The sequence below is a fragment of the Chelonia mydas genome, chromosome 1, assembly GCF_015237465.2.
Source record: "Chelonia mydas isolate rCheMyd1 chromosome 1, rCheMyd1.pri.v2, whole genome shotgun sequence".
Taxonomy (NCBI): domain Eukaryota; kingdom Metazoa; phylum Chordata; order Testudines; family Cheloniidae; genus Chelonia; species Chelonia mydas.
This window is the reverse complement of record NC_057849.1, coordinates 91,732,338-91,876,516: the sequence shown is the minus strand read 5'-3', so window position 1 is coordinate 91,876,516 and position 144,179 is coordinate 91,732,338. Positions and strand designations below refer to the sequence as shown.

General features: G+C 41.5%; 2 long non-coding RNA genes across 4 annotated transcripts; one reads left to right on the top strand and one right to left on the bottom strand.

Moving 5' to 3' along the window:
* Positions 1-68,644: 68,644 nt before the first annotated feature.
* Positions 68,645-122,456, bottom strand: LOC122463638. 2 transcript variants are annotated; one of them, XR_006287194.1, is made up of 5 exons: positions 121,969-122,026; positions 121,609-121,705; positions 72,817-72,924; positions 71,237-71,465; positions 68,645-70,398 (listed from the first exon to the last, which is right to left on the bottom strand). It is a non-coding gene; the product is annotated as an uncharacterized LOC122463638 (long non-coding RNA). The 2 variants fall into 2 exon arrangements; XR_006287189.1 differs by having other exon boundaries at positions 68,645-71,465; positions 121,969-122,456.
* Positions 116,784-132,269, top strand: LOC122463639. 2 transcript variants are annotated; one of them, XR_006287196.1, is made up of 2 exons: positions 116,784-117,114; positions 132,038-132,269. It is a non-coding gene; the product is annotated as an uncharacterized LOC122463639 (long non-coding RNA). The 2 variants fall into 2 exon arrangements; XR_006287197.1 differs by lacking the exon at positions 116,784-117,114 and adding an exon at positions 129,216-129,362.
* The last annotated feature ends 11,910 nt before the right edge of the window (positions 132,270-144,179 follow it).

Sequence of the window (144,179 nt, the reverse complement as noted above, 5' to 3'; positions counted from 1 at the left end):
CTTTTTCGAGTGGACTTTCCGGTCAAAAACCAGACACCTGGCAACCCTATGTGCACCCTTTGCCAGGGAATAGGGGGACACAAGGAGCTAGTGTGTGCAATGAACTCAGCCTATAGAAGCAAAGCGTGTGACTCTAGTTTTATGAGCTATTAAAATTATTTATTGATCTATTAATTAGTTGACTGATTCACTTTAAATTATGTTGCTTGTTTAAGCAACATTGTGCAGCTTTACTCTTTGATTTCTTTTGCTTCTGAGCATGTATCTCGATCTATAACTGTCAATAATCAAGTCACATGCCAGCTATAGTTAGTAATAGCTCAATGCCTACCTTTTTAAATTGGAGCAAATTGATTAATTTGTTTGTCTCAAATTGATGATAATGGGACTTGCGCAGCTAAATTACCCACAATTCTTTACAAATGTAGCAGCAAGAGCAAAATTTTACTGTCAGATCCACATGATGGATCTTGAGCCAAATCTGACATTTTGCTTTCTATATAAGCGTGGCTCTTCAATTGACAGCAGTGGGAGTTTTGCAGGTGTAAAGAGAGCAGAATACTGGAATAGAGATCTGTAATGCAGATCTAAGGACAGAATTTTGTCTTACAGTACACGTACAACTTAAACCCACAAAAGCAAGGTGATCCAGAATTACAGTTGATTAAATGTTGTCTCATTTCCTTTAAGTATTGCAACATAGATTCTAGTAACATGGAACAGAGATCATTGTTTGGAGACTCTCTGAATTACTTGAATAGCACAGGTTAAAATATGGAGTTTTAGCAATTAGACACTCAGGACTATTTTATGGGGTTCATTAATGCTGCATATACCGCACTGAGGTTAAAGACCTGTGGCTGAGGCTTTTATTTACAGCAGCATACAACATAACCTAGAATTTTATTGCAATGACCATCTTTAGTTTTCATTGTCACTAGAGTTTTTTTTCTCCTTATTGAAAAAGTCCTATAACATTTAACTATTTTTTTTCATTCTATAGAATTCTATAGGAAGGATATTTCCCTATTAAATGCAATAAGGTGGTTTCAAATTCCTTGAAGGTTATCATTCTGTATCAAATTTCATGAGGGTTATTTTCCTGAACATATTGATCCAATAATGGGAAATAATTCAAATAGGAAGAATGGAGAAAAAATTGTTTGTATGGTGGGGGTGGAGAAGGAAATGAGGAAAGTGAGGGAGGCAGGGGATCAGTAAATAGCTTTTCTATATTATTACATGTTTGTGTTTAAGTTTTCATAATTAACTAATGGTGTGATACAGGACTCTTAACTGCTTCAGTGTTCCCTGCTTTCCTGCTTTGGTCCTACCTCCTCCTTTCTTCCATTCTATCCACATATTTACCTGTCATTTTCCAATTTTTATTTCTATAGCTCAAATTCTGCAGTAGTTTTTTTTAGAAAATTGTATGCCACGTGTAAGCCAAGTTCAAGCCTTAACAAAAACATTTTCTGGTGCTATATACTTTTGAAAAATATGTTTAAAACGGAAGCATCTCTGCCTTTAATTGTGACAGTGCAGGATTCCATCAATAAATGTAATATAATATAGATGTCTTTAATAATTATCAGACATGTACTCTACAATGACATGAACAACTCATGTTCCACGCATCAGCTTCATGAAAACTTGTGCATGCTAATTTCAAACAAAGCATTAGATGGCACTGTTTACATGACTTTTGCATTATATTCACTGCAGGAAGCTTTATGGCATTGCATAATTCTATACATTCATTTATTTTAGATTTTATACACTACTGATTTTTTTGATTTTTTTTTACAACACTAAAAGCAACTGCACACACACAAAGATGTCCCCTGCCTATAACGTTATCCATTGCAGGGCAGCTTCAGAGACACAGCTTGATTCCTTATTGTTATAGATCCTCTAGTAAACCTGCATTTAAGCAATAAGGCCAAGGCCAGGTAGACCATGAGATAGTGTTGATTAATGCACACCTCAACTGTATAATGGACAAAGGCACATTACCACACCATCTGAATTGTCTTAGTGAAAATAAAATATGCATTTCAAAAAATAAAAATATGGTATTTTATTGATTAAATATAACATTTGATGTAACACAGAAAAATTCCTTAGGAATTATTTGTAAGTGAATTATTTTACAATTTTAAACATTTAATTTGAAATATTAAACAACCTAATTTCCCTCCTTCTCTGGGGTTCTTTGATTCTATTTTTTTCTAGCTCATTAATATTGTCAAGTAATTGTTTTTATGTCATATTAAAAATACAAGGTTCTATATACTGGGTTGCTAGATAATGTATGCCTTTGCGTCTATGTTAGCTTGTCTATAAAATCCAAAGATGTTTTAGACGTGGCTTCAGGAGTTCATGTGACTCTCCGCTTACTTTCTGTGTAAATAGGGGAGTTGTATAATGGGGAAGTGGTCAGATGGTAGGTTAAACTGAAAGGAGACTTGGAAGTTAAATGCAACTAGGGAAGACTATATTTTACATCCTACTCATTTGGGTTTTGTCTTTGGCTCAGACAGTGAGTTTCAAAGAAAGGGCCAGATCATCCCCTCCTGAGGCAAAAACTGGTGGCTCAGGAGAAGACAACCTATGTGAGGATCCCCTGGTGGAGATCCTCCTACACCATCCAATGAGGCAGGGTTTGCCCTCTCACAGACAAAGCTGTGGAGCTTACCCAAAGTGGATTTCTAGAAGGCTAGGGCTATCCACAGGGGGACCTGTATCGTGCACTGCTGAAATGCTGTTTTAATTGATAGCAGTGATAAGGATGCTGTTGTGAAAGATACAAAGCGGGGGGCCCATTAACTGTGACAATACTAAATTCTGATCCATGGAGGTATTGGATCAGAAATAGGAGGGTAAGCACGTTTAAGTCCTGTTAGAAATCTATTTACTAAGGGATGTGAAAAGATTGCAAATCCATCCACAGGCAGATATAGTGCAGAAATGGCTGCTAACTAGACTTTCACTGAACTAATTGAAAGATCAGATGATTTCAAATGTAATAGGTAGTCCAATATCCGTCTGCACTCTGTGCAGTTCAGCCCAGACCAATTTTTTTTCCCCATTTCACCGCATAACTGGCTCTGGTGGAGTCCTTTCAGCTGTTGATCAAAATGGCTTGGACATCCTGAGAACAGATTTTTCTGTTTTATTCTGTCAGAGATTATCCAAGACCTGAGGAATAGAGATTGCAGGTTGGGATGCAGTGCTTTGCCCTGGTTCTGAGACAAAAGATCCTTGACCAGAGGTAGAGCTTGGCCAAATTGATAATTGATGCAGGTTTGAATGCCAGTTCTGCCTTGGGCGGCATATGCTACGAGGTTCATGGTTGTCTTTTTTCAGATTTCTGATTACCCTGAGAATTAGAGGAATTGGAGGGAGTGTATGCAGTAGATGTCTTGATAAAGAAAGAAGAAAAACATCCAATATGGAGCCCAGGCTGCGACCTGCCATGGAGAAGAATTTCCTGCATTTGCTGTTCAGGTTTGTCACAAGAGGTCTATTATTGGTTATTCCTACTGCTGGAAAATCCCTTGTAGAATCTCCTTCATGATGGTATACAAAGTGTCTGCTGAGAGACTCTGCAATAAATATTTTTCACCCCAGCAGATGAAAAGCCTTTAGCAAAATATTGTTTCTTCTGCAGAAGTTCCACAAGGGAATTGCTTCTTGGCAAAGCTGAACTTCATACTTCTCTGCTTTTTTTCTGATGAAACATAGCAATGGTGTTGTTGGTAAGAACTTGAACCCCTGGTTTCTGATGGTGGTAAATGTCTTGCAGGCTTGAAGCCCCAGTGTATATGCAGGATTGCCTCCTGCTCTGTAGGTAACACCTGAGCTTGAATACATTCCAGATGAGCACCCTAGCCCTTGGTGGAAGAATCTCTTACAAGAGTCCAGGTTGGTTCTGGTGACAAGAAAGGTGCCATTCTGAAGACATTCTGGGGATCCATCCACCAATTCATGGACTGAAGCACTTATGCAGGTACACAAACGAGTTCAGAGAGTGTCTGCTTGGATGGTACATTGAGAGAAGCCAGGTCTTCAGACACCTCAAGTAAAGTCTGGAATGCTGAGTCACATACATGCATAAGGCCATATGCCCCAAGAGCTGGAGGCAAGAACACACAGTTGTCCTAGATCAGACCTGAGGTTTTTGAAAAGGATGGGTATGGACTGAAACCTATCTGTTGGGAGATAAGCCATTGCTGACATGGCCTGGAGATCTGCCCGTATGAATTTTATTTGTTGTGTTGGTAGTAATATTGATTTATCTGCATTTAACTTTAACCCCAGAGGAGAGAGCAGATCTCCGATGATGAAGATGCTCTTTGAGATGTCCAGATAAGAAAATATTTGAAAGCTGGAATGACAAATGGCCGCTATTACTATCATACACTTAGTGAACACCTGCAGGCTGAAAAAAGACCAAAGGGGATCACTATATGCTGATAGTGAATGTTCCCCACTATGAATCAGAGATACTTTCTGTGGCCAGGATGCATTGTCATGTGAAAGTAAGTATCTTCCAAATTGAGGGACGCATACCAACCTCCATTCTCCAGGGAAATGATAATAGGTGCAAGGGTAACCATCTTGAATTTGATTTTCTTGAGGAAACTTTCCTGTTTTCTCAAATCCAAAATGGGCCTTAGACCATTTTTTGGGGGAAGAATCAGTTAATGGGAATAAAAGCCTTGTGTTGGTAGGGAACTTCCTTTGTTGTGCCCAGTTTCAAAAAGACTGCACTTTCTGATGTAAAACAGCCTCAAGAGATGGGGTAGGTGGGTGGGGGAAAGGGAAGGAAGTGAACTGGATGATGTATCCCTCCTTCACAGTGCTGAGCACACACTTATATGATGTAATCTCCATTCATGCACCGCAAAAGAGAGAGAGAGGCATTTTCAAAAGAGGGTTTCAGATAGGAGATGTGTTCTGGTTGGTGTGCTGTCCTCTATGAAAACAGTACATGATTGTTTTGATGTAGTAGAAGTTTGGTGAGATGAGCCTGCAGTAGACAAATCTGACAGCTGAAGTCTAGGACTCTTAGACCTATTTTTTAGAGACATCCTGGGATCTTTGGTAAAAGGAAGTCCTGTAGTGAGTTTGAGGTTTTAAACTGTTTCCTTTTTGCACTAGGGGTGTAAATTCCCAGACAGCAGAGAGTCACACAAGAGTCCTTTAATGTGCACATGGCCTAATCATTTTTTGTGTGTGAAAACAGTGAAAACAGTTCAAATGGAAGGTCTTTGGTTGTATTTTGAAGCTCTTCAGGTATGTTTCAGGCCTGCGTCCAAGAAAAGTTATCTAATTGAAATGGCCATAGAAATGGAATGTGAAGCAATGTCTTACACATCAATGACCACTTAAAGAGATATGTGGGCTATGAGGTGTCCTTTGGAGACTATTGCCATAAACTGGTCTCTGTATTCTTCAGGCAATTTGTCCACAAATTTTGCAATTGCTGACCAATTAATTAACATATTTGGAAAGCAATACCTCATAATTTGATATCATCATTTGAACACTATGGTATAGCCCTTCCTTCCATGTAGGTTCAGTCTCTTGTGTTTTTTTAATCTTTTTTAATCTTTTCGGGGTAGCCTTAGGATCAGACTGCCTTTGGCATTTGTTAGCTGCCATAACTACCATCAGAGTGGGTGAAAAAAATCAAGTTCTCCAGCAGGAATTTGACTATCTCCTGTGCACAGATTTGGCAGTGGGTAGTATAGAAACTAGGATCTGTGAAAGGATTTTACCTGGATCTAAAGGCACCTCATTAATGGGAAGGGAAACCCTTCTAGAGGTTGGTGCCAACAGAATGTCTAAAAGTTTGTGCAGATTGGGCTTCACAGCCTCTGCCTGCATACCCACTTTCATCATAAGATCTTGAAAGACCTGAAAGTCTTAATGAGGAGATAAAGAAGACTGTGGTGTAAGGGCATCATTAGGGAAAGATGAAGATAGGTAGTGGGGGGAGATATGTTGGTTCCTCCCTGAATTCCTCTTCTTCAGTTGGTTCCAAAGTCGGGGAAGGTCATTGAACTGGAAGGGGTTCTTTCCTGACAGAAACAGAGGCTAGAGATGTTGATGTTCTCTAGACAGCATTGCAGATTGGAATCTGGACTCTGGGAGCAGCCCAGGGTGCCCAGTATGGCCAGGGTGGACATTACATTCTCTGTACTGCCTGTGGTGGTACACACCAAACGAACATCCTTATAGGAGTAGTGTTCTTGCTCTGTACCACAAGTGTGAGTTTGTCCCTAAAGCGTGACCTATAGGAGACCTGAAAGCTCTCACGGGAGAAATAGGTCTGTCATGCTCTGAATCTGAAGAGGAGGAGATGGAGCTCTCTTCAGGAATGGAGGAGCTGCCTCAATGGGTGTCAGTGAAGACCTCAACACTGGTGATGCATGCTGTTGCATTGGTAGTACCAATGTCAAATCTGGCTCTATTGGCCCTGAAGGAGGCAGCTGTGGAGGGCAAAAAGCTGACGGGTGTCCAGCTTGTGCTGATGGTACAGCTATTACAGGGCATGCCGATAAAATAGGTGGAGGCAACAGAACAGAGGGAGGTAGTCAGTCTCAATGGTGCTGTTGCAGATGTAGCTGTTTCTCTTGGTACTGGATGGTGCAGTAATGGAGAATCAAGCATAATAGGTCTTTTGCTGCAAAGAATGTCTGTGGCATGAACTATACCAGTATGGGAGGTAAGTGCTCCTCAGATAGTACAAGTGGTACAGGGCTTAGCAGTGCCGGGGTAGCATTTGCTAGAGAAGATGAAGGCACTGGTCTTCACAGCCCCTCTGGAGCTGGAGCTGGTGGTGCCGACATGTACACTACTAGTGTATGTCGGTGTCTATAACCAGACTTCAACATGGTACCAGAGGACTTTTTAGATGATTTGTCCCTTTTTTGGGATGAAGTATGAGAACTAAATAGTTTGCTAGTCTCAGAGATGAAGATATCTTACCCTGCTTTGAGGAGGCTGCAAGAAAAGAAGAGGAGCATATCTTTTCTCCAGGCTTTGATTTTGAGCTGGAGCAGCTGTAGGTGTACTCCTTGTCAAAGAACTCTCCATCCTTTTATGGTCAGGGTCAGGCGCTGAAGAGGGACACATTACCTTTAAGACAGGAGTCCCTCTGCTTTTTTGTCCCTGTTGGGAAAGAGGTACACATAAGACATCTGTCCTTACAGCATCCCACACCCAAACAGATTAGACAGATGCTGGCTTGCCCCATCTATTTCCAACAGCTGGGACAGCTCCTAGTGGTTGTGCATCTGGAGTGCACGATAGACCAGTCCAGAGGTCTGCCTTATCCTCAGTCTGTGGCAGCCCTCAAATATGGGAGGCATAAAGCCAAATTTCTGCCACCATTTGATCCCTGCATTGAGCTCAGCTCACATATAAGATTAATTGTATTCTTTATGTTTTCTAAAACAGACTTTCAAAAGCAAGAAGATATTGGACAGCTTTAGTAAAGTGTTTGCTGTATATTCCCATTTTAGTTCATGTTTCCTGATCTATATAACAGTAATAATGCTATAATGCTGTTTCATTTAATTATATTTAGCAACGTAAGAACTGCCCTACTGGATCCAGTAACTTGTCCCAGACCACAGCCAGTATCAGATACATCCAAGAAAGGTGTAAGAAAAATGGCAGTAGGCAGTTCTGAGGTAATCTGCCCACAGGGAAGTTTCTTCCTAACTCCAAACAGTTAGAGGTTGCTTCTGCCCTGAAGAATGAACATTTCTATCCATTCTTAAAACTCTTATTTTTAATGTTTACTATTGTAATTGGATATTCTTGTTATCCATGTAAAGGTCTGATCTTTCTAAAAACACCGTTAAACTCTTGCACCATAACTATCTTGTGGCAATGAGTTCCACAGGCTAACACTTCTTATTTGGAAAAGGTATTTATAAGTAAATACTGAGTATGCAACCTTTCAGTTTCATTGGATGCCCCATTCTTGTATTAGGAAACTGACTAGAAGTTCCTGATCTACTTTCTCTATACTTTTCATTGTTTTGCATACTTTTATCTTGTCCATTTCCTCTGTAAGGTAACCAGTCCCAATTTATTAAATCTATCTTCTTATGAGTCTTTCCATTCCCACAATCAATCTTGTTACCCTTTTTCAAACACCTCTATTTCTGTTATATTCTTTTTGAGATGAGATGACTAGAACTGAAAACAGTATTACAGGTGAGAGCAAACGATTTATGTAATGACAAATATTTTACATATTATTCTCTATCCCATTCCTTATACGTCTAATTTCTTGTTGAATTTTTTGACCACTGCTGCATATTGAACAGCAATCTTCATTGAGCTGTAAACAATGATGCCCAAGTATTTTTCCTGAATTGATACAGAGCTTATCCTCTCTAGAAGTGATTCTAGGGGACATGATACTCTAAAGAGAATCTGTGTATTACAGATGGCTCTGTCTGTCTCCACTTGTGAGGCAGACAGGTGAGAACAGCTTGAAATATAGACCCTGGAGTAAAGTGAAACCGCTGGTCTTTCAAAGACAAGCCAGGAATATTATACCACAGAATATCAATTTTGAATGGTTCCTAGAGTTTTAGTAGCCTCATATGGGTTGAGCAGACACATTATTGAAGCACCCTCTTTACTTATATTCAACACTTCTTCCCTCTTAAGATAGTTTATCCTATGTTGTATTGTTGCAGACTTCCTGCTTCATTGCTACCTGTAGTGATGCTTGAAGTTTGGAAACAATTGGACATCATGGGGAAACGATTTCAAGATCCTTGTGTTTGGAACAGTGGAAAGAGGCAGAAATATCAAGAGCATAGGGTCAAGGAGTAAGCTGAAATTGACAAAGCTAGTTGTTATTGTTGCTTTGGATTGCTTTGGCACCTTTTGTCTGAGGCTCTGCAGGTATTTTACAAATGTTAAGTCTAGCACCACTCTAGTGAGTTAGGAAAGTTTTACCACTACAGCTGCTAATTTTTTTTTTCAAAAGTACAGAAAAGTGTCTTTTCAACCAAATGAAATTTTTGCAGAAAATTTTCATTTTGGTCAAAGTATTGTAGTTTTTCAATGAAAAAAAAAAACAAATGGAAATATTTTCTGTAAAATCTTCGATTTTTTGTGAGAATGTTCAGATTCTGATTTTCAAAATACAATTATTTTACCAAAAATACTTTTCAAAAATGGAAATTTTTCCAGTTTCTCCATAAAAAATGCACATTTATGGGAAATTTTAGATTTTTTTTAAAAAAAACAAACCGTTAAATATTTCCAGCAAAACAATTGGTAGTTTTCACCCAGATCTAATTATCACCCATTTTTAAGTGACTGCTTCATGCTAGTTCACTCCGGGATGTGACCTACCTTAAAGATGGTGGGTTAGAGCTGGTATAATAGATTGTCACCTCATGAGTATTTGATGTCAGTTGTTGTATGGTAACTGAAATCTAAAATCAAGTAAATAATGGAGGAGAATATGTTCAAGAACTATAAACCATATAGATGCTTTTTGTGTCATTAAGTTAAGCCAGTGCTTCATTTAACATATACTTGTTATTTTTAGATCTATTTTATTTTAAGCATATTATAAATACCTTCTGAAAGTACTGAATTTGCCGCCCCGATACAAATTTTGAAGGATTTATTTACACATTTTAATCCCTTCATTGTCTGTCTTCTAGTATTCCATAGAGATAAATCAAATCAAGCTGCGACCCCTTCTTGCTATACCCTTTATATACAAACAACATTCATCTGGGTAACAAAGCAAGATCAATTTATTCACACCATTGACAAATTCCAGGCCCAAACCTGTGTGCTTTACTCAGGTCAAACGTCTGTTGATTCGATATGAGTTTTGCCTAATTAAGATGTTCAGAACCAGGCCTAGTAACACAGGAACTAAAGAAACAGCAATCAAATGATGAAGAGTAAATGCCATCTGATCTCCATCACCACAGAAAAACTCAACTTCCTGCAGATTCTCCAACAATTTCCATTTCAAAGTTTGACACTTGGAACAAAGTCGTTAACCTCTCTAGCAAATTCTTGATTGGAAGACTTCCTGAACTAGGCCTTTGGCAGGATGAAAGCTCCTAAATTAGGTTGCACAAGGACATGGAATTCACATATCCCCAATATCACCATTATCTTTGAGAGTGACCCTGCTTCCATTAAACTCACTGGAAAGACTCCCCCATCAACTTCAGTGAGAGTTGGATCAGACCCTTATAGCCTAGTTGAATCTGATTGAATCTACCTGTTGGTATGAGTCAGTTGTAATCCCTCTTAATTTTCATACAGTTCAAACAACTAGTAACGTGACAACTCAGAGGAACCTTGCCTCCCTAAACAGAGTTCCACAGACTACCACTCTCTTACAAACAGCTAAATGAAAAATCAGAATAAGTGAGCAAGGTACCATGCCATGCCATTATCTTCAGTACAGACAAGTCACTAATAGAAATAATTATTGCCAAATAATCTGAGGTCTAATTGTGATTTGGCTTCTGGACCAAATAACTTTTTTGGACTATATAACTGCTGATTGCAGGGTTTCTCAAACCTTCCTCTAAAGCAGCTGGTGCTCACCGTTGCTGGAGACAGGACACTGCCCTGGTCTGAGCCAGTATGTTAGTTCTCATTTTCCTATGTTGGTCAAATCCATTTGATAAGAAGAAGCTCTTATATGGTTTGGAAAAGATAATGTACAAAGATGACTTTCAAGTAACAAGTCTCTTTTTGATATCTGGTGAATTTTAAAAGTCTTAAGGGAAAATTTTGTGCTGGTGCAGTAGTCAGTGAAAGAAGTCTTCAGTCTTCTTGTCACCCAATGAAACTATTGTTGCTTCTGAATTTTCAAGTGGCTGAACAATCTAAATCTCTCTTTTAACTCCAGCTTGTAGTCTTAACTCCAGTAGGGAATAAAACACGTTATCCAATGTTAAAAAAGGATAGAAGAGAAAAATGCATCAGAACAGGTGAAGGTGATGATCTTTGGTGATGTTCACCTGCATTATCTCAGTTACTCTTTGTGGATGACTTCTTCTACCCTTTGTGATGTATTATGTTGAGTGCTGCAACTTTTTACAGTAGTGTCATGACTTGGAGGTGACACTCCAGCTGTGGTTGTTTCTTTGTTAAGGCAAACATGATTGACATATTACAGAATACTTTAGCTTAGCCTATTTAGTTCCAGTACTGTACGTACACAGTTCCTGTTCATATGTTTTGAATAGAGTTATTAGATAACAGAAGCAAATCAAAGTTATGTCTAACCTATTTAGATTATAAACTCTTTGGGGGAAGGGACCATCTTTTTGTTCTGTGTTTGTACAGACCCTAGCACAATGGGATCCTTACCATGACTAGGCACCATGGTAATACAAAAAATTAATAATAATATAGTCAGATATACTTCTAACACACAACTCACAGGACTATATCAAATCTTCTTTGATCCAGTTACCTGTCAATTCCTTAATGCTGAATTGCTTCAAAACACTCCATGTCAAATCCTCATTTACATCTATGCAGTCCCTTGACATCAACAGGGCTGCAGAAGAGTAACAGAAAGCAGAATATACCCCAGTATTTGCTCCATCCCAGCAAAATAGGTGCCTGATTTTCAGAGGTGTTGAGCATGTGCATCTGGAGTTTTTGGTGCTCAATATGCCTTAAAACCAGGCTCTAAGTCATTCGTGTTATGAACGTGTGCCTGTGCTGTCTTTTGGAGTCACTCCTGTGTCACTTGAGGCCAACTCTGAAGCAGTGTGGTCAATTTTTTTGCATTTCTCTCAGATTTACCTGTTAGACATAAAGAAGCCATTGGCCAGCTGGAAAGGATCCTAACAAACTCCTGCCATTTTGCCTTTGAACTAATAGGTTCTATGAGCCTCGTGTTCAGTGAGGCAGTGTAGTAACAATTACCCAAGCACCTGTCCTTTATCCCATTTATTACTCGACTATTAAGTGCTGCAGAGCTTTCTAACCCCACTATATGGAGGTTCCTCTCCAGCAAGATGTAACTTATTTCATTGAATTTTTTAGTGTAATAGGTTTACATTTTTTAATACTGCACCACTGCTTGTTGTTTTCAATGGTGGTATGCAAAGGAATAAAAGTGAGTACATAAAAAACTTAAATACATTCTTAAAAGATGAAAATCTTTTGTTGTTCAGTGAATATATGTACTTTGTATCTGGTTAGACAAATGCCATGCATACCAAGTCCAACCTCCCTTTCTATCAGCCATAAAGTCTGACAGGAAAGAAAGGTACAAGGAAGTGTCTCAAAATAAACAATCCATGTAGCATTTCAAGTGTAATTGAAAAACTAACAATGAAGTTGTGAGCTTGTTTCCCTCCAAATCCTGGAAATAAAAGAAAAATATTTCTTTGCATATTAATTTTGATCAAATAGCATCTGTAGATAAAGGTGTATTCAGGAATCTAGGAGAACAGTTACACAAATAATTCAGTCTCAGTCCTGCAATTTCCCTTGTGCTCAAAGCCTACAGAGTCTGCCTACATGGAGTTTGCTGCATGATCAAGGCCTTAGTGAATCTTAAAAAACAACAACAAAAAAAAACAACTGAGCAGGAAGATGTATCTAGAAATACAACACAGAGGCAAACATTTTACCAGCAGATCGAAATACTGCTTTTTAAAATGCTAGCCCCCATTTAGATTTACAGACAAATAAGAAGTTTGTGCATTTGTGACAAATGCCACATACTCAACACCAAATGGCAAGATAAAGTCACCAATGCAGAGTTTCTTCAAAAGGCAAATTTACCAAGTGTGACAGCCCTGCTCAAGCAAAGGCGACTGCGCTGGTTCGGCCATCTTAGTAGGTTGGAAAACAGACGCAGAGGCAGGAGCAGAAAGAACTGAGGCTGTCAGGAAAGTGGCCCAGGGAATAGACACAGTGAGCAGGAAGGAAGAGGCAGCAGGAAGCTGCAGTTTGCAGGGTCCCTGGGCCGGACCCAGAGTAGCGGGCGGGCATGGCCTCCCCCGACTAGCTGCTGAAGGAGCGGCCCGGCTGTGGACTGCCAACCCACTGTGAGAAGTGGCTGGACTCTTATTGGAGGAGCCCCCCAGAAGGGGAGAGGGGGCAACCAGATGGTGACACAGCCAGAGGGCTGTGCCACGAAGCAGACGCTGAGAGAAAGGAGCTGTAATGGGTCTCCAGATGGTGGTGAGGATGGGAGAGCCAGCACCACCCCAGGGTGCATCCACTAGGACTGAACTGATTCCCAAAACACCCAGCAGGAGGTGCAAGTGTGGTGGGTGACCCCATGACACAGTCCCTCACTTGTTCATCCTTCAGGTGATAGGTTTCCCTATCTTCATTCCTCTCTGGGTGGAACCCTGTGTTTCTACCACTCTTAGAGTCCTGGGGGAGCGGGTACTCCCCTTTTTCCAACTGTGTTAACATGACAGGCCCAATTGCAACTGGTCCCTACAAGACACTCATAAGCAGATGCCTGTGACAGCGACTGATTAAAGGTGATGGAGAACAGTTCCTTCCAAACAGATATATTAGGCAATTTGGGTGAAAGTGGTAATGAAATGATAGATTTTGGGATTCTAAAGAAAGGAAGGAGAGCAGCAGAATAAGGACATTGGGCTTAGAAAAAGCAGACTGACAAATGCAGAGAACTGGAGGTAACGTTCTATGGGGAAAAATCTAAGGGATAAAGGAGTTCAGGAGAGCTGGCAGATTCTCAAAGAGAGAATGTTAAAGACACAACAGCAAACTATCCCAGTGTGACGGAATGATAGAGTGAATAGTAAGAGGCCTTAGGAGGTCTTAAATGACCTGAAAATCGGAATGGAATCCTACAAAAAGTGGAAACATGGACGAATTGCTAAGGAGGAGTACAAAACAATAGCACAAGCATGCAGGGATAACATCAGAAAGGCAAAGGTACAAAAATGGTTACACCTAGTAAGGGACATAAAGGACAATAAGAAGAGGTTTTATAAATATATGAGGAGCAAAATAAAGATGAAAGGAAGTATAGACCCATTACTTAGCAGGGAAGGAGAGCCAATAACAGTTAACAACAAAAGGCTGAGGTATTTAATGCTTACTTTGCTTCAGTCTTCACCGAAATGGTAACCAGGTACTTAACCCAATTAATATTAAAAGAAGGGGGAAGGAACACAACCCAGAGTAGGAAAATATCAGGTTAAAGAATTTTTAGATAAGTTAGATGTATTTAGCTTGGCAAGGCCTGATGAAATTCATCTTAGGGTACTTAAGAAACTAGCTGAAGCAACCTTGGAACAGCTAGTGATTAACTTTGAGAATTCATGGAGGATGGGTGAGTCCCACAGGACTACAGAAGGGCAAATGGTATCTATTGTTAAAAAAGGGAATAAAGAGGACCCAGGGAGTTACAGGCCAGTCAGCCTAACAGTAATACCCAGAAAGACACTGGGTATTTTTATTCTTGAGAAAAGAAGACTGAGGGGGACCTGATAACACTCTACAAATATCTTAAGGGCTGTTTTAAAGAGGATAGTGATCAATTATTCTCCATGTCCACTGAAGGTAGGACAAGAAGTAATGGGATTAATCTTCAGCAAGTGACATATTAGAAAAACTTTTTAACTATAAGGATAGTTCAGTTCTGGAATAGGCTTCCAAGGGAGGCTGTGGAATCCCCATCACTGGGGTTTTTTAAGAACAAGTCAGACAAGTATATTATCTTTTCCACGGAGCCCCTCTTGGGTGTCCCAGAGACAGCTGCATGCCGGGGAAGTCCATGTTAGTGCAGCTCCAAAGAAACCATAATGCTCAGGAGCTGGGGTGAGATAAGGCTACTGGGGACTAGCTAGAGCTGGTGTAGAGGTAAAAGGCCCTGAGATCCTTGTGGATTTCTGGGCATTTATCTAGCTTTGGGGTGGTCCGTGTGTCTTTTCTGCAAGGAGTGGTGCAAAATCTGGTTCCACCAGATGGTCTGGGAGGATCCCCAGGAGGAGACTTCAGAGGAGATTTCTAGCCCCTTCCCCATGGGTTTTACCTTGTGGGGGTATGAACGGGACAGATCTTATTAAATGAAGATCTGCATACTTATTTGGGGAAAGAAATAGGTCAATAAATCTCCAGATTGTAATGGTGTTGGGCACCAACAATACATAAATTCAGAATACTTGTTCATTTTCTGTCTTTTCATATTGTAATAGCTCTTCACTTTCTTTAACTATTGCATTTTCAGTTCCTTCAATTTGTGTGTGTTTATGACTGAGATTCTTGAGTTCACCCCATATGGCAGTTGCTGCCTCTTAATTCTTGATGTGTTCTGACAAATTCTATGATGACCACCTCCAAACTAAAGGGGAATTCATCCAATACTGATGGAGAATGAATGTTGCCATTTTTCTCATTCCCATGAATTTTTTTGTATTTAAAAAAAAAAATCTTTAGGAGAGGCCAGTTTAACTTTAAGCATCTCGTTCAGTGAATTAACATGAATAAAACCTCATGGTAGTGAATTCCCATGGAATGCGCTGCCTAAGAAAACAAACACTAAAAGGAATTGAGAGCACAGGACTAAAGAAAACATTCAATTTGTTTCCTGAAACAGTTCATGGGCCGAATTCTGATATAATGGAGAAGTTCCATTAAATCAATAGTCTGGATTCAGGCCCTTCTCGTTGAAACTGGAATCTCTCCCTTCTCCGTTTGTTTCAATGCTGCATCTACTTGAAAGGTTACATTGAAACTAAATTTAAGATCAGGCTCCATAACTCAGAAACACACACCAAATCCCTGTGCATTATATGTGATGGTTTATGGTGAAATCCTGAGATTCATTCTTAATGCTTCTTGATGAATATGAAATAAGAATAATCCAATACTCAGTTAAAAATAAATTAGCCAAAGTTATCTGAAGTATTGAGATCTAAACAGATTAGTGAGTTTGAACTTCAACTAAATGATTTTACTTAAAAAAAGTTTGACATTCTCTAAAGTTCATTTCTTACTAGTCACAGTTTAAACAAAAAACAAACAAATGAAATTAAACAATAGAGTCCAAAAGAGTATGACTGTAATCAAGCATAATTTCACCTTTTTGAGATAAACTAGAAAAATCAAGAAATAGTACTTATTTTGTTTTTACACATAGATAAATTCAGAGTTGGCATTCAAAAAGTGTAAATGATGGAAATAGCAGGGTGTGACCAAAAGCTGTTGTACTATGGCTTCTGCTCAGTAGCCTATAGGAACTGATCTGATTGTCTCCGTTCAGTTTTAGGGTCCATGTCCCCACCACAAAATCAGCCAGGACAAATAATGTACTGGTTTCTTCAGGTCAGGGTTGAGGCACGTTGGTGAGACTGTGAGGGTGATTGCATTGCCATTGCTTCATCTGTGCATGTTTTTTTGGATGAATCCTAATCCAGCAAGAAACTAAGCATTTCCTGCTACGTACTTCGTATTCTCAACTCCCACTGAAGTTAACAGGAATTGTGGGTGCTCTGGATGGGGCCCAAAGAGAGAACTTCAGTCTCCAGGTGTGTCAAGCAATATGTGTGGAAAGCAATAAATATGCTTTCAAAAGCATTACTGACATTTACAACATTGTAATGAGAAGCATGAGGACCCTAAAATGTTAATTTAACATATTATTGAGCTTTCTTTTGACTTCTATATTTATTAGTTTTACTTTTGAAATATTTGTTTCTTTTTAATGTATCATGACGACATAGAACTATTCTCCCCACCAGATAAGAGCTGACAGAATCCCCTGCTTCTGGGCTGTGTCAAAGGAGCAGTCTGAACAACTCAGGAAAAGAGCATGGACAAAGGTTTCTTCATTTCACCCTCCCCTCATGACCTCGGGGTCAGTTCCCAGCATAATTTAGAGCAGCTAATCTAATTTGTGCGAGGGGATGGGGAGAAGGTGGAGTAACAGTAAAACTAAGTCAGTAAACTGTAAAATTCATTCCCTTTTGAAACCCATGGAATGAAAGCTATGTAAAATTTTTTGAAATTCCTTCTAAAATTACTGCTGCTATGCACGTTGATAAATCCAAAGTATCTGAAGAATGCTGCACACTTGCAACTCTCATTGAAGAAAATGAAGATGAAATCCGGCCCCCACTAACTTCAATAAAGCAAGGATATTACTCTGAGAGTTTTGGGCACTTATCTATTAAGAATCAGACCTCAAAATTGCAGTATATGCTTTATCTTACCATGCAGAATTCCCCATTTGTGATTTTGCTCTTGTTTAGTGGCATTGGTCTGGCGATGAAAAGTACAGAGGTTAATGATTACTTGGAGTAAGCACAGAGCCGCACATGTCAGCAATTTACAGCGGCTAGTCAAAATGCAAAGAACTGCAAAGGTTGTAAACAAATACCCCCCCTCTACATACACACTTTATGATTGTTCTATGATATAATTTGTAATTATGTGAAATACATATAAAAGAACAATATTAACAGAGCAGGCTGTACTTCTCCAAATATGGCATTATTGTCTCAACAAACCTGGAAATGTGTTTTAAATAATGAGCAATCCCTTGCTTGATAACTAAGCACTGACCTTTTATTTGTATGATGGATGAGTTTATAAATGCAGCGTAGTCAGGAGAGATATGAAACTGACAATCTCTGTGGAATTGGGCAGTGGACAGAACTCCAGTAAACAGGATTATAAATATATGAAAGTAACTGAAAAGCTGAGCTCTGCAGAAGCCCACACTACATTACCTGCCATGTCATTCACCTTTTTAAAGCCTCTAGCATTTTTTCCATACACAGTTAACCCAGGTAATCATAGATTTGGGAGTGGAGGGGTGTCATAGTTAAAATTGTATTTTATTGCATCCATCCTATTTCAATTGCTGTTAAATGATTACATGCTTTGTCTAGATAAAGTATACAGTGAAACAACCAATCTGTGAAATGTACCACTTTCCAGAAACTTCATTTTCTGTGTGGAAATTACAATTTTGTTAGCCAAATTTCCCATATATATTGGGGTATTAAAAACCCAACCAGGCAAGTGCAAGCCTGATTTTCCACTGCCCTGAACATTGTTCAATAAATATTAATAAAAATGCCTAGCTCTTATCTAGTACGCTTCATTCTTAGTTCTCAAAGTGCTGTACAAAGGAGGTCAGTCTCATTGTCTCCATTTTCATTCACAACAATGCGGAGGAAGTGCAAAGTGTTCTACCATTCTGACTTGGTTGTACATTAGAAACACGTTACACAAGTGTAAATGATTACACAGCATGCAGTGGAGAATCTGCCCCAGAAGGTGCTGGTTGCAACGATTGACAGTTGCATAACTCTTTACCCTTGCAATACTGAGACAAAAACCCTTTCCCGGTATGAAATGGAAATTGAATGAACACTTATATAACAGGGGTTGCCATATGTCAAAGTTAATTACAGGTGAGTACCACAGCTCACAGATGCAGGTGGATTTCCATAACTACAGCCTTCTTTTTTTTCATTACAATGAAAAGGATTTGTTGTAAAAGAAGAAGCATACATTTTCTCATTTGTCCTAAGCTACAATTTTAGTACCTGTGGAATGCTTTTGAACTGACATTTTTCTGGTACTCCTGACCAACAGATGGATATGAAATAAATACTACATGTGAAATTAATTCAGTAATTTTATTCTGTTGCTGCTGTAGTCTTATAATTGTAGTATACATGCCACTGGGCTAAAGAATGTAGTTTGAAAATTACTGGGCTCTTTAATACTCTCTGTCATTAGTAACATCTTAGTAAATGCTGATCTGTTATATCAATGTGTTAGTAAATAACAGTGTTAAATGCTTACATAAAGGGAATGGAAAATGAAAAGAAAATTCCTCTTCAGAGACTGTTCTTCACTCTGTTTCTTTTTATATTAAAAAAACTAGGACCGTTGTGACCCTGGTCACCTTTACAGAAGAAGTATATATAGCAAAGCCACAGATGTAGGATAGGTACAGAGGCAGTGAAATTCATTCTGAGATCCTAATCCAGATCCAAAAACAGGGATGGGTATGTACTATAGTTAACAATTTGGTAAAACTGATTGTCTTAAATAATGACATAAACCAGAAAGCTGTGAGGCTTAATGCTCCTCTAATCTCAAAAGAGGATCAGTGTTCTTGATCGGGAATGAATATGTTTGGTTGATCACTAGACTATATCTAGATACCTATAGTTATAGCCGCAGTATCTGAACTTACTTTTCAACTCCATTGGTTCCTAACCTTTCATGAGCTCTTAATTCCTCACATAGAAGGAAATAGTCACACTGTAGAATCCTGTGGACCATGAAGGGTAATTGGATAACATTTTTTGAAAGATTTACAAGCCTGCCAAGGATTTTGCCAGCTTTAGAACTGACTAATTCAGTGTGAAAAGATCTGGATGATTCTGACTCAAAAGTTGAAAGAGAGACTTTTCCTGTGAAAATGTAATTTAGGGCTTGCAATAAAAATGTATCAAAAAACAGCACAAGGAAGAAAACAGCCATAAATAGTATAACTTAATATTACAGGAAAGCACCATTTGCTCTGAAATATCCTTTTTCCCCCCTTTCAGTGCACCTGTTTTTTACCAAATATTTTTTAATTGTGTCCCTTTATGGTTGTAGTGATAGTTCATCAGTAATAAAAATAAGAAAACAATATGTAAAAAGTAGCTGAGAACTCATGACAAAACACACACTCTCTCCCCTTGCATATAAGCAGATACAAAGCATAAGCCATTCAGTAGCCAAGGACTAGACTGCAATTCTCCCTGATGCCTAAAAGAAGGCCTATATAGTATTTTCCCAAAGCCTTTTGATTTATGAAAATAGATTAAACAGGAGCATTTTCAAATCACTGGAGCTTTTTTGGGAGAGAAAAAAATACAAGTTAATAAGGATATAATTAACTGTGGCGATGTGCGTTGGCTTGCATGTTATGCTAAATCTCACACTGAATTAATAGCTAAACTTCTGCTAACTAATTACTCCAGAATATTTATTGTTAATTATCCTTTGAAAAGTATATTTTTGTAGGTGTATTGGTTGCATAGACTCCTTCTCTAAGACATGTGAAGAGAAATGTTTGCTGAACTGTATGGGGCAACTGGAACTGTATCCTGTACAATAATGCTAAATTTGCCTCTGGAATTTGCTGGAGATGTGTGTGTATTTAATTATAGGGGTTTACTAAAACAATCCCCTAATGCTTTTCTTGATATTCAGATAGCATAACGACCCTCATTACATAAATATGTGATGTGCTAAATTCAGGATCCCCATTTGACTGCTTCTTATATAGTATAGTTATCCCAGGGAAAAGTGAGTGCAGAGTGACCATGGCTGATTTGACAGCATTTTGCACAGCTTTACACTGCTTTAATTACATTACAATGCACAAGGCAATCGAGAATCAGGCCCAAGATTTAGAGTTTCAGTCTGGATAGTCCTCTAAAAGCCTAGTGCTTTTGTTTTGCGGCTTTTTTCTATGACTGTCAAATATTCTTTGTGTACTACTCCCTTCTTCTCTGATACCAAGATTTTCAGCAAAAACAAGGAGTCCTTGTGGCACCTTAGAGACTAACAAATTTATTTGGGCATAAGCTTTCGTGGGCTAAAACCCACTTCATCAGAGGCACGGAGTGGAAATACAGTAGAGAGGTATAAATACACAGCATATGAAAAGTTGGGAGTTGCCTTACCAAGTGGGGGGTCAGTGCTAATGAGCCAATTCAATTAAGGTGGAAGTGGGCTATTCTCAACAATTGACAAGAAGGGAGGAAAAATAACTTCTGTAGTGCTAATGAGTTCAGTGTAATCAAGGTGGTCCATTTCAAACAGTTGACAAGAAGGTGTGAGTATTAGCAGGAGGAAAATTAGTTATTGTAGTAACCCATCCACTCCCGGTCTTTATTCAGGCCTAATTTGATGGTGTCCAGTTTGCAAATTAATTCCAGTTCTGCAGTGCCTCATTGGAGTCTGTTTTTTAAGTTTTTTTGTTGAAGAATTGCCACTTTTAAGTCTGGTATTGAGTGTCCAGGGAGATTGAAGTGTTCTCCTACTGGTTTTTGAGTATTATAATTCTTGATGTCAGATTTGTGTCCATTTATTCTTTTGCGTAGAGACTGTCTGGTTTATCCAGTGTACATGGCCCTCCTCTGTGACATGTATCTGTGTTGTAGAAGTGAGGTTTTTGGAAGCACTTGACCAAAGGGTTGGCGTGAACAGCATCTTTGTGCGGCTTCACAATTACTGCATTGCAAATTAAGAAGCTATGAGGCTTCTCTTTAAATTGTACACAAGTGAATTAAATGCCTCTGAGATATCCAAGAACATTCTAGAGCTTGAATACCACAGTGATAGTGATCCAAGACAGACACAAGTTCTCACTATGAGAAATGCTAATATTAGGGCGAGGGGAGGCGCAAAGGATGATTAGAATGCAATTTGGAGGTTCAGTTTATGGGAGAATCTCCAGGCAGTACCACATATAAAAAGAGCAGCAGACAGCTGACTAGATCTTAATAGAAAGGGAGGCCCTAAGATTTGGCACTGGGAGAGAGCGAGTTATCCTGCCAGGGGATAACAGGTTTAGTTAATCTCTAAATTTAAATTGTGACGAAGACACAGAAAAGACGAAGAAAGTTTTGGACCAGCTCTTGCTTTGTTCAGATTGGTTTAACTTTTCCTAACCTTACTTCTACTAAAGTCAAGAAATGTGGGCCTGATTCCGATCATATTTACACTGGTGAAAATCAGGAGTAATTCTACTAAAGTCAATGGAGTTATACTGGTGAAACCAGTGAGAAATCAGAATAAAGCCCACAGAGTAAAAATTATCAGTTTAACTTTAACACAGCCTTTTCTTCTACTAGGTATTGTATATTGTCCTCATATATTGTACATTGTCCTCATATATACCCATGTATCTCAATTGAACTCCAGGAGGCCACACAGGAATAAATGAGATTGGAATTTGGCCATATCCCTGCAACTTTTACATAAAATGTCACATAAGTCTGAGAAACACAGTTGTGGAAATCATTAGGACATTCTGACATGTTATAATAACCATATGTTGTGCTGATTGTTACTTCCAGAATGTTCTGAAGTCCAATTAAATTGCATCTAGCATCAAAAGATTATAAATTATTATCCACAGATCACTGGGACATCTCCAAACATACATTTTTGAGGAATTATTGCAATTTTATCAGAATGAGTAACTTTAGAGAGTCCTTAATCTGTAAATAACTGCAGAGATAACAGGCAAGCATATTGTTGGGGACATTTAATGCACTGGGTTATTGACAAGCTAAATAAAAGCAATTATGTTTTATTATTTTCATGGTATTTAGGCACATTTTTCATATTTGAAGGGGTGAGAAAACTTTTCTCTTCATGGTAGTATGCAAAATAGTTCATAATTTTTCACTTTGTCATTGCATATTTACAAAATTTAAAATAAGCTAAATAAACTGTATCTACGGATTATGTACCTCTTCTGAGCACACGTATACCATTGACATAAATATGGTCATAGTTCAGGTAACCTTCAAGTTATAGAAATGCATGATAAATATGTTTACTACACTGTGGGCTCAATCCTGAGTCCTTGTTGTCCCTTTGTGCTATGATGATGGTGTAAAGGTATCTCACACAGCCAAGGAGGATTTACCTGCATGTAAGGAAAACTCTGGGTGAAATAAATCAAGTGTAGTCAGCTCTAGCTCAGCCCCTTTCTGGGCCCTTAAATATGGGGCCTGCTGGGATATGGGAAAGGGATATGACCCATTCATGGGGTATGGGGCTCTGCAGTCTGGCCATTCTCAGCTAATGGATGACTCCTTCGATGCTGTTGCAGCTAGAGTATAGTATAGAGCAGTCCCAAGGCTGCTCTGAACTATAAAAGGGGACCTAACTCTCCCCAGGATGAGAAAACTGCAATCAGTTCCTTTGCAGCTGCCCCACCAATACTGTGCAAAATGGAGACTGGGTGCAAAGGATTGAACACTGTAGTAATAATAATAAGTAGGAAGTGCTAAACAACTGCAATATTACTACAGAGTTAATATACTTGCATTGGAAAGTGAAATGTATTAATTACTGAACTCAAATGGAAAAAGAGTACTTTTGGCACATTAGAGACTAACAAATTTATTTGAGCATAAGGTTTCGTCAGCTACAGCTCACTTCATCGGATGCATGCTGTGGAAAATACAGTGGGGAGATTTTATATACACAGAGAACATGAAACAATCGGTGTTACCATAGACACTGTAACAAGAGTGATCACTTAAGGTGAGCTATTAACAGCAGGAGAGCCGGGGCGGGGGAGAGGGAAACCTTTTGTAGTGATAATCAAGGTGGGCCATTTCCAGCAGTTGACAAGAACATCTGAGGAACAGTAGGTGGGGAGGGGAAATAAACATGGGGAAATAGTTTTACTTTGTGTAATGACACATCCACTCCCAGTCTTTATTCAAGCCTAATGTAATGGTGTCCAGTTTGAAAATTAATTCCAGTTCAGCAGTCTCTCGTTGGAGTCTGTTTTTGAAGTTTTTTTGTTGAAGAATTGCAACTTTTAGGTCTGTAATTGAGTGACTAGAGAGATTGAAGTGTTCTCCGACTGGTTTTTGAATGTTATAATTCCTGACGTCTGATTTGTGTCCATTTATTCTTTTACGTAGAGACTGTCTGGTTTGTCCAATGTACATGGCAGAGGGGCATTGCTGGAACATGATGGCATATATCACATTGGTAGATGTGCAGGTGAACGAGCCTCTGATAGTGTGGCTGATGTGATTAGGCCTGTCATAAATATAAAGGGAAGGGTAACCATCTTCCTGTATAAAGTGCTATAAAATCCCTCCTGGCCAGAGGCAACATCCTGTTACCTATAAAGGGTTAAGAAGCTCAGCTAACCTGGCGGGCACCTGACCCAAGGACCAATAAGGAGACAAGATACTTTCAAATCTTGGGGGGTGGGAAGGGTTTTGTTTGTGCTCTTTGTTTAGGTGATTGATCTCTCTTGGGACTGAGAGAGGCCAGGCAGAAATCCATCTTCTCCAACACATCTTAATCCAGGTCTCCAATATTGCAACCAGTATAGGTAAGCCAGGCAAGGCGGATTAGTTTATCTTTTGTTTTATGTGAATTTTCCCTGTGTTAAGAGGGAGGTTTATTCCTGTTTTCTGTAACTTTAAGGTTTTGCCCAGAGGGGGATCCTTTGTGTTTTGAATCTGAATACCCTGTAAAGTATTTTCCATCCTGATTTTACAGAGATGATTTTTACCTTTCTTTTTTTTTTTTAATAAAACCTTTCTTTTAAGAACCTGACTGATTTTTCCATTGTTCCAAGATCCAGGGATTTGGGTCTTTGATGATTTTGTAACAAATTGGTTAGGATATTATTCTCAAGCCTCCCCAGGAAAAGGGGTGTGTAGGGCTTAGTGGGGGGATATTTTGGGGGAAGATGCCTCCAAGTGGTCTCTTTCCCTGTTCTTTGCTTAAAACGCGTGGTGGTGACAGCATACTGTTGAAGGACAAGGCAAAGTTTGTACCTTGGGGAAGTTTTTAACCTAAGATGGTAAGAATAAGCTTTGGGGGTCTTTCGTGTGGGTCCTCACATCTATACCCTAGAGTTCAGAGTGGGGAAGGAACCCTGACATGGTGGCAGAGCGGTGGGATCATTTTGAAGCAGAGATCATTTTGAACCAAAAGCACAGACCTGAAGAGGTTTTTTTTTAAGCTGAGAGCAGCCAGAGGGTTTTCTGTCTATGTGCCTGGAGACAGAGGTGTTGGTTTTTTTATGAAGGGATTTTTCTTTTTTGAGCTGGAGTTTTCTCTACCTAAAGGCAGGGTAGTTAACCTCCTGCAGGGAAATTCGCAAGTTTTTGGTTTTTTTTCCCTAACTCTCAGGTATAGCTAGAGTTATGCACAAGAAAGCAGGAAAATGACTACCAGTGAAGCAGCTAGCTAATAAACTAGAGCTGGCCATATTCGAAGCTGAAGAGAAACAAAAAGAGCATGACAGACAGATGGCCTTAAGGCGCTTGGAGATGGAGGCAGAAAAAGCCACGGTGGAGGCAGAGGAAGCTGCCCGCAAGAGAGCTATGGAGGAGAAAGAAAAAGAGAGGAAGCATGCACTGGAGATGGAGAAAGCAAGGGCTCAATGGAATATACCAACCAACCCTAGCAATCCTTCTCCAGGTACCACTTCCCATCCCAGAAAGTTCCCCACCTACAAGGCAGGCGATGATACCGAGGCCTTCTTAGAAAACTTTGAAAGGGCCTGCCTTGGGTACAGCATCTCTACAGACCAGTACATGGTAGAGCTGAGGCCGCAGCTCAGTGGACCCTTAGCAGAGGTGGCGGCGGAAATGCCTAAGGAACACATGAACAGTTATGAACTTTTAAAAACCCAGTTGAGAGTCAGAATGGGGCTAACACCCAAGCATTCCCATCAGCGGTTCAAAGCCCGAAGGTGGAAACCAGATGTGTCATTTACCCGACATGCCTACCACATTGTGAAAAATTGGGATGCCTGGATATCAGGAGCAAGTGTTAAATCTCCAGAAGATTTGCCCTTCCTAATGCAAATGGAGCAGTTCTTAGAGGGTGTTCCTGAGGAAATGGAAAGGTACAACCTAGATGGGAAGCCCACAACTGTGATCGAGGCAGGGGAGATTGGAGCCAAATGGGTGGGGGTGGCAGAAAAGGAAAAAAACTAGTAGCAGTTGGAGCGAATATCAGAAGGGGCAACCTGACACAAAACCCTATCACTGGGGGCAACCCAAGGCCCCACCTACATCCCAAGGAAAACCCCAGACACCTTATCGTCCCACCACACCGTTCTCCAGCAACCCACCTCGCCCCAGTGACCAGTCAACTGAGCTATGTTTTAAATGTAATGAGCTGGGGCATGTGAAGGCCAACTGCCCCAAGAACCCCAACAAATTACATTTCATTGTACTGGGGTCACACCAAAGGTCCTCAGGCCCAGATGTCTCCCAGATACCCTTACAGGGCGAGAAGAAGATTACAGCGTGGAGGGACACTGGAGCGCAGGTGTCAGCTATCCATCAATCCTTAGTGGACCCCAACTTAATCAACCCAGAGGCCCAAGTGACGATTCAACCCTTCAAGTCCAACTCTTTCTATTTACCTACAGTCAAGTTGCCTGTCCAGTACAAGGGCTGGTCAGCAATGTGGACTTTTGCAGTCTATGATGATTATCCCATTCCCATGCTGCTGGGGGAAGACTTGGCCAACCAGGTAAAGCTTTCCAAGTGGGTGGGAATGGTCACCGACAGCCAGACGAAGCAAGCTTCCATACCTATCCCTGTTCCTGAGCCTTCCACCAGGGCCCCATCTGTGTTACCAGAGACCCAGATGGAGGTGGTGGAACTGGATCCCCTGCCAATGACTGCAATGGCTGTAGTGGATCCAGTCCCAGAGACCCAGCCAAAGCCAGTCCTCAAACCGAAACTGGCGAAGCAACCAGCACCAGAACCATTGCCAGCACTGAGTCCAGTGCTTGCAACCCTGTCTACAGCTCCAACACCAGAGGGCACCACCGAGCCTGCACTGGCAGCTGCAGCAGATGACTGTACACAAGAGACTCAGCCAGAGCCTGAAATACCCCATAGTGCACCAGTGGAGAGAGGTTCACTATCAACGGAGACAGGCCCATCACCTGCATCACTTCCAGAGGGACCAAGCCCAGGTCCACAATTCAGTGAGGAACTGATGTCTCCAGCATCAAGGGAACAGTTCCAGGATGAACAGGAAGCAGATGAAAGCCTCCAGAGAGCTTGGACTGAGGCACGGAGCAACCCACTGCCTCTCAACTCTTCTAATCAATCCCGGTTTGTTGTAGAAAGAGGACTCTTATACAAGGAAACTCTTTCTCCTGGGCACCAGGAAAACTGGCATCCTCAGAGACAGTTGGTAGTTCCAACTAAGTACCGGGAAAAGCTCTTGAACTTAGCCCACGATCATCCTAGTGGCCATGCTGGGGTGAACAGGACCAAAGACCATTTGAGGAGGTCATTCCACTGGGAGGGAATGGTCAAGGATGTTTCTGCCTATGTCCTATCTTGTGAGGTATGCTAAAGAGTGGGAAAACCCCAAGACCAAATCAAAGCCCCTCTCCAGCCACTCCCCATCATTGAGGTTCCATTTCAGAGAGTAGCTGTGGATATTCTGGGTCCTTTTCCGAAAAAGACACCCAGAGGAAAGCAGTACATACACCAGGGCTAAAAGTGTGTGCCAGGCACCAACAGACATTTTTGCCAGGGTAGGTTGTCCCTCCAACATCCTTACAGATGCAGGAACTAATTTCCTGGCAGGAACTATGAAAAGCCTTTGGGAAGCTCATGGGGTAAGTCACTTGGTTGCCACCTCTTACCACCATCAAACAAATGGCCTGGTGGAGAAATTTAATGGAACTTTGGGGGCCATGATACGTAAATTCGTAAATGAGCACTCCAGTGATTGGGACCTAGTGTTGCAGCAGTTGCTCGTTGCCTACAGAGCTGTACCATATCCCAGTTTAGGGTTTTCACCATTTGAACTTGTGTATGGCTGCAAGGTTAAGGGGCCATTACAGCTGGTGAAGTAGCAATGGGAGGGGTTTACACCTTCTCCAGGAACTAACATTCTGGACTTTGTAACCAACCTACAAACCACCCTCCGAACCTCTTTAGCCCTTGCTAGAGAAAACTTAAAAGAGGCTCAGGAAGAGCATAAAGCCTGGTATGATAAACATGCCAGACAGCATTCCTTCAAAGTAGGGGACCAGGTCATGGTCTTGAAGGCACTCCAGGCCCATAAGATGGAAACATCATGGGAAGGGCCATTCACAGTCCAAGAGCACCTGGGAGCTGTCAATTATCTCATGGCATTCCCCACCCCAAACTGAAAGCCTAAGGTGTACCATATTCATTCTCTAAAGCTCTTTTATTCAGAGAATTAAAGGTTTGTCAGTTTACAGCCCGGGGAGGAGATGATGCTGAGTGGCCTGAAGATGTCTACTACAAAGGGGAAAGTGATTGTGGCGTGGAAGCGGTGAAACTTTCCATGACCCTTGGGCGTATGCAGCGACAGCAGATCAAGGAGCTGTGCACTAGCTACGCGCCGAAGTTCTCAGCCACCCCAGGACTGACTGAACGGGCATACCACTCCATTGACACAGGTAATGCTCACCCAATTAGAGCCCAACCTTACCGGGTGTCTCTTCAAGCTAAAACTGCTATAGAATGGGAGATCCAGGATATGCTACAAATGGGTGTAATCAGCCCCTCCCGCAGTGCAAGGGAATCTCCAGTGGTTCTAGTTCCCAAACCAGATGGGGAGATATGTTTTTGCACGGACTACCATAAGCTAAATGCTATAACTTGCCCAGACAACTATCCAATGCCCATGCACAAATGAACTATTGGAGAAACTGGGACGGGCCCAGTTCATCTCTACCTTGGACTTAACCGAGGGGTACTGGTGGGTACCGCTAGATAAATCCGCCAAGGAAAGGTCAGCCTTCACCACACGTGTCGGGCTGTATGAATTTAATGTACTCCCTTTCAGGCTGCGGAATGCACCCACCACCTTCCAAAAACTTGTAGATGGTCTCCTAGTGGGATTGGGAGATATGGAGTCGCCTACCTTGACGATGTGGCCATATTTTCGGATTCCTGGGCAGAACACCTGGAACATCTACAAAAAGTCTTTGAGTGTATAAGGAAGGCAGGGCTAACCGTTGAGGCTAAGAAGTGTCAAATAGGCCTAAACAGAGTGACTTACCTTGGACACCAAGTGGGTCAAGGAACTATCAACCCTCTACAGGCCAAAGCGGATGCTATCCAAAAGTGGCCTGTCCCAAAGTCAAAGAAACAGGTCCAATCCTTCTTAGGCTTGGCTGGGTATTACAGGCAATTTGAACCGCAATACAGCCAAATTGCCAGCCCACTGACAGACCTAACCAAACAGAAACAGCCAAATGCCATTCAGTGGACCCAAGAGTGTCAGAAGGCCTTTAGCCATCTTAAAGCGACACTCATGTCTGACCCTGTGCTAAGGGCCCCAGACTTCGACAAACCGTTCCTAGTAACCACAGATGCATCCGAGCGTGGTGTGGGAGCAGTTTTAGTTCCAAAAGTTCCATCCTGTCGTGTTTCTCAGCAAGAAGCCGTCTGAGAGGGAAAGCCATTGGTCAATCAGTGAAAAGGAATGTTACGCCATTGTCTATGCTCTGGAAAAGCTACGCCCATACGTTTGGGGACGGCGTTTCCACCTGCAAACCGACCATGCTGCGCTACAGTGGCTTCATACTGCCACGGGAAATAACAAAAAACTTATTTGGTGGAGTTTAGCTCTGCAAGATTTTGATTTCGAAATACAACACATTTCAGGAGCTTCTAACAAAGTGGCTGATGCACTCTCCCATGAACGTTTCTCAGAATCAACTGGTCCAAATCGTCCTTAAGATGTGGAAACTATTGTTAGTCAGTTAGTAGTATATTTAGAGATGCATGTGTCTTATTAACTCTGTTTTCTCCTAGAGCTCCAGAAAGAAATCACAGCCACCATCAACCTCAGCCTGGACCAGTCCACATAAGAGATCCACTTTCTGGACACTACAGTGCTAATAAGCGATTGTCACATAAACACCACCCTATACCGGAAATCTACTGACCGCTATACTTACCTACATGCCTCCAGCTTTCATCCAGACCACACCACACGGTCCATTGTCTACAGCCAAGCTCTACGATACAACCGCATTTGCTCCAACCCCTCAGACAGAGACAAACACCTACAAGATCTCTATCAAGCATTCTTACAACTACAATACCCACCTGCTGAAGTGAAGAAACAGATTGACAGAGCCAGAAGAGTACCCAGAAGTTACCTACGACAGGACAAACCCAACAAAGAAAATAACAGAACGCCACTAGCCATCACCTTCAGCCCCCAACTAAAACCTCTCCAGCGCATCATCAAGGATCTACAACCTATCCTGAAGGACGACCCATCACTCTCACAGATCTTTGGAGACAGGTCAGTCCTTGCTTACAGACAGCCCCCCAACCTGAAGCAAATACTCACCAGCAACCACACACCAGAACCACTAACCCAGGAACCTATCCTTGCAACAAAGCCCATTGCCAACTGTGTCCACATAGCTATTCAGGGGACACCATCATAGGGCCTAATCACATCAGCCACACTATCAGAGGCTTGTTCATCTGCACATCTACCAATGTGATATATGCCATCATATGCCAGCAGTGCCCCTCTGCCATGTACATTGGACAAACCGGACAGTCTCTACGTAAAAGAATAAATGGACACAAATCAGACGTCAAGAATTATAACATTCAAAAACCAGTCGGAGAACACTTCAATCTCTCTGGTCACTCGATCACAGACCTAAAAGTTGCAATTCTTCAACAAAAAAACTTCAAAAACAGACTCCGACAAGAGACTGCTGAATTGGAGTTAATTTGCAAACTGGACACCATTACATTAGGCTTGAATAAAGACTGGGAGTGGATGTGTCATTACACAAAGTAAAACTATTTCCCCATGTTTATTTCCCCCCACCTACTGTTCCTCACACGTTCTTGTCAATTGCTGGTAATGGCCCACCTTGATAATCACTACAAAAGATTTTTTTTCTCTCCTGCGGGTAATAGCTCACCTTACCTGATCACTCTTGTTACATTGTGTATGGTAACACCGATTGTTTTATGTTCTCTGTGTATATAAAATCTCCCCACTTTTTTTTCCACTGCATGCATCTGATGAAGTGAGCTGTAGCTCACGAAAGCTTACGCTCAAATAAATTTGTTAGTCTCTAAGGTGGCACAAATTCTCCTTTTCTTTTTGCGGATACAGACTAACACGGCTGCTACTCTGAACTCAAATGGTAACCACAAGAAATTTCTACTGAGAAATACACTCAGAGGGAGTGAAAATTCCAAGCCAAACATTTTCAAGATTGTTTTCTGCTCCTTTTGTAAAATACTTTTATTGTCCTTACTTGCCTGTCTTGTCTCATTTCTGTGTCCACAGCTTAGAAAATCCAGCCATTTCAGAGTAGTGCCTTTCAAGCAAAATTTATTTTAGTCTTATTGGAACAATTTGGAAGCTGACTTTAATACCTGTGTTTTCTGGTGGGATTATCCCTGAGCTGCGGCCTGTTTTAAGAAACTAGTCACAAGATCTAGCAGAGGAATCCAGTGCCAATTAAAGATTTTATATATTATAAAAATATTTTTAAATTGAGATTTTTTGGAGCTTATATATATATATATATATATATATATATATATATATATGACTTCAATTTAAAACATGAGGATATTAGTAGAGTTGTAGGAGACTTTTGCAATAAAACTCAAAACTATATGAAGCTGGTTCTGAGTTTTGTTACAAATCTTGGGCCATCGTCTGGTTTATTGTTTGATAAACTCCATCAATATGCTTAGCATTGCATGGTCCCTCTTTTGAGAAGCATACAACAGGAAATACACACACAGAGAAGACAAGATACACTGGAAGAGCCAAAGGATCATCTTAATGTAGGGCCAGACTGTGCTATTCTTATTCATTTTGAGTCGTACCTTGCTAGGCAAAGCCCCTCTGGAAAAGATTGTGAACATTTTACTCATCCTGAGTAGTACCCTAATATGCAATAAGTCCCGTTCAAATCAGTGGAACTACTGAAAGTGAGTAAAGGGTTCAGAAGAAACTTGTGTAATAAAGCTACTACACTGTATGTATGAGTGTTGCACAATCTACCTTCAGCTATCCCGCCCCCAGCCCAACTCACTGTCTTACTCCTTAATGTAATGTTTGGGTAGGGAAAGTAATTGACTTAGGTGAGTGGTTGCTAGCATTGCAGAAGTGAAATATTAGAAGGAATTTGAACAAGGATGGGAGTCTGGCAGACTAGGATTGGAAGGACAGTCCTTGCTAGGAGGGCTGTTGCCCCAGATTTGTGGTGGTGGGAGGGTACCCCAGAATTTGATCAAGCTAATTGCAACCATATTGTGTATATTCAGCCACCATGAATTCATGAATTAGAACACCATATAGTTAAGGGTTAATTGGAACAAGCTGGGCTTCTGGAAGCAAGGTCAAATGTTAGCTGCACGCTTGCAGTTTCTGCTAATCAGCACGAGTGGAGGGGAGAAAACAATCAACCAACTAAGACTGAAAGAAAATAGGTAGATGAAAACCTTGAATTTGGGTACCTTTGATATAGAAGCTTATTATGACTAATATTGTTATTAAGGTTTGTTGATAAATTTGTTGAAGTTAAGAGAGGTGATGACCCAGTAGGGGTCACTATGAGCTGTATGTTTTGTAAAAGTTAGTAATAAAAAGACTAGATAATAGTGTGTACTTTGGAGCGGATCTCTGAAGCTATCCTGAAAGATTTTTTCCGGACATCAGACTCCCCAGCGGGGAAGCAACCATACATTGCTGACTTGCTGCAAATTACTCAATACCATCTCAGATTCTGGGTTATTATTTGGGATGATCTAAATCTATTGCTTATGTCTCTGTGTGCTTAAATTTAATAAATACTTTACTTGTATTAATCTTTCATCAGATGGAATTGCTGTGTTCCTTTTGATTTATTTCTGACACCACCTGGAGTGAAACAGTTAACTTATTACTGCTTTGGATTCTGAAAACCCTGGGTAACATGACCATGGAAATAGTTTGTTATTTGAATAGTGAATCACTTAAAAACTAAGAATTTGACATTTTGAAGGCCAGATTCACTGGGAAGTTCCAGCTGCTAAGCATTGCTAGAGCAGAATGAAGCAGCCAGAGTGTACCAATTTGGTCCTTGAAATGTAACAGCAGAATTACCAGTTCTCAAATTTCATTTAAAAGAAAAGTGAACAAATCATAGTGATGCTACTTCACCACTTCCTTTGTCAGATAAATCAGAGAGCTGTGCTGAGGAAGAAGAAAAGGGGCAGAGTCTGGGAAATGTTAGGAGAAAGCAACAAGCTTCTTGACCTACCTAGACATCACCTTAATCCTCTTATACAAACCTTTTCTAGACTAGATCCAAGCCTTCTTTCATCTTTTTACTTACAATTGGAAGCTGTTGGCCACTGTCTGGTCCTTTCCTCTGCCTTGCTGACAGCATGGAATATTGTCACCCTTACTGCATTCGCTAGTCTTTTCCAATCATTTAACAGATTAATCCATAGATACATTTGTGCAGTTATAGAATTCAAATGTTGAAGATTATTCACCATGAGGAAGCACGGTAAGCCCTGTATTTTGCTGTGCTTGAAAAAGGCTGGTCTTTTTCTGGCTGGGCCTGCTAATCATCACCAGTTGTAAAACAAACTTTTACATAATTTATAATTCTTGAGACTTCTTGGTAATCCGTACTATTGTAAAAGAGCATTTGGCAGAACTTATTGCCATAATTAATGACATTTAATGTAGTGCAAAATGGCATACCTATACATTGCAAAAACTGCACACTCAATAGATTCTCCCCTGTATGCACAACTCTTAGTTACAGCATGTTGAGTATCAATTTCCTGTTGAACTAAATCTCTTTTGAATGTCAAAGTGACTGCTTTTCAGTAGGTTTCATAGCCTTATGAGTTTTGTTTCTGTTTTCTCCATTTCGCTGATATGTTTGGGCTTTCTTCTCACTTATTTTTCCACTTGCAGAAACATAGAAACTAGAGCTGGAACAGACCTACTTCTGGTAGGTTATATTTTCTCTCTCTCTAACCATGTTCCCTACAGTGCACTTGAGTACTTTGTCCAGTTCAGTTTTAAATAACTCAAGTGATGCTACTTCACCACTTCCTTTGTACAACTATAGTCAACTAGTTTTCACTGTTAGGAATACTTTTTATAGTCATCTGTCAAAAGTCTACTCCCTGCAGAAATGCCCCCTTATGGCTGGGTGTGGCATAGCAGCTCATTCATCTCCAACTACTGCTTTGCCTGTGGTGGTCTCTTTTCTAATGTCCAGGGCCCTACCAAATTCATGGCCCATTTTGGTCAATTTCACATTCATAAGCATTTAAAAATAGCCAATTTCATATGAGACTTTCCATCCATAACAAATTTTCCCATGAGTAAAAGTTTTGACTTCATTCAGCTTTTCCTTGTCTTTCAGCTCCTACATCCACACTTTGATTCTGCTATAACTTCTGCTTTCTCATTATCAGAACTTCTAGCTATGTTGTCAGTCCCAATAAGACCTGGGAGGTGACTCCTTATCTGATTTCCATTCATTCTTCTAATTGGCCTTTATATTTCTTGATATCTTGGTATCTTTATTTATCCACTTGCAGTATTTTCTCCAATTCTCTTTCTTTGATTTTTGTATAATCCTTATGCTATTGTCTTACTTCTTTTATACTTCATTACATCTTCACTATTCACTGTATTTTTTTGCTTTTTAATAGGCTTTATTCCTTTCTTTAACTGCCATTTGGCACTCCCCATTCAACCATGGAATGGAGTTTTTAGTTTTGGGGTACTTCAATATCCTAGGTCTGGCTACAGTAGCTGTTTCTATTAATCCCTTTATTTCAGTGTCATTGAAATTCTCTGTGTTAACACTCTTACAATGATTATTCACAAATTCAGTACATTTACGTGTAAATAGCTCCCAGTTAGCTTTCTTAAAATTGCACAGAGTTAATTTTATATTACCTTCAACCTTATATTGCCCTTGAAAAGTAATAAATATAGGGAAATGATCACTCATCATTCTTTCTTCCTTAAATATTTCCCAGTTGCATTTACTTGCAATATCTGCTGTTATAATTTCCAGGTTTAAGCAGGAAAAACTACCATCTGCTGCATTAAATCTAGTTGGTGTGCCGTTTTTAAAACCCATTGATTGTTTTCATCAATGAACTTTCCTAAGCTGCACCATATTTATTAGTTGTCTTACTTCCCCACATTTATTATGACTAGGTCACCACATGTAATATATGTTTTTTTAGCATTCTTCACTATTTCTTATAGCTCTGAGCTTTCTAATTTCCCACACAGGTTATAGATATTATAAGTCCTTAAAGAAATATTTCTCTTCTGCATTGGGATCTCAACAGCATTATATTCTGTGCTTACTTCTTCATTCTTTACTGCTATGTAATTTAATCTTTCCTGTATGAAATTACAAATGCCTACTCCTCTTTCTAGTTTTTAGTCTTGCCTAAAGGCAATATACCCTGGAATTTTAAAAGATAGCTTTTAAAACCAGTCATGTTTCTTGGATACTGACAATGTCTGGTTTAGTTTTCATTTCCAGTATATTTTATTTTAATTCTTGACCATGTGCTATCAAGCTCTATGCGTTCAAGCAAAAGATTGTGATCACCATACTCAGGGCCGTTCCTAGATGGGTGCGGGGCCCAGGGTGGAAATGACGAATGTGTCACTTCCAGGACCGACTGTGCTTGGCGCCAGCCAATCACACTGGCGGCCCTAGGGGCCCCCAAAAGCTTGGAACCCGGAGTGGTTGCCCCGATTTGCCATACCCAAGAGATGGCTCTGCCCATACGAGTCTTATTTTACCACTAACCTCATTAAAAATTACATGAATATGGCCCATTGACAAATTGCTAACATACAAGAATTTTTCTGTTGCTCTTGCTATAATTTTCATTTTTTCCTGATTTTTCCCAATTTGTGATGAACAATTTATCACTTCTATTATAAATAACCCTTTTTTTCAATTAGTATACCATTGCCTATTCCTTCCAAGGTGTTATCGCATTCTTTATAGAATGAGGCTCTGTCTGCAGTTCCCCTTTTCCTGTGCTGATTGTCCACCTGATGCTCCATCTACAGCTTCTGCATAAGATATGGTCTTAACAGTTTTTGTCTTTTGTTTCTCCTTAGCTTGTCTTCCCGCTATGCACCCTCCATATGCTGGACTGTGATTGCCACCACCCCTGTCCCATCTATACAATTTTCATAGGAATGGTCTCCCCAACATTTACTGCATCTCATTTTCCCTTTACAAACAGATGCTACATCCCCTTTCTGTTGACACTTAACACTTTAGGGGAGGAGAGATAGGTGGCTTCTTTCTGAATATCTGAAACCTAGTGTTGCTTTCTCAGGTAGAGTCCCTCCTTTAAATGTAACCAGCGCTGCTACTGATGGCTTGCGTTCTCCTCCTCATTTGCTAATTAGCTGCTTACTTACTAATGCTTTGTTGTCTCCTAGGCTTTTGATTATCTAGTTATTGGTCAGTTCTAATGACATTCCATATATTGCCCCCTTTGTTAGTCAAATACTTTGGAAGATGGTAGATGATTTTTAACTTGTCCTAGTGTTTTAGTTTTTAGCAGTTTATCAGCTTGTTTTTTGTTTTTACATTTAACTAAAAGCTCCCCATCTCACAACCTCCTAGCTTTCACTATGTGCCCTATGCATTTTTAATCCAGTCAGCTGCTTTCATTGGGTTAATGTCACCTAATCCTACTTCTTTGGCTAGGGATCTTACAGTTATAACATTTTGGTTTATTTCCTTCCCCAGTGATGCTTTTTTGATGGTATCATCATCATCTGCTTCTGCTTCTACTCTTTTCTTTCCCCCCCTACTTTGTATCCATTTCCTTCTCTAATAGACTCTTCTTCTCCAGCCCCAACAGCTACTCCAGCCAACTAGCCCTCTTTTACTCTGGGCTTTCTCTCTTTATAGAACCCATGCAGCTCCTCCCCCAAACTAGGACTCATCTTTAACTGGGCCTGGCTCATCCTCCAAGCACAATCAGATATGTTAACTGGCCTTTGAGACCCACATTAACCCTTTCACTACCTGTGTGGAGTAAACACCCCATCACACCATCCTAAATGTTTCCTTGCTTAATTTAATCCCATTATTCTTAGCTATACCCCCTTTAATCCCTTAAACCATTCTTACCTCTTATTGGTTCTGGTCTAATTCCATGAGCCTCCAATCCTAACTCTTGGGCTACATCTTTAGTATCCTTTATGTGCTATTGGTGGTTTCCAGACATCTGACTGGTATTTCACTTACCAACTGTTAATCACAAGAGCACTCCCCAGAAGCCAGTGGAAATGGTATGAAGTAGAGAATGCATCAATAACCAATCACATTGCACATTACGACTTTATGATATTGTGATGCTATTGTTCTATCACTCTCTGCTCTCTTTGCCCACCACTGCTCTAGTTCAATAGATGCTAGAATATTTTACCATCTTGGCCTTGGGGTGAATGAGTCCAAACCTCTATTGTTCTCAGGCAGTACCTGACTCATCTCGGATTCCATGTCATGACAGTTGAGGTCCAACTCCAGCACCGTGAAGGAAGTCCAAGTTCTATCCTGATCTGAAGATTAATCTTAATAACAGATTTTAAAGCCAGAGTCTAGAACAGATTTTAAAGTAATCCAATCTGACCTCCTGCATAACACAAGGACATAAAATTTCACCCAGTGATTCCTTCACTGAGCCCATAAAAGATCTTAGTGGTGAACTCCTGTGTGAGAGATTACATCTTCTGACGTACCTGTGACTCTTTTGTATTTTCATCCTGTAGTTAGCACCTTAAACTAATGGCAGGAATGGAAGTAAAAAGGGGAACTCACAAGCCAATGGAGAGGGATTTAGGTACATTTTGGCACAACTCACATTCTTGTTGCCATGAAGATGCCAGCCACATAGATGTGAACTGGCATTCTCAAATATTTTCTTGACTCTGACTTCATAAATCAGTACAAATTGCTCTTTTAGTCCTCCCCCTTTGGATAGTATATACCAGGGATCGGCAACTTTTGGCATGCAGCCCATCAGGGAAATCCGCTGGTGGGCCGGAACGGTTTGTTTACCTGCAGCGTCCACAGGTTCGACCGATCGCAGCTCCCACTGGCCATGGGTCACTGTTCCTGGCCAATGGGGGCTGTGGGAAGTGGCGTGGGCCGAGGGATGTGCTGGCTGCCACTTCCCGCAGCCCCCAATGGCTGGGAACGGCGAACTGCGGCCAGTGGGAGCTGCGTTCGGCCGAACCTGTGGATGCTGCAGGTAAACAAACTGTCCCGGACTGCCAGTGGATTTCCCTGATGGGCCATGTGTCAAAGGTTGCCAATCCCTGGTATATACTCAGCCTCACAGTATGTGCCAGTGCAGTTGTCCTCTTGTGCAGTAACATGTGTTGACGACTTGTGCTACAGTGTAAGAGCTGGAACAAGTGTAGTGCCTCAAAAATATGAAAAGTCAAGGTTATTTAGGCTATGAGTCATTTTACTATAAGGCCCTAAAGTGTGCAAGAAAAGATTAAGCCAAACTGTTAAATTATGTGGGGAAAATGTAAATGAAAATAGATAGCCAATTGCTGGTTAGACAGACATTCACTAAATCCTTCATCTACTAAAGTTGGTTTTACCTTACACATTTGAAACTCACTTAATTGCAGACAGTATCACTCAAGCTGAGAACTAATAATTTCTTCTCAAAACAAATCCCTACTTCACTGCACACATTTGATAAACCCTTTTAAAGTGGTGGAACACTGGGACATACACGAGCTGCCTTTTAATCGTGTCTGCTTAATTAAGATTTTAATCCTTTGTTTCTGTACTAATAGTGCAGGTCATTTATCAGCTATTGGCCTGCATGATAAACTTGATTATCTTGATTTCTACTCTCCCAGTCAACATAATTTTAGGAAATTGGACAGGTTATTAAAACTGGTTATTAAAACTATTATTCTGTTGTACTATTGAATGACAAATCCACTGTTAGAGGTCATGCTTTTTATGGTGAAAATTTCTATTCCATTTCTATTGAGATCCTTTGTTTTCTATTTCCCACTTTCTTTCCATTTGGTTGTCTCTGAAACCAAGAAGTTGTGCATGCCTCGAGTTGTGCTCCCACAATTGTTTACAGTGAATACTTAAACATCTGATGCTACTCAAGTGTGAAATTAATAATGAAGCTGCGTTACTTGTGTGGCATCTAATGAGGCCTCTCCACAATAGGCGATATGCCAAGAATTATGTTTGCTGCTGAAACTAGTTTGGGTAGGATTTGCAGTTGTCTGGGTCTTATTGAAGCATTCTCTGTCCTGATGTAGTAGAGGCAGAATACTATTTTCTGTTCATTTTGTTGCCAAGCTGTGTGTAAGCATTGTCATCCTTTTTAGTACACCTACAGAATTTAATTAATTTTAACATATTAACATAAATACAAAAGGTATACACAGAGCATCATCCTAATGTAGAAAGTCCAGAGGGACTGCTTACAACTGATTTAAAAAAGAAACTCCATCCCAAGGAGAATAAAAGTATCATCCAGAAAGTGTGTGCAAAATTATGCTCTCCGTTACATCTGTATAAATCTGGAGTAATTCTGTACAAGTCTGTGCTTCTGAAGAAAGGCCCTTTATCCTCTCTTCAAGATCACAGAAAAGATCTTCAAAATGTAGTTTTTCAATTCTTTGCACATTCTTAATGTAAGAACAGTATCTTTTCCTGAGATCATACATTACTAGGCTATAATCTTACATAATATGGGTATTCTATTAGAGTTCTTTGAGATCTCAAATCAAATGGAGCAGAAAGCTTCAGCATCTTATTAAATAACTGCTAAACCAGGAGCACTTTAGTAATCAGCACCTCTGTTGCTTACCAGTTATTCCTACAGTTCTTACAAAAAATATTTTATGGAAATTTAGGATTCATAGTACTAAGAATCTTTCCCCTTCCTCCCCTCCTCTTTCCTGAGTCTAGGTCCTCATCTTCCATCTTAACTACTGCAATTTTTGCCCCTGCCGTGGCCTCCCCTTCAACCAATTTTTCCCCTCCAGGCCAATCAAAATGCAAGCTGCCATCATCTTTCTTTCCAGTTGCTGTCACCATATTACTCCTGCACCCTTTGGATTCCTTCTCTGGCTCCCCTTTTCACCTACTCCAAGTTCCAGTTTCTTCTCATGGTGACAGCCCTTCACAGCTCCTCCCTCTGTGCTCATTTTCTTTCAGTTCTTTTAGTGTCACCACAGCCTCCACCATTTGGGCAATTGTTCCATCCTTAACTGCTTGTTTGTTCTTCTTTCACACAACTGTCTTCATGCCTTCTTCTATGCTACCCCCCTTCATATGGAATGCCCTAGCCAGCTGATCCTTTAGGCTACTATCTTCTCCTCAAAACACACAGCCTCTATGATGTCTTCAGGATACTTGGAGAGGCCAAGTGGGTGCAGCTGAAGTGTAACATATCCATTATTTGAAAAGATTAGATAATGCTTTAATCTATTTGCCTGCATCTTTCTGCTCCACCCTCCATATGTTGATTGTCTTCCATAAATTGTAAACTCCGCGGGGTAGGCAATGTTGTCTTATATGTTTGTGCACCATCTAGAACAATGTGCCTCAAATTCTGAGTGGGACATCTGGGTATGATAGCAATACAAATTAAAATAAATAAATAAATAAAATTATTCATGTGTCATTGATTCTTCCTCTTTGGCACATTTAATTTTAAATCAGCACACCACCATTGCTGGCAGCTCTGTGCCAGGACTTTGGGAATGGATACTACTAAAGGACTAGACAAATCCCCCAAACTTGCTAACTAAGACTGTGATATCCTTAATCTGCTTAACAGCATATTACTTGACAAGTACTCCCATTCATTAAATGGAACTATTTGTAGAGTAAAATACCATTTCTGCATCATCCTATAACTCAATCTAAATTCACCATAATTGTGTCGACAGGAAAAAATTTCAATAGAGCCTTAAGGATTTAGGCTCATAAATTCCATTTTCAAAGGAGACTTAGGTATTCATTCTTGCCAATTTGGAGCTGTTCCATTGTATAAAAATAACTACCTGTAATTATTCAGTGGCCAGAGAGAGAGAGAGAGACTCTGCAGGTTAGTGTACTCACCTGGAACGTGGAAGATACAGGCTCAAGTTCCTGCTCCAAATCAGGTAGATTTGGGGGATTCAAATGTGGGTATCCCACATCCTAGGTGAGTGCCTAAACCCACTGAGCTATTTGGTTTTCTGGATACATGGATGGCTATTACCAACTCCCTCCCCACTTGTCTTTTGTGTGGACCGAAAGCCTGTAGGTGAGCTCACAGTTTGCCATCAGGGGTATAGATGTGTATATATCTATTTTTGAGAGTCCCTCTTCAGGGTCACTGGGGTTTGCATTAGGGCTTCTAGCAGCTTCTTATTTGTGGGGTGGTTTCAGAACTTAGGCATTTTTATACACACCTTCAAGGGAAATTTAGACGCCATGCAGACTTGGGTTATGTAGCAGCTGATAGGTAGTCTTAAAAATGTCAGTGGCACTTACATGTTGGACTTAGGTGCCTAAAGAGGCATTTAGGCATGTCAATCATTTAGGTCCAGATTTTCAAAGGTATTTAAGCACTTAAGATGCAGATAGGTGCTTAGTATGATTTTCAAAGGCATTTAAGCAGGTTAGGTGCCTACCTCCTATTGAAATCAGAGGGATGTAGGCACATCACCTGATTAAGTGCTTTTAAAGTGGGTGGGTGCTCAGAGATGATGCCAAGAATACTGTTTCTCAGGTACTAGGCTGGTTGGTGGGTCTTACTCACATGCTCAAGGTCTCACTGATTGGCATATGTGGGTGTGATGGGGTATATCTACCCCGAACTGGCCCTGCAGGGGTTAACTGTGCATTGCAGCCTGAGGAAGCCATCCCCCTCCGTTCCTGCTGGGCATGCTCAGCCTGGAGACAGAGTATAAAGGGGGAAGCAGCCCAGCTCAGTTTGGCTGGACCACTGAGGAGAATGGACAGTTATTGCAAGCTCCTTCCACAGAGCTCTGGGAGCCCCACTTCACAAAGGCCAGGCTCACCGAAACCCAGGTGGACACCAGATGGTCAGTGCAGACCTTGCCAGCAGATGACCTCAGAGACACAGAGGATCCATGGACCTCTGTACTGGGAGACTGGGTAGGAAGTGGTCCAGGGGAAATAGACACTAGTCCGGTTGTAGAACCAGGAGACTCATCAGCATGTTTCGGTGGAAGCCCTGTTGACCCAGTGATGGGACCCCCCAGCCACTCTTAGGGTTCTGGGCTGGGACTGGGTGGAACAGGTAGGCCCAGGTCCTCCTACCCACTGCCGCCACCCCACATCAGGGTGGCAACTTCCCACCACCTTAGGCCTAGAAGCTTGCGGTTGTCCACCGTTCACCAGAGACTATTGAGACTGTTTGCTGCTCTGCCCTACCTGAGGGCCTGAGCACCCCAGGCTGTCCTGAGAGCAAGGTTAGCCCAAAGACTCTGACCACTAGGTCACCCTCTCCCGTTTTCTGGCTTAGGCCATCAGAGAGACTCTAGCAATCGGGGTGTAAGCTCCAGGGCCGGCTCTACCATTTTTGCAGCCCCAAGCAGGACGTCTGAAGACAGAAGCTGCTGCCAAATTGCCGCCGCGGTGCAGCCTGCAGAGTAGGGCTGCCACCGAATTGCTGCCCAGGCAGCCAAAGGAAAGAGGCTGCTGCTGAATTGCCACCGCTGCGGAAAGACGAGACGCCGCCCTGACGGCACATGGACTGCCGCCCCTTTCACAGTGCCGCCCCAAGCACCTGCTTGGAATGCTGGTGCCGGCTCTGGTAAGCTCCCTGCTGACTATACAAATACCCATTGATAGGGTGTATCTACCCCACAACAGTGGGATCAGTAAGGAATTTTCCCCAGTCAGATTGACAGGGACCTTGGGGTTGGGGTTGCCTTTGTCTGCAGCATGGGGCACTGGTCATTTGCTAGGATCACCTGGGTATATCTCACTTAGGCCTTGTCTACACTGCAGAGTTTTGACAGCAAAAAGCAGCTTCTGGCAGCAAAACAGTGGAGGTGTACACACTGCAATGCCACTTCTGGCGACAAAACTCTGCAGTTTTGGCAACAAAATAAAACCACCTCGATGGGAGACATAGGGCTTTTTGCGGCAAAGCTAAAGTGACAAAGTGTCAGTGTAGACACTGCCGTTTGTTATATCGCCTGAACTGGCCTTCCCCAGGTCGTGACCGCTCTGCTCACTGTTTTGAATTCGGCTGTCCTGCAGGGATGTGCCCCTCCCCTTTCAAAGCTCTGTGAAGTTCTGACAGCTCAGCTTGCCGCTCAGCTCCAGAACAAAGAGCAAATTATTAATGTGGAATGCTCCTGCTCCTGCACTACAAACACAGAGGCAGGCAAGCATGCAGGGGTGTGTGTGTGCGTGTGTGTGTGTGAGAGAGAGACACTGATTTGCTGTGCAGAGCCAGGGAGGGAGGTGGAGGCTGATGTCAGGGGTGTCCCCTTCCGTCTTCCTCAGGACTGGTTGCTTTCAACAGCTGTCTGAACTTAGAGACTGCCTGCCAACACACTTACTCTCCCCCAATACACTCTGTCTCTCTCACATATATCCCTCCCATACTCTCTTGTACATTCTTCCAACACACACTCTGTCTCTCCCCCGCCCCCACCACACACACTCCCTGTCACACGCTCTCCCTGTTCCCCCACTTCAGTTGAAAAGCAGCTCGCAATCTAGTAGGATGCCCACGGAACAATGGGATTGAGAAATATGCATCATGTGATGCTGTACCTGCCCTTGAGGCATTGCAAACCCTTCCTAAAGCACCCTGCGACCAGTTGCACAGTGGCATAGTTACCCACAGTGCACTTCTCTCTGTGTCAATGAAAGAGCTGCTAGTATAGATGCACTCTGCCAACACAAGGAGGATAGTGTGGACATGCAACAGCAGTTTAATTAAAGAGCTTTAATTAAAGTGGCATAACTTTGGTGACAAAACTCTGCAGTGTGAACATAGCCTTAATCAATTCCTTGCCATTGCAGGGGTCTTGGACACTGGTGTTCTTTAGTCCCTCCTTCCTGTTCTCTGCTTGTGTCACAAAATGGTTTAGTCTCCTGAGGGCTAATACTTTGGTCTAATTCTGGTTGTTGGCTTGGTGTGGGGATGGCTGCATGGTGTTTAGTGGCCTGTGATATACAGGAGGTCAGAATAGATGATTTGATGATCCCTGCTGGTCTTAAACTCTATGAAAATGCCACCTTTCAGAGCTCAGCCAGTACTGCAGCTTTAAACACACATTGTACCCACTGTATGTTTCTGTTCTTTGTGTGTTTGTAAAAATAAAGCCCAAACCAAGAAAATGCTATTCTATCTACACACATGCACACAATTCAACCTCAGACTGGCAATACCAGTTATTTATCTGGGTCCAGTTATCCAACCAGGTTGAGCACATGCAGCCCCACACAAGCACAGCTGAAGATTTTAATTGACTTGAATGAACTACTAAATAACTACCTGAAGCTAAGCCACAGTGTAAAGAACACAAACAAACAAATAAAAAACCCTTTGAACACATGGGGCTCCACTGTACTCAAATAAACTTTCTTTGATTATATAGTAGAAACAGAAATGTGCCAATTAAATGATTCAATGCTACAGCTGACTGACCTCATTGTTAAGTTTCAGTATCACAATGGAACTTCATTAAGGTTCTCCCCAATACGAGTTGCAACCTAGAGGTAAATTTTGTCCCAAATATCTCATGCTGCTAAGTGATTGATTGTTAGGGCTTGTCTACATGGTTCAGCAAAGTGCTCTAGAGGGCTGTGATATGTAGAGCACTCTAATGTGTTGCAATCTAACTTCCCCATGTAGAGCCTGCTGGCACACTCTAACAAGTAAATAATTGGCATTAATGTAATCCTGTTTTAAACAGCAGTGAAATCCTGGCTCAACTGAAGTCAATGGTGAAAATCCTATTGACTGCAGTGAAGCCAGGATTTCACCTCAGGTACTTCTTGTTTCACAAGGTGTTATCTGGCTTATTTTATTAATAACCACAAAGTACCATAAAGAACTCTAGGGTCCAAAGTATTATTGTTAATTATGTGAATAGGATGCAAACAACATGCCATAGAAATGGGCTTGCTGTGCCACTAACATACTGTTTAGAATAACGGACATGTATTCCACTCTCTCTATTTATATTACACTATCAAAATGGAAGGCTTACATAAAAAATTACTTAATCTCAATGCCAAATTATCTTTGTACTAAAATAATTCTTGAATCAATTGGAACAAGTTATGTCCATTCAAATGTTTGAAGCATTTTCTGACTCTCATATTGTTAATCATGTGAGCAATTTACTGTTCCTTCCCTTTAATTAGCCAGTTTGAAATAATGCAGTATTAGCTAAATCACCCACTGATAGCAAAGAGAATTCTAAATTATATTATGCATTTTGTTAGGATACTGAGTACAGCTTGTTTAGGTAGGGCAGTGCAGTTTCATTTCAGTTGTTAGATGTGTCTGCTCCAGATCATTGATTCCTACTGGAATTCCGAGCTTGTCTTTTAGTATGTACTTCTTTTCCCTAGAAAATGCTTGTGTAAGCTGCTGACCCTGTTTCATCAGCCCAAGAAGGATTAAAAGAAATAGACTCTGGGGGCAGACAGCCCTGTTACAACTTGTCTCCAGATTTACCTTTCTAAAATTCTGTTACACTCTCTTTATCTGTATCTTTATCTTTAGCATTTCTCCCATCCCTTTCTCCTCTGTCACTGGACAAATTAAGCGCATGTCATCAGTGACTGAAAGATGTTACCAGTACATCTGACTGTTTGGTATGATGGGGGAAATGAAAGTATGGTAGAGCTACTCCAGACTTACATTCTGAAACCTAAAGCCACTCATACACATGGTGCCTAATTTTAGATTTCTTCACAAATTTCAATTGCAACCAAGGCTCGTTGACAGAGTCACTAGTTGTAACTTTTGCCTCAATAGGTGAAGTTGGGTTCTCAACATGTGTGAAAATTAGGCAGGTCTGTATGGTTTCGGAGCCTAACTTTAGGCTTCTGTTTTTGAAAATCTTGGCCCTTTCATGAGCACTCAGTTTGAACATTCTGTTGTTTGCTTTACCTTTCAATGGGGGCAGCATTAGTTTTCTCAAAGTAACACCTGCCATGTGATCAATCGTGGTAAAATAATAAAACTTTTCAGAGAATAATTTTCTGGACAGTGAACATTTTCGGTGTGATCATCTGTTAAAGGAATAAAACTAGTAATTAAGAACTGCACCTTGGGTCAAGACTCAGAAATCCACTATAATTCTGATCCAAATGTTATAACAGGCAAGAAGACATGACAAGCATTCTCATTAAGACTCTGCTCCATCTCCAGCTCAATAAAAGGGAAGATTAGTGATGCAACCTATACATGAAGGGCAGAGTGTTATGATTAGCCATGCTGGGGATGGGGAAGAGATGCAGCTCCTGGATATTATTGTTGTTATTATTTATTATTTGTATTACCATAGTGCTGAGGAGCCCTAGTCATGGAGCAGGACCCCAGTGTGCTAGGTGCTGTACAAACATAGAACAAAAAGATGATCCTGCCTTGTGCCGTTTGCAATCCAAGTATAAGACAAGAGACAACAGATAGATGAGGGAGTACAAAGAAAAAACGAGACAATATTGAGCAGCCTGATAGGCAGTGGTCTAATTATTGTCAAGTTTTCTGTTAGCATCACAGCAAAGGAGAGTTTGGAGGAGGAATTTGAAAGTGAATAATAAGGTAGCTTTGCAGATGTTTATAGAGAGCTTCTCCCAAGTGTGCAGGGCAGCATGAGAGAAGGCACAGAGGTGTTTGTTTGAAAATTTAATGAGTGGGCAGTGGAGGCTGGCATGGCATGATGAGTCAATCGGAGGCAAGCATCAATATTGAAGGAGAGGTGACAGGTAGGGTGGGTATTGAGTGTGAAGGGCTTTGAAAGTGAATACTTATGTTTGATGCAATAAAGAAAGGGGAGCCAGTGGAGGGAATCATGAAGTGGGGTGACATGGTCAAAGCGATGGGCTAGAAAATGATCTTTGCAGCAGCATTCTGAATAGAATTTGTCTAGGCCTGAGAGAAGGATGATGTAGAAATTGAGACAGGAGATGATGGGAGTTTGGACAAGATTTTTAGCTGGGTGGGTGGATAGGAAAGGTCATATTTTAGAGATGTTATGCAGAAAGATAGGTTTAGATATAGTCTGGATGAGCTAGAGAGATGTATCTGATGTACCTTTCCCAGGTAAATTATCTTTTGAAATCTGGTGGGGAGCATGTGGAGCGATGTCCTTTGTCATACTTGCCTAAAAGACGTAGGCAGTGAAACTGCTATCTCTGTAATAGTCCCCATCCTAACATTATCCAGAAACACTTCTTGTGGGCTGCTAGTGCAGTCAACAGCTTTAGCCTGCCTTCTGCCGTGAGTGTTGGCAGCTAGATTATGCAATGGGGAATGGATGATTCCTTGCGCTCTCTGCTCCAGCACACCAATTTATCCCAAAGGCTTTCAAAAACTTCTGAGATTTCAGCAAAGCCTTCTGGAAATTGGGAAGATCAACAAGACAGAAGAATGACATTGGGAAGAGGATGAAAGGCAAGAAAAGTGACTCAGAAAGAAGAATTGCTGAATTCTGAAAACGTGCAGATAAACTTTGAATAAGTATTTACATTTCTGGTAGTTCACCTGTCACTTTGGGCTACCTGATTTTTAAAAAGGGCTTTGACACAGCCCCTGTTTTTGAGGTGAAAATTTGTACCTGCAAATTATTGTGCCCATACTTTTGCACCCAAATGCAACTGTAAGTGCAAACCCTACTATTTACACATCTGGAAGTGCTCCCTTTATGAATGTAGTCAAGTTCTTTGAGAATTTGGTAGGTAAGTAGTAAGACTTGTGTCCTCAAAAAACTAGGGATACAAAAAGGCTGATTCAATCAACTGTGAGTGTAAAACAATGAGGCCAGCACTGAAAATCTGGGCCTATATTGTAGGCAATATCTAACTGTGGAATTGGTAATTAGAAAAACTCTCCCTTCCTACCCTAATAGGATATTATTCCTCATCCAAATTGCAGTGCTATAGAAGATTAGAACCATAGAGTTAGTATTCTTAAATATTGTACCTATAGGGAAACAAACACTGTGAAATAACAGTGGGTTGTTAAATTGTGTGCAGGAAACAGAGAATAAGTTTAAGTGTGAGGTTTCATCTTCAGAGCTTGCTTTAGTCAAGAAGATTGAGGAAAGAAAGTACATTCATTAAAACAATTGTAGGAAAGCTTTTTTTTTTTACACAATATGATTATTTCTTAAAAAGTGATAGTTGAGAAGCATTGTTTAATGTTCGTTCAGGGTAATGAATACAATACAATAGCCACTCATTCAGCAAAAGACTGTTTCAAACCAATGCACACATGTTCTGATAAATGAATTTTTATTGTGCAATTTTATTATATTACAGAGCTGCTAATTCTAGTATTATCTCCATCTACCAATTTCTTTTACGAGTTAGCAGTAATATAATATTGTAGAGAAAACAATCAGAAATACATGTTTTTTCTGTTAATATAGAACTGATGCTAAGGAACAGCTGTTCTTTTACCATATTCAGCTGCTTCAGTTACAACAATCATCCATTTAATAGCTGAACACCTGTCTCTTATTATATTTGATAGAAATTGTTAATTTCATTTAATCCCCAATCCGTTTTCCCGTTTTAAAAATGTTGTATTTCTCTAATGCACATTTACATGGTCTACTACGTTAATTCTTTTATTTAATTTTGAGAACCTTAAAAATTATTAGGAAATTAATTTTTCAGGAATGGAATGTTTCTCAGTTACAGCATAACTGAGTTAAATGTTACCGCTTTCTCTCGCTTCTTGATGACACATGACAAAATGAAAAGGTTTCCCTAGAATTAAGAGTTCAATTACTTTTACAGTGTTAATCATAGATCATTATGTAGGAAGACAAGTGTGTGCTCCTCAAACACTTTCCCACTACTGCATGTCACTAAAATGAAGGTATTATGAGCTTGGTAAGCCAGCTGACTAATACAGGATGTAAGTAATAAATGGAGAATAAAGGAATTTGAGTTAACATCACTAGGTCTTTTGTTAATTTCAGTGATAAAGAGAAACAGTGACATAGCACCTATAGCACCCCCTTCCCCCCCCCCCATCCCCCCGGTTCCTCAGATGTTCTTGTTAAACCCTGGATTTGTGCTGGAAATGGCCCACCCTGATTATCATACACATTGTAAGGAGAGTGGTCACTTTAGATAAGCTATTACCAACAGGAGAGTAGGTTTGTGTGTGTGGAAAAAAGGGTGGGGGGGGGGAAAGAAAACCTGGATTTGTGCTGGAAATGGCCCACCTTGATTATCATACACACATTGTAAGGAGAGTGATCACTTTAGATAAGCTATTACCAGCAGGAGAGTGGGGTGGGGAGAGAGAAAACCTTTTGTAGTGGTAAACACCCATTTTTTCATGGTTTGTATGTATAAGAACATCTTCTGTATTTTCCACAGTATGCATCCAATGAAGTGAGCTGTAGCTCACGAAAGCTTATGCTCAAATAAATTGGTTAGTCTCTAAGGTGCCACAAGTACTCCTTTTCTTTTTGCGAATACAGACTAACACGGCTGTTACGCTGAAACCTACTCTAAAGATGTGACCCTTCCACCCTGCTGTCTCAGAACTGCCTTGGGATACTTTTTGGGTATTGAAAACACTCTTACGATATATGCTTTTTGTATTTAGAATAATGTTGACTCTTCAGATAAATAGATGCTTTTCTGTTGTGCTTTTGGCTTCTTGATATGTCAAAGGGAACTGATCAATTACTTCCTCCTCTATCCCATAAAAATATAAGTCTTCTTAGCTCAAATATAGGATATGGGAACATAGGAAGGGCGATACTGGATCACACTAGTGGGTTATTTAGTCTAGTAGCCTGTCACTAACAATGATCCATATCAGATGCTTCAGAAGAAGACCCAAGAAACCCTGCAGCAGGCTGTTACAGGTTGGGAAAGTGTCTTCCTAATCCCCATTAGTTCATGTCCTGAAGCATGAGGGTTTATATCCATTCCAGAACACTTTCTTTTGTTTTTTTTAAAATGTTGCTATTGTAACTGGATATTCTTGTAATCCATACAAAACAAGAGTGAGACTAATGCATTTGTAGAACCTCTCCCTAGGCCTGCTGGTTTTCATAATGTCTCTGAGGAAAGTGAATTTGAGGCAGGGCTATTTGTTTGCATGTTTAATTGTATGATACAGCTGAAATCACTGTATAGACGAGCACATCAGTATGGTGAAGAAAATTACTGTACATGAAGCTAAAAAGATCACAGGCTTTATAGGAGGAATATCAATATTCAAATTTCGTATCTGCTAATATTATGCTTCCAGCAGAAAGTAGGCTTGGTTTCTCTCTCACACTTTATCTAGGTCTGTTGGAACTCATATTTTATTTTACAAGCAGATTTATTGGCTACATTCATTGTGCAGTGCATTGTTTTCGGTTGCATATGACTTTTCCCCTCATTGATCACTGTCTGGAATATATGATGGTATTTACTTAACGTGGATAATAGCACTGTGTGCTTATAATAGTGGCTTATACCCACAGATCTCAAAATGCTTTATAAATGTAGGTATTCTCCCTATTTTAGAAATGAGAAAGGTGAATTATAGAAAAATTAAATTATTGCCAAGATCACGCAGCGAGTCTCTAATAGGAGTTCTGTCTTCTAACTATACTAAACCAGGTTTCTTCCCATAACTGCTGTTATGCTTGCAAGTACCCTACACATCAATAGTTGAATGGTTTTGTCCATGGTTAATCAGTGGGGGGCCATCTTTGTGATTGCTCATGAGTTGTAACAGAAGAAAAGTAAAAACATTTACATTTGTTTTCTGTGTGCTTATTTTTTCACCTTATGTTGTTTATTACACTGTTTCCTCATATGATCTTGTAAGCAGAGTCAGGATGAGCTCCACTCTGATATCTGGAGGTGAGGTGTGGCAAGTTGTGGAAAAGAACTTCAGGGGCTGATCTCATTTGCATAGGTACACCCACCCGGCCTAGAATGAGGCCATAGCTGCCCAAATGGTCACTTTGGCTGCTGTGGGATCCCCAGTGTCTCTGTTATTGGGGCAGGAAGAATAAATTGTTATTACCCTGATTATGGGAATCAAGGACAGTGGAACTGTACTTGGCCTTTTGTTATGATGGAGGGACTCGCCATCAACTAAGTAGCACTCGCTAGGCAAGGGACATGGGTTCCAAAACTCTGTGAATTGAGAGAGGCTGGGGACAGGTATTAATATTTGGTGGCATAGGCCCCCTGGTGAGGGCCTTACATGCTAATTGCACTTCCTCCTCTGTGGAATATCAGAGCTAATTTTGATTCTATTAGGAGTCTAGTTACAGGCTGCTGAGCTAAATTCACTTTGGGCTAATGGTGCACCAGCACTGAGGCTCCCCTACTACAAGCTGAAATCACAAAAGAGCTAAACTTACTAAGAGCTGAAATCACTGAGTGTTGTGTTAAGTAGTGGGGGAGCCTGAAGATATATGGTGGAGCAGTCTGCGGGACGGTGAGCAGAGCGGCTTGTGGAGCAGAGCGGTTTGTTGGATGTCTTGAGCAGCTCATGGGGCGGCTGGCAGAGTGGAGCCCCATGGAGAGGTGGGGCCATCAGCTTTGGATCACGTAAGGTGACCCTTAACCCCCCCCCCCATCTCCACCCAGGTTGGGAGGTAAAACTCTGCAGATGAACTTTCGAACTCTGGGGCTGCCCTGACCAGGGACAGAGACTTTTGGTTCATTGGACTTTTGGGACTGTGGGTGATTTTGGGTTGCTGGACTCAAGAACCAAAGGGAAAGGACACTCCCCAATTTGCTTGGGGTGGGTTTTTTGCTCATGGGTTGTGTTATGAATCCTGTTGGTGGTGTTTCCCCAACATAATGCCACATTGTTTCTCTCTGTTATTAAAAGGCTTTTTGCTACACTCAGACTCCGTGCTTGCGAGAGGGGAAGTATTGCCTCTTGGAGGCACCCAGCGGGGGTGGTATATATTTGTCCCAGGTCACTGGGTGGGGGCTCGAGCCGGTTTTGCATTGTGTTATTGGAATGGAACCCCTAGATACTGAACCCGGCCCTTGTTGCTGCCAACTCTGACGGGCAGAAGGGTTACAATCTAATGATCATAATACACATTTGCAGCCAATGGACAGAAATCTGACTCAGAAACTATTGAGATGTTTGAAATAGGACAACCCATTACCACACCCATCGTCAGAGACAAGAAGAACTGCTTGTTATATCCCCTGTTTGTTGTACTCACCTCTTGTCTGTCATTTTATACTTCAGTTGTAAGCTCTTTCAGGAGGGGACCATCTTTTTGAGTTATGTATAATGTCTAGGGGCTAGGACCTCTAGTCACGATTGCAGTACAAATAATACATTCAAACACATTATATTTAGATATCCCTACTACCAGATATATCCAGCTAGTTTTAAAACAACCAGCACTGCAATTGAATGAATTGATCCATGGCTAATCAGTGTGGGCCAGATTTGAGACTAGTCTCTGAGCATTAATAGAATAAAAGCAAATAATATATACACTGTACCTGTTAACAACTCTCCCAGGGTGATAATCCCCACCCCCACCCCTCGTGTGGCGGACCAGCATCATTGCAAGGTCCAGGCACCACTTAACTCCTACTTTAGCCCTCAAAATAGAGGCCTTGAGCTGATCCTATGTACAGACATGAATTTCAGTTTATGTGAATATGAAATTTTTAAAAATGGCATACAGTAATCAAATTCACATAATGTCCTTGTGACAGGTTTCCTCCGGGGTGCCACCTGGGACTGGGGTACCACTGAGTCTGCCTGACCCACCAGTCTGGTCTCCCTTTACACTGTACTGCTGTGACAGGCCCTCAAGAGCTCTCCAGCGCACATACAGGAAGGGACACACCCAGCTGCAGCTACATACAGATGCTGAGATCAGCTCTTTGTGGGAAGGCTTCAGCTCCCATTGGCCGGGAACGACAAACCGCGGCCACTGGGAGCTGCGGGTGGCCGTGCCTGCGGATGGTCAATGTAAACAAACTGTCTCACAGCTTGCCAGAGTATTACCCTGACCGGCCATGTGCAGGTTGCCTATCACTGACCTAGACCATCTCGGACAGGTTTTTGTCCTATCTGTTTTTAAAAACTTCCAGCGATGGGGATTCCACAACCTCCCTTGGAAGACAATTAGCTACCCTTAGAGCTAGAAGAAAAGGAGTACTGGTGGCACCTTAGAGACTAACCAATTTATTTGAGCATGAGCTTTCGTGAGCTACAGCTCACTTCATCGGATGCATCATTCACGAAAGCTCATGCTCAAATAAATTGGTTAGTCTCTAAGGTGCCACCAGTACTCCTTTTCTTTTTGCGAATACAGACTAACACGGCTATTACTCTGAAACCTTAGAGCTAGAAATCATTTCCTAATATATCACCTAAATCTCCCTTGCGGTAGATTACACCCATTACTTCTTGTCTTCCTACCTTCAGTGGACATGGAGAACAACTGATCACCATCATCTTTATAACAGGTCTTAAGATAGTTGAAGACTGTTAGCAAGTTCCCACTCAGTCTTCTTTTCTCAAGACTAAACATTGCCAAGTTTTTTTTAACCTTTCCTCATAGGTCAGATTTTCTAAACCTTTTAATCATTTTTGTTACCCTCCTCTGGACTCTCTCCAATTTGTCCACATCTTTCCTAAAGTGTGGCACCCAAAACTGGACACAATACTCCAGCTGAGGCCTCACCAGTGCAGAATAGAGCAGGACAATTACCTCCCATGTCTTACATCTGACACTCCTGTTAATACACCCCAGAATGATATTAGCCTTTTTTTGCAGCTGCATCATATTGTTGATTCATATTCAGTTTGTGATCCACTATAACCCCAGATCCTTTCCAGCAGTGCTACCACCTACCCAGTTATTCCCCATTTTGTATTTATGTATTTGATTTTTCCTTCTCAGTGAAGTACTTTGCACTTGTCTTTGTTGAATTTCATCTTGATGAATTCTCCAAGTCTTCAATTTGTCAAGGTCATTTTGAACTTTATTCCTGTCCTTCCATGTGCTTGCAACCCCTCCCAGCTGGGCGTCATCTGCTTCCCATCTGACGGTATGTCTACATTTCTGTTAGAAGTGTGACTGCAGCATGTGCAGAAATACCCAAGCCAGCTAGCTCAAATAGCAATTGCAGTGAAGCTGTGTTAGCATGGGCATCAGTACAGGCTAGCCATTCAAGTACATATCTGGGTTGGCTTGTGACAGCCCTTTGACTTCAATGGGACACAGATTTCACCCACTTATTTCAATAACACAACTGGTGTTATATCTTTATCATTTTTTCTACACTCGTTGGGTACTATATGCTATTTGCATGGTCTTCTTCTGATTTGATCAGCAAAAAACCCTCTCATTCTGAAGGAGGAAAAAAATGCTAATTATTTTCCAGAGTTCATTGATGTTCTGTTTCCCAAAATTTCCCATTTCAATTATGTCGTGTTTGTTCCTTTTATGCCAATGGCAACCTGCTCTCTAGCTTTGCTACTTTGTCTTCATTATCACTAGTTTTTGTTCACTTACAGACTTTATTAGTCAAGCTAATAACCGTGAGTTGTAGTTCATTAACTGAATCCTTATTCTCAATGGTTTTAATAAAAAGGTTCACATTTACTCCTTTAATCATCTTCAGAAGTAATTAATTCCTTTCAGAGGTGCATTTGTTTTTCTTCTGTTATCTCGCTCTGTAAGATGTTAATGGTGATTTTATTATTAATAACCAGGAAATTGCTGAATGCTTAATACTGTTATGATTATGGATGGCAAGTTGAGTATACATCACAGCTAAAGCAGACAATGGGAAATCTTAATGCCAGACAAAATCAAAATACTTTTGCCTGTGGACGACTTTGTAAATGGTTTTCCTTAGATTCTTTTGATTGTTTTTTCCTCCATTCTTCTTGCGGCCCTTTTGTGCACATAACTGTCATTGAACTCAATGAGAGTTCTGCAAGGACTTCTGAATGCAGCTTAATTTGTCTCAGTCAGCCTGTGTTCTCTAAGGCAGAAAAAAAAGATTTGGACAAATGTTCTACATTTTCAGATTTTTCCAAACTAAGTGTTGTGTAACCCTTCTGCCCGTCAGAGTTGGCAGCAACAAGGGCCAGGTTCAGTATCTAGGGGTTCCATTCCAATAACACAAAGCAAAACCGGCTCGAGCCCCCACCCAGTGACCTGGGACAAATATATACCACCCCCGCTGGGTGCCTCCAAGAGGCAATACTTCCCCTCTCACAAGCACAGAGTCTGAGTGTAGCAAAAAGCCTTTTAATAACAGAGAGAAACAATGTGGCATTATGTTGGGGAAACACCACCAACAGGATTCATAACACAACCCATGAGCAAAAAACCCACCCCAAGCAAATTGGGGCGTGTCCTTTCCCTTTGGTTCTTGAGTCCAGCAACCCAAAATCACCCACAGTCCCAAAAGTCCAACGAACCAAAAGTCTCTGTCCCTGGTCAGGGCAGCCCCAGAGTTCGAAAGTTTATCTGCAGAGTTTTACCTCCCAACCTGGGTGGAGATGGGGGGGGGGGGTTAAGGGTCACCTTACGTGGTCCAAAGCTGATTACCCCACCTCTCCAGGGGGCTCCGCTCTGCCATCTGCCCCCATGAGCTGCTCCAGGCATCCGACAAACTGCTCTGCCCCACCAGCCGCTCCGCTCTGCAATATATCTTCAGGCTCCCCCACTACTTAACACAACACTCAGTGATTTCAGCTCTTAGTAAGTTTAGCTCTTTTGTGATTTCAGCTTGTAGTAGGGAAGCCACAGTGCTGGTGCACCATTAGCCCAAAGTGAATTTAGCTCAGCAGCCTGTAATTAGACTCCTAAGGGAATCAAAATCAGCTCTGATATTCCACAGTGGAGAGAGGAGGAAGTGCAATTAGCCTCAGCAGGGGACCCATACCACCAAGTATTAATGCCTCTCTCCATTCACTGGGTTTTGGAACCCATGACCCTTGCCTAGCGAGTGCTGCTTAGTTGATGGTGAGTCCCTCCATCCTAACAAAAGGCCAAGTACAGTTCCACTGTCCTTGATTCACATAATCAGGATAATAACTGTTTATTCCTGCCCCAATAACAGAGAAACTGGGGCTCCTACAGAAGCCAAAGTGAGCATCTAGGCAGGCTGGGTGTGCCTATGCAAATGAGATCAGCCCCTGAAGTTCTTTTCCACAACCCACCATGACTCACCACCAGATGTGAGGGTAGAGCTCCTCCTGACTCCGCTTACAGTTGGATTGTGCAACCCTTATTTATGCAGGTGAGCACTTGCTCACATGAGTATTCCCACTGATGTCAATGAGACTACTTATGTGAGTAAGCACAATCAAGCCCAAAGGTTCCACTAACATAACTCACAGTGAGTTGTACCTTACTATGCAGGTAATCCTGATGAAGTCAATGGGACAGCTGGCGAGTTATAGATTCTGGCCCCATGACAGTATATACCAGTGACAGGGATTAGCAATCATAAGTAGAACAGGCCAAAATTTTTGAACAATATTTTTAAAATAGTCTTTAAAAACTTGATAAGTTTAATAAAAACTGACTTTTTCAAAACTTCATGTTTCACAAAGTTTTTTTGTAACTTCTTTATCAAAATGGTTATTGAAACTTCATTTACTAAAAACCACTTTGTAGGAGACAAAAATCTTTAACTGTTTTGATAATGTGGTACATAAAAATTGTGATTAAATTATCATGTACAATTTTTAAAAGGGTCTAAACTCTACAAAAGGGAAATAAACATCAACATTTTGAAAACATATTTTTTTTTACATTATCCCCCCTCCCTCCAGTAGCTGCAGTTGTCAGGTTTTAGGTACAGTTAGCCAAATACATACTTGTAGCCCAGACCATAAAACTCATTCCAGTTCTGCCACTAAATCAGCTAGAAGAAGGAAGCAGGAAGAAGGAATACATAATGGAGCAGAGCTGGCTACAAATATATACAAGGGAGCACTTCATACTGTTGAAGTATTAGACAAAGGCTGGCTGAAGAAGTCATCACCTCACAGCTGCTGAATGTGCATCTACCTAACCAATGATGGACAGTAGTTGGGTCACTGACAAATGTAACAGTTAAGGGAAAGATTCTGTCCTAATTTAAATCATTGTAAATCTAAAGTAAGTCTATTGACCAGTGTAAAGCCAAGTAATTCTATTCTATTTTAGTGGTTACTCTGGATTTACACTAGAGTAACTGCATGCAGATTCTGACCCCATGAACTTTCCTTGTGTACATTAGTCCATCCTAACAGCACATGACAGAGTTGGGAATGTAGGGTTCCCCGCAAAGTGAAACTGACTAGCTCTGTAACCCTGAGCAGGTCACTTAATCATGATTCTACCCAAGATTCTTAACCTGACTGAGTCCTGTGAACTAGTCCCCTAATAAGAGGAGATACACAAGAGAAAGGAACCAGATGTCATTCACCCTCCACTGCGGGTACTAGCCTTACAGGGCTTAATGGGCCCATCCCTGGGAATATCTGAGGCCTCCATAGCAACCAAGAATAGCAGCAGCAGCAGGAGAGGCCTGTGCAGTGCCCCTATCCCATCCCCATTAAGTGTCACAGGCTCAGCCCCTGGATGTGAATGATGTCAGCAGAATGAGTTTTACAATTTGAAATCTGGACATCCTTTTCTGTCCGTGGTTTGACTTATGTCCTCCCACCTTACTTTCCCTCACAGTTCCTGCACTACCATATCTCACTCTCCCTACTGTCCACATTGCTCTTCATCCTTCACTCCCTTTTTTCTTCTCCCTGTCTGTACTTCCCCTTCAATGTTCATCCTTCCCTCTCTTTCTTTTCCTCTGCTTATGTTTACTCTCTTCCTTCAGTCTTCTGTCCATCCATCCTATGCCTTCATTATATTTTTGGCCATGTTATATTTTGTACCCCTTTTCCTTACCCTTTATCTATTTTTTGTGTTTTTGGATTGTAAGCTCTTCAAGGCAGGGCTCATGTTTTTGTACACCACATCACAAAATGGAATCCTTGTCCAGGTTGTGGATTTTGGGTACTTCTGTGGTATAGATAATAATGACAACAGTCAAAAATGTGAGATTTTTTTCCCCCGCATCCATTCACCTTACACATCCGTGCCTGATATAGCTTCATAGACACCCTATGGTGCTGTTTTGATTACCTGATTTTGTCCCAAGAATACCAGTTTATTTCCATGTAAATAGAAATTGATACTACAGTGTCTTGATTTAGGAAAGTAATTGTGAGCTATTTTGATGTGTAATAAGCACAATATACTGCAAAAAATGTTGGTGAAAAATGCACACAGTTTCATAGTACCTATTAATAAAGTCCATTAATACTTGCTGGAAACTTCAAAAACTTTTCCCTCTGTTTTTCTCCAGCTCTTAAAAAGCAATTTTTTAAAAAATTGGCATAAACTACTTTAGAACTTTTGTTTTGAACTGAGTCCACAGGGATACAGATAATTTTTGCATCTCAGAGACAGGCAGTGTCTCAAAGAATAAGTCATTTCAAAGGCAAAATATACTATTGTGCCCACTGTTGGTCTGAATTATTCTTTGAAGAATCTGTAAAATGGCTATGTCAGAACTGAAAGAAACAAATCCCCCAAAATGCAATGCACAAGCGTCTGAAAGCACTTATGAGATGAAGAGTGAATTTTTAAGGTACCATTTAAGGACATCGTTATTACTCTATGAAGTATAATTCAACAAAGATGAAATAAAAAAGCTGGCTAAATTATTATTTGATTTTTTTTAAAAGTTTCTTTTTATTTTACATTTCAATTATAGATAGGAGTATGAAGTTAAAGAATTCATTAAGGCAGCAGATTGAGTAGTTCAATAAACAAAGTAGAAACAGGATATTCTCTCTCTTCTGTTATTTATTCTTCTTCAAATAATATCAGTGTCTCACAAATCTATTGGGTAAGTCTATTGTGACTAATCTTGATTCTTTTTCTGGGAAATCCTCATTACATATGATTACTTTACAAAACCTTTAGTGGGAGAACTCCCAGTGTTTTAAGTGAATGAAAATGCCACACTAAACCAGAATTAAAAACTGAGTCATAAACACATGGCTGATTCTGATCGGAGTAGATGAACTGTGGATCCTTTTGTAGCCCATATCTATTGGCAATGGAACAGTCTTTACTCCAAATATTCTCCAAATTCCTCAGATTAGCTTTTTTGATCTAGCATTTTTGAAGAATACTATTTTTTAACCATCTGAATTACGATCGGTGAACAAAATATAAGGTGCAAAAAGCATGTACACTGAAAGTGGTGGACAAATTGGAGAAAGTCCAGAGAAGAGCAACAAAAATGATTAAAGGTCTAGAAAAATGACCGATGAGGGAAGATTGAAAAAATTGGGTTTGTTTAGCCTGGAAAAGAGAAGACTGAGAGGGGACAGGATAACAGTTTTCAAGTACAGAAAAGGTTGTTACAAGGAGGAGGGACAAAAAATGTTGTTCTTAACCTCTGAGGATAGGACAAGAAGCAATGGGCTTAAATTGCAGCAAGGGAGGTTTAGGTTGGACATTAGGAAAAACTTTCTAACCGTCAGGGTGATTAATCACTGGAATAAATTACCTAGGGAGTTTGTGGAATCTCCATCACTGGAGATTTTTAAGAGCAGGTTAGAGAAACACCTGTCAGGGGAGGTCTACATAATACTTAGTCCTGCCATGAGTGCAGGGGACTGGACTAGATGACTTCTTGAGGTCCCTTCCAATCCTATGATTCTATGTCTCGGGCTGCCTCATGTGGTGCATGATGGCTAATTCTTTATTGCCTTGAACCTTGTAAAATGATATCATTCTGATAGTTTATAATATGACTACACAAGGTGCAAGGCAATGGCAAATTCGGCTTTGAAAGTACCAGCACTTTAGAGGAATACAATGCTGAAAGGGTAAAGACCATGATTACTAACCGCAAATAGGTACAAGATTGGGTACGAACACTGCAGTCCAAAGAGCAGACGAGCAGAGAAGAAAGGGATCTGTTCCAAACTTTTTTAGAAGGCTTCCCTATATATCCCCTATATGTAAACCTTCCTCTATATACAAGGCTGTGTATATTTCTAAAAGATATAATAGAGCTTGTGGTGTATTGTGAAATCTGTGTTAAAATTTTGACCTATCACTTCAATTCTCAGGGCTTTTCCTAGTTCTGCTTGCAGACTAGCAGCTCTGTATGGAAGCATGGCATCAGAGTCAGTTCTACAGATAGCCTGGATCAGGGTGGGTTGAGTTGTGTCCCACTGGGTATGTGTACAGTGCAGTGTAAGCCCAGGGTTAGTAGAACTCAATTTAGCAGACCCCCAATTTGTTAACCTAGGGCTTGAGCATGTACAGCAGTGGCGGGCAACCTGCGGCCCACAGGCCACATGTGGCCCATCAGGGTAATCTGATTGTGGGCTGCAAGACATTTTGCTGACGTTGACCGTCCGCAGGCAAAGCCCCCCTCACAGCTCCCAGTGGCCGTGGTTTGCTGTTCCCGGCCAATGGGAGCTATGGGAAAACGTGGGCCGCAGGGATGTGCTGGCTGCTGCTTCCTGCAGCTCCCATTGCCTGGGAACAGCAAACCATGGCCAGGCCAGTAGCATGTAGTGTGGAGTCATTGCATAACAAAGCATGGCAGCGTATGGTCCCGGTGTTTGCTGGCATTCAAGCAACATCCGTTCTTTATCTCTCTGTGTTATCCTCAGGAGAGTGATATCATTCATGGTCACCTGGTTGAAATAGGGTAATTTTATTAAGGGGACATTCAGAGGTGGCTGTTCCTGCTGGGCTGTTTCCTGTGGCTGTACAGAAATCTTCCCCGCTGTTAGCCACACAGTGAGGGGATGGGTGAAGCGATCATCCCAGAGAATTAGGGATGTGTGTGTGTTTGTGTGTGGGGAGGTGGTTAGTTGGGTTTGTGCTGCACGTTAACCTGAAAACCGCAGCCCCTCCTTTTAAATTGCCAACCCATTTTAAATGGCCAACCCAACGGCTGTTTGATATGGGAAATGAGGGTGCTGTCGTTTGAAACCATTCCCACATGTTATGAAGATTAAAGAAGCCAAAAGACTGTGGCTTACCATGGCTGCCTGCAAGCTGAATGCTGTTGCCCGCCGGCCCTGCGTGTGTGATCTCTCACACCAAACTGACAGACCCTCAATATAAGAGGCAAAATGTGACCTTGTACAAAATGCACATGTGCTATGTAATGTTAACAGCAAGATGCATCCAGAAAGAGTCTACCCATTGTTCTCTAAAATGTGTCTTGTTAACTACTACTCTCCCTTTTTTTCCTCCCACAGCTGAAAATGTTTCAACGCTCACGCTATCATCTCCTTCCCAGAGGCTAGTGAAGATTAGAAGGTGAAAAAAAACACACTCGCTATGAAGCGTTCTCTGAGCTCATGCAGTCTTCCCACACCGAAAGAGCCCAGCGGAATGCATGGAGGCAGACAATGTTAGAGTCCAGGAAAGCACAATATGAACGCGAGCACAGGTGGTCGGTTGAAGATGATAGGTGGCGTCAGCTTGCTGACAGAAGACAGGAGTCAATGCTGAGGCTACTGGAGGATCAAACTGATAGGCTCCGGCGTATGGTTGAGGTGCAGGAAAGGCAGCATGAGCACAAACCGCCGCTACAGCCACTATGTAACCAAACGCCCTCCTCCCCAAGTTCCATAGCCTCCTCACCCAGATGCCCAAGAACGTGGTGGGGGGGCCTCTGGGCACCCAACCACTCCACCCCAGAGGATTGCCCAAGCAACAGAAAGCAGGCATTCAATAAGTTTTAAAGTGCAGTTTGGCCTTGTCCTTCCCTCCTCCCCCACCCCTCCTGGGCTACCTTGGCAGTTATGCCCCTATTTGCGTGATGAATTAATAAAGAATGCATGAATTTGAAGCAACAATGACTTTATTGCCTCTGCAAGCTGTGATCGAAGGCGGGAGGGGAGGGTGGTTAGCTTACAGGGAAGTAGAGTGAACCAAGGGGCGGGGGTTTTCATCAAGGAGAAACAAACTGAACTTTCACACCGTAGCCTGGCCAGTCATGAAACTGGTTTTCAAAGCTTCTCTGATGCACACAGCGTCCTCCTGTGCTCTTCTAACTGCCCTGGTGTCTGGCTGCACGTAACCAGCGGCCAGGTGATTTGCCTCAACCTCCCACCCCGCCATAAACGTCTCCCCCTTACTCTCACAGATATTGTGGAGCGTGCAGCAAGCAGTAATAACAATGGGAATATTGGTTTCGCTGAGGTCTAACCGAATCAGTAAATGGCACCAGCACACTTTTAAACATCCAAATGCACATTCTACCACCATTCTGCACTTGCTCAGCCTATAGTTGAACAGCTCCTGACTACTGTCCAGGGTGCCTGTGTAAGGCTTCATGAGCCATGGCATTAAGGGTAGGCTGGGTCCCCAAGGATAACTATAGGCATTTCAACATCCCCAAGGTTATTTTCTGGTTTGGAAAGAGAGTCTCTTGCTGCAGCTGTTGAAATAGACCAGAGTTCCTGAAGATGCGAGCATCATGTACCTTTCCCGGCCATCCCACATTGATGTTGGTGAAACGTCCCTTGTGATCCACCAGTGCTTGTAGCACCATTGAAAAGTACCTCTTTCGGTTTATGTATTTACTGCGTTGGTGCTCCGGTGCCAAGATAGGGATGTGTGTTCCATCTATCACCCCACCAGAGTTAGGGAACCCCATTGCAGCAAAGCCATCCACTATGACCTGCACATTTCCCAGAGTCATTACCCTTGATAGCAGCAGCTCAGTGATTGCATTGGCTACTTGGATCACAGCAGCCACCACAGTAGATTTGCCCACTCCAAATTGATTCCCGACTGACCGGTAGCTGTCTGGCATTGGAAACTTCCACAGGGCTATCACCACTCGCTTGTGAACTGTGAGGGCTGCTCTCATCTTGGTATTCTGGTGCTTCAGGGCAGGGGAAAGCAAGTCACAAAGTTCCATGAAAGTGCCCTTACGCATGCGAAAGTTTTCCAGCCATTGGGAATCGTCCCAGACCTGCAACACTGTGCGGTCCCACAAGTCTGTGCTTGTTTCCCAGGCCCAGAATCGGCGTTCCACAGCATGAACCTGCCCCATTACCACCATGATGTCCACATTGGGGCCCGTACTTTGAGAGAAGTTTGTGTCCATGTCCTCATCACTCTCCTCACCGCGCTGCCATCGCCTACTCACCTGCTTTTGCAGGTTCTGGTTCTGGTTCTGCATATACTGCTGGATTATGCGCATGGTGTTTAGAACGGTCATAACTGCCCTGGTGATCTGAGCGGGCTCCATGATTGCCATGGTATGGCATCTGCACGAGAGCAGAGTGGCAGCAGAAGCGGCGGGTGGATGACGATGCTGACAGCGATATGGCGCCCACACAGAAAAGGGCACAAAACGATTGTCAGCCATTGCTTTCACTGGGGAGGAGCAAGGGGTAGGCTGGCAGCAGATGGTGCAGTATGACTGCTAGCTGTCATCATCTCCTGGGTGGTCACAGTGCTGCTGACTGGGAGATCAGTTTGAGGCAGAATACCCCCCTCAAGGATTGAATTCACAACCCTGGGTTTAGCAGGCCAATGCTCAAACCACTGAGCTATCCCTCTGTCAATATTCCAGGCAGGACTGAATCTCCATTAGACAAAACTTAAAGAAGCAAATGACCTGAGTCGCTCCCATTTATGTCTAGGCGCCCCTGACAGACCTCACCGAGATCTGCCAGGAGCACCTATGTCTGCCCAGGCACCCCGACTGACCTCACCGAGGCCAGCCAAGAGCACCCAGGAGGCAATGAGGACAGCTACCAGTCATAATGCACCATCTGCTGCCACAAGGCAATGAGCTGCTGCTGTGTAGAAATGCAATCCCGTGTCTACAAGCACCCAGGAGATGTATGGTGACTGTGAGCTGAGCGGGCTCCATGCTTGCCGTGGTAACCCAGGAAAAAAGGCACGAAACGATTGTCTGCTGTTGGTTTCATGGAGGGAGGGGGGCCTGATGACATGTACCCAGAACCACCCGCGACAACGTTTTTTGCCACATCAGGCATTGGGATCTCAACCCTGAATTCCAATGGGCGGAGGAGACTGCGGAAACTGTGGGATAGCTACGCACAGTACAACGCTCCGGCAGTCGATGCTAGGCTTGGTACTGTGGACGCACCCCACCGACTTAATGGTCTTAAGTGGGGACACGCACAATCGACTGTATAAAATCGATTTCTAAAAAAACGACTTCTATAAAGTCAACCTAATTTCGTAGTGTAGATATAGCCTCAGAGCACAAGTCCAGTGGGGCTGTATCTACACTGTGAGGCAATAGGGCTTGAACCCTGGGTGCTGGCTTGACTCAGGCTTGGAAACTCCACCCCTGTGGGGTCCTGGGACCCTGAGCTCACATTACAGTGTAGACATATCCTCTGTTTTTAGGGAGCTGCCTGCTTTCTCTTTCTCTGTTTTTCGGTTCTTCTGGGTTAATTTTCTCAATTCTAAGAAATAAAGTAGTACTATGCTGCACCCTTCCTGCAACAATATTTAATGTTTTTCTCTGTGTGTATGCTGTGAACATAACAGAGCTCAAACAAAAGTATGGGCTTGAAGCAGAGATTACTGGGTGAAGTTTTATGTCCTGTGCTATGGAGGTGGTCAAACTAGATGAAAACAATACTGCCTCCTAGGTTTAAAATGCATTAATTGTGTCCGGTTGGCATTTATTATTAATCATGTTTATTATGATAATGCCTAAAGGACCAACCTTTGTGCTAGGCAGTGTACAAACAGACTAGTAGAGAGCATGTGCAATAATGGTGCAGCCTGGTCTCTTTTGGGATGTCTAGTTTGTACCTTTCTGTCTGTTGCATGTTGGAGACAGAATTAAGGTAGATGGGTATGCAGGTGTATATCCTTAAATATCCCACAGAAATGATAATTGTAATTAAGCTTTAAACAACCTAAATTTCATAGTTTGCACACTGACAAGTGTTATTTACCCAGTGAACTTTTCTTCTGGTTGGCTGAGCAAAATGGGTTGTTTTCCTTTAAGCATCTAATCCAGTTATACCTTGAGATGCCTTTTACCCAAGTAATTGCTCATTTTTCTCCTTGACTCTTAGAACATGACTTCGGCTAGTATCTCCTGGGGAAGATAATTCCAAACATTGATTACTCTCAGAAAATTAAGCCCCTCTATGTATTTGCTTTATTTAAAAAATGTCCAGAGCTACCCAAACACTCTGCTATCGCTGCTTAGTTGAAAGAGATTCTTTGTCTTTACCTACATTGTTCAAATCCCTTTCATGAAAAATTCTCCCACACAGCCCCCTTCTGTCATTGTTTCTTCAACTCCAAATTGTATGGCCTTAATTTTTTCAGTCTATTGTCATAGCTAAATCTTTTGTAAATCTGATCAGTGAAGTAGCTGTTGTCTGTTCTATGTATTGCACAGTTAAGACCGCTCAGCCTGGATGGAGTACTCTAGGTACCTCATAAGGGTCTTGTCCAATATCTCCTTATTAATAATACCCTTGTAACAACCACCCATCTCTAAAGATGATGGTGTAAGTGCCAAATTACTTCAGTTACTATGTGTCATGATGCAGACTGACAAGTGGCTAAAAAGTCCAATTCTTGAGTGAATATCCTTTACACAGATAATGCAAGTGTAAAGTGCAGAGCCAGGAGAAGCTGGCATATTAGTGGCACTTGAGGCCTGCTACAGTATCCTCTTTGATCTTGTCACTTTTCTCTCTCTCAACCACCTCTCTTCAGCCTCTTTGACTCCCTGGTGCAGCACAGCCATTCACTGTAGCTTTGAATAATAACAGGTTTCAGAGTAGCAGCTGTGTTAGTCTGTATTCGCAAAAAGAAAAGGAGGACTTGTGGCACCTTAGAGTAACAAATTTGAGCATAAGCTTTCATGAGCTACAGCTCACTTCATCGGATGCATTCAGTGGAAAATACAGTGGGGAGATTTATATACACACAAAGAACATGAAACAATGGGTGTTACCACACACACTGTAAGGAGAGTGATCAGGTAAGGTGAGCTATTACCAGCAGGAGAGCGGGCGGGGGCAGGAGAGCGGGGGGAGGGAGGGAGGAGGGGATAACCTTTTGTAGTGATAATCAAGGTGGGCCATTTCCAGCAGTTGACAAGAACGTCTATCCAACTATACTCTTAGCCCAGCAGAAGAATCTGTCCTATCTCGGGGCCTCTCCTTCTGTCCCTCCACCCCCACAAACATGATACAGTTCTGTGGTGACCTAGAATCCTATTTTTGATGCCTCTGACTCAAGGAATATTTCCAACACACCTCTGAACAACATACTAACCTACAGAGACCTTCCTTCCAACACTACAAAAAGAAGGATTCTGGGTGGACTCCTCCTGAAGGTTGAAACAACAGACTGGACTTCTACATAGAGTGCTTCCGCTGATGTGCACGGGCTGAAATTGTGGAAAAGCAGCATCACTTGCCCCATAACCTCAGCCGTGCAGAACACAATGACATCCACAGGCTCAGAAACAGCTCTGACATCATAATCAAAGAGGCTGACAAAGGAGGTGCTGTCGTCATCATGAATAGGTTGGAATATGAACAAGAGGCTGTTAGCCAGCTCTCCAACACCACTTTCTACAAGCCATTACCCTCTGATCCCACTGAGGGTTACCAAAAGAAACTATAGCAGTTGCTCAAGAAACTCCCTGAAAAAGCACAAGAACAAATCTGCACAGACAAACCCCTGGAACCCTGACCTGGGGTATTCTATCTGCTACCCAAGATCCATAAACCTGGAAATCCTGGATGCCCCATCATCTCAGGCATTGGCACCCTGACAGCAGGATTGTCTGGCTATGTAGACTCCCTCCTCAGGCCTTATGCTACCAGCACTCCCAGCTATCTTCGAGACATGACTGACTTCCTGAGGAAACTACAATCCATCGGTGATCTTCCTGAAAATACAATCCTGGCCACTATGGATGTAGAAGCCCTCTACACCAACATTCCACACAAAGATGGACTACAAGCCGTCAGGAACAGTATCCCCGATAATGTCATGGCAAACCTGGTGGCTGAACTTTGTCCTTACCCAAACTATTTCACATTTGGGGACAATGTATACCTTCAAACCAGCGGCACTGCTATGGGTACCTGCATGGCCCCACAGTATGCCGATATTTTTATGGCTGACTTAGAGCAACACTTCCTCAGCTCTCGTCCCCTAATGCCCCTACTCTACTTGCTCTACATTGATGACATCTTTATCATCTGGACCTGTGGAAAAGAAGCCCCTGAGGAATTCCACCATGATTTCAACAATTTCCATCCCACCATCAACCTCAGCCTGGACCAGTCCACACAAGAGATCCACTTCCTGGACACTACGATGCTAATAAGTGATGGTCACCTAAACACCACCCTATACCGGAAACCTACTGACTGCTATTCCTACCTACATGCCTCCAGCTTTCACTCAGACCACACCACACGATCCATCGTCTACAGCTAAGCTCTATGATACAACTGCATTTGCTCCAACCGCTCAGACAAACACCTACAAGATCTCTATCAAGCGTCCTTACAACTACAATACCCACCTGCTGAAGTGAAGAAACAAATTGACAGAGCCAGAAGAGTTCCCAGAAGTCACCTACTACAGGACAGGCGCAACAAAGATAATAACAGAATGCCACTAGCCATCACCTTCAGCCCCCAACACATCATCAAGGATCTACAACCTATCCTGAAGGATGACCCATCACTCTCACAAATCTTGTGAGACAGGCAAGTCCTTGCCTACAGACAACCCCCCCAACCTGAAGCAAATACTCACCAGCAACCACACACCACACAAAAGAACCACTAACCCAGGAACCTATCCTTGCAACAAAGCCCGTTGCCAACTGTGTCCACATATCTATTCAGGGGACACCATCATAGGGCCTAATCACATCAGCCACACTATCAGAGGCTTATTCTCCTGCACATCTACCAATGTGATATATGCCATCATGTGCCAGCAATGCCCCTCTGCCATGTACATTGGTCAAACTGGACAGTCTCTACGTAAAAGAATAAATGGACACAAATCAGATGTCAAGAATTATAACATTCAAAAACCAGTTGGAGAACACTTCAACCTCTTAGGTTGCTCGATTACAGACCTAAAAGTGGCAATACTTCAAAAAAAAAAAAAAAAAAAAAAAAACACCTTCAAAAACAGACTCCAAAGAGAGACTGCTGAATTGGAATTAATTTGCAAACTGGATACAATTAACTTAGGCTTGAATAGAGACTGGGAGTGGATGGGTCATTACACAAAGTAAAACTATTTCCATATGTTAATTTCGCCGTCCCCCACCCCGCACTGTTCCTCAGACGTTCTTGTCAACTGTTGGAAATGGCCCACCTTGATTATCACTACAAAAGGTTGTCCCCCACCCCCGACCCCGCTCTCCTGCTGGTAATAGCTCACCTTAAGTGATCACTCTGGTTACAGTGTGTATGGTAACACCCATTGTTTCATGTTCTCTATGTATATAAATCTCCACTGTATTTTCCACTGAATGCATCCGATGAAGTGAGCTGTAGCTCACGAAAGCTTATGCTCAAATAAATTTATTAGTCTCTAAGGTGCCACAAGTACTCATTTTCTTTTCACTGTAGCTTGTTATCTTCAGCTTGCCATATTGATGTTGAAAATTTTCAAGTCGCCATTGCAAATGTCCTTGAATCTGAAGATTGACCCAGTGGCCTTGGAGCATCTGCAAGGTCTCCCTACAGGACATGATTTGGAATGCATCTATCATCCATCCCGTGCAGATGACTAAGCCAACAGAGACATCTGTGTTTGAGAAACTTGGTAATTTTGCTTTCTCAGGTATTTTGGTGTCAGAAAATCTAGTGTCCCACTTGATATTCAGAATATGGCAAAGATAGTGGGTGTGGAAGGTGTTTAGACTTCTCTTATGCCTGCTGTAGGTAGTCCAGGTTTCACCACCATACAGCAGCATGATCAAAATGCATGCCTGGTAGACCTATATTGTGGTGTTCAGTGTATCCCACATGCACTTGGTCAGGTGGCGGAACGTAGTGGCTGCCTTTCTCATGGGAGTTGTGATACAGGAGGGCCAGGGGGCAGTGGTAGAGTATTAGAGGAGAAATATATAAGCCCTAGGCTTATTAAGGTGTGGTTCCCTGTAGAATAGGGAGGGTTGTAGTCAAATAATGACCTGTCAGGAACCTAATAAACCCCCCTGCTTCAGGCAGTCAGAGGAGGAGGAGGAAGGAGAGAGGATTGGAGCTTGGAGGTGTGTTGTGAGATTTGGAAGACCAGAGAACCAAAGTAAGGGAGACCCTGCCCCGGCAGGGCAGGAGACTCCCTCCCTGCAGCGTCTAAGGACCAAGGGTGACCCCACCTAAGGGGGAAGAGGGTAAGAAACCTGCAGGGGTTGAGAGGGGCTGGGACTCAGAACAAGGAGCAAACCCAGACCCCTCCCCCGCTTCCCTCCTCTATCACCTTACTGGGCCACTAGCGGGGCCCTGAGTGCCCAAGAGTAGGGGCAAGGGATCCCCCCACAAGAAAAGCCCAGGTCCCACAATACAAACATCGGCCATCTTGTCACAGAGTATTAAGCAGAATGTGTACCTAACTTCTAGCTATGAAAACTTCTGGTGTAGTCAACACACCTTGTGCCATAATCATTATCCTTTTGACTGATGGTTAGTCCAATTTCATCACAAGCTAGTGCAAAGCTGCTGGAGTTCCTCTTCACTGTCTGAGACAAACACTGTGTCATGCAAAAAGAAGCTTTCTTATCAGTAGGTGCTCAACTTTGCTTTTTGCTCTTAAATGAAAAGTTGAAGAGTTTTCCATTTAATCTTATACAACAATGTACACCCTTGGTGCTAGATGAGAACACATGATGAAGCAGCAGAGAAAAGATTATATTGAAAAGCATTAGTGCAAAAAAAATGCATCCCTTTAATTTACAGTGGTGTCAAAACTGTCTGATTGTTCCATTATGGCATGTAGTCTACAGTCCAGTATGACAGTGATCAATCAAATAAAACTGAGGAGCCTAGAAAGGCAACCAAGTCCCTCTAGCATTTCAAAAAGCTTCTTTCTGCTGACCAAGTCAAAAACCTTTGTAAGATCTAGGGGGTGTAGAGAGGTTTTCCTTATTCTTGACACATTTCTTGAAGTTGTCTTAGTACAAAAATCATGCTGATAGCTGATCTACCCTCATGGAAGCCACAGTCTCTCCGGATATACATGTTCAGCAAGAACTTGCATTCTTTTGAGACTGACCTATGCAAATGCAAGAAACATTAAGCAGAGTATCAGAGCAGTTTCAAAGGGAAACTGCTGAGCTTCAGTTCATTTGCAAATTTGACACCATCAGCTCAGGATTAAACAAAGATTATGAATGGGAAGCCAACTACAAAAGCAGTTTCTCTTCCCCTGGTGTTCACACCTCAACTGCTAGAAGAGGGCCGCATCCTCCCTGATTGAGCTAACCTCATTGTCCCTAGCCTGATTCGTGCTTGCATATTTATACCTGCCTCTGAAGTGGGTATTCACTCACGAAAGCTTATGCTCCAATACGTCTGGTAGTCTACAAGGTGCCACAGGACTCTTTGCCGCTATTAAGGAGAGAGTTATTACAATCACTCCATTTTCTTTTGTTTTTATACTATGTCTTGTGGTACCCTTTCTTGTGGTACCTGTCATCTGCAAGACATTGTGCAGATGTTTAAACACAACCTGGACTCCTTTTTTCCATACTTCAAGCTCTTTGGTAGTCTGGAGCCTGGGGATCACATTTAGCGCTGTTTCAAAAACAGAGGTTTCATGTGAATAGAGTTCATGATAATGTTCCACTCTGCATTCCATATGTTTGTTTCAGTTAATGATGTCAGATCAAAAATACATCTCACATACCATCATACATACCTCCATTCTCAAAGGACATTTGTTATCTTCTTGCACAGAAGAAGCAAGCATGACTCAGCCCATTGCATTGCTGTGCATTCCAATGCACTCTTGGCTAATCTGAGGTTAGCACATACCTCAGGAGAGGGGTTCATGCTGTGATAAAGATATACAGTACTTAGGTATACAGTATATACAGATATACAGTACTCACAGATATAGTGCCTGGTTTGTCATTGCCTTGCACTATGGGTCTTTGGTCTCCACAGCTTTCCATTCTGTGCAGCTATTTAAACTAGAACAAAGTGAGCCAGGTTCTTTGATCAGGCTGAGGCGGGCTCTGTGCAGCACTGGGAGTGGTGGAGGGGTTAAGATGGCTTTCAGCAGCGTATTGGTGGTCCAGAGTATTGGTGGTCCACTGGTCTGATCTGGCAACACAATTCCTGTGTAAGGAGATAGCAAATGCAGTGAGAATTGTTTGGAGACAGGATAGATGTAGAGGGGGGAAATGGAGAAAAAAAAAAACATGATTGTTGGGGGAATGAAGAAGGACTTAAAAGTGAAGAGGAACATGGGGAAAGATAGATGGAGATAAAGAAAATGGGCTGAGAATAAAGAATTAAAAGGAAAAAGAGGAGGGACATGACATTTACAACAATAAGGAGAGAGGTTCTGCTAAATGTAATAGCATCAGAAAAAATAAACACAACTATAGGAGACTAAACTTGAACACTTGACCTAGTCTACACTTGACCTTAGGGGGAATTTGGAACCATAGCTGGAGTTGAAAATTGTGGTTGAGAAGTCATAGCAAATATGTGAGAGACAAATATTAAAAGGAAAAATAAGAAACTAAGCAGAAAGGCAGAATTTAAAAAAGAATTATTGTCTTGGAGATATGAAAGAGTGACAGAGTTGGAGGGACACCCCCCATGCTGAAAACATGAAAAACTGACAATATTGAAAATTAGTCCAAGAGACCTAGTGATTTACTTAGGTTTGAATGGCTTAGTTTTGCAACTATATGTGTTAGAGCAAAGTGCAGTACACAAACCAGTACATCTGGCACTGCTACAGTATGTAGTCTCTGTGGCAGCTCCTTAGAAATCCCTCAGCAGTCCCCATGGAACTATTGTCACATTGTCCTTGCAGCACATTAGTTGTCCACAGGTTCCATCTCAGCATTTCTTTGAATACAGTAAGGCAAAGACATACTACTGCAGGCCCTTAGTTGGTGATTCAAGACTACAGAAGGTGTAATTATGCTTCAGGCATGCTGATAGGAAACCCAGGACTGTTCCTTCAGCATGCATGCACTACAAATGAAGTTCCTGTTGTTATAAAAGAGTCTGTTCCAGTTCCCTACCATTCCCATTGCAACCTAGGACTCCTTTACAGCAGAGAATCTTTTTAGGTAAGGGCAATAAGAACTGACTACCATGGAACAGCCTGACATGCTTTTGTGGGGCCTGGGAAAGGGGTTCAGAAAGTCAGAGACTATAGGCTTTTTGAAGTCTGGCACACTTAACTCCTTGATGCTAGCAGTGAGGATTTTCTGATGTTACTGTAATGCCAAAACCAGTCACATTAACAAGGGGCACTTGGCAAGAAAAAGGTTTGCATTGATTTGTGAGCATCTGGAGTTTTGCTACTTCACTGTGCACCAGCATCACAACATCACATATTACTTAGCCCTGGTCTAAACTGGGTGTGTGGGGGGGGATCGACCTAGGATACGCAACTTTAGCTACGTGAATAGCATAGCTGAAGTTGGCATATCTTAGGTCGACTTACCTGGCCGTGAGGACGGTGGTGAGTGGACCGCTGCCGCTCCCCCGTCGACTCCGCTTCCGCCTCTCGCGAACTGGAGTTCCAGAGTTGACGTGGAGTGCATTTGGGGATCTAGACGAGACGCGATAAATTGATCCCCGATAGATCGATCCAGTGGGTAATGAAGACCTGCCCTTAGGGTGGTGGAGTGGGTTCAAATCTTTGTCTAGGGGAAACACTGGTTTTGTGGATGGTGTGCTTTTTTGTAGGTGGAAATAAGTGGAGAGGATGTATGTCTAATTTGCAAATGCCTTAATTTAAATAAGTAACCACATATGATAAAGTCTAAGACTTAATTCATTCTGTTAAACATAATAGTATAGCTGCAATGTACATTAAAAGATAAAATTCCACTAATTTATCACTGTAGGAATATCTCCATTATAAACTAGTAAAAATGGGGCTTTGTAATAAAATTGCAGTACAACTTTCCCTCAAGCAAAATTCTGGTTCAGTTTTTCAGGGTAGATCTTGACCCGAGTATTGTATTCCGTTCTTGCTTACATGTGCATATGGAAGGAGGACTACTGTCTTCCCATAAAACCAAACGAATTCTGCAAAGCCAACTGTTTGGTAAAGCATCCGTAATATCCATCAGTATGCTAGGCTTGTTTAATTTTCTCTTGTGTTGTATACCAATCTGGTGGGCACCAAGACCCCTACTAAGCAAGGTACCAAGATAGGTGTGTTACTTTAAACATGTGAATAGTTCCACTGAAATTAATAGGAACACTAGTGCTTAAAGTGATGTACCCACTTAAACTCCTTATTGAAGCAGGGCCTCAGCCATTAAGCTCCTTTGGACAGTCACCTATTATATGTTTAATTTACTTAACCTAGTATATGCCACTATGCATTTTGAGAGTGCAATAGAAATATTATATTGCTATTTGTGTCACGCAGATCTAAGAGAAGATTTTTGCCACTAAATAGGCTGAAACATGCCCCTCCCATAATGTTTACTGTTGTCAACACAGATGTCAGTAGGAGTTTCCATGTGACCCTGCATTCCAATGCCAGGCCAGGCTCGATCCCTTGGCTTTGGTAGGTGATGAATGTAGAGGCCTTAATTTAACATACTATATATGAAGGATACACATTTTTGCCAAAGCAATTTGTTGATTTTGCTGCTGAAGGCTGAACAGGAATTGACAATGTTATTTTGATTTGCTCTCAGAGGAAAGTTAACTTGAATTTTACTGTGAAAGTAAAAGAACTTTTTTTTTTAGTAATATGTTTAGATTTAAAATTTGTGAAAAAGTCTTAAATTGCTTAATGATAAAACCTTGGCTTTCTCTAACGTTTTGAATAGTCTTAATAAAGTAAATGGAGCAACATTTACTGATCTGTAGGAAAAATAATGGCAAGAAATAGTGTTAGGTCATTATGTTGGAGTTTCATCATCTTTTCCTTCAAAAAGTCCGAGAAGATTTAAGTAAACAAAAGTCTCCATTTCTCTTGATCTCCCACATTGTTTAACTGAGAGCTTTGATTGAAGGGTGTGGGCGGGGGGGTGGGGAGGAGAGGGAAATCAGCATTTGAATAAATGACACCACTGTAAAACTGCTCAACTCTACTGGTGGCTGAAATAGAGAAGGCAAGAGCTACCCAAACCCACTTTAAAATAGTAATAAAAAAAATCAAAACTGCAAAAGACACTTCCGGCTCTTACTCATTACATTAGTCAGTAGTTCTTAAACAGCCCTATTGAAATGGGGCAAATCCGCTATTACTTCTAAAACCAAGAGGAAAAACGAAACAATCCATAAACTAAACAGGATATTCCCCAACATCCTGAGGATGTGCACAGAGTCCCCATCAAAAACAAATACTGGATTCAGCCAGTATCTCACAGGGAGATTTATTCAACAATACTGCTGCCTCAACATTGATAACAACTGTCACCTCTGATCCTCCAAAAGCTTTTTAAAAGAATAATACCTCATTTTATTCTGCAACCCCAAGAATGTAGAACACTCTTCCATCTATCAACTTTAACCCCTACCGTGAAATGATTTTGTTTGAATTCAAGCTGACTGTCAGGAATCCCAGGCGTTTCCCATTTATAATCACTCCAGTGCTTTTGTGATTAAGGCACTCTGGTAAAATGGTTAAGTGAAGACAGTCCAAGTCAGACAAACCCAGGGCAAATAAAGCCTTAATGTTCCTGTAGGAAGCCAGCCAGGGTGGGGATGACTGTTCTAGGCAGAACTTCTAGTGTTTGTGTGTGTGTGTGTGAGTGAATTTTAGGGAGAATTGTGTTTTCCCTATTTTACTACAGTTTCTTTTTCAGTGATAGAAGCACATTCACTTACTGATGTAGGGCATGGAACTGTATTAAAATAGGCAGAAGAGTATTACCCCTGAAACTACTCCCCACCCCCTTTCTCTCACTGGGTACTGGATTGGGAGTCAGGAGATCAACATTCTGCCACTGACCTACTGTGTGATCTTGGGCATGCATCTGTGTCTCCTCCCTCTCCCCCTGGTACCTTTTGTCTGTCTTGTCTACTTAGACTATGAACTCTTTTGGGCATAGACTGCCTCTGTGGGTTTGCATCCAGTACAATAGGGCCTGCTCACAACTGGGGCCCTAAACGTTACTGAACAATAAATAATAATACTTAATCCTTCTGGGACCCTTCACCATTGTAATGGGACATATACAGGGCCTGATCCTCCACTATTTGCACCATGTGTAGTCATTTGTGCCAATATAAAATGCCACGATTCTGATTTTGTAGCATTTTACACCTACTGCACACTCTGACTCATCTTCATGGTGCAGCTAAGTATTGTTACACATACATAGTATTAGGCCTGCAATCCGAACAACAAGAGTGTAGAAAAACCAAGCCTTGTGAATTTTTTGTTCCGCCAAGCGCTGTTTACAGACTGCTTCCTTTCTAATAAGAGCTCTTCTTTGTTGGTTGTAGTAATAGCAATTATCATTTATGTAGTGCCTTTCAGCTTTAAAGTGACATTTAAAGACGAACCAAATGGGGAAGAGTACTTCAAACAAAATATAATTAGTTAAAGAATGATTTGTCGATGCACTGTAAGTGACTGCATAAGACCACATCTTTTTTTTTTCCTTTCTTTTTTATAAGCACATCATTACAATATCCATTTGTTTATGGGGCTGGCTTAATGATCTTGAATGTTGTCAGATAAGTGTTTTTCCTTCTAGTCTGTTTCCAGAGAGAAAGAGCAGTGTATAGTTTACTGCAGAGCTGCTAAAATAAGTTGCACAAATCAGAATTTTTTATGGGGAAGATTGTCAGTTCATCCAACTGACAGTATTTTGCAGCCCCATTTTCAGTGATTCCCACTCATTTTAGAGCTGTGTTGTCTTCATCCTTAATGAGTATAAAATGAAGACAAGCAGCCTTAGCTTATCTGAATGCAGCTTGCTTGTCTTGCTCCCTCGGCTGGTTGATAGATACTAACAGAAATAGACACAGGTGACCAAATTTTAAATTGGTTTGTCCTTTATGCAGTCATTAACACTATTCTGATTTTTTTAGCATTTGAAACCCATTCTGCATAAAAGTGTCTGTGCAAGACAGTGGAGATTCTGACCAGCAGATGTTTAACTTTTTAGAAGCTTATTTGTGCATCTCCCAAACTGTCTTTTTTTACAGGAAGTTTCCCATTTAAAACCACTGCCACCTTGTAAGAATGCATTTCACAAAACCCAGATGGCATGAATCTGCACAAATGGCACTGTTCAGAGGACTTGCTTTCTCTTTCTAAGTTATTACACCTAAACTAAAGTATCTGTAAACACATTCACATACTGGTGATCAGCTAGGTATCTGGACTTCCTGACCATGTGCTCTGTACCAGATAATAGGAAGAGAGTGTGGCATGGGAGTCACTACGTGAGCTTTATGCCGCCTGAGGAGGATACCCGCCGCCAAGAGACTCAAGTGGCCAGATCAACGGGCTTAAGATCTGCTTTGCACCTAAGGAGCAAAATAAAGCAGCCTTATGGTAGGGGAGAATCAGGGCCCAGATTCCCAGCTATATTTTGCTTAAGATCATTGCTCAGATTGGGAGATAAAAAATAAATGCTTTGAATGTAGATGCAACATAGCAGTGCTGCTTACTTTATCGACAAAGTGGAAAATAAAGGAAAGCATCCACGTTTTTGCTTCCCTTTCTTATAACTGAGGGAACTGTAAGATGGAATTATGCTGCTATATTGTCATAGGTGGCCAATTGGGGGAGGCTAGCCCCCGGGCCCTCCTCTTGTGCCCAAGGTCCCACCCACCCCCCTCAGTGTCTGACTCCCCTCCCTCACAGGAGCCCAGAGGCACCCCCACCACAACTCCTTCCCCCAGTCCCTGTGCGCTGGCCGGCCTGGGCCAGGGCAGAGTATCACTGGGAACTGCAGGAGTGGGGATGGGGGTGGAGTGTGGACAGGGCCATGCCAGGCTGTTTGGGAAGACACAGCGTCCCCCAGCCTAAGATACCTGCCGCCCATGTATATTGCCCTTTTAACTAGGAGAAAAAACATTTCAATGACCAGGGCTCAGAAAAGAGTGGAGGGAATTAGTCCATTCTTTGTGATTGTAACAGTGGACATTTTGATTTTCAAGGGATCTGTGTCCCTGTTACATTCTCCAGTTGTAACCCTAAGACCTGATGATTTATTAGCACAAAGTCCTTTTAGAACATAGCCCTGGCTTTGTGAGGTCATTGCACTCAGTAGGCTGATTTATTATTTCTTTAGTAGTTGGTTAATTTACATGACACAAAACCCACAAATCTAAATCAGAATTTTTTTGAAAGGCCCTGGTTAGTTTTGTTCATGATTTTATTTTTGTTTTACACTTAATTATCCTGCCTACTTATGCCTGACCTATATATACTCATTTTTAAAAGATGTGCTCACCCAATGACAAAGAGGTCAAGTGGCCTACCAGCTTTTCTAAAAGTAATGGTAATGTAAAGTATATAGATTATCATGAACATTCAGAACAAGACACTGTGTGATATGCATCCGATGAAGTGAGCTGTAGCTCACGAAAGCTTATGCTCTAACTAAATTGGTTAGTCTCACTAGTACTCCTTTTCTTTGTGTGTGATACAATGTAGTCTGATTGAGCTAAGTGATAACAGCACCAAATATAAGCTAATTTATATACATACTTGTAATGGGATGCACTCACCACTCTGGCACCTCCTGCTGGCCATCTTGGGGATTAGCTCTGCATGTTAGTGCGCCCTCTTCGGGTGGTGCCTCACTGCCTTCACTCCTGCTGTAGGACTCACATCTCTCCAAGGACTGCAGCGTCCTCTTCAGCAATACTGCCCTTCATCTGTGCCACATACAGTGCTCCCCCCTTCCCTTCCCTCCTTTGCCCTGCAGCTCCCTTTTTATTTGGGCCTGCTTGTCCTTGATTGGCTGCCTCCTACTCAGCCTCCTTAGTGTTCTATTAACTCCTTAGAGCCCAGTGAGGGGTAGGTGCCCCATCACACACCCTCCCCCTCACCTACCTTGTGGGTAGGGAGGTCTTAGGCTCTGCGCTACCCTGAGATGCCCCTTTAGGTTATCCCGCTGTTTCTTGGTTTCCATAAACTGGAAATACACATCTTATTTCTCCTTTATAGCATCCCTAAACTCTTCATTCAGGCATTCCTGGTCTCCTTCTGCCCTTCGGCGGGCCTGCTCTGCCACTGCTAATTGGGCTTGTAGTTCATACTCCCCCAATCTCTTTTCTCTCAGGGTGTTGGTCCCCACAGTAGTTTGTTCCACCCCTGTGCTCATTCCTTCCTCTCCCTGGTCATTCTTTGTCTCACTCATTTTGTCTGCGACCTCCTTACCACCTCCTACTGGGTGTGGGAGATGACTCCCTGACAGGTCTACGGTCATCACTGCTACATCCACCTTGACAGGCTCTGACCCAGTCTGGTTCCCAGGCACCCCTTTTCTATCCTGTCTTCCCCTAAGGGGGCAGTGCCTTTTTATATGGTCACCCTCATGGCACCAAAAACAAGCTCCTTGCCTCTTCCTGGCCACGGGCCTCCTGTAGTCCTTCCCTTGTTCAATCCCTTCCCCGGGCTAGCCTTGACCCTGCAACTTACGTAAGGGCACTCCTTCTGTAGGTGTCCCGGTTGCCCACAGGCCCAACATGCCTGTTTCCGCCTTGTTCTCCTCACGGGGGAGGGGGGGGACTCTCCTTCCCATTTTCTGGTTGAGGTTTCAGTTCCCCATCTCAGTAGGGGCAATCTCTTTTCCAGTGTCCTTGCTGCCCACAGGCATAACAATCAGCTGGCCCAGTCACTGGCCTCCTGGCCCTGTTGTCTGGCTTCTCCTCACACTCTCTGTGGCTTCTATTAAACTCTCTCTGCAGGAGCTTTACCAGGGACTGCTGTTTTTTAACCAGATGCCCCAAATAAGTCTGGAGGTACCACTGTGCCTCCCATTGCTTCTGTTGGTTCTCCAGGATTTCCTGCAGCAGGGTCTCAAGGCTTCCCTGCTGTCTGTCAGACCTCTGCATACTTCAGATCCATCATCCCCACCTTCAATCTCTCTCCTTTAATATCTCAAACCCCCTTTTACCTGGGCAATCATCCCCATAGTCCTCTTTCCTCCCCTTATCCCAGGGGTGACCGTGTACCTGAGTTCTCCACCATGTGTAACAGGGTGTGCTTACCACTTCTTGCTGGCCATCTTGGGGGTTAGCTCTGCATGTTAGTGCACCCTCTTTGGGTGGTGCTTCACTGCCATCACTCCTGTTCTAGGACCTACATCTCTCCAAGAATCATGGTATCCTCTTCAGCGACAGAGCTCTCTGGCTATGCCACACACTGTGCTCCCCACTTCCAAGGGACCTGCAGTCCACTGTTCAGCCACTTCCCTTAGTGGATACTACAGTGAGTTGTCTGAGCATTTCCTCATGGCCCCAGCATCCTCTTTGCCCTTGCCTCAGGGCATCAGCCTGCAACCCCCAGCAGCCAGCCAGGAGCTATGTCTCTATCCCCCAGTCCCTGCTCACAGCACTGCTCTGTCCAGGGTGCTGGCAGTTCTCTCAGCCCTCCAGAGACAGTCCTTCCTCCCTGGGCTCCCAGCAGAGAATTGCCCTCTTCTAACCTGCAGCTCCCTTTTTATATGGGCCTGCTTATCCCTGACTGGCTTCTCCCTCAGCCCTTCTGTGATTGGTTGCCTCCTGCACAGCCTCCCTAGGGCTCTATTAACCCCTCAGAGCCCAGTGTGGGGCAGAAGCCCCAACACAATACTATAAGATAGCTATATGAGTTCTATGTCAGGAATACAGTTACGGCAAAGACATGGATCACTGCGGTTGTTAATCAACACACACATTCATGACTATAAGAGCAACCCTTTAACAGCTGATACTCCTGGAGAAGGTAGCTTTACTATCTTGTCAGGGCTGTGTAACATGAGGCCCACCTTTGAAGTGTGCCTGGAACAGGCTTTGATACAGCATGTTTCCTGGCAGACCTATCCAATCCCCTTTCCAGCCTACCGCCCCACACCCCCCCGATCCTCTTTTGGTGCTATGTTGAGTAATTCTAGCATCCCCCACTGAACAGAGGTGGCACCATTTCAAACCATTTCAAAAAGACTTGATGACAGCAAGGTCTACAGGCTGCATTGCATCTTGGGAATCTGTCCCAGTGTATTGCCTTACTTCACATTTTATTTTTCAGTTCTGAAGGAAAATGTCAATAAAGAATGAGTATCAGAGGGGTAGCCGTGTTAGTCTGGATCTGTAAAAGTGGCAAAGAGTCCTAATAGACTACCAGACGTATTGGATACATGTCTGGTTTCTGGGTACATGTCTGGCTCTGTTGATCTGTTTCCTCATTTCCTCGTGTGGGTATCATAGTTTTGAGAATGCTTGGTGAAGATCTTGTAGGTGTTGGTCTTTGTCTGAGGGGTTGGTGTTCACACCTCAACTGCTAGAAGAGGGCCTCATCCTCCCTGATGGAACTAACCTCGTTATCCCTAGCCTGATTCTTGCTTGCATATTTATACCTGCCTCTGGAAATTTCCACTACATGCATTTGAAGAGGTGGGTATTCACCCACGAAAGCTTATGCTCCAATACATCTGTTAGTCTATAAGGTGCCACAGGACTCTTTGCTGCTAATAAAGAATGAGTTATTATAGAAAGGTTTGACTACAGAGTCAAAACCAGAACCAAGGAAACATATCAGGTACCTACCATGAGGGAAGTAGAAATGCCTGGCCAGGTAGAGTGATCTCCAACAATAATTAACACAGAGTTGTTTATTTTAAAATCCTGGACCCTGAGTAAAGGAAAGGTATCCATGCCAACGTATTATCTGAATTAAATTAGCTTTCACTGATTTTTTACAAACGTAAACTGAAAATAAAAATGAAACAGAAGCTGCATTCAGTTGATGGGACTACTACAGGTAGCGTAAAGCACCCTTAAATCTGTTTTTACTGAGCACTGAGAGATTGTCTGCATATGTAGGAGGATCTTCTGCTAGTAAAGAGCCATTTAGCATGTCCTACACTTCCCCCTTCCCAGCTGAGGGCACCACTGGCATAACCAGAGAAGCCGGGCATAGCTATGATATCCCTGCAGGGCCACTGGCAACCAGTTTAAATTAGAGACATCTAGTTTATGTGAGGGCTGGCCCAATGTCTATGCAAACCCAGGATTTAAAGTTATTTTTACCACCCCATTCCCCATGGCTGCTGATTATTCCAGTGTGGGCATATGGGTATAATACCACTTGGCATAATTACGGTGGTTTGTAGGTATTAAGGGAATGTGTGGGTTTTGTATTGGCTTCCTACACTAATGAGACACCACTGTGTACACTCTCTTGGCATTTGTCACGATGGACCAAACTTTCAATTGAGCTGCAAGAGCAAATTTGGACTTTCTTGAAACAATATTGGAACTGAAGCCTTTTTTCTGCCTATAAGAACATAAGAATGGCCATACCGGGTCAGACCAAAGGTCCATCCAGCCCAGTATCCTGTCTGCCAACAGTGGCCAATGCCAGGTGCCCCAGAGGGAGTGAACCTAACAGATAATGATCTAGTGATCTCTCTCCTGCCATCCATCTCCACCCTCTGACAAACATAGGCTAGGGACACCACTCCATACCCATCCAGAATAATAGCCATTAATGGATTTAACCTCCATTAATTTATATAGTTGTCTTTTAAACCCTGTTATAGTCCTAGCCCTCACAACCTCCTCAGGCAAGGAGTTCCACAGGTTGACTGTGCACTGTGTGAGGAAGAACTTACTTGTTTTAAACCTGCTGCCCATTAATTTCATTTGGTGGCCTCTAGTTCTTAAATTATGGGAACAAGTAAATAACTTTTCCTTTTTCACTTTATCCACACCACTAATGATTTTATATACCTCTATCATATTCCCCCTTAGTCTCCTTTTTCCCAAGCTGAAAAGTCCTAGCCTCTTTAATCTCTCCTCATATGGGACCCGTTCCAAACCCCTAATAATTTTAGTTGCCCTTCTCTGAACCTTTTCTAATGCCAGTACACTGGACCCTCGCTAGAATGATTTGGGATCCATGCACTGTACAGTGTTAATGCGGTACCGCATTATAGTGGGGACCACGTTAAAATGAATTGCAGTTAAAATAAATTAAATTTGGGATCCATGGCTGCGACTGCGTTATATGCAAATTCGTGCTATATAGACGCGAGGGTCCGGTGTATATCTTTTTTGAGATGAGGAGACCACATCTGAATGCAGTATTCAGGCTGTGGGCATTCAACTGTATGCAGTATTCATGGATTTATATAAGGGCAATAAGATATTCTCCATCTTATTCTCTATCCCTTTTTTCATGATTCCTAACATCCTGTTCGCTTCTTTGACTGCCACTGAGCACTGCACGGACGTCTTCAGAGAACTATCTATGATGATTCCAAGATCTCTTTCCTGATTAGTTGTAGCTAAATTAGCCCCCATCATATTGTATGTATAGTTGGGGTTATTTTTTCCAATGTGCATTACTTTACATTTATCCACATTAAATTTCATTTGCCATTTTGTTGCCCAATCACTTAGTTTTGTGAGATCTTTTTGAAGCTCTTCACAGCCTGCTTTGGTCTTAACTATCTTGAGCAGTTTAGTATCATCTGCAAACTTTGCCACCTCAGTGTTTACCCCTTTCTCCAGATCATTTATGAATAAGTTGAATATCCATGCCTCTACAGTTAGATCCCCATTGGCAGACTCTTGTGCCTGTACAGAGCTCCACTGAAGTAAACTGGGGTTTGCCTGTAAGGATCTGACTACAAGTTTGGGGTCCAAATGTGTAATATAGTATCTATTAATAAAGCATCTATTGTATTTGTTCATAATAAGTGACCAAATAGAAGAATTGTAGTATATCTTTCTTTCAGTAGATGGCAGACACAGATTACTTATTCTTTATCATTTAAAAATATTTTTTATATAAACAAGTGATTTAACCTATTTTCTAAAAATCTGTATTCTTTGGGTTTAGGAACTTCTGTATGTTAAAAAAAATTCATCTGAAACTGGCATTTTAGGTAGCATTAATGGATACAAAGTAGAATAATAATAAAAAGACAGGTTTCAGAGTAGCAGCCGTGTTAGTCTGTATTCGCAAAAAGAAAAGGAGTACTTGTGGCACCTTAGAAGTCTCTAAGGTGCCACAAGTACTCCTTTTCTTTTTAATAAAAAGACAGCGTCAGAATGTGAATGGAAGGATATGGAATTAAATTGTGACTGCTGCATTAATCTTGAAGTCAAACCTCTTTTTTTCTTATGTTTTCGTTTTCCTGAGTTAAACAAGAGGAAAATGTTTCTGTGTTGGAATAATTGTTTGCATGTACAAGAAGCCATATGCTAGACCGAGTATACATCAGAGTATTTGATTCCAGATTAGTTTCAGTTGGTAGTTTTGATTATAATGCTATTGAACATCCATAATTTAAAATAAGATTTTTTCAGTTAAACCTAAGGAATGGATTGAGGAAGGTATTCCAAATACACTTTCCATAGTAAAGTTAGGGAAGCTGAAGGCTGGAAGTTGAAGCTAGACAAATTCAGACTGGAAATAAAGCATAAATTTTTGACAGTGAGGGTAATTAACCATTGGGACAATTTACCAAGTGTCATGGTTGATTCTCCATCACTGACAATTCTGAAATCAAGATTGGATGTTTTTCTAAAAGATCTGCTCTAGGTCGGAATTATTTTGGGGCAGTTCTATGGCCTGTGTTATATGTGTGGTCAGACTAGATGATCACAATGGTGCCTTCTGGCACTGGAATCTATGAATGTGACAGACATTATCAAGGCTTGTACAAGCCATGCAACGTAGCAGAGGCACTTATTCTTACACACTTTTATTAGAAGCACCAATAAGGACAAGTCAATTAATAGAAGGCAAACACAGAAGGTGTGTGTCAATGAAAGTGGCAGGAAAGTGATATGAACATCACACTAAAGAACATTTCACTGTGATTGTGTGTACACAATTACATTTAAATTGGTCAGTTGCTGCTGCAAATAATAATATATTCAGGGTTTATCAGACTATTCCTGTGTGGGGTTTTTTCTATGCCGTTCTATTTAGGTTATTATTCCAGGTTTGTCATTCTAACACCTGAGCACCTTGCAGTAGTGTATAAAGCACATCATCAACATCGATCTAATATTTTCTCTCTCATCCCCTCCTCAGGAGGAGAAGTAAGTGCAATGAAGTGTTTTGGATTTTGTTTTTTATTATACACCCAGACACATTACTGTATGTTGGAGAAGACAAGGTCAAAGAAGTGTGCCTTACACTTGGAGAGGGGGGAAAGGGCGGAAGTTTGTGGCACTTAGAGCTGTGGGAGTTCATTCTAACGTCCTGGGTCATCCTCATAGAAAGCTCTGTCTGTTGCACAGACAAGCTTTACCCTTATTGTACAGCGTTCCATTGTTTATCACAGATATGCATAACAATCATTCCTAGACATTTAAATATGCGTGTCTCTGTCCACGAGGTCATTTAACACACTGGTAATGCAATCAATGGAGCTAAGCAGTGGGAATTAGAAGAAACTTCCATAGATGCTACATTCTAAACAATTTATATCCCATTGCTGTATTACAGTTTTGCTATACCACTATTTTTCAAAGAACAAATTATATTGCATATACTGTAATACAGCAAGCATGTTACCTTGAAAGTTCAGTCTCTATTCTAGACCATGCCCCATGTCCTTACTAATCAGATTGTCATATTGTGGCACTAGCGAAGGGCATTACATATTTGTATGATTATTATTGTTAGGAATCAAGGATACATGGTGAAATTTGTATGCATGACATGTTCTTCTTGTGTAGCTAGCGGCCTGATCATTTTATATAATAATTATCATTGTGAATGTAATGGATGAGGCCTCTTCTCCTATAAATGAGCAAAATCTCTTAAAGCAATGATTATATTCAAATTTCTTATAGTACTCTGAAACTGAAATAGACTCTTTTAGTGATTTAATAGAGGTCATTATACTTGGAATTCTTTTTCTTACCCTCTATAGTCTTGTCTCTCCTGCCGTCCCCCCCCCCCCAAAAAAAAAAAAAAAAAAAACCAAACCAAAACAAAACAAATAAAAACAACCTAGATGTGAATCCATTTTCAACTAATTTTGTGGTAACACTGGTCTGGTGTATTTAGCAAGCAATTGGCAAATTTAGCAATGTCATTAAGACACACATCGAAGAATCATAAATTCCACAATCAGTTGTATGTCTTATTGCCTGTGAATGATTGTTTTGTTAGCTAATACCCTGTTGCAATCTGGAATCTGAGTCTGATTGCATTCCTTCAGCTTGACTAAACTAACTGAAAAACAATAAGCAAGCCACATAGCAACTTAAGTTGCACCTCCTGAAAAAATGAAATGATTGCTCTAGGAGTTATTTTGGGGAAATTCGGTGGCTTGTGTTATAAAGGAAGCTCAGACTAGATCATCAAAATGGCTCATTCTGGCCTTGGAATCTATGAATGGTTAAGTTACAGTTTTTGTTTCTGGTTTTGTTTTTGTCTACGAGGAGATTTTTATAGCCTGCTGGATTATAGACAAATATTTTTAAACAATATATTTTAAATTAAGTAATTGTTCATGAGGGAGATTCAGGTCCTTCATTCATCCACACAACAGAAAAAGCAAAGTCAACAGCAGTAAAAACTTCCACACAATGACATGTCGATTTTCTTCAGGTCAGACCTGGCAGGACTATGTCTACTAGGTGGGAGGTTAGTTCCCATCTCCATCATGCCCATTCATTTCTTGGCATCTCTGACATTGCCAGCTAGTGGGAACTGTATTGGTGGTTCATGAGGTAAATAACTTTGCAGGAACTGAACTAGGATCCCCAAATCTGTTCCTGCAGTCCAAGAAGTGACCTTTTGATAATCATCATACGTTGCACTTCTATATCACCTTTCTAATGAAGATCATAAATAGCTTTACAAATAAACCTAGTCAGTAAAAAAGGATCAGGGGGTGGAAAGAATTCTTTAAACAAACAACACTTTTTTTCAAAACTAAAAAAGTCACCAGTTCTATTTGTGGTTGAAAAATGGAGAAATAACACATGAAAATGTCATCCACATTTTACCTTTTATTTTTCAAATTCTGAAATTCCAGATTTCATCAAAATTCAAAAAAATCTGACTAAATTATTATACATTTTATTAATGTAGCCTCAGAGCACCCTAGGAAGCTGGTATAACCACTCTGTAAGCATGAATCCTCACTTCTAGGGCACCCCTCTTGTACACAGCATGGCTGGGGATTTCACCTCTTGTACCCACTTCCTTGGACACAATCGCCAGTCCCAGCTGGTGTCATGTCTCAACTCCCTCTCTGGGTTTTGTGTGGCTCAGCCCTCTGGCCAAGCTACATAACAGTTCACTCCCCTTCCAAGGTACTCAAAGTCCCAGTCAATATACACGAAAGGTCCTTCACCCTTCTAAGCCTTTTCTCAAGTTTTCCTCACTCTTGTCAGGGCACTGATTCCCCAGGCTTTTCCCCACTGAGAGTCCAAATACCACATAAACTTGTCTTCCACCCCTCCTGGGTTTCTCTTCTATTCCCTTATCTTTGTAATGCATAACTCGGTGTTCCCCAACAGGAGCCTCCCCTGCTCTGTCTGGATACCTCAGCCTGACTTCCCCAGGCTCTTCACAGTGGTAGGAGGGGGCCCACCGTTTGTTCAGTCATTTCCTCCAAGGTCTTCCTCACACTACTGAGCTCCCAGCTCTGTTTAAGTAGTGGTCTCATTTCTTCAGCACCACACCCGGGGTCAGTGTTTTTAATTAAGCCCCATTACATCCAGCAGGTGCTACCAACTAGTCCTCAGTTCCAGCTCATCAGTGAGGCTGAGGGATACTTGCTAAGTCATGGGAAAAGCTGAGCTCCCACTTGCCTCAAAAGTCCATTTTAAAAATGGAGAAATCAAGACAAAAAAATAATTAACACCAGTGTTTACAAAGGTGGCCACTGACTTTAGTTGCCTCCATTTCTGCATGTCACACAGACTGGGGAATTTACTTTTCTGATCATTTGCCCACAGGCAACCAAGGGCTTGTTTACACAGTGTGGCAATGTAGAGTGTGCTAAAGTATGCTCTAACTCAGGGATCAGCAACCTTTGGCACGTGGCCTTCCAGGTAAGCCCTCCTGGTGGGCCGGGCTGGTTTGTTTACCTGCCACATCTGCAGGTTTGGCCAATCGCAGGTCCCACTGGCCGGGGTTCACCGCTCCAGGCCAATGGGGGCTGCGGGAAGCGGTGGCCAGCCCATCCCTCAGCCCTGTTCCATGTAGACCCTGCTGATTCACTTTGAAATATACCTAGTGTGTGCTGATGTAGTCCCCTTTGAAACAGTACTGTTAACAAACACTAGGAGTCTGTTAGAGTTTGTCAGCAGGGTCTACACAGGGCAGTTAGAGTGAAACAGTTTAGACGCATCTGGTGCACCTTGCTACACTGAGTAGACAAACCCTGAGACTTCAAATTTGGTTGCCCTGCAAGACACAGTAGTTGCTCCAGTTTGGGGGCAATGTTAAAATGAAATATAGTTATTGCTGCTGTAATTGTTTAAAAGTTTTCTCTGCATTCTGTTTGTTTTGCTTTGGGTTATTGTGCTAAGGTCTCTCATTTTTACTCTCTTGTTTGTGGCTCTTAACTTTCATTGGATTTCAACAGAAGTTAGGAGTGTAAATATCTTTGAGGATTTGGGCCTTAGAGTCTCTGTGCCTCAATTTCTCATCTGTAAAGTGGAGATGTTAGAGCTTTCCTACCTCAGAGGGCTGGTGGGACTAAGTACATTAAAAATTGTGAGACACTCTATATTCTGGTAGTAGGTGCTACAAAGTACCTTAAATAAATAGGTGGTAGAAATAATAAAGATTTTTAAATTAAAAGTATGTGTGTAGTTTTCATGCAATTTTTACCCTTTTCCTCTCCCAGATGTGACTTTCTATTATAGCAATATAATGGAGTGAACAATATTAGCATTCCTATAGTGAATTCTCAGAAGTTCCTTGCATGACCAGCACTTTTATTTATGCAAATAAGAGCAAAACTTTGTGTTGCAGGTGACATGACTGTAGCATTCTCTCTTAATGGGGCATTGTTTTAAACCCAGGACCTCATCTCCAGACTGAACTGTATTACTACTCTGTGTAGTTACAAAAATGCATATTAAATTTGAAATAAATATAAATTCCATCCATCTGCAGCCTTTTCTGCAATGAGTTTAAACAATAAGAGCTTTTTATTTCATTAAAGATATGGGAAAGAATGAAAAAAATGTTAAAGATAGGTAAAAGGTTATTACAGAAGGTTAAGAAAAAAAGTATGACTTTCTGAATCGCTGAGAGAAAGAGACTGATTTCAGATGAAGTAGTGTGAACTGATGTAGATAGATCTTTAAATAGCTTAGTCTGTAGTAGAAAATTCAGGATTCATAACAACATAAACAATTTCTGGAATATGACCAGGCCAGACTATTCACCCCACCATGTTGTGACCTTTCTGCTGTTATCATTAATCCCCCTCCTTCATCAGTAATCACTAGGTGTATGTTTAGAACACTTTGATTCCAGCACAGTCTCCAGTAACTTATTACAATGGTTCTACATGAGGATTTTGCTGGTATTTACATATATGACCAAATGTTGCCCTCTATGTGTGTATGCAGCTGTGGGTTAAAGTAAGGGTAAGCGGGGAGGAGGTGTTAGCTTGCTGCTTTCTCGCATCCCAGGTTATCCAAGTTTTCATGCTGTTGTAGCAAGAGTTCCTTCTCCAGTACCACCCTGGTCAGCTCTCACTGATGTCACAGGGATGCAATGTTGTCTCATGGGAAGCACTTGGATTCTACAATCATGTTTACCAATACAAGAACGTAGAAAAACTTGGATGCATAATGGTTGGAGTCAGGAGCCCAAGGTTTTAGTCCCAGTTTTCAGTGCTGTCTAAAGTCTTGGAAGACAGAATTCCTGTCTTTACCAATGACTTGCCATGTGACCTTAGACAAGCTACTTAGGCCAAAATGTTCAAAAGCATCTCATGATTTTCAGTGCCCATCCTGCAATACCAGGATCCGGTGCTCAACACCTTGAAAACCAGGCTCTGTGTATCAAGTTGGAAACTCAAGATTAGTGATCGCTTTTGAAAAGGTGTTGGTTTGTATCCTTCTGGGCTTCTGCTTGCCCATCTGTAATATCACTATTGTAAATACCTCCCTACTTCAAAAGGGGTACAGTGAGGCTTAACTTACACCTGTGAAGTGTTTTGTAACCCCTGGATAAATCACACTCTGAGTGCCCAGTGGTAGTGATATTTTTTACCTTAGCCATTATACAACTCCACCTCCAGCCTGGGTTTCACTAGCAGGCAATCTTAGTTTGAAGAACTGCTCAAGCCTTTATGCTGTGGGGATGAGGAAAGATGGAAAGGGTGGGAGAGGAACACTAGAAAGAAAGGAATAAAAAAAAACTTTTCTTAATGTCTCTTGGCATCTTTACTGTTTACAGCTGCGTTCCCACTGAGCTCATCATTCTTACCAGAAGCAGCAGTTCCTCTCAGGGACAGAAGTTGTTTCCATGTTGTTGGTAGGTATATAATGCTGGAATCCAAATGAATTTATCCTAAACTCCAGGCTATAACAAAGCTGGGATCAGTATGCTTGAGTGCAATCCCAATATTGCAGAGAAGCTGCTATCACTTTCTTTTGGCATCAGTTATAACCAGTTGCAAAATGTGATGTGGTACGACTGCATATATATTACTACAGGGATCCCTTCTGTCTGGAAGGTGTAGTGGTGTTTTATAATATTTTCCAGCTGATATACAATTTTTCTCAATTGCCATGTAAACTACAGTGACAGTGGTAAAGGGACTTTTAAAAATTCTTGATATTTGCACTAGTGATTTTTTTAGAACATCTGTTGCATACATTAGGGTCCAGAAGGTCTCTAAAATACAATACTTTTTAAATCTTCCATTTATTGTATCTCTTATAAGTCTCAAACATCAAACATATTCAGATGTGTTCTTCTAGTTTGATATTTAAAGACATGTTTTTGTGTTTACTATGATTAATTATCTGTATTACAGTAATGCCAGAAGGCCCCAACAGAGACTTAGACCTCATTTTGTTAGGTGTTGGTCAAACACAGAGTAACCCAGTCCCTGTCTTGAAGAGCTTACACTCTACATAAACAAGACAGACAAAAGTTGGTAGGGGAAATGGAGAGGTGAAGTGACTTCCCCAAAGTCACAGAGCTGGTTAGCAGAACTGGGAATAAAACCCTGACTCCCAGTCTCTTGCCCTAACCATTAGGTAATAATGCTTCTCAAAGCGTTTACCAGATTACACTTAATTAATGTAATTCCCTTTTGGGAATATTAAATACGAGGGATATTCCAGACATCCTAGTGTCTCTTGCAGCATCCAGTTAATACATCAATTATATGAGGAAGATAAGTCCATTTTTATGTGGGACCCTGATGAGAAGGCTTTTGACATGAGGACTCATTCCACCTGTAATAATTTCTTACCAAGAGAAAGTAAAATAAATAAATAAATAAATGAAATAATGGGCCTGATTCTCTACTCATCTTCCAGGGAGATGTTATGGGAAATGTACATTTCTTTAAGTAGGAACAAATTTAGTTAGCACTTGCTTTAACTGACCAGGGAGGAGGAAGTGGATTTCAAATCTGGAACCTAATCTATCTTCCTACTCCAGCAGTTTTGCTTGTCTCTTGTGCATTGGTATTGTCCATATTATGCTCTTGATTTCTCTTTACCACTATGAAATACTGCAAAACTCAAAGAGTATTTTAAAAGAACTCAGTTTAATAATATAACTTTGTCTGAAAGACTGTAAGGAGCCAGTGGTCTGCCTCCCACAGAGTAGACACCGTGGACAGTGAAGTAAAGAATGATCCTCTATGACATAATGTCTTTAAAATATTGGATCAGCTGCTCAGGTGACATGAACAGATTTACATCACCCAAGGAGCAGGCCCACTATGTTTGTTTTGTGAATTAGTGGTTTTAGCTAGACCTGTCAGATTCACAAAGGAAGAATTGTAATAAGTAATTAAAATCTGGAATATTAACACTTAGGAAATTACTTACAATCTAAAACATTGTATAAAAGTAGTATTTTATTGAGACCCTAATTATGATCCATAATTTGGTGTTAAAGCTCTTGTTCTCTTTATTCATAGAGCATATAAACAAGTCCTCTTTCTGGCATATCTAGAATATCAGAGAGGAAATGCAGACACATCCTATTAGACTTAAAACAAACAGCAGCATTTCCTTTCTCCACCCTTCAAAAATCCTCTCCAAACACTTAAGGAAACCTCAGGTTTGATGTAGTTTTATCTGCTTCCTTTGCAACATCTGCCCCCCTTTGTTTCCATTCCCACCGCCACAAAATATCTGTAAATGAACAGGTTTCAGAGTAGCAGCCGTGTTAGTCTGTATCCGCAAAAAGAAAAGGAGGACTTGTGGCACCTTAGAGACTAACAAATTTATTTGAGCATAAGCTTTCGTGAGCTACAGCTCGATGAATGTGTGGGTGAAACTTGTACAGTGCCTGCTTGCAATATACCTGTCTTAAGCCAGGCTGTAAGTGTCTGATTTTCTTAAGCACTCCATTTATTCTTTCTTAGGTGATCAGGTACTGCAGTAATGAGTACAGTACAGTAGAAATGACAATATATAATAAAGAGACGGTGCTGTTTAAATGGACATTCGATTTTATTCTATATAAAAAGTTCACCTGCTCCCTTTTGATAAGACTGGTTCTTGGGAAACAAAGATCTACATGTCACAAGCAAGTTTATTGTCACAACAGGGCATTTTACTATAAACTTAAATGAAGTACAGTAGGAAGCCAGAGTACAATAACCTTGTAACCACAATAGTGGGAAAACATTGTAATTTTAAAATGCTTCAAATAACAAAGGAGTGTACTTTCCTTAATCTGAAATCTTGAACATATTTTTAGCTACTGTACCTTACAGCTACCATGTGACATGCCAGCACATACTATCTGATCCACATCAGAGGTCATACTAGCTTTCTGCTTTTCTGCAGACCTCATGTCACTAGTAAGGGTATTATCACATATCGGATGCCGAGTTTTCTTTTCTTTTCTTTGCACACACAGGTTAAGTTGACACAGAGGCTTTGAATGCATGAAACTGAGAAAGGAAGGATGGTCTTTTGGTTAAGTCATCAGACAGAAAATCTGGGAAGACTGGATTCAATTCCTAGCTCTATCACAGATTTCCTCCGTGGCTACAGGCATGTCACCGAAGGCACAATCCAATGCCCAAAGATGTCAAGGGTAACATTCCAAGAATGAACATTGATCAGGCCCTTGATGTTCCAGCTGTAAAAAGGAGGGTAATGATGCCGCTCTCATCTCTTTAACTTGTAAGTTCTTCTGAACAAGCATTGTCTCTTACTAGGTGCATGTAAAGTGCCAAGCACAATGGGGCCCAGTCTTAGTTGGGGTATCTAGGCACTATTGTATTACAAACTGTTAATAATAGTCTTATGAAAGAGGTGTTAATGGTCTGCTGTGGAGAAGTGGGAAACCTGATGTATTTTTATGATGACCGAATATGTGACTTAGTTTCCCTTCTTACCTTATATTGTTACCCATCGGATATGAAGGGGTTAATTCCTTTACTGAAACAAGTCACGCAATGCATTGACTGAGAGGAAGTTGCTAAGCAGGAATGAACTATCAGAAACTATCATTACCAAGGGGCAATTAAAGCAAGTCCCGAGAGAAGTAAACAAATCTGCAGAAGTAACACCCCCTGGAGGAAATTGCATACACTAGTTTTGACTAGGTTCAAGAAGCCCAGAAAACAAAGAACTGGTAATTGTATTAAGTGGCCAGCCTGATATTGTGGAGGGTCACTCTCACTTGAGGCAAGAATTGATGCTGTGACCTAAAGGGATCCTTGCTGTAGAAAAGGTTTAAAAGACTTTGAAACCTACTATGATCTCCCTGTAAGTTTGGTATGTGTATAGATTGTTTTATGATGTTTTCTGTGTAATGTTTTTGTCCTAAATAGATGTACTGTGATTTGTGAAAGCTGGCTGGTCACTCGTTAACTCCGTCATTGACCATGAGGGAGAGAACAGGATTGCCAGTGTGGAAATAAGTGCGGATTTGCTAAGATGTTTGAAATGAAGGGCAGGAGGAATTGAAGCCTAACTCCATGGTCTTGAGAAATGGAACCTGCATTCCTCCATCTGAGAATTGATGGGTAGACACCTGAGACTTCAGGGGGCACCCAGGAGGCAGCCATGAAGGAGGCAGTGGTGCAGGTGACATCTTCCTGTGACAGGGCACTACTAATAGTGCCCTGATCACTGCACTGATTGAGGCACTAGGGAATAAACACACACATGGTGAAAGGGGTAACAACATGGTATTGTGTTTGGGGTTAAAAGATCAAAGAAACAGGCCAGTGTGGCATTCTAGGTAGCAACAGACGCACCCCATGACTCACTGGCGCTTGTCCAGGAGCATTATCCCTCTCAGCTGAGAAAAGGAGATTCAAGGGGTGACCCACATGAAGGCAGAAGATGTGGGCACAATGGACAATGTACCATAATGGCTAATGGAGCAATAAAGAGAGATGCAGAAGACCCAGCAGGCGGAAAGACAAGCACTTCTGGGTTGGTAGGCAGAGCAGTGGTGAACGTTATGAGAGTTCATGAAGGAGCAGGCTGGTGAGTTCCAGTGAGGGAACAGGGAATTGAATGGTGGGCCTGGGACTAGTCAGATGGCTCCATGGCCCCTTTTTGCTTTTAGTAGCGACCTTTGAGCAGGTGGCTACGAGTGCTGGATGGGACAAGGATGCATGAGCACTTCAGCTAGTCCCTTATCTGACTGGAGAGGCTCAGGTGGCCTGTGTGATCCTGAGCGAGCACCAAGCCAAGGATTATGATGTGCTGAAGGCCACTAACTTGGACAGGGCCGGCCTGTCAATGAAGGAATGCTGCCAAAAATTGAGAACACACAAATGGAGTGGCAGGATGACCTCTGAGGGCTTTTGCATAGAAACGTTCAGGGTGGGCCACTCTGTGGTTGAGGCCAGACAGAGAGACTATCGAGGCCCTAATAAGGAACATAAAAAAAGACCAATCTGGGTCAGACCACTGGTCCCATCTCGCCCAATAGCCTGTCTTTTGACAGTGACCAATGCCGGATGCTTCTGAGGGAATGAACAGAACAAGGCAATTAGCAAGTGATCCATCCCCTGTCCAGTCCCAGCATCTGTCAGTCAGAAGCTTAGAGAGACCCAGAGCATGGGGTTGCATCTCTGACCCGCTTGGCTAATAACTATTAATGAACCTGTCCTCCATTAACTTCTAATTCTTTTTTGAACCCAGTTATAGTTTTGGCCTTCACAACACCCGCTGGCAATGAGTTCCACAGGTGCATTGTGTAAAGTATTTCCTTTCGTTTGTTTTAAGTCTGTTGCCTATTCATTTCATTGAGTGACCCCTAAGAACATAAGAACTGCCATACAGGGTCAGACCAAAGGTCCATCTAGCCCAGGATCCTGTCTTCCAACAGTGACCAATGCCAGGTGCCCCAGAGAGAATGAACAGAACAGGTAATCATTAAGTGATCCATCCCCCATCATCCAGTCCCAGTTTCTCACAAACAGAGGCTCAGGACACCATCCCTACTCATCTTGGCTAATAGCCATTGATAGGCATATCCTCCTTGATTCTTGTGTTAAGAGAAGGGGTAAATAATACCTCCTTATTCACTTTCTCCACACCATTCATGATTTTATAGACCTCTGTCATAGCCTGCCTCAGTCATCTCTTTTCCAAAAGTCCCAATCTTTTCAATCTCTCCTCATGTGAAAACTATTTCATACCCTTCATAATTTATGTTTCCCTTTTCTGTACCTTTTCAATTTCTTATATATCTTTTTTGAGATGGGGTGACCAGAACTGCATGCAGTATTGATAGTGTAGGCATATCATGGATTTATAGAGAGGCATTATGGTATTTATTGTCTTATTATCTATCCCTTTCCTAATGATTCATAACATTTTTATCTTTTTTGATTGATGCTGCACATTCAGTGGATGTTTTCAGAGAACTATCCACAATGACTCCAAGATCTTTCTTGAGTGCTAACAACTAATTGAGACCTCATGATTTTGTCTGCATAGTTGGGATTATGTTTTCCTATGTGCATTACTTTGCATTTATCAACATTGAATTTCATCTGCCTTTTTGTTGCTCAACAACCCAGTTTTGTGAGATCTCTGTATCTACTTTGGACTTAATTATTATGAGTAATTTTGTATCATCTGCAAACTTTGCCACCTTACTGCTTTACTGTTTTTCCAGATCAATTATGAATGAATTGAACAGCATGTGTCCCAGTACAGATCCCTGAGGACACCACTATTTACCCCTCTCCATTTTGAAAACTGACCATTTATTCCGACCATTTGTTTTAACCAGTTACTGATCCTTGAGAGGGCCTTCTCTCTTATCCCGTGACTGCTTACTTTCCGTAGGAGCCTTTGGTGAGGAACCTTGTCAGAGGCTTTCTGAAAGTCCAACTGCATTATATCCACTGTATCAGCCTTGTCCACATACTTCTTGACCCCTTCAAAGAATTCTTATAGATTGGTGAGGCATGATTTCCTTTTACAAAAGCCATGTTGATTTTTCCCCAAGAAATCATGTTCACCTATATGTCTAATAATTCTGTTCTGTACTATCATTTCACTGAACTGGTACTTAAGTTAGGCTTACGGGCCTGTAATTGCCATGATCACCTCCACAGCTTTTTTAAAAAACTGGTGTCACATTAGCTATCCTCTAGAAATACGATATAGAAGCTGATTTAAATTATAGATTACATAATACAGTTAGTAGTTCTTCAGTTTCATATTTGAGTTCCTTTAGAACTCTTGGGTAAATATCATCTGGTCCTACTGACTTATTACTGGTCAGTTTATCAATTTGTTCCAAAACAACCTCTGTTCACATCTCCGTGTGGGTCAGTTCCTCAGAGTTGTCATCTAAAAAAAATGTCTTGGGTATGGGAATCTCCCTTACATTCTCTGCAGTGAAGATGGATGCAAAGAATTCATTTAGCTTCTTTGTAATGGGCTTGTCTTCCTTGAATTCTCCTTTAGTATTTTGATCATTCAGTGGTCCCATTGACTATTTGTTAGGCTTCCTGCTTCTGAGGTACTTAAAAAAATTGCCGTTAATTTTTGTGCCTTTTCCTAGTTGCTATTCAAATTCTTTTTTTTTTTGGCCTGCCTAATTATACTTTTACACTTTTACAGAGTTTATGCTTCTTTCTATTTTACTCAATAGGATTTGACTTCCAGTTTATAAAGGATGCCTTTTAGCCTTTAACTACCTCTTTTACTCTGTTTAGTTATGGTGGTATTTTTTGGTCCTCTTACTATTTTTTTTTTTTAATTTTGGGTATACATTTAATTTGAGCCTCTATTATGGTGTTTTTTTTAAAAGTTTCCATGCAGTTTACAGGCATTTCACTCTTGTGACTGTTCCTGTTAATTTCTGTTTAATTAGCTTCCTCGTTTCTTTGTAGTTCTCGTTTCTGAAGTTAAATGCTACTGTGGCTTCTTTGGTATTTCCTTCCCCATTCCCACAAATATGCTAAATTTATTATATTATAGTTGCTAATACTGAGCAGTTCGGCTATATTGACCTCTTGGACCAGATCCTGTGTTCCATTTAGGACTAAATCAAAAATTGCCTTTCCCCTTGTAGGTTCCAGGACTAGCTGCTCCTAGAAGCTGTCATTAATGGTGTCAAGAAACATCATCTCTCTATCCTGTCCTGAGGTGACATATACCCAGTCAATATGGGGATATTTTAAATCCGCATTATTAATTATTATTATTGTTATTATTATTGAGTTTTCTATTTTTATAGCCTCTTTAATTTCCCTGATCATTTCATAATCACCATCACCGTTTTGGTCATGTGGTTGGTAGTATATTCCTACTGCTATACTCACCACATGCCTCACTGAGACTATAATGGGCTGGCTGTGAAGGCATCTATCAAGCTGTCTGGAGTAGCTCATGGCAGGCAGACTGTCAAGAAGCAGGGCACAAACCCCAAATTGATTGTGGGTTCTATGCTTAGATTTCACCAACCAAGGAACAAGTGTGAACTCCTCATATAGCAGTCTGACCATGGAGTCACAGATAGAACCCTTGGGTACTCTGGTCTCTTTTACCACCCAGACAAACTTGCCTTTGTGATAGATGGTCCCTTTCACCAAAAATCACAATAATATTCAGGTCACAAGTGTAGACCCACCTAGGTAATCTGCCAGGTTCAGTGTATAATAACCCTAGACCTATTGTAGTAAGCTTGGAAAGAACTGACACACTGTAGGATTTGTGGGGAGGAGGAAAACTCGATCAAGGGGCTGTGAAGCCAGGGGTGCTAGATCAAGGACACCTAGAGGAGATGAAGGGCAAAGCATCAGGCAACTCCCAGGGGGACCAAGCTGGGGGCAGGGCACAGGATGAAGAACAACCTTGTCGGGAAGGGGTGTGCTGCTAACGATGTTTGGAGGGTGAACATGCTCTGATAGTCTTGAACAGGAGTAGGATAAAATCAGGGGATGACAGGGATCCTGAGACTGTGGCTTTAGAGGGACAATTCATGTGGAGAGATACAAACCAGGAGCAAATTAAACTGGAAGAAAGATCTGTGGGATGTGATTACTGTGATGAGCAATGGGCTGAGATGGAGCTGTGGGAAAACCTCTACCCTCCAAGTGCACCTTTGAGGGTGGAAAGCAGAAGAACCTGACTAGTGGTCCATGGAAGGCCAGTCTTGAAGGGCACAGGAACCCGTAGTAGAACCCCAACTCCCTGTGAGCAACAAAGAAGATCTCTTCTGGAGTCATGCAAAATGTCTCAGTGAAATATTGGGTGTTGAATTGTGAGACAGGTGCTATTAGTAGCACCCTGGTCACTGTTGTTGCTGCACCACTTGGGAGGAGAACAGGCTTAATTTAAGCCAGATAACCACTTGGGGATTACAATCACATGGAGGGCAACTGCTGGGCTAATGTGGCAATTGGCTCAGTAATTGAGAGGCTGTAAGTGGGAGGAAGCAGAAAGAGTGCAGGGATGAGTCTAGGCTGATGAGAGAAGGCCGTGTGGAAGTCTCCTTTTGGCTACAAGTCTGCAGTATTTTCTCTTATGCTATGCAAGTGACCAATACATACACATAGTGAAAGGGTGACAGCCTGGTATGTGTTTGTGGTTAAGAGATCTAGAAACAGGCCAGACAGTACAGCACACTGGGTAGGGATGGAGGCACCCTGTGATACTGCCAGTAGGGGCCTTGGAAACAAAGGTGATCACAGACCTCATTAAAGTAAATGGATGCATTAAAACTGGGGCTGGGACAAAACTTGTGGAGCCAGTGAAGAGGACAGTCTATGTTTTGCATACAGTGTCTTTGAGGCCCCGGGGAAAGACACAGAACTGTTTCTTGGAACAGATCAGAGGTACCTGGTCCAAGGTGCCTGTTAAAAAAAATAGCCTGCATGCAGTTTTGTTCCTGCTGAGTTCAAGAAAACTTGACATGTTTACATTTTGTAAGCACAAAAAAGCTGAAACCAAACCAAACCAAAAAAAGCTCACGAAGAATATCCTGACTCCACGATACCGGTGACTCATCCAAATGAAAGCCACCTTTAAAGCTTTTGTTTTTAAACGTACGATTTAAACTGATTTGTTTTAATATACAAATTTTGGGTCTCATTCATTTTCTGATACCATGAACACTTATGTACATGAGTGATTTTATTCATGTGGGTCCTGATGCTATAATTTGCAAGACTACTGCACTTGCACCATCAATGGGACACTGCATGGACACAGAATACTATCGATTACAAATTGGGGCTTTGATTAGTTGTAGTGTCTTGAAACAAATATTTGTTAAGTTACTTATGTGCATAAGTGTCTCCACGGTCAGGACCTAAATTTGCATACCAGAGATCCTGGGACATACCTCTGACATAGTGCTTTTTATTCATAGATCTCCAAAAGCATTAGAAAGGCTCTCAAGATCATTATCCCCATATTGAGGCATAGATAAATGGAGTTATTTCCCCTAGGTCACCCAGGAGGCCAAGGTAGAGCCTAAGATAAAAACCAGGTCTCCTGAGCCCCAGTTCTTTGCTCTATCCAGTAGGCCACACAAATAAACATCCAAACGTATTTAAGTGCTGTGAGTTAAGTAGAGCGGTGATTGGGTGGAACTTGTAAGCTAGTTTGTACTGTTTCTTTGGAAGCAGCAAATTTGTGATACTGGGAGTATCACGTGTACCCGGAGCTGGTCACTCTAGGCAGACATTTAGAGGGTTCAAGGGTTGGGGTGTGCCAATTGCTAACCTGTAGAGTAACATTGGGGCCAGCAAGGCCTAGAGGGGAGCGCTTGCGTTGCCTGTGGCCAGTGAGGCTAGAGAAATGACCCCTGTTAGGCACAGACAACGCTTCCTTAGGCTAAGGGCAGGTGTTAGCAAGGGTACTCCCAAGAAGCATCACAAATACTTTGTATTCTCCATACTCTTTTTTTTTTCTTTTATCAAAAAAGAGTTCAAAAGAGGGTGAAAGCATTTAATTTTGAACTTTCCTGAGATTGCTATGAAGTGTTATCATTTGACATTAAACACCATAATTAGTCTACAATCATTTTCTTTAGAAGTGATCTTTTAGTATTTGTGTTAACATTAACATGTAAAAATGAAGGGCAGTTAGATTTATTATTAGTAAATGGAAATGCTATTAATGTGCACATTTAACATTTCCCTTGCAATCTTATCTATTTTAAATATTTGGTAACATAATTATAGAAGCAAATTCAGTTTTAATGTGCTAGATAGTGTTATTTTGCAGGCAGCACTCCACGGTTAATAATGTCTGGGAATATAAAGTGTTTTTGACTATAAGATTAGACTTTATTTGGAAAAGGGCTCTAACTTTCATTTCTAAAGTGGATTTCATGCACCATGAAATTTAGACTGTGACATTTAGAAACCATTCACTTTATTATAATGCAGTGAAAAATTATAGTGCACATGCTTCTGGCTTAATCCATAAAAACTGCTTTTGGAAAGGCTGTGGATTCTTTTTCTCAGGTAGGAACTGTGAGATACATTGAATAATCAGTGCCACAAACTGTTCATCCTGAGGACACAGATAGTTAGGCAGAAGTAATTACTTCTTTACCAGTGTTACAATGCATTTTGAAAACAAGACCTAGAATGTATTCAAGTCATGTGTACATTTAGTTGCTTCTCTGTTGATAGGGTTTTCCATGTGGGAGTTGCAGGAAATGTCTTACAGAAAATTAAATAAATAGCTTTGGCTTCTGCTTTATGGCCTGTTAAGATTACTTTTAGTGTGAGTAGATAACTTTGTGATCCTACATGAAAATAAAAAAGCTTCTCAGTAAATGTGGAGCATAATATGAGGAGAGAGTCACAAACGTACACTTTGCCACATTTTCTTACTGATGCCTTCAAAATCTGGTCTCTTTAGAGCCTTGCACTTCAACCCTCTCCTACATACACAATATACTTGGAAAGCACCGAGCATACTTTCCCAGCATGTATCACTCCAGTTCTTTTCACCCACCTCGACAGAGGAACCTCATCCTGGTCATATCTGTCTTTTTGGCTTTTGTTCTATAATAATTATTTTTGAGCATCCTATATACTGAAGGAAAAATAAGGTCAATTACAGAAATGACCTCACCACTCCACCCTGGCCATCTACTTGAATAAATGAACGGCCCATGCCAGTAAAACTGGTGTAGGTCTTTTACACAAATAGAGACTGGAGGAGGAGCTCAGAGAGAGATGCACATCTAGGAAACAAGTTCCATGGGTTACCCCTGAGTGCGAGTTTACAGCAAGGATTGGATGGCAAGGTAGGGAAAAGAGGTGGATTCACTGCTGTTCAGATCCACTGGCTATTCCCACGTATGGTTGAAGGAGAAATGCAAGCGTACTCCCAATTCCTAAACTAGACTATTGCACTACAAGCTGTATAGTAACTGAACCATGAGACTAATAATCCATTAGTGTGGCAAGCACACAGATATGTGGATCATCCTGTTTGACTTGGCATTACCTGCAACTGGTTAGTTATTTTGTGAATCAGTATGCTAACATAGTTATATGTCTGCACGTCATGAACAGTTATCTGATTAATGTAATTAATTAGGTGTATTACGGTAGCACCTAGAGGCCATGACAGAGATTGGGGCTCCATTGTATTTTACAGACACACAGTCAGAGACAGATCCTACCCTGAAGAGCTCATGATTTAAATAGGCAAGACAAAGGGCTCTAACTTTGGCCTGGTTGGTTGGCTGCACAATTTGTGGACACTGAAGCTAAAACCTGTTCCCAATGCCTATACTATTTGCTCTTTGCAGTTCAGGAGGAATCCCCAAGCCTCAGTGACACTTTTTAAATTTGAATTACAATGGACAGCACCGCTAAGGAATATTTGATAAAGGCAAGGAAAGCTAGGGCAGTCAGCCCATCTGAGCCAGGAACGTGCTCCAATGCACCCTTGAAATGAGAGAATGGCTGGCACTTGGCCTTAGGCTGCTGGATTCAGGCCAGGTAGCGTAACAAAGGAGAAAGAGATGGAGAGTTCTAGCCTGAGGATGCAATTTTATTCCTAATGTCCTGTACTAAGAATAAGGTCTTAATTAAGTGGCAGTCTGTTAATAAGTGGTCTGGGGGATCAGGAAGATTGACTATTAGAGCCTATATCCAGACAAGAAGAAAGAATAAAAAAAATATGTTAATCTGTTGAAACCACAAGAGGGACTATTAGAAGATATCAGGGATTAGAAGGAGGATTTAGAGCCAGTGCAGGTTAGGTACCCACAACAGAAAACCTGGCTGCCCAGAAAGGATGGCTATCCTGCATTCTGATGGGACATTTCATAGAATCATAGAATATCAGGGTTGGAAGGGATTTCAGGAGGTCATCTAGTCCAACGCTCTGCTCAAAGCAGGACCGATCCCCAATTAAATCATCCCAGCCAGGGCTTTGTCAAGCCTGACCTTAAAAATTTCTAAGGAAGGAGATTCCACCACCTCCCTAGGTAACGCATTCCAGTGTTTCACCCCCCTCCTAGTGAAAAAGTTTTTCCTAATATCCAACCTAAATCTCCCCCACTGCAACTTGAGACCCATTACTCCTTGTTCTGTCATCTGCTACCACTGAGAACAGTCTAGATCCATCCTCTTTGGAACCCCCTTTCAGGTAGTTGAAAGCACCTATCAAATCCCCCCTCATTCTTCTCTTCCGCAGACTAAACATCCCCAGTTCCCTCAGCCTCTCCTCATAAGTCATGTGTTCCAGTCTCCAAATCATTTTTGTTGCCCTCCGCTGGACTCCTTCCAATTTTTCCACATCCTTCTTGTAGTGTGGGGCCCAAAACTGGACACAGTACTCCAGATGGGGCCTCACCAATGTTGAATAGAGGGGAATGATCACGTCCCTTGATCTGCTGGCAATGCCCCTACTTATACATCCCAAAATGCCATTGGCCTTCTTGGCAACAAGGGCACACTGTTGACTCATATCCAGCTTCTCGTCCACTGTAACCCCTAGGTCCTTTTCTGCAGAACTGCCGCCTAGCCATTTGGTCCCTAGTCTGTAGCGGTGCATTGGATTCTTCCGTCCTAAGTGCAGGACTCTGCACTTGTCCTCGTTGAACCTCATCAGATTTCTTTTGGCCCAATCCTCCAATTTGTCTAGGGCCCTCTGTATCCTATCCCTACACTCCAGCGTATCTACTACTCCTCCCAGTTTAGTGTCGTCTGCAAACTTGCTGAGGGTGTAATCCACACCATCCTCCAGATCATTTATGAAGATATTGAACAAAACCGGCCCCAGGACTAACCCTTGGAGCACTCCGCTTGATACTGGCTGCCAACTAGACATGGAGCCATTGATCACTACCCATTGAGCCCGACAATCTAGCCAATTTTCTACCCGCCCTATAGTGCATTCATCCAGCCCATACTTCCTTAACTTGCTGACAAGAATACTGTGAGAGACAGTGTCGAAAGCTTTGCTAAAGTCAAGGAACACCACGTCCACTGCTTTCCCTTCATCCACAGAACCAGTTATCTCGTCATAGAAGGCAATTAGATTAGTCAGGCATGACTTGCCCTTGGTGAATCCATGCTGACTGTTCCTGATCACTTTCCTCTCATCTAAGTGCTTCAGAATTGATTCCTTGAGGACCTGCTCCATGATTTTTCCGGGGACTGAGGTGAGGCTGACTGGCCTGTAGTTCCCAGGATCCTCCTTCTTCCCTTTTTTAAAGATGGGCACTACATTAGCCTTTTTCCAGTCGTCCGGGACTTCCCCGTATCGTCATGAGTTTTCAAAGATAATGGACAATGGCTCTGCAATCACATCCTCCAACTCCTTTAGCACTCTCGGATGCAACACATTCGACCCTGTGGACTTGTGCATGTCCAGCTTTTTAAATAGTCCCGAACCACTTCTTTCTCCACAGAGGGCTTGTCACCTCCTCCCCATGCTGTGCTGCCCAGTGCAGTAGTCTGGGACCTGACCTTGTTCGTGAAGATAGAGGCAAAAAAAGCATTGAGTACATTAGCTTTTTCCACATCCTCTGTCACTAGGTTGCCTCCCTCATTCAGTAAGGGGCCCACACTTTCCTTGACTTTCTTCTTGTTGCCAACATACCTGAAGAAACCCTTCTTGTTACTCTTAACATCTCTTGCTAGCTGCAACTCCAGGTGTGATTTGGCCTTCCTGATTTCACTCCTGCATGCCCAAGCAATATTTTTATACTAATCTCTGGTCATTTGTCCGATCTTCCACTTCTTGTAAGCTTCTTTTTGTGTGTTTAAGATCAGCAAGGATTTCACTGTTAAGCCAAGCTGGCCGCCTGCCATATTTACTATTCTTTCTACACATCGGGATGGTTTGCCCCTGTAAGTCAATAAGGATTCTTTAAAATACAGCTGGCTCTCCTGGACTCCTTTCCGCCTCATGTTATTCTCCCAGGGGATCTTGCCCATCAGTTCCCTGAGGGAGTCAAAGTCTGCTTTTCTGAAGTCCAGGATCCATATTCTTCTGCTCTCCTTTCCTCCTTGTGTCAGGATCCTGAACTCGGTTTATGAGCAGCAGGTCAAGAAGAGCTCTGCCCCTAGTTGGTTCCTCCAGCACTTGCACCAGGAAATTATCCCCTACATTTTCCAAAAACTTCCTGGATTGTCTGTGCACCGCTGTATTGCTCTCCCAGTAGATATCAGGGTGATTGAAGTCTCCCATGAGAACCAGGGCGTGCGATCTAGTAGCTTCTGCAAGTTGCCGGAAGAAAGCCTCGTCCACCTCATCCCCCTGGTCCAGTGGTCTATAGCAGACTCCCACCATGACATCACCCTTGGTGTTCACACTTCTAAACTTAATCCAGAGATACTCAGGTTTTTCTGCAGTTTCATACCGGATCTCTGAGCAGTCATACTGCTCCCTTACATACAGTGCAACTCCCCCACCTTTTCTGCCCTGCCTGTCCTTCCTGAACAGCTTATATCAGTCCATGACAGTACTCCAATCATGGGAGTTATCCCACCAAGTCTCTATTATTCCAATCACATCATAATTCCTTGACTTTGCCAGGACTTCCAGTTCTCCCTGCTTGTTTCCCAGGCTTTGTGCATTTGTGTATAGGCACTTGAGATAACCCACTGATCACCCCTCTTTCTCAGTATGAGGCAGAAGCCCTCCCCTCTCACACACTCCTCCTTCCTCCTGGTATCCCACTTCCCCACTTACCTCAGGGCTTTGGTCTCCTTCCCCCCAGTGAACCTAGTTTAAAGCCCTCTTCACTAGGTTAGCCAGCCTGCTTGCGAAGACGCTCTTCCCTCTCTTCGTTAGGTGGAAGATGTTTATGAACATCTATGAAGATGTTTCCTTCCCTTCCAGAGAGAGCCACACTGTTAGCCCATTAGTTCAATGCAAAGTCTGTAGTAAATCCAGGGACATTATCATAGGATCACAGAGAAAATGTGGGAGAGAGTAGCATGGGAGAGTGAGGACATGCTGAGGCTAGGGGGTGACTGAACAAGCAATAAGGAGCTATGAGTGAAAACTGTTGTGAAACTCTTCATGAAAATATGGGCAGTACATCATTAGAGAGGATGTGTTTCCTGTGTCCCCAAAACTTCATCTTTTGCAAATTAATGGAACTCAGATTGGAATCAGATCAAATGGCAGAGTGTTTGCTTGCCACCACCTCAGCCAGCTAAAGCACAGCTGTACTCCTGACTTGGGCACAAGTTGCACCTAAGTCAGGACTAAAAAGACCATAAATGAACTCAGGTAATTACCCCAGTTTTACGGAGGGCCTATCCTGTTTCTATTGATTCCATGAAGGAAGAGAAGGTCTAGAATCTGTTCACAATTTATTCAAAAAAGGCCCTTTTTTCCTTGTCTTAAATTGTCCATGTATTTGTTTGTGTTTGAAGTTGTTCAACAGATGTTTTAGGTAAACATATTTGAGCCTAGAGATTGCTCTAAAAACAGTCACTGAAAGAATTGCATTGAATGTTTGATATTCACATTTCAAAATGAAAGGTGGACACAGATTACTAATTCAGAATTTGCTTTCCATGAATAGTCTATGTCTGCATAAAATTCACTGTTTGATTTAACATTCCTGTCAGAAAATTTGTTTGACAGAATATTTGTGGAAAGTGATCAAAATAAAATGCAAAGAAGTACATTTTTGGAGCACCTGTCTGACTCTAGTTATGCCCAACATGCTCCAGTACTGACAGGCATTTAATTTTATTATAATCATCTCTCTTTTTTTTTTTTTACCCCTTCACAATTCCATGAACGCTTTTTCTTTAATTTTTGCTTGGCGTCATATTTTTATTTGACTTTCATACATGTATAAGTAGGGGCATTGCCAGCAGATCGAGGGACGTGATCGTTCCCCTCTATTTGACATTGGTGAGGCCTCATCTGGAGTACTGTGTCCAGTTTTGGGCCCCACACTACAAGAAGGATGTGGAAAAATTGGAAGGAGTCCAGCGGAGGGCAACAAAAATGATTTGGAGACTGGAACACATGACTTATGAGGAGAGGCTGAGGATACTGAGATTGTTTAGTCTGCGGAAGAGAAGAATGAGGGGGGATTTGATAGCTGCTTTCAACTACCTGAAAGGGGGTTCCAAAGAGGATGGATCTAGACTGTTCTCAGTGGTAGCAGATGACAGAACAAGGAGTAATGGGTCTCAAGTTGCAGTGGGGGAGGTTTAGGTTGGATATTAGGAAAAACTTTTTCACTAGGAGGGGGGTGAAACACTGGAATGCATTACCTAGGGAGGTGGTGGAATCTCCTTCCTTAGAAATTTTTAAGGTCAGGCTTGACAAAGCCCTGGCTGGGATGATTTAGTTGGGGATTGGTCCTGCTTTGAGCAGGGGGTTGGACTAGATGACCTCTTGAGGTCCCTTCCAAACCTGATATTCTATGATTCTATGATATTTTAAATATCACCAGTGTTCCATATGATGCATTGGTTTGCTGCTTAGAGACTAATTACAGCTGTAGCATTGTAGACATTAATAACATTATATTCTGAATATTCTTTATTTACTACAGACTTAATATGTACAATTTTTGCCTTGGTTAAGTGTCAGCATTTTAATTATACGTTTTTCTCTGGCATGAATCCTGAAGTGAATGATTTATTTAGCATCATTTTCAGGAGGTTTCTCCAGATTCTTAGAAAAATGTCTTCTAGTGAAGAAGTTTACATTTACTGCATAAGAATTCAGTAGGAACTCTGGGCACTCAGCACCTTACAGGATCAGGCCCTCACTTGATAAGAGGTGAGGCTTTAAAAAAAAAGTAGCAAGAAATCCCCCCCGCCCAATATTTTGTATAACATAATAATCAGTAACAACAATAGCTCACTTTCTGCCTTTTATCATTCTGGCTTGAAAAAGACAGACCAAGTTCTTGAATAAGGGATGCACACCCCAATTCTTACCTCAACACGGAGATGCTGCACAGAGTTTTCTGTTGAGGAAGGCCACTTTGCAGCCAACGAAACTATACATTTAATTCAGTAAACGTTTTTTCTTTGAGCCCTGTTTTTGTCTGCCTCTCTCATTTCACAGTGTTTCTGCTCTAGAAGGAAAACAATTACCATCCTTATCATATTGTGAAATTTTTAAAAAAGCATAGCTTGATAAAGATAAGGTGACAGCCTCTGCATTATGTACATCTGACTGAAGATGAATAAAGTAATTTTAGCCTCTGAGCACCTTTTAAAGTTGCAGTGCTATCTGGCTGCCATACGCTCATTGATTTCCCTCATGTAAGTATATGGCTTTCTGAGTGTAATGAAATGCCAAGGTTCAGTGTAGTGCATCTTTCATTAATTTTCCAGCAATGAAACCAGTTTAACACTGTGTATGACTAATTCTTCTCCCCCCGCATTTCTTCTGGGCTTGGGAGGGAATTAAATTGTGCTCTTTCACACTTCCCATCGGTGGCCAGTTAAATCCAAAGTATTTTTAATATATCTTGAATCTCCATGTTTTTGTTGGGGCATTGTTAAACTTGTATCCCTGCTTTTAGATTTCTGTTTTTATATATTATTTAGCAATGTATAGTTTAGGATGCCAAACTGGCAGCTTCAACTAAAACAAAATGTAAAATAAACAGGAGCAGGAAAGTGATCTTGAAAGACTAAAAACCCCAGTCTGACAAACACTTAAGAATGTATTTAATTTACTTGCATGAATAGTCTCATTGAATTCTGTGGTACTACTCATGTGAATACAGTTTAGACATTTGCTTAAGTGTTTGCAGGATCAGAACCAAAGCGGGAATTGTGACTATACTAGACAGTAATAACACACCAGGCACCTATATTTTCCTCCTGGAAAAAAAATAATTCAGCATGATGCTATTCTCATTGTAATGGCTAGTACACACTCTGTCACTTCTTTTACTAAGTGAGAAGCATTGCTAGCTTAAAAAAAGAACCTTGAAGACGATCTTACAAAACATAAAATCTGACACTTCATCAGTACTTTAGAACATAAGTGTCATGTAGTATAGAGACACTAACTCAAAAACAGAAGTGAAGTGAAGACGTGATCTTTGTCCTGACTACAAAAATATATATAAAGCCAGGGAATGTACTGTGTGGAAGGATGGGTAAGACAGTTTAGGCCAAATCATATTTATGCATCAGGCATTGTAGAAACATCTGAAGAAATCCATTTTCAAATTTCTTGTGAGTTGTGCCACGGTAAGTGGCATCCTTATATATTGATTGCATAGACATGTCAGAGGCTGGTTTAGCTTAAACACTGGACTTTCTGAAAATTGTATTAGATTTTATTCCCTCAGACACTGATGTTGTTTTGGGGGTTGCTCTAGTGCTATCCCTGGGTTTTCAAATTCCTGTCACACTTCTTCCACAAAAATTATCAATGTTAAATGCACCAGAGGAAGGCATATTTTCATTAAAACAAACCAACCCAAGGCCACCTCTCATGACAAACAAGCAACATTATAGTGACAGGACCCACGACTTATAGCAATAAAGCATAGTCATCCTGAGCTAAAGTCGTAACTCTGTAAGCTAACTGTAGTAACAGGTTCTTATTCTCTATATGGGTATGTCTACACTGCAATCACCACAAGTAGATATGTCTGGGATAGCTTTGATCTAGCTAGCTTGAACAACAATAGCAGCGATGCCACTGCACCTAACTTTTCATTTTCAATATCCTACTAGCATCCTAAGGTTAATACAACTTAGTTGATAAACCCTAGAACTTCCGACTCACATATGGACAAACTGTATATTTAGTGTAGTGTATCAATTATTATATGTCTTTCCCGGGTCCTCCTTTACTGACATTGCTATGTGCTAGATAGGAATTAACAACAATACTTAGCCATTATACAACACATTTCACTTGTAAGTCTCAAAGCACTTTACAAAAGTGGTTAAATATCATTATTCCCATTTTAGAACTCGGGTAACAAACACAGAGCAATTAAGTGACTTGCCTAAGGTAACACAGCAAACAAATGGCACAGCTTGGAACCCAGATGTCAACAGTGCTCATAACCACTGAGCCAAGTATCTTCCCTCTAAGTACCACCTCAATTTCTTGAAAAATTAATGATCTTTCCTCTTTTCATTCCTCTCTAATTATGCTTGGTGCTGTACAAACACAGGACAAAAGACAGTCCCTCCCCCAAATGACAGCTATTAACACAATCTAAGTATAACATAACATGTGCAGACTGGCAGACAGACGGGGGGTGGGGATGGCGGGTTTTAAGGAAACAAGGCGATAATATTGGACAGCATGAAAGGCAGTAGTCCCAGTTCACAAGCTGCCTAACTTGGACATCATCTTCCCTTCTGTGCCAAGCAATCCCCATCTCTGCTGTGAAATCCATCCTAAAAACTCCCTCTGCCATCTGTTTACACTTGTTTAAATCCAGCAAGACCATCTTTTGGATTATTTTTTCCATACCCATCAAGCAATTATTTTCAGTCTGAGGCCCAAATTCAACAGTGTACTTAAGCATGAGTAATCTGAAGTCAGGGGGAATTTTCACATGCTTGAAAGAGGCACATGCTTAAGTATTTGGAGGAGGAATTAGGAAATTAATCAATTTTAGATGTGGGGAAACAACAAAATAGGAAACAGGAACATTTAAGTCTTCCTGTGAGAACACAGTATGTATGTTCTTTGTAAGGTGGCTCACCTACTTTATACTACAAAATGACAGCTGCCTTTGCAGACAGCTGAATCCGAAGGGTTTAGAGTCCACAGAAATATAAGTATTGTATATAGCTACATTTTGTACACCACATTCTCTATGTACTCCTGAGTGAGTGTATACATGCATTATTTTAAAGAATTTTAAAAATACTGTGCAACACTTAATTCCTGTCTTTTTTGTCTCTGTAATACACTAGTTCATAACAATCCTGTAAGATCTACAGAATTTCTCCAATGCCTTCAGCATTATGCCTGCCTTAGAGTTGTGCCTTGCCACTTGCTCTTCTATAGAATACAGACTTTTAACTAACCTTCTTGATAGCTACTCTCAGAACCTAAAGTTCTTATATTATCCTGCATGGCTTCCTCTGTTACTTTTCCTTCTCAGTAATCTTCCTCTACAGAAGAAAGTGGCCAGAAATATGAATAGTGCTTGTAATTCAGTCTCATTCACAAGAGTTTTATAAATAATTTCCCCTGATTTGTATCAGCTCCATTTATGCATCTCATATTGTTTGCTTTATTACTGCTCTCAAGAACTATGCTGCAAGCTTTAGAGTTTCCTTCTTTCTTCTGCTTGGTACAAGGCCAGTCAGAATGTATTTTCTCAAATCTTTCAATTCTCTACATATAAGCCACTTATCTGAGAAGCGTGAATGTACTGAATGCATTTTATCCAGGCATAATACATGCACTAGCAGTTCATATCTTTCTTATGCTCTCAAAATATCACACTGAAAAGGGCTAATCTGGAATGAAAAAGTGTCCAACCTATATGCACATGGCATATAACACAATTAAATACCTCTTCAAAATTAAATTAAATTACAAGTAAACAGAAAAGTGATTTGAAGAAAGGGTTTCTAAAAATCTTGGTTTACAGATCCTGTCATAATCTGTACAACTATACAGCTGTCAGAGATTAGACAACAATCTAAATATCCAAACTTCTTTGAATTTCAGGGTTGGAGTTTTCTGATACTCAGTTCTGAAACTGATCCTAGTTTAGTTACAGGTTGGATTCAAAATTTAAAAGGCTCTATTTTTTTTCTATTTAACATGCAGATGAAATCTTGTGAGTTTTGACAATTTTGCCATTTTTATTCTAAAAACATCACAAAAATGGTATGCAAGCTTTTGGCCTCATTTATACCTTAATCCATCTGAAACATGGTTTGGCACTAAACCCACATGCCAGACTACATCTAATCCAGAGCTAAATAGCATCTTCAGACCATCTCTCTCTGTATTAAATCTACAGTAAAGAACTTGAAGAAGCTATAGTCTAACCAGTTTAAGTGCAAATGGTTTAATGCATCCACAGTAGCCATGCTAAATTAGTGTAAGTATTGCATTTCTGCTCCGCATCCACACTAGTGTTTTTAAACTGGTTCAGTCACGCTTCTCTCTTGGCACGTACAAGATGATTTTGAAAGGCTTTGAGGGATACCTTGTTGCTGCCTCAGGGACTCATAGGTGATGGAGGGGTATGAGAGAAGTTCAGACTTCTTCAAAGTCCTCAGGAAACTCCTGAGGGGTTCATGTAAGTCTGGTGCCATTTCCAACATGTTTTTGCAACACTTAGGTCAAGCAGAATGTTCAGCTCACACTCTTGCAAGAAAAGTTTCTACTGGAGCTTTTGAGAAGCTATTTCACCAGACATGCTCAATTGAGGAGGGACCGGGGGGAATCCCAACACTATTCTAATGAACTATTTGCACTGAAATACATCTGAAGAACAAGATGATGGCAACTGAGAAGAAGCAAAAGCCAATAAGTGATTATTCCTAGGTGGAAGAAAGGGTTTTTATCAGAGCACTGCTCTCTTCTAGGGAGGAGGAAGAGGCATTCTTTTTTTGTCTTCAGGCCAACTGGCAAAGCAATTCTGTAACAGAAGCTCCCCTGCTGATGGCTGCTTATCCTGACAGGCATTTGTATTCCCATACATCCTTAGGAAGGCATTACCGTCTCAATTAAATGCCAGGAAAAACAGCTAGGATGGCCAGATCCCGATTAGATAGCACCCATAGCACCGATGGCCGCAAAGGAACCTCAAACGGCCATTGGTAGCTATGTAGAAGATTGGCTCAGAGGTATGTTTTGGGAGAGGACCAGACTTAAGACCAAACTGGTAGAAATATATGTTTAGATGAATGGTGAGGGGGGAGGGGGAGCGATGGACGGCATGTTGTGAAAACATGTATAGTGTGTGGTCATTATATACAAAGGACACCGCACATCAATATTAAAAAATACGGATTTCAAAAGAGTTTTCATTTTTTAAATAATCTTGAAGTATTTTCCTTTTGGACTTCTGGAAAAAAAACACAAAACTTGGATACACCACAACAGAATAAATAAGAGAAGGATTGACTGATAACTTCAATTCACAGCCTTCTGGTTGGTTTAAATAGATTAGTAAATCAGTGTCTTATTTGGTTTTATTTATTTTGGTGTAGAATATTGTTTAAAACTAAGAGGCAAAAATCTCTTTGGTGGGGAAGTGCTTTCTGGCTATGCAAAATACAAGACAGGATATAACGTGTTTGTTATTAGAAAAGTGAAAATCTTTAAAGATTGACGAATAAAATAAAAATAATCATCCTATTCGAACACCAACTTTGCAAACATCCAAAGTAGGTTTGGCATACTGAAGAATGCTAATTATAGGCCCAATCCTGCACAGATTTATGCATAGGCATTACCATTTTGGTGTGTAGCCAATCAACCGTCTTATGAGATTGCCTTTAGTTACATGACAGGTTTCAGAGTAACAGCCGTGTTAGTCTGTATTCGCAAAAAGAAAAGGAGTACTTGTGGCACCTTAGAGACTAACCAATTTATTTGAGCATAAGCTTTCGTGAGCTACAGCTCACTTCATCGGATGCATACAAGTGAGCTGTAGCTCATGAAAGCTTATGCTCAAATAAATTGGTTAGTCTCTAAGGTGCCACAAGTACTCCTTTTCTTTTTAGTTACATGAGCATTTTCAAGCAGAGTCCCTTAAAATGGCTGATTTCCTACAGGTATCATTGCAACCAGGGCAAAATAATTGTTCCTTAAAAAAGTATCAATGCATTATGGACACAGTGCTTTAAAAGGAGAGGGAAGTTAGAGCTGCAGTAATATAAAATGTCCATTGAAGATATTATTGAGTTATCCCGGTATGAACAGAGGGCCACAGCTGCCTTTGGGCCCTGCAAAACCCATGGGATGGGGTACGCCTACATTTGGAGAAAAAGGAGAAGTTCAGTGGTAATTTTTTTTTAAAGTTCCTAGCTAATTTTTTGTAGAGACAGCCTGTAATGTAAAAAGTAAGCTACGGCTGGGTTGAAAATATGTTACTGATTGTTCCTGAAGATCACCACTCCACTTCCACTCCATAGCAGCCCAGGGCTCTATGTGCAAATCTTGAGCACATATCCCTCAATTTTGGAGAGAACATCAGGCCAGTGCAAGACTTTGGGAGTGTTATCTAAACAGCCACTGGTACACTCGGGATCCCTCCCAGGCAGCTGCCTGCAGTGAGTTGGCTCCTTCCCCAAACAGGCAGTGTGACTTCATGTCACAAGGACAGGCAGTTCAAAATACCAAAAATTTATTGTGAAGTGAATGGAGGGAACATGAAGCTCAAATACCACCAGCAGTCACATAGTTTGGGGACTCCTGGTTCAGTGGGTTAGGTAGAGGACTTAAACCAAAGGAATCTTATACTTGATTTCTGACTCTGAGAAGCCCAGCTCCTGCTATGTTCTTGGTCAATTGAACCTTTCTGCTTTAATCTCCCCTGTATATGAAATAGCGATAATAATCATGGTGGATGGACTACGATAAGTGAGTAGTTAGTGTTTGTGAAACGCTATTCATGATGAAATTCACCCAATGCACACAAAACCCTGCAGGGATCAGGCCCCAAATGACTGTAATTTATTTATGGGTTAATAACAATAATCTGGAATGAAAATGTATTGCTTTCAAGAACAAATTGAGGAGAGATTTCCATTAGAGAACAGAGTTTTTAATAATGTTTCACAAGGCTGGAAGTAAGCTATGAAGCCATTATGATATAATTAAAGATTCCAGTAGCGTAATTGTTCAGACATATTCGTTAATAAGCAAACAAAAGGTTTCAGGATAAAAAAGTGAATACCCCAGCTTTCCTGAAGAATATATTCTATCACTATGGACAATTTAACTGGCAGAACAGTTTGCTTTTCTGTTTTGCTCCCCTATTATTGGTAGATACTCAGCTCTTAATTGACATTTTACTTTTACACTGAAAATGATGATAATGAGAGAGTTTACATACTTGCTAGCAAGTTAATACATATAAGACTACTATGTCATTTTCTTCCAAGGATTCACTATTGGAATTATCAGAGCCTTTAAAGATTGGCACAGGTATACATTGCAAGGTAAGGTAAATAGCCTCTCAGGCAGCAGGATATTTCTGTAGGGTATTAGGAAGTGCATGGGGGGGGCATAAAGGTTAATAACTCTTACCTCTTAATGCAGAAATCTGAATTAGATGTTTAAAATTCTGCTAATCTGCTACAGAACCTTTCTATTTTTGTCATGCTCACATTGCCTGTGGATAAGTTATTTTAGGTAAAAATTATACATACTATTTTCCTTAGATTTTTAAATAAGCTTACAAATACTCCTCTTTCTTCTTCCAAATAACAAAGACACTGTTCCATTTCATTCACAAAAAGAAAAAAAACAAATACAGGATTCTGAGTATATAAAATATCATGGACCAGATTTGACATCCTTATTCATGGTGAGCAGTACCTTACTAGGTGAGCAGTCCCATTGATTTCATGAGTATAAGTGGAAGAACTGAATCCTGTATAAGTATGAAAGATATCAGTCTTGGATAACAGCATGGTGTTGAAAACCTAAATAAGATTAGATGCAACTCATTACAAAACCTACTGAAGTGAATGGACAGACTTACTTTGACCTCAGTGGACATTGGATTGGGCCCAGATATAAGGAGACAAGATACTTAGGTGCTTTTGAAAATTTTACCCAGACCCTTCTAATCTCCCAGCACCCATTCTCTTAGGGTCTCCCACTTACCTGTCAGAAAGGAGGAGCTGCAGTTAAGCCTGAGGCTAGTTAGCTCAGTTTCCAGGCTGATTAATGAATACAGCTGAGATCCAGCAGAACCACCTGATTGGCCAGCCTGCCTGATTGGTTGAAGGTAGACAGCCAGCCTGCTTTTAAGTTCAACAGCAGGCAACTATCTGTTCAATGTTTATGCCTGCAGCTGTGATCGTGCCTGTACCAGGCTTGCCTCCTGTCCCTGACTTTGACCTTTGACTTGACACCTGGTTCCTGATGCTAGCTCTGACCACTAGACTTGAACACCCACGCCCCAGTCACTGATATTACCTGGGCTTTCTCATTTGTAAAATGAGGATAATTATATTTAAATCTATTATAACTTAAATATCTCTGCATAAGTGCAAGACATTGCTATGGACAGTCAGTGGCAAATGAAAAGATCATAGAATATCAGGGTTGGAAGGGACCTCATGAGGTCATCTAGTCCAACCCTCTGCTCAAAGCAGGGCCAATCCTCAATTTTTGCCCCAGATCCCTAAATGGCCCCCCAAGGATTGAACTCACAAACCTGGGTTTAAGCAGGCCAATACTCAAACCACTGAGCTATCCCTCCCTCCCACCCAAAAGAATTGCAGAATTCTGGCTGCTCAGCTTGTGCTCACTTCTCTAGCACACAAGCTATATGACAGCGACACCTGCTAAACCTTTGTTTTGTTTGAAGGATGCTGAAAGCCACTGCAAGTTTAGGAGGATCTAAAGAGGCTTCATCCCTAAAAACACACAAATCAAAATGTAACTGCTCATAACTTCAAAACTTAGCTGGCTAGTTTGCTGAGTACTTGCCTTTTTCATTAGCTCACAATGAAAGCTATAAAACAAGCTAAGTCAGAACAAATTAAATAAGTTGCTGAGTTATGGCTGTGCAAAAATTTTGATTGGAACATATGGGAGAACAAGGATTTTAAAATTCTAGCCAAATGTAATTTGTTTACCAAAGTTAAGGATCTATACTGGAAGAGCAATTCAACCTAAACTGTAGAAAATAATACAATGTTAAGGAAAAACTTTGAAAGGAAATTGTGAGTGTAACAGTGCCTTCCTCGGCCTCTCCACAGACTCAGTCAGAGAGCTCTCCAAAGTACATGCACCAGTGTCCTTTTATTGTTCGTGTCTGTCCCCACCACCTACTGTTTACATATCTTACAGACCAACACCCTGGGAGACTGCTAGCTTCTCCTACTAGCTAGGATCTAGAGCCTCTTGCTCCTTCCTTTCCCATCTCTCCTCTCTTGCTTCCTCCCAGCCAGCTTTTTATATCGGGGTGGTTGCTCAGGCCCAGAGGTATAGCCGCTCAGGTGATTAGGGCGTGGCCTCCCCAGCCAGCCCTAACAGACTCCCTTTTTAACTGGAGCTGGGCTAACAGGAACTTGGCTTAGATCTCCTAGCCAGCACCCTATTGCAGTGCCTCTTATTGCAGAGGTGGTGAGTGTTGTGTATTTAGGTGTCATAGTAATTGAATTCTGTTGTTGCTATGGCAACTGAGTTATATTATTAGGGAATAGCCCAGCCAGTTTTGGCTGGTTGCTGATTAGTTCAGTGTATGGCAATAAATGGCTGCTTTTCAAGATTTACAGCTCTCTGCATCTCAAGTGATTTCTTCCTAAAACTGCTGCCCTCAGGGATACAACAACATGGTGATGAGGATGGGATTCTTGTGCTGTCCCAGCAACAGAAGAAGGTAGAAGTCAAGGTTAAAAATACAATAAAATAAAATAAAACCTTTTTGCTGTTGGAAAGGGGTGTGTCATAAATATAAAGGGAAGGGTAAACCCCTTTAAAATCCCTCCTGGCCAGAGGAAAAATCCTCTCACCTGTAGGTTAAGAAGCTAAAGGTAACCTCACTGCACCTGACCAAAATGACCAATGAGGAGACAAGATACTTTCAAAAGCTGGGAGGAAGGAGAGAAATAAAGGGTCTGTGTGTCTGTTGGTATGCTGCTTTTGCTGGGGACAGAACAGGAATGGAGTCTTAGAATTTTAGTAAGTAATCTAGCTAGGTATGTGTTAGATTATGATTTTTTTAAATGGCTGAGAAAAGAGCTGTGCTGAATAGAATGACTATTCCTGTCTGTGTGTCTTTTTTGTAACTTAAGGTTTTGCCTAGAGGGATTCTCTATGTTTTGAATCTAATTACCCTGTAAGGTATCTACCATCCTGATTTTACAGAGGTGATTCCTTTACTTCTATTAAAAGTCTTCTTGTAAGAAAACGGAATGCTTTTTCATTGTTCTCAGATCCAAGGGTTTGGGTCTGTGGTCACCTACGCAAATTGGTGAGGATTTTTACCAAACCTTTCCCAGGAAGTGGGGTGCAAGGGTTGGGAGGATTTTTGGGGGAAAGACATGTCCAAACTCCGTTTTTTCAGGAACCCAGATAAAGTTTGATGGTGGCAGTGGAAATCCAAGGGCAAAGGGTAAAATTAATTTGTACCTTTGGGAAGTTTTAACCTAAGCTGGTAAAAGTAAGCTTAGGAGGTTTTCATGCAGGTCCCCACATCTGTACCCTAGAGTTCAGAGTGGGGAACGAACCTTGACAGGGTGAGAACTGGCTTGTTTGCACTGATGATGCAAACTGAAACTAAAACCATGGCTACACTTACGGGACCGCTGGAACCTTTTGAGGAGCTTACAGTGCAATGGCACGTATATTCTGAGCATTTTGAACTTTTTGTTATTGCAAATGACATTGCAGAAGAGAAGAAGGTGCCAATATTCTTAAGTGTTGTAGGGGCTAAGACCTACTCCCTGCTACACGGCTTACTACACCCTGTTAAGCCAGAGACCAAATCTTACAGTGACATTGTGGAAATCCTGGAGTCCAATTTTTCTTCAAAACCACTGATAATTGCTGAAAGATATAGGTTCCACAAAAGAGACCAAAAAGAAGATATAACAGTTGTACAATCCGTAGCAACTTTGAAAAAGCTTGCAGAACACTGTGAATTTAAGATGTTAAATGACGCCCTATGTGACAGGTTAGTGTGTGGCCTGCACAATGAAGCTATAAGGAAGTGCCTATTGACAGAGTCTCAGCTTACCTTTCAGTAGGCCGTTGATATTGCGGTCTCCATGGAACTGGCTACAAAGGAGGCACAATACACTGGTGCATCCCCTAGGGTGCATAAGGTGTCACAAGAACCTATCCACAAGATTGTACAGAGTCAGGAATGTTACCGCTGTGGTAAGCCGGGTCACCAGGCATCAGAATGCTGGTGTAAGGACCTGGTGTGTCGACACTGTGGCAAAAAGGGACAAATTGAGTGTGCCTGTAAACAATCTGGAGGATCAAAAAGGAAAATCTGCATACCCTAGAGCAGACCCAGGATGATCAAGGTGACATCTCGTCAGAAGAAGAAGAGCCACTCCACGTTTTGTCTTTGGCAGTGGGCTCACATGAATACTGGGTAACCCTGTTGTTGGACGGAAAATCTGTACTCATGGAGCTGGACACAGGTGCAGCCATCTCACTGGTCTCAGAGTCTGTGTATAAAGAAAAGCTACAGCATCTTCTGCTTCAGGCAACAAAAACAGTTCTGAAGATGTACACAGGAAAAGCCTTGCCCATGTTGGGCACTACTGGTGTTAACGTGGAGTTCAATGGACAGGCTGCAAAACTGCCACTGTTTGTGGTGAAAGGCAATTACCCAGCCTTAATGGACAGGTCTTCACTGAGGAAGATTCAGCTGAACTGGGCAGAAGTGCACCAAATGACTAAAGATGAACCCAGTCTGACCACTGTACTATGGAAACATGCTGCTGTTTTTGGAGAGGATCTGGGAAGTATGAATGGAATCACCATGACATTGAACATTAAACCTGGCAGTCAACCAAAATATCTGAAAACTAGAACTGTGCCATATGTCATCAGGCCAAAGGTTGAAGCAGACCTGGAGCACCTGGTCACAAATGGAGTCCTAATACCAGTTATCCATAGCCCATGGGCAACTCCAATCATTCCAAGAATGAAGAAAGATGGCTTCCTCCGGATTTGCAGAGATTTTAAAGTAACTGTCAACCCAGTGTTGTGTGCAAACAATACCTGCTTCACCACATCGAAGACCTCTTCACAGGCCTGGCTGGGTTCAGTAAGATTGATCTGAGTCAAGCGTATTTACAGCTGCATGTTGATAAGTCCCAAGAGCTGTTGACTATTTTGACGTATAAAGGGCTTTATTGATACTGTCTCCTATCCTTCAGAATAACGTCTGCTCCTGCCTTGTTCCAGAGGGCTATGGACAAGATCTTGTGTGGCTTGTAAGGAGTCCAGTGCTATCTGGATGACATCCTGGTGACTGGAAGGAATGAGGAGGATCACCTAAAGAATTTAGAGGCTACCCTACAAAGACTGGAAGAGTATGGCCTACGAGTCCGCAAAGACAAGTGTGAATTCTTCCAGCACTCTGTTGACTATTTGGGACACATCACTGATGCTACGGGTCTTCGTAAGGCCCCTGCAAAAGTTAAGGCTATTGTGGAGGCTTCACCTCCTCAAAATGTTAGCCAGCTTCACTCATTTCTAGGACTATTGAACTATTATGGAAAGTTCATCTTGCAGTTAGCCACACTGTTAAAAACACTTCAGAAACTCCTGGGGCAGAACAAGGCCTGGAAGTAGATGGAAGCCTGTGATGTTGCATTTAACAAAGCTAAGGGTGCATTGCTAAATTTGGGTGTTCTGGCACACTTTGATCCATCCTTATCTCTACAGTTGGCCTGTGATGCCTCCCCTTGTGGAGTGGGAGTGGTCATGTCACACACTATGCCTTTGGGAGAAGAAAGACCTATTGCTTTTGCTTCATGCACCCTAAAGAAAGCAGAAACTAACTATGTCTAAATCGAATGTGAGGCATTGGGAATCATTTTCGGACTTCGGAAGTTTCATCAGTACCCATTCAGACAGAAGTTTACACTTCTCACAGACCATCGACTTCTGACTTCAATTTTTGGACCACACACAGGCATTCCCCCATTAGCTGCTAGTCATATGCAATGATGGGCATTGTTGCTTTTCGCACACACATATGAAATCCAGTATCAGAAATCCACTCCGCACAGCAATGCAGATGGTCTCTCAAGGCAAATGTCGAGATATTGCCCAGAAGGAAATCTTTTACTTTGAACAGGTAGAGAATATACCCATCACCTCTACTCAGGTATGGAAGGCAACGTGCATTGACCCAGTATTATCCCAAGTTATGGACCTGGTGATGCATGGAACATCTGTTACCTACATGTCCCACAGAATGGAGTTATCGGTCATTCTGGTTGTTTGTTGTGGGGAAGACTTGTCAGTATCCCACCACCACTGAGATCAGAGAAGTTAGAACAGCTACATTCTGGTCACTGTGAAATAGTGCGCATGAAGAAAATTGCACAAAGTTATTTTTGGTGGCTGGGATTGGACAGTGCTATTGAAGAGAAGGTAAGAGCTTGTAAGTCATGTCAGGGTATGAGGAATGCACCCCAGTTAGCACCCCTACACCCATCAGACTGACCTGAAAACCCATGGCAGTGTATTCACATTTACTTCACTGGCCTACTGGAAGTATGTTCTTGGTGGTGGTAGATGTCCATTCTAAATGGCCAGAAGTCTCTATAATGCAGTCCACTACTGCAGAGAGTATTATCCAAAACCGATGGGGACTCTTTCATCATTTTGGTCTGCCAGAACAACTTGGGAGTGATAACGGCTCACACTTCATTTCTCAGGAGTTTGGAAATTTTATGAAGGCAAATGGAATACACCACATCACTTCAGCACCATATCATCCATCCACCAATGGATTAGCTGAAAGATTTGAGCAGACAATGAAACAAGCTTTGAAACTGGCAATGGGACAATTATCCATTCAAAAGAGTCTGGACACCTTCTTACTATCCTACAGAAACACACCTAATGCTATGGTCAAGGCATCCCTGGCCCTTCTAATGATGGGACGACAGCTGCATACTTGCTTTGATCTGCTGAAACCTTCTGAACCCCGACAAATTGTGCAACGTCAGCAGCAACATCAAGTCATAAGGCGTGCACCCAGAGCAAAAGACCGAACCTTTAGCTCGGGACAGCCAGTTTTGGCTCAGACTTATGCTTCTGGAGCTAAATGGGTCCCTGCCACTGTCATTGCTCAAACAGGACCTGTTTTCTACATTGTCTGGACTGCCGAGGATCTCACCTGGAAGCGACATGTAGCTCAGCTGTTGCCAGGTCATACCAGTCCCCAGGATACATCTTCAGTTGAGTTGCCTGAATTCACCACTTCCGGTGAGACACTGAATCAAGAGACAACAACTCATAAATTGTTTGCCTTCTATAACACTGATAGAGATATACACAGCTGTTCCCCCTCCCCAGCTATTAATACATATTCTGGGTTAATTAATAAGTAAAACATGATTTTATTAACTACAAAAGTAGGATTTAAGTGGTTCCAAGTAGTAACATATAGAACAAAGTAAATTACCAAACAAAATAAAATAAAACACGCAAGTCTAAACCTAATACAGTAAGAAAGTGATTACAGAAGAAATCTCACCCTCAGAGATGTTCCAGTAAGCATCTTTTACAGACTAGTCTCCTTCTAGTCTGGGTCCAGCAATCACTCACACCTCTGTGGTTACTGTCCTTTGTTCCAGTTTCTTTCAGGTATCCTTTGCGGGTGGAGAGGCTATCTCTTGAGCCAGCTGAAGACAAAATGGAGGGGCTTAAATAGACTTTCTCTTGTGGGTGGTCACCCTCCCTCCCCCTGTGTAGAATCCCAGCTACAAGATGGAGTTTTGGAGTCACATGGGCAAGTCACATGTCCATGCATGACTTAGAATTTTACAGGTCACAGCCATTTTTCACATGCTACCTTGAACGTCCTCAGGTAGACTTCTTAGGTGGATTGGAGTCTTCAAAGATCCATTGTCCGTTAAGTGTTTCTTGATTGGGCACTTAACTTGAAAATTCCTTTCTAAAGAAGCTGAGCAAATGACTTACTAAGGCTACTTAAAATCAAACAAGTACACAGTCAATATTCATAACTTTGAATACAAAAATGATACATGCATACAAATAGGATGAATATATTCAGTACAACATAACCTTTGCAGAGATATGGTACATGGCATATGTAGCATAAAACATATTCCAGTTATGTCATATTTACATTCATAAGCATATTTCCATAAAGCATTATGGGGTGCACCGTTACACTGAAGTACACTGACTGTTACCTGCAAAGCAAGGTTTGGATTGGCAGAGTCCTGAAGAGTTTGTTAGCAAAGCCGATGGTATGCCAGGGAGCTGACACACAATGTAGTAGCAGCAAAGCTTACTCCTGCTGAGGCAGAGCAGTAACACAATGGCTCACCGTTCTGGGTGTCCTGAGCAAGGCATCAGACAGGATGTCTGTCTTGGCTATGTTGCGTTACTTTTAAATGTTTTACTGACCTTTTCAAACCACCACCACCATCATAAGGAAAAAAATGCAGTTTATTAAACACCGCTGCATCCCTTTGGAAATACCTTAATTGGCCTCTTTACTCTTCTACTGCTGTGACAGCTAATAGACTAGACACAGCTCTTACTCTTCTGTGACTTTTGTAATCTTTCCTGAATGATGCCTTTCCAGTTCAGATAGAAATGTCATCACCCCTGTCTATAATGTCAGTATGCTAATTCCCACCTGTATTTAAACTCTTATAACTGAACAATACATAGACTACATTTTGTTATTCTTGCATGTTTTCATTTTTATAATGGGTGTGTCACATCATTGCTAACTCTGCTTATTGTAAGTGTTAATATAGACTGCAATCATTCCCCTGATACCCTGCATCTGGATTTGCAAGAAGTGATTGATTGATATGCTCTAAGTGTTGGCCTTTCAATTATTGGAAAAAGTATTTAATTGAATGCCTCAGCATTGGTTATATCCGTTCTTATCCCAGTTATTGGTTAACTAATTCTGTTCACAAACAGGGAAAAGGAGCTCTTAATGGAATTGTATTGTGCATGTCCCTCCAGTAGACCACAGACACTTGTTTTCACAGTCTATATCCCAACATTAACTTCGGAAGTAAATGTAGTGGAATGTTTATGTGCTGAATACGGAGCTGTTTTGTAGTAATTTGTTAATAGTGTATGTTGGTCTGGCTCTGGTTGAGGGTTTTCTTATACAAATAATTTTGGTTTAAGTGTCTCTCACAAAAAGACTGTCTGCAAACTATCAGGCAGGAAGGAGATATCTCAAGATGGTCACCTACCAGCTTCCACTTGTGACAACGAGCTTGTGTTAATTTAAGTTATAGCTTGTGTTGCCCCGGACTTGAGTGCCGCCCTCAATCAAAGACCTTTAACTGTAATGTGGTATGCTGGCCTGTCACTGAGTATGAGCTACAGCTTGAGTTAACACAACTCATCAGCCGTCAACACAACAGCTCTGTTTTTAAGCCAATTGCTCTTTGCAGCTTTATTATTTATTTCAGTGATCTTGACTAACTTGAGTTAACTGCAGTGAAGACATAGCCAATGCCAGAACTAATAGCACTGATGACTCTGGCTTGATCTCAGCTGAGCCTATGGACCTGGGCAAAAGCTTCCCAACACTTGTAGAAGCCTCCTGCAGAGAAAAGGTAACCCTGTAAGCTTTAAAGGACACTCTTTAAGGAACGTAGGGTGGAAACTAGATTGAAAAGATACAGGAACCATTATGGGGTAAGAGGACTTTACGTACGATACACATGCATGTAGGCTGTTTGTTTTACATTCTTTTATTTTTTTCCTCCTTCAATGCTTTGTTTCAACTACTAAGTGAAGATACTGGCTTCACTTAGATCTGTGGCCCACTGGTCACAGATCCCAAAGGGAGGAAATGGAGGTGTCAGAAACTCAGTCAGAAGTGTAAAGTGATGAGGGGTTTGTTTAAGGTATTGCAACCAGGCCCCCATATATAAATAAATATTTGATTCTACTGCAAGACAGGTAAGGTCACAAGGCCTAACAACTGAGGAGGTACACTCAGAGAGATCAGAACAGGGACTGTGACAGTTTCCTTAAAGCCTGCTCAGATGCAACTTATTTTGTCCAGATTAAAAAAAAACAAAAAAGAATTATGAAGACAAATGCAAGGTGTCGAGGTTCCTTCCCCACTCTGAACTCCTAGGGTACAGATGTGGGGACCTGCATGAAAAACCCCCTAAGCTTATTTTTACCAACTTAGGTTAAAACTTCCCCAAGGCACAAACTATTTTTCCTTTTGTCCCTGGACTTTATTGCTGCTACCACCAAGCGTCTAACAAATATAACAGGGAAAGAGCCCACTTGGAAACGTCTTTCCCCCCAAAATCCCCCCAAGCCCTACACCCCCTTTCCCGGGGAAGGCTTGATAAAAATCATCACCAATTTGCATAGGTGAACATAGACCCAAACCCTTGGAACTTAAGAACAAGGAAAAAGCAATCAGGTTCTTAAAAGAAGAATTTTAATTAAAGAAAAAGTAAAAGAATCACCTCTGTAAAACCAGGATGGTAAATAACTTACAGGGTAATCAGATTCAAAACATAGAGAATCCCCCTAGGCAAAACCTTAAGTTACAAGAAGACAAAAAACAGGAATATACCTTCCATTCAGCACAACTTATTTTATCAGCCATTTAAACACAACAGAATCTAGCACATATCTAGATTGCTTACTGATTTTTTACAGAAGTTCTGACCTGCATTCCTGCTCTGGTCCCGGCAAAAACGTCACAGACAGAGAGAACCCTTTGTTCCCCCCCTCCAGCTTTGAAAGTGCCTTGTCTCCTCATTGGTCATTTTGGTCAGGTGCCAGTGAGGTTGTCTTAGCTTCTTAATCCTTTACTGGTGAAAGGGTTTTTTCCTCTGGCCAGGAGGGATTTAAAGGTGTTTACCCTTCCCTTTATATTTATGACACAAGGGATTCCTTTTGTTTATGTTTTGTTGCTTTTAATACCATCACCGTTCACAATTATTTAGTTTAGACTCCATTGGCCTTTTCTTTATAAATTGTAGGCCCCATCCTGCAGTGCTTATTCAGTCACATACTCAGCTATTCTCCTAATCAAGAATCAGATAGGGAGTGAAGAGGTTGGGAGAGATGACAGTCTGTTGCTACACAAGAGGTTTAGGGTCTAGTTAATTTGGACACTACTATGTATCTTCCCTTTCCAGCTGGCTTTTTCTTACATTAGTGTGTGTTATCAAGGGCCAAATTCTGATCACCTTAATTATGCTGAATAGTATCTCTTTCTGCAAATTGTCCCATGGAAATGAACCACACCAATTTATAGAGTGAGGCACTATTTACAGTGAAGAAGGGTGTCCAAATCTGGCCTGAAATAAGTTTCTCGTGGTAAAGCCATTCTTATTCTAGTTTGCATAATAAGTTACATGATTTACTTGTCGTTTGTAAATTCCGGCCTATCTACTTAATCTCTGTGGTATCTAAAGTATTTGCAATCCCTTATGCTGAACGAATTTAATGAATTCTTGCCAAGATTACTCAAACCAGAACTACTCTAAGTGTATGCTTCCTTTAAAATACTTTATATAGATAAACTACAGATGTTTTAAAGCCTATTCTACTTTTTTTTAGTAGTAAAGTTCACAATGTTTGTAGCTAACAGAATATGCAGAAATAAAATTCAAACCATATGGCCAAAAATGTAACTTTTCAATCAATAGCCTAGGATGTACCAGCCTCTCTGGAATGCACTGGTATGGTTAAGATCCATGGAGACGCTCAAGCTGGAGACCTCTTTACTATTAAAAAGAGGGGATTGTTAGCAGGGCATCATCAGTGAGAAGGGAGGGTGTTGAGGGTGAGATTTTTGTCTAATGGGATGATATGGTTGGGGGCACTGATTTGCATTTTGTCGGCTGAGGTGGTGGTTGGCGTGGGAGTGCTTCTTTTTGTAAGTATTTTTGTGGTTTTAGTTCATACCATTAGATATATTTTTTAAATCAATAGGACATAATTAAAACCATGGTTTTATGAAGTGCCAGTAAAGTCTGTATATTGCTGAAATAGACTCCCAAAGACTTACCTTAATCCTGTTCCTAGAACTTCTGGGAATCTCCCCTCCCCCAAAATTTTAGCTGAACTGATGTTACCTCAGACAGATTTCCAGAGCTAGAAGAAAACCACGGGGTCCTGGCATATGTATGTGAACAGTTGCCATCTTGGTTGACCCTGAGATAACAGACCCATATCCTCTGATCAGGCACAGATTGATATGTGTAATACATCAAGGCCAGAGGGTTACAGACTTCCTCTGGACAGAGGGTTTTAATTACAAGAAGTGGAGACCCACAGCAGTTAAAATCCCAGATAAGACTCGACTAACTTGGTCAACCCATCTGGGATCTCCAAAGCTCGAAGCATGAGTTTCTACAGCTTGACAAAAAAAGTCAGGCTCTCAAGCGAAGAGTAACACCTGCATCCTGCGTGGATGGGGTTCAGGGCAGGACACACTAACCCGTGAGTTATACATGCATTTTGTAAAACTACAGCCACTGAAAATCCTGCAATACTTTGCCTGTCTGTACTAAGGCAAAACTCTAAGGACTCCAGGATTCAATCCCCGATGAACAGTCTGAGGAGTCACAACTTGCACTCTAGCCTCTGCTTTCACTGTGCACCGGGTGTGACCATGTTCCCGTTGAGATCAAAGGCAGCCTTCCAACTGTATTAAAAGAGAGAAGTTTTCAGCCCGTCTCAGTAATATGTTTCAATCACTTATGTAAAATCATCCTCCTTCAATTATTTTATCATATAACTTCAAGCAATTAAGATTCAAAAGACACATTTTTCAATTTCTTGGGGTTTTCTGATTACCATGGAAACCACTGTATGCATCCGATGAAGTGAGCTGTAGCTCACGCTCTAATAAATTTGTTCGTCTCTAAGGTGCCACAAGTCCTCCTTTTTCTTTTTACAGATACAGACTAACACGGCTGCTGCTCTGAAATCTAACGAATTTCAGCAGATCTTAAGTTTCTATGGGACACAAACCACCACATTTGCTGATCTGCTTTTCTGTCTGTTTTGTACTAAGTACTGTTTTACTTCATGTCTGCTTTGGTGCATGTCAAAGCAGTGGATGAACATCAGCCTGTCCTGCAATGGGATAGATAATGTCTCATTTAAATTACACAGAATGAGAATTCGGAGAGAAGTTCCTCTGCTTCTCTTTAAAAGATTTGTTTCTGAAAATCTTGTCTGAATCCAGAGGAACTTCAATAAATGCACTAAAAGTTGCTTGCTTAGTACAATGTGTTACATCTATTTTTTTCTTTAAACTTGCACTGTACAAATTGATTGGAGACACTGCATTACAGAAATAAGTTACCTGACATGCAGAGATTTAATTGGGAATTTCTGTCTTTAAAGGCTTTGCAAGCTTCCTCCATTTGAAAAATGTGAACTATAATGTGAGAAGCAGTACTCTCAGATTACCTCCCACAGGTTGTTGAATAATCCATTTCATTGACCACAATGACTTACCAGCATCCCCTTTGTAATAGTAAGGTGGATATTGCTTACTGATGCGCGCACACACACTCTCTCTCTCTCTCTCTCTCCCCCTCATAGAGAGAGGGAAAGAGAGCATTTCATAGTTGATTTATTCTTCAGATATATGAAACTAAAGAGGTGCCCATCCCAAGCTCTGGGCACTCAGACATAATTTAACCAGGAACCACACAGTCTGCTCTCCTGAATATTAAATAAATGTATTATCTGATCTGCCTCCATATATGGACTTAAAAACCCCCCACAACCCATCGCTTTTAACAGACACCTTTGCATTAAATCCTCCTGATTCCCTCATACTGGGCCTTTTGTTCTTTAAATCATAATACTGTGGAGTGTGTGTCTGTGGCCATAAAGTTACTGTGGAAGCTCCAAGAGCCACTTTGCTTCAGGTAGGCATAATACAGCCCAGAACTCAAGGGAGGAGGGGGGGAGAATATGGTCACAGCACTACCGCTGTAGAGAAAGCAGCATGTGCTCCACTCTGCAGGTGCACCCTGCTTTGCTGGTTACTGTAAAGGGTGGCAGGGTGATGGTAGCAACCCATCCCTTTGGGGTGTGGGTTCTACTCTTGTGCAGGACTTCAGCTTCAGAAGCACAAGAGCTGTGATTATGCCCTCTCCCCTCAAATTATTACACCTTGCTCATCACCATCTTATCTGATCTTGAGCATAAGATCGCTTCTGAGGGATACGGTGCATAGTGGAACACACAGCTTGCGTTCCCATAACTCTTTCCTTCAGGGAAAACCCAGAATCCAGTGATGACATTTTAGTCTGAGAGCACATGTAATTCTGTGTGCAAGTTAATGATCAAAAGGTAAAGTAGGTGTCATTTGATTAGTAAAAAATTGACAGAATCATAATTTCAATGGTGTAACCCTCTGCAGCACGGAAGGGGAAGACTTGCTGCCCCCGTCCCCTGGATCTCAGCTCCAGGTCTTGCAGTGGGTGGAAATTTTGATAATAGTGTTCTCAGAAATGGGTTGATCTGGGTATCATTCAAAATCCCTTTCTCCCACGACCACAATGGTACCAAACATGACAAACCTAGAACAGTTATATAGACATGTATTCAAGAAAATGTTTTTAAAAACAAGAATTTTTTAAAATTATACTTTAAATTAGACATGCCAAATATGCAGCCCTCACGACGTTAAATTGTGGCCCTCCACTGACAGTACAGTGTTATCAGTTAATGCCAGAACATGATACCCAATAGTTTTTTTTAATGTTACAGATTACCTTCATGTTGATTCACCACCTCCAGCAAAAAAGAAGCACTTCAGTGGCATTGATTATTGATTTTGTTTATTATGCCAAAAGATTGTAATGAGGCACCAGTTAAGACATCAGCATCTAGCCAGAAATTACTGAAATCCATCCACAAATGGTATGCATATATATATATATATATATATATATATATATATAATTACAATCCCAAAGTAATTTATAACATAATCCTGGTTAATACTTTGGTCTTGATCATTTTTAGGCATCAATCTGGAGACCAAGAGTTCTGACTAGTAGCTGAACCTTTGGGGAATATCACCACAGAGGAAATAATTAAATATAAAACATGGTGGCCCATTATATGCTTTAGAAAATACACTGATAAAGTGGATTTGGCAAAGTTGATGTGGAAATACATTGAACATCAGGTAAAAGTTGAAGATGCTGGGACGAATACTAGATGTGGGCAAGACTTGCCTTATAAAAGCTCCTATGGTATGTGTTTTGGGAACACCATGCTACCAAGGAGACTTAAAAACAAAAACAAAAAACCTCACCCATTAATGTCCGGGAGAATTCAAAAACAATTTAGAAATCCAGAATTTGGGCATCAGTTTTACCTTTACCTTGGGCCTCCAAAAAGCAATAGGATCCTAGGCCTGGTCAAAAACCAGGACGTTACTTTCATGAAAATTTCATCCTTTTTTGGATGACATTTCAATGAAAAATTGTGGTTTTTTTTCAAACTAATATCTGATTGAAAAACAGGACAAATATGCATCAATTGTTTTACAACCAAAATTGTGAATTTTGAACTTTTAAAAAAACCAGATACATGTAATCACGCTACAATTAGTATGATGTTACAGCCTGTTCTTCACCAAAACCCATGATCTGAACAGCCTTTATCTTTGATGGGTTGGGTTCAAAAATCCAAACTGGTATCCAGATTCAAGTGTTGCAATTTGCGCCTGTCTCTACACTGAGTCAAACCTGAACCCCAGTTTGGAACAGACCAAAACAATTTGTATCTTGTATAAATTCAAATGAAAACACCTTAGGTACATCATTACCTTTAATAAACATATAACATAAGGCTAAACCTGGCACTGTTGTTTTAAGGCATTGGCATTATTTATAATCCTGCAACTGTGCAATTGGCAAAAATATAATCCCTAAATTTCCAGACTGGAAAATATTGCATGTCTCTAGGATTGCATTCCATTAAGAAGGATTTACTATACATAGGTAGCTCCCAGATGTATCCTGTTAATTTCCCATATATCAGTGGGAGAACAGAGTCCTCTACATCATGAGTCACCCCTGACAACATTAATTTATCCCCACTGAAAATAATGCCCATCACTGAATCAGTGCAAAAGTTTCACTTGCAAGAATATTCAAGAACACATCATGAATATTGTGTCACTTAGAACCTGAGTAAATGGAAAGCTATCCATTACCATGGGAGTATGGAAAAGGAAAACTATGGTGTTGCCATGGATAGATAAGACTAATATGAGGTAAAGATCAGAGCAAAAGAGGACTCACTGATCCTGAAGTTGTCTGCCATTTTCAAACTGTGTGTATGTGTATACAAGCAGCCCTTTAGTGCAATTCAATACCTAGTATTTTACCTAAACAGTTAATTTAATTTGGTACAGTCTTCTTAAAATACCTGATTTTCTGGTATTGGTCATAGGCATCTGCTGAGAACTGAGCTCCAAGGAGGAGAAAATAAAAAGAGGACTGGCCATAGTTATTAGGGGTATGGACACTGAAGCTGTATTGTGCTCAAATTAAGCTCTTTGACTGACTGCTGATGAGCATGGTAGCAGCAAACAGCAGCTATGATAGACCTAAAGAGCCACATTCTACTCCCAGTTCTATTGTTGTAAATCTAAAGTCATCCTGAAGCAAATCTATTTACTCAAGCTTTGCACAGAAAGTTGAGGAGCAGGGGAAGATTGCAGCTTAAGAGAATCTTTACTGTTAGTAATAACAAACAAAAAAGGACAGAATCCATCAGGACTTTCAGATTCTAGAGTAAACTTGCATGACTGGGAGTTAAAAAGACGCACACAAAACGCCCAATAACAGATATTTTTACTTGAAACCTGAGCAAAACTGATCTGAAACACTGACACAATAAACATGAAACCTGAAAATGCAATTTTAAAATCACTTTTCAGACTAGAAATATGCTTCAGTTCTCATAATACCTCAGTGAGAAGGACAGTTATTTCCCCCTTTTTACAAATGGGGAAACTGAGACGCAGCAAAGTCTAGGTTATTTAATGAGCCAGTGGCAGAATGCAGACAAGACATCAGGAGTCCTGCTTCAGTCTTGTGCTCTAACATCAATATTATACCTCCATGTAAAAAAAAAAAAGTTTTTTCAAATGTTTTCATATCTGTAACAAGGTGTGAATTAATTTTAAATGTTGGGCAAGGGTTTGTGTCAGTTCTTACTGAAAAAAATGACTAGGTACACACACAGTGATAACACTCTGGAAGGGAGAGTTGAACAATTTGAGAACCAGGTGATCTATTAAGATGTGTCATGGGCTTCAGGCTGATGGGAAACCTCCTGGTACTCTTATATTTATGCGACAATTTATAAAGAGAACTCCCCTGAGTAAGCATACACTTAAAAGAAAATTCAATCTGTGCTGGCAAATGCTTCCACATGCCAATGGCAAAGTTAGGTGGTGAGGGATACTCAAGTGAAATCTTTACTGGCATCCTAATCAATGCTGGGGACATGAAAGGATTTTAAGGGCAGTCAGAAGTGAGAGAAATCATCTGAGTGAAATATTTTCTTCTTTCCAGATCTTAACCCTGTGACACAAACCTGGAGAAGAGACTTTAGAAAGATCAAGAAAGGCTTTATCAAAGAGGTAGCAGACCCTGAACTATTGCTCCCAGCTAAACTATATCTGTCTGTATGAAGAAGTGTATATTTTTGGGGATATAAAAAAACCCCTCAGATACTAACTTGATAAAATCAGAGGTGACTCCAATCAGGCTGTTAAAAGAGGGAAAATAAAATATTTTTTTGACATATGAAACCTCTCCATTTCTGGAGCGTGAAGTTTTCACCTCTTTTATTTTGGCCTTTAAAAGTAACTATGAGTGCAAATATTTTATCCTTGATAATGAAACAATATAGGTTAAGCTTGATGGATTTCACTCCAGTCTAGAGAGTTACTGTGTGCAATGGCATACTTTGACTAACCACAAAGTAGTTCAGATTGGTTGAGTTCATTTCAATTAGTGCTTCTTGCACCAAAAGAGTAGACGAAAGATGTAGAATTTGAGATGAGTTAGAATCATTTATTGGCATAGATACCACAACACTGTCTTTCCTCGTTTATAGTTAGATTTAATTGAGTCATTATTGAAATATTTTACATACAAGTCTAGTGCATTGCAGTGCCTCATTTTAGGTGCCCTGCCACCTAGTGGAATTCACAGCTCTGAGTTAGTTGCCCAGACCACCATACAATGCATGGGGAGAGTTAGGTGGCTAAAAGGGGGATTCACAGGAGTTAGCAAGCTGGATGGGGCTCTCCCTAAGCTAGCTGGTAGGAAATGAGAGGAGAGAGATGTGACCTATTCCTCCCTCTCAAAGGGAGTAAGGTGCCTAACTCCATGCCAGAGGGGATGACTCCTTCCACTTGGGATTCACAGCTGTGAACCCTCTTGGAGCAAGGGGCCTAAGCCAGGTCAGCCTTTCCTCAGGAAAAAGGAGGCAGAGGAGTTGGTAGTGATGGTGTCTCAACCTCCCCTTTTATGCCAATGCTATCATGAGAATAAGGATCCAGTAAGTTACTTAAAAAGGAAGTCATAGGCAAATGATAGGCAGTGCATCACTGGTGAATTTAATTACAAACATTTCTTTAAGGTGAGCTGGCAGGCCACATAGGAGGCCTTGGTGGGCCACATTTGGCCCACAAGCCACCTATTGAGTAACACTGGGTTAGAGCTTTCATTTAGGATGTGGGAGATCCATGGTCAAATCCCTCCTCTGCCTGATTAAGAGCAGGGACTTGAAAACCTAGGTCTCCCTCGTCCCATGTGATTAAGGCATTCACCTCGGTGGTCTGCATTCAAGTCCCTACTCTGAATCATTCAGAGGAGGGCTTTGAACCCAGGTCTTCTACATCCTGGGTGAGTGGTCTAACCACTGGGCTATTGTATATAAAGTGGAGTGGGGGAGGGTGTTACCTCTTCGGCTATGTTTTGTGCAGAGCTGGATCTGGTAGACATGCTCTTAGATTCTAAGTATGCCCCATTTTCCCTCACCTAAAGATATATACTTTTTATTACATAATCACACACTTTTTTATGGGAACTATTATGTCACAGTGCTTGAAGAGGTCAGCATGAGTTCAGACAGGAAGACACAGGAGGAGCTGATATACTAATGAGAAAAGATGAAGGGTCAAATTCTGTGAAGTCTTAAAACCAGTCCAACCCCACAGAAGTCAATGAGATCGCATAGCATTTAAGTCAATATAGAACTGGGCCCAATGTTTCCATACAAATATCTACAACAGAAAATAAAGGAAAAGAAGCACAAGATGTTCAGCCGAATATCTGGCTCTCAATAAGATTTCTCTGAAAGTAACAACTTTATAACTCTAGGGGCAGGTCTACACTTAAAAAGCTGCACCGGTGTAGCTGCACCACTGTAGCACTTTAGTCAAGATGCTACTATGCCGATGGGAGAGCTTCTCCTGTTGGCATAGTTAAAATCACCTCTGAGAGAGGTGGTAGCTATGTGGACAGGAGAAGTTCTCCCTGTCAACATAGCACTGTCTACACTGGGGCTTATGTCGGTATAACTGCATTGCTCATGGGTGTGGACTCTTCACATGTAGATGTAGCTATACCAATATAAGTTTGTAGTACAGACCTGGCCTCAGAAATCAGAGAATTTAAAGCAATCACAATAGCTAACATTGAGGCCAAAGAACGTATCACACCTAAAGCGGCGGGATGTTGTCCAGGCTTGCCAGAGGCAGGCTGCAGTGCTTTATGCCTGTGGTGGGGAAACAGGGCCAGAATCTGCTGCAAAAAGGTAGGTGATGGTCAACTGTGCAGCACTGACTGGGGGTGGATGGTAAGATACCAGCAATGGATGTGCTGGAGGGACCTGGATGGAAAAATGAGGGGGAGATGGTGGAAGACCCCGGGTAATTACGAATAATAGGGGGTTACCGACACTGCACATTTTTATCTGCCGGGTAGTCCCAGATATCTAATAATAAAGTTGCGGCCTGATTAAATCCATATCAAGTGTCTCCTGTCCTTCTTTCAGTATAGCTGGGTAATATCTCCAAAGTTTGAATGCTGAAAGTTATGCATCTCAATCCTGATTTTATATCGCTAGTAACCAAAAGAATCCGCACTTGTGTAAAGTTACCCATCTGAGTAAGTGCTGGTAGGATCAGAGGCAAAACTATTATTGTCTCCTTTTTTTGAACAGAAATAAACATTTCTTCCCACATACGAAAAACACAAAGAAAAATTTAAGAATAAATTACAGAACAAATGAGGGAAGAAGAAAAAAACGGATTTATCTCTGACCAATCTCGGACCATGAGGATTGTATGTATTGCACAAGTTGTGAAGACATATGCTAGCAGTGAAGAGCTTGATCTACAATTCAGTGAATCGCCTCTTATGTCATTCAAAAATGGTTTCCAGATCCCTATAAATTCATCTATTTTATTCTCTAATCCATAAATTTCCTTTAGATATGCATAGTAGCTATTTCTGTGAAATCTGCAGTTCACTCTGTCTTATCTCTGTTGTCTTGCCAGTACCTGAATTGATTTTTTTTCTCAGTGTAACGATTTCACCATTCCAAAAATACCTTTTAAATTTGAATATTAATGTAAATACATTAACATTGAGGATACACTTTAATATAAAGAAATATATTAATTTTTATCATGGAGATTGCAGCTCAGTTTGTCTGAAACTAAATACTGCATCCTCTCTAAAATCTTTAGTGACTAACATTTCTGGAAGGGATATGTGGAGCAAACATTAGTTATACATTTCCTAGTTTTCCAGCATTTGAACTCTCACATTCAGCAAGCCACAGAGAGCGCTGTGTAGTTGCAACCTGATTTCCGCTTTAATGATGAGTTTGTCTGGTCAAATTAGTATTTGAAAATGGGTGATATTTTATTTCTTTGTTTATTTTTACAGTCTTGATTATTTTTAAGTAAAATGCATACACCTTAAGCCTACCTTAAACTATGATTGTGGATTCTAATTACTGCAGAGGTCAAATCTCAAGGTTTCTACTCCATCCTTATCCTTCATGTCCTCTCTGCTGTTTTTGACATTGTCATTCGGACTCTCCTTCCTAAAATCTTGTCCTCTTCTGGCTATTGTGGTTCTGTCTCCTTGTTCTCTCCTTACCCCTGTCGATTTCTTTAGTCTGCCTCTCTTCTCTCTTTTAATGGGGTGGGAGGGGTGTTTTACAGGTTATGTCTACACTACAGCTAGGAGTGAGCCTCCCAGCATGCATAGACACACTTGTGGTAGTGCTGCTTGAGCTAGTGTGCTAAAAATAGCAGTGTGGACATTGTGGACCCAGGGGGTTGGGTGTGCTTGGACTTAGGTGGGTTGCTTGAGCCACCAGACAGGCTGCAGTGTCCACACTGTTAGTGCGTAAGCTCAAGCAAAGCGAGCATGAGTCTGTCTGCCAATGTTGGGAAGCTCGCTCTAAACTGGAGCATAGATATACCTACAGTGCTCCACCCTCAGCCCCTTTCCTTTTCTCATTGTTCACATTTTCCTTGAGTGATCTCACCTGCTCACATAAGTTTATTTATTTTGTGTGACGTTCAAATCAAACTGATTCACCAGCAGCCTACATTTAACATGGTCAAAACTGAACCTTCTTTCCCTTTCTAAAACCTCTTTCCCATTATCTATCATTGTTGACAAGACCACCATCCTTCCTCTCACTCAGTCCATAACCTAGGTTGTTATCTTTGACTCTTCCCTCTTCTTTGCCTCACACATTCAGGCCATGTCCAAACCCTGCCACGTTTTCCACTATAACATTTCTAAGATGTGATGTGCATGTCATGCTGAAAAAAATACAGCTACTAAGATCATCTTTCTTGCCTGTTGCTCTGACCATATCATTCCCCACTTCCGGACCTCTCACTGGGCTTCCTGTTTTCTACTGCATCAAGTTCAAACTTCTTATACATGTCTTCAAGGCCCTCCACCACATGGTTCCTCTCTGCTTGTCTCTTATGTTGCCCACCAGCCCCCTCTGTTCTGCTAATGATGCCAACCTCAGGTAGCTGGTTGTTTGCTTCTCCCACAACTGTTTTTGCATTTTCTTACACCTCACTATTTACAGATGGCCTGGTCTCCCTGGCACTGATCAAGTCTGTAGCTTCCATGGCCTAGCCTTCCATCCAGGTCACCTCTCAATCAAGTTCCTTTCTGAAGTTAACAAAAAACTCCAACCCACCCACCAACAAAAAACCCAAAATCTAGTGGCTACTGGGCCAGGCCGTTGGCCCCCATCTGGGACTTGTCATTCTTGGCCTCTTTCAGTCTTGGAGCCTGTACTTCCCCTCTTGATCTGGGGAAGAGATAGGGGAACCTAGGCCCACCCTTGCCTCTGGATTCCAGCCCAGGGATGCTGTTTTAGGTGACTAAGGATTGTTTCTTCAGGGCCTTGCCCCTTCCCTGGGCTGCTCCTACCTTTTCCTGCTTGTCAGCATCTGCCACAGGTCTGTGGATGCTCTATTCCAACTGTGGATTTGTGGCTCCTCTCAGCTTCTCCTCAGCCAGTGACTAGGGAGTTTCCTCAAAGCGACTTCCTGCTTACTTGGCAGCAACTGGCTGTATTTCAAATGTCCTTCTGGTTTCCTTCCTTCAGACAGAAGTCTCACCCACTCCTCCTCTTTGGAGCTCGGGGTGTAACTTAAACCAGCTGTAGGGCTTTAGCCAACGTCTTCTTCAGTTGATCCCCTTTCCCCCAATTGATTTGCAGTCTCAGAAGGTTCAGCAGGAAATCTTCTACTACTGTCTCCCCTACTATGAGAGAAGAGGAAACATATGTGTGGGGCCCACTCCTAAAGATCTTCTCAATTGTCTGGGCGAGAGAGGAGCCATGACTCACCATCTCTGCAAGGCTTTTGGGCCCTTAAGGAAACAGTAATACGATTTCTTCCAAAACAACACTGCTTATTCCTGAGACCATTTCCTCTCTCCCAATATCTCCTAGGTCCTTCTATATATCAGATCTCTCAAAATTTTAGAGGGCCAACTGCTAGCACCGCTACCCTCAAGGGGACAAGCCACACTGTCACAACCTCAGAACAAGACTACAAGCAATCTTACAGATTTGCAAAACTGGGTAGCCTCATTGCAATGACATGGTGAGTTGTGCATCCAATTCATGGTCCTGCTTTGGGCAGGGGGTTGGACTAGATGACCTCCTGCGGCCCCTTCCAACCCTGATATTCTATGATTCTATGATTAATTAAACTAACACAAAGGCTACAACCCTGCATAGAATGTGCTTAACTTTAAACACTGTAATGAGTCCCACTGAATTCAACAGGACTCCTCACTGTGCATACAGCTATTTATGCACTTGCCTAAGCCTTTGCAAGTTTGGGTCCTAAGACTAGGGTTGCCAGGAGTCTGGTTTTTGACCGGAACACCCAGTCAAAAAGGCACCCTGGCAGCTCCAGTCAGCTATGCTGGCTGGGCCGCTAAAAGTCTTGTTGGCTGCAGTCGGGGGAGCGGGGTGCGCTGGCGCTGAAGGCCGCTGTGTGAGTGTGGCATAGGCAGGTGGGCTCTGCCTGGTCACCATGCTGCTGCTCAACGGCTGTAGATGTTGTTGCTCTTGCCCCAGCTGAGAGAATCCCCGGGCTGCCACGCCTGTGCCTCTGCATTGATCCCCACCCTCGCCTCTGTGCCGCTAAAGCTGCCTCCCCACCAGCCCGGGGAGCATGGGGTCCCCACTGAGCATCCCTGATAGGGTACAACCTAGCCACAAACCACAAGTGCCTGACCTGCGACTGAAAAAACCAGTGCAGCTGGGTGGGTATCAGCGGGCGGACCGAGAGACTGCGCGGCAGATGCCCCGGAGGCTGGGGTGGGAGTGACCCCGCAGCAGCCTGAGGAGGGGAAGGGGGCTCAATCAGGTGTTGAGATTTTTCAAACCTCGTAACAAACAATTAACCTGACTTTCGGAGGCACAACACAACACAGCTGGAAAGGGGGCAGGAGGAGGAGGCAGGCAGATGGGGAAGTGCATTAGTTTGGCTGGCTTCAGAAATGCTGGTTCCTTTGGCTTGGCTGTCAGAAAAACCAGAGTGGGAACATTGGACATGAGGAAGCTGCTTAGAGGAGGGGCTGCTGGGCTGAAAGGTGCAGATTGTGTGTTGTGTATGTACAGCTCGCCTATGTTTGTGGAAGGAGGGTTTCAGTTCCCTTCAATTCTTTACCTCATAGTTATGTTTTGGTTTTGGTAGCACACAGAGGTTATTATCCTTATCACTGAATCAAAACTCAAGCATGCAAGGTATAATATAACAGGCTGAGCTGAAGACAAAGGGATGACATATGTATAGTAAACACGGGCAGGATACAGACAGGGGGATAATGTCCAAAAATTTTAAACGTGTGTCCTCACGAAACTTACTGTACAAGATTGTCCTCACGAATTTTCATCTTGAATCTGGGCCTATAGACTATGAAAGCCTATGATGATGGCCAAGCTACCAAGCTAGGGCTCAACCAACCAACCAGTCACCTATTCTAGCTACCATATGAAGACAATAATGGGGAATTCTCACACATAAATAAATCCTTAGTCAACTAGACGTAAAACTATAGAGACACTAAAATTAACAATTCTGTACCTTTCAACATGCACTTGATCCAGCACCAGCCACTAGTGGTGGTTTGTTTATATAATTAGCTGATATGAGAGGACATGTTCATCATGGTCTAATCTTGTGCCATCAGAACCGATATATTTTTATTAATATTTATTAATATTTTAACTCTTTAATATGACAAAATCTATATCAGTTAACAAAAAAATATGTCTTTTACCAAATCACATTTCTTATTTGCTTAAATTTGCAGCTGTAAGCTTAGAGAGTGTGTCACATTTTGGTCCGATAGGGATGCGCATAAAAACAAATTGTGAAACTTATCAAATGCCAAAAAATTAACAAGTGTCTAAATTTGAGGCCCTCTTTGAGCTTGGGGCCCAGGCCAAATGGTCCTCCTTGCCCCCTTCTGCTTGGCCCTGACCCTGCCTAAGACTATACCAGACACTTTCAAAAAACCTTCAAGATTGCACGTCTGGATTGACGTACACTAGGAGAATTATGTGAAGAAAGCTTACATAATAGCATTGATTAGAGCCTTGCACAGGAAAGGTAGACATTATCTCTTCAATTACAAAACCACTAAATTCACCTGTAGGGTTTTTTTTTGTTAATTAAGAAAGAAAGAAGTAATGATGCATTAGACACGGTAGAACTACATAGCATTGATAGTAACACAAATGGGCACATACCTGATATGTCCACACATATGCCAATTTATGCCATTGTTTGTTTTTTAAAATGTTAGCATATAACATTGGATAAATGGATACATACACATTATGTACATGCCATGAATGAAGATTTAATGTCTTTTGTCCAGGAAGATATAGCATAGCTAAGGAAATGACAATTTTAAATAACATGGCCATGTTTAGCTTGGCTATGAGAAACCGTTTCTATAGGTATTCACTAAAATTTAGGCTGACAGGTTAGAATGTCATGTACTTTAATACATGCAATTTAAAATGGCCATTCAACCATCTAACTACTTTATTTATTTGCATGGTACACATTACAGTGACTATAAGTCAAACATAAGCAATTTACTTTGACAACCACAAATCATTAGAATGCTTAAAATATTCTTGATGAGGGAGTTTCAGGAACAGATCTGAACTTCAGATCTCTTCCACAAAATGTTTAGCTTGTTGCAGATTCTAAAGGAGGAAAATGCTTGTCACTTGCATTACTCTCCTAGCAGCTACTGTAGCTAACAGCGGCAGCAGTTCAAGATAATGACTCTGATAGTCATGCCATGCTCCCAAGTGAGTCTTTTTGCCCATTTACGTCACTTATTCTTTCATGTTGAATATATCGAGCTGAAACAAAGTCTTGGTTTCGTAAGAGGCCTCCTTGCTCATATAGTAGCAATATAACCTGAAACATATCACATTCCTGATACTGTACTTCAGTACTGGAAATCTGTATATGAAACTCTTATATTGAGCATGACTTATGTAAAACTGAATTCTGCCTTAATGTTAAATTACTAAATAGTGTCATGACTAGTTCTCAGATGACTCATACATGCCAACGAGCACGGTGTAAATGGTAAGAAAAAAACACAGGTGTTGCTAGACAAATTAACCGTAGCTCTTTTCCAGAGTACACGTACAATGAGCTTCCTCTACTGTTATCTTCAGACCTCATACCAGGCTATTAATGCTACATGGTACACCAAATACATAAATTAAGGACTACTGTCATGTCTGTAGCATGACAAGGTTGGGGAGGTAATATCTTTTATTGGAACAACTTCTGTGGGTGAGAGAGACAAGAAGGTCCAATAAAAGATATTACTTCACCCACCTTGTCTCTCTTATATCCTGGGACTGACATGACTACAACTACACTGCCTACAGCATGTCCGTACTCTCTCAGACAGGCAAAGGACTATATTGTACTATGTATTTTCCCAGGAGAGGAGAGGAGAGGAGAGGAGAGGAGGTCAGCAGCACTAGCAACCCGCAAGCATCACCTCCCAAAGTTTCATGCTAATTCTCTCCCTGCATGGGAGGAGAACAGGAGGAGATATGATACCTGTAGTATTTGGAATCTCTAGATCACAGTTGTGGAGCCTCCAGGGAGAAAGGCTTTCCCTTCACAATGATCTAAATGTCTTCATTCCTCTAGGCAACATGACTGTCTAAGCAGTCAGATGCCATAGGTTGCCATGCCAGTGGCTCTACACTGCATATCAGGGACCTTGTGGGAAATAATGCTGTTCAGAGATCTGTTATCTACTGGTTTCCCCTGATTCATTTTATATTGGTGAATCCTCTTGGATTCCTCACTGATACTAAACTCCCCATATTAGCCTCTGCAAGTAACGTATAATTGGCTAAGATACTTTGCCCTATCCTGGTGGACGATGACCTGGCCTCAATTATTAATGCCTTCATCACCTCTTGTTTGGACATGAAGCCTTCAGCATTTAGGAAACTCCACGTTGTACAGAACTATCCTTATCAGTACAAGCTACTGCAAGCGCATCAAACCTCTCCTCCACTCTCTACACGGGCTTCCCATGGAGTATCAAATCAGACCCTCATAGGTACCTTTGACTGGATTCTAATATGGGATTCTAATTTTAAATAGATATTAATAGATTTCAGTGTCAGCTAAGTTTTTTGTCTTCTTGTTTTGTCTAATTCAATTTGTGCAATATATCAAAATAATGTTTCCCACACCTATCTGATGTTCTTTATCAGTGCAATCCAATCTAATTGCATTGCATAACGCAAATCCTCTTCAGGAAGAAAAAGCCAACCTGTGTAGTGAACTTAACTCCACCCACTAACTGCCCACCTCACCTTGAGGGGAAAAAAACATTGGGCAATATTCTCAGCTGCTATAAATCAGTTTATCAATATCAGCTTTACTAGAGCCATGCTGGTTTATTTCAGCTGAGAATCTTGACCAATTTGTTTTGTGAAATACTTCTTAGCTTGAATTATAGATAATTGACAGGAAAGGTTATATTTAGATCAATCTCAATTATTTAGGCAACCAGCAATCCTAAGTATTTATATTGTCTAAGTACTTCTAAAGCAAACCATCAAGAGAACCTCCTTTACACAACAAAGCTCATTTAATTTTGATTAGTTTGCCTGCATAAGGGTTTGTCCTCCTGATATTTAAAACTTATAAATATGCTCGGCTGACTCTGCAAGCCCACTGATATAAAACAGTAACTACATGGAAGTCAATGGACTTATAGCAGTGTTAGTAAGAACACATTCAGACCCACTGTTTCTATAGTATTCTATTTGAAGCATGAATTTAAATAGTAACATCTGGGAATCATGTATTAAATTAACTAAACAGAAAATTTAGTTTAAAGTATGTAGAGACATTTTTACAGTGTGAGATGTTAAACTGGTGAGTAGTCTCTAGGGAACTGACGGGAGCCCCTTCTCTAGAACAAGTTATAATTGAACCATTAGTCTATATAGGCCATAGCCAATTGAGCAAAAATTGAAAAAGTCAGAGTGATTTAGGAGCCCCTGGCTTTCAATGAAACTAGGCTCCTAAATCCTGTAGGCATTTATAAAAATTTTACCCTTACTCTAAAGTTGCTACCAAAATTCAGCTCTTAACAATGCCAGTGATACAGCATTGATATTTGCTTCATATAATAATTGCTTTTTTGGGTAATAAACTTAGAATGTTTCCCTCTTTGCAACCATGTGCTGCAGCTTTTTGCTGTCACTAACAAGCATTCCATTTCTCAATTCACTGTTTGGGACTGTGACATCTGTGAATGTTGTTTAAACTTTTGACCAGCTCTACATAGAAGCACAACAATGACATATTAGCAGGAAGGGCTACAGTACCTGCAAATTCAAAGAAAACACGCTTCCCGATAAAAGTTTTACTGGTAGCTGGTAAGCCAGCAGCGCAGCACTTACGGCTCATGGCTTCTCTGCTAACCTTACAACCCTGACCCAGATTTAAAGAGACAAAGATGTGGAATTATGGAGCTCTGGCATTCTACCTAGTTTTGTGTGCTACAAGCACTTTTTACCAAAGAAATAGGATTCATTAAATCTGACAGAATATTAAAACATTGTGCCCGCCAACATCAGGTGAAACGTTGCTGTGGTCTGGGAGTACATCAAGATCCTGGCTGCTCCAGACTTGCCAATATACCAAGACCTCAATTCATTGCCACTTTCCTGACTCAAAACCAAGAAGCTTTTCTGGATCCACATGTCAATGCTACAGGCCAACAGAAAGGACACCAGCATTCTCTGGCTCAAATTGTGAGCCGCTTGTGAAGTCCCAAATAAAGACATGATTGAAGATCCAATGAAATAAGTCCCAGGATTCTGCCTTCCCTATAGGCAATGGACTGCATTTAACCACATTTGGACAATGTATGGAAGGTGTGAATATCTCCTCCACAAATGGAAAATCAAAGAATCACCAAATTCTGACTGGTGAGGTACAAACCATGCAACACATCAGGGAAAACTGCACCATTCAGGCTTACAGAGGTGACACAGGGGTTTCAGTTGCTACCCCAGAAGCATTTGAATGGCTTTCAAAGCTCAAAATTCAATTATAATCCTATCCCGTTGCTTTTCAAATGCCATACCATAAAAAGAAGTGCACGTTATCACTTTGGAGGGCTACACTACTAGTCATTTTTGTCACCAGCACAGAGTGCCAAGATAGAAAAGTGAAGAAAGGATACGGCTAAATCCTTCTTGAGAGAGCTATTTGAAGGATCTACCCCACAAACTGAGAACATTCTGATATGTGTGCTTTTCATTGTCAAGGTTTATAACTCAATCATGAAAACATACCTCCCTTATAAATGTGTTTAGGTATTGTTAAGATATATCAGGTTTAAAAATATATTAATAATCACTGTTCATACTCAAAACAATAAAAACCTGATTTGTTTTCTTTACCTGAAAACTGGCTGATCATTAGAATCGTTAATGTATTTAAGGGGGAAGGAGGAGAGATTAAAATATAAATTATTTTGTTTAGAAATATGTTTCATGGTAAATGTTAGTTTCTTTAACTGAAATTTGTATCTTTTTTTTCAAGACTGTGGACAC